The following is a 144,179-nucleotide window of genomic DNA, read 5'->3' as shown; positions in this document are numbered from 1 at the left end:
ATGAAATCAAACATTGTCATAATGAAAGTTATTTGAAACGTACATATTCATATCATAATGCGTAATACATAATTATGTCAACCCTGCTGATTTATATCTAGCTATCTAAAATCATGTTACTTAACCTTGTCGGTATGATGCATCAGCTGACGTTTAAGATATTATCTGCTTATCTTATCTACACACACAATCAGATTCAAGTATTCAAACATAAACATGTATGGGCACGTAACTATTGGTATATTATACTTAATGTACTTGATAATGAACACACATAAACTAACTATAAAAAAACCCAACCAAAACTGAGCTTACAATATTCATGACAAATGCCAATATCATGATTATGTTTCTTTAGCTTACATTTCGATTCAACAGCATAATTAAAAGTGGTCCCTATACACACAAAGAAACTTCCCCTAATTAATTCTTATGATAAATTACGAAATTAACGCAAACAGAAAAACTGATCAGAATGAATATATATATATTTTTTGGTGGAAAATTGTTTAATGTCTTACAATCATGCTGTAATCCTCCATCTTAATGAGAAAACTTTTACGTTCTGTGGAAAATATGATTCTTGAATATCATACAAAATGACGAATCGGCCAACTTTCAACTCATTTCATGAGCCGCGGCAGTAAAATAAATTTATGATATTCCATTCCATGACTGCGTTGTGAAGCAACTCACAAGTAATAAGTACTTGAACCTTGGTACACCCCCACGAGCCATACTTCACGGAAGGATCATTACTTTCTACTTCTTCTGGATATGGTACTTACAGACAGGGTTGACTGAGAGAGAGAGAGAGAGAGAGAGAGAGAGAGAGAGAGAGAGAGAGAGAGAGAGAGAGAAGGGTTTTCTGTAGTGTGCGTGGCTAATGAAACATTTTCCCTAATCACGAAGACCCCTGTCGTGTAACAGCAATGGATACTAAATGCTTAATCAATTTTCATCTTTCCTTTTTTTTTGTCACTTGATTACCTTTTTGTAATTAAAAAAAAACCAACAACAACAAACAAACTCCTTCTGGTGAAACCGTAAGGACCGACAAAATTGCAGTAGGCTTGCACCACGCTTTTCCGTGTCATATTTCCTACGATGTGTGTAAACTCTACACGTCAACTTTGTGGTACAGTGTCTTATGTCCTTCGCCACCCGTCACTTTGTAACGCTTATACAAGAAACGTGATGCTTAATGAGAAACGTCTCGCGCCCTCAGTTGACAGAATTTTTAAAAGGGTAACGTTTGGCGTTCTGTACGAAACCACCGGAGCTTGTACTTCTGAATGCATTCTCAACACGATGTGTGTAATTTCAGATAAGCAAGAGTAGTGGTGGATTGTGAATGAAATCTCGGTGAAGGTAATTTTTCGAGGCTGGTTTTTCGACGTTGATATGAGCGACAGGGAACATATCGGGGAAGGAGTGATGGATGTAGAGTGATTATAGGAACAGAAGAGGCGCGCTGAGGAGAATCGCTGCTCATCTGAACGGGTGTCAGGATGGCGGGAGAAAAAGCCGAGATGCTGGACTTGTGCGCCAGACTGTGCCTCTCACCACAGATACTGGTATGTTGCGTAATGCTTTTAAGTTTTACAAGTAAATGATTTTCTTTTCATGCTAAAACACAACACACTTGGTATGGTATGGTATGGTATTTATTTCCGTATACACTTAGGCCATCTTGAGATACCCAACGGTTGTAAACAGGCATCTATAGGCAATTTCTATGAAGTTCATAAGAAATGAATTGAAGAGATAGGCCTACATGAATAAATCAGGTTGGAGGTACAATGAAATGTATGGTGGAAGCTGATTAGCAATCACACTTATTGACTGATTACTAGTATCTATTTTTGCATGACTTCGTAAAGGGTCTCCAATGACGATAGCCAAATTTGGACTTGGTTGTTCTTATATTTAGTTATTCAATCAAATGATGCCATGAACAGCAGAAGAAAGATTTCCTGTATTTTTTTTCTATACCTGACATGCTTGTGCTCGTTTTTGCAGTACTTCATCCAGGCCACCCAGGCTATATAGGCCTACCTTTCTCTCCTGATACTCATGCTATCGAGCGCGCTACAGAGAGCAGGTGGATTTGACAGCGTTGTCATGGTAACCCCTGCTCAATCTTCATGGCTAATGAATATATACACCAGTCGTGGAGAAATGTATATAGGCCCTAGATTGATCTCATATAGCTGAACTCATCCCTGTTCCATACCCATACTTTATTTTTTATTCCTATAGGGGCCATGTTTTATGAGATGAATAGTTTTCTTTTCAGAATCGTAATTCGGAATCAGGGAATGTTTGAATCGGTTCATGGTGAGTTCTATCGAGGACGAACGACGCAGGCCATTCTGAAATGTTGAAAGAACGCAGATTGTCAGTTTCTGCACAGTACTTTCTCGAAATCTAGGCAAGACGACCTCTTTCTCTCTCATTATTTCATTCGCTGTCACACTTTTTCATTTTGCAATAGATGATCTATTTCTTTACCATAAAGCTACACACTCTGTTTCACCTTTCCTCTAACAGTCATGTTCATCACTCCCAGGTATTTCCTGAAGGCACTGTTTGGCCTGATATTAGCACTCAAATTTGCATCACAGTGACTCTAGCATAACATATCCTATATAAAAGGTACAGATAACACGCCATAGGGAGGACGTCTGGTGGAAAGCGAATACTGCATGAATTATGCTGAACGGCAGTGCGAAATCTTTAACATTGACAATCAAACTGTAAATCAGCGGACCAGCCCACAAGGAATTATTGATGATCACGCGTAAACACACTCACGCACCTGCTCTCTCAAACGTACTGGAAATAACGCTTCGAATACAAACCAAAAATACAAGCATGTGATAAGAGAGAGAAAAGACATACATAGCACGGGAAAACAGTTAGGGAAAACAGTTCGGAGCAGAGTAAGTTTACTATGCAGTTGGACAAACATAATGGTAGTATAGTGTTCGCCACGATGAAGATTACAATGATTGTTAATTCTTTATCGTTATAATTGCCTTTCCTTTAAAATCGATATTCTTGATAATTACAGTTATAATTTATCTTATACCAGCACAACAAATGCATTCTCTGTTTTCACCACAGTTTTGCGATATCACACTCTTTTGCTTACGATGACATTCTAAAAGCTTGATTTTCTTAAAAATCATGTCTCATTTTAAGAGTACAATCGAGTGTTAAATTTGTTTGTTTTTCTGTTTGTTATTTTCTTTAAAATGGAAATCATTGAATTTGTATATTTATATCCATATCCTGTGCAGCAACAATGCAAAAAAAAAAACAACAACAACAACAACATGATAACAATATATCTGGATTTAAAATCACAATTCCCTCTTCTCAACGAAGTTTGAACTGAGGTGTGATTGTGAATTAACATTGCAGTTTGGATCTGGATTGGAATTGATCGCAATCAAATGAAGATTATGTGAAATGTAGATACTTTTATCTTATTTCAAATAAATAACTCAGTTTCAATGATTGATTTAAAATCTTGAAGCTAACTATAATTTGCATTTAGCTTTAACAGAAAATGGAAGGAGATATAGATATATAAATACACACTTTTTTTGTTTTTCAATGATATTTTATTGATTTCATTCAAATTAATCATAAATCAACCCATTCTGGGTGTAACATGAACATAAAAACGGTACAAATGCCATTCAAAAGACAAATCCATTACCAACTTATACTGCCCATCATCTCCCTTCAAACATAACAACTCGATTATAAATCAAACCTACTGACCATTTCTTCACGAGAAAATATTGACCTGTACAAAAAAAAAAAAAAAAATGTATATATATATATATATATATATATATATATATGTATCTTTGACTATGGTATACTTATACTGCCAATCATCTCTCTTCAACATAACAACTCGATTATAAATCGAGTATGTAAGGGTATATATATACAAGGGTATATACATAAAAAAGCAACAAAAATACGTTATACAAACTAGAATGAAATCATTTCATTGAAATCAAATCCCCATCCTCCACCAACCCCGATGCACTCAAACCTATCCCACACCCCCACCACAACCCCAAACACATACATCCACAACCACCACACACATACACCCCAAACACCAACACACATACACACCAACACCAAAAACGCACATACACACATACACCCCACACACAAAACACACCCGAAGCGATACCACCTTCCTTCCTAATAAAAACGACTTCCAAATTCAGAAATATTTTCCCATTTCAGCAAATGTAATCCCAACTTATTTCTTTTTATAGCAATTTCTTTTTCTTCATCCCGAAAACTTATTATTCTTTTAGAAATTTCCTCCAAAGTAGGAATTTTTCCCTCCGACCTAGATCTAAAAATAATATATTTCAAAATAAAAATTATTGTATTATAAAATTTTACTTTTGGATCCCTTCCCGTAACACCAAAATGAACGTCTCTCCACTCTATATTTCGAAGATCTGCCATCTCAAACCTATCTATCACTTCCTGCCACAAATTCTTAACATACACACAATCCCAAAATAAATGTTTATATGTTTCTACCGATTGCTCACAAAAAGAACACCGGTTATTTGCAACAAAACCAAACTCAAAAAGATTTTCCTTTGTATAAACAACTCCATGCAATAATTTATACTGAAATTCCCTAAGTTTTGTTAGAAGTGTTGTCATTCTTGGTCTTAAAAATATATGTGTAATTTCCTTTTTCGAAAACAAATAATCATTTTGGCCATCTTTCATTCGTAAAACATACAATTGCTGTAAATTTGTAACAAAGAGTTCATACACCGTTCTAAATGAAACATCTTTCAATAAAATTACATTCTCAAAAATTTTCAAAGAAATATTATATTCCTCTTTATCAACAGAATAAAAATCATATATATTTCCCTCAAATTTCTGGCTTCTTACAACAACCTCCCCTATTTCCCAAACTTTAACTATATTTTCACTATCTAATCCTAACCTGTGAAAATATACTGCTGATCTCATACGATCTTTTTCCATAATTTGCTTCACTAAATAAATATTCTTCCTGTATAAATTTTCACAAAAAATCATTTTCCCTTTACACAAATAATCCTTATTATTAAAAAAAATTGGATTAATCTTACCTTCTTGATAATTCCGGTTATTCTCCATTTCTTGCCATGCCCTCAAAATTTCTAAATAAAACCATGGTACATTAAACTTTAGAAATCGTATATCATAATTGCACAAAAATATGAATCTTCCTCCCGCAGTCTTAAAAATATAATCAAAGAAAAGTTTCCATCCCATGAGCTTCTCACCATATAACAATCGCTTCAACCACATAATTCGTTGACTCTTAACAAACAATTCAAAATTTGTCATTCTAAGACCGCCCTCACTATAATCCTGATAACAAATAACCCTTTTAATTCGATCTTTACCATTCCATATAAATTCAAAACAAATTTTATTGATATCTGCCACTACCCACTTTGGAACCTCTATTGATGAAGATACATAATATAATTTAGACAGAGCATATGTTTTGAGCAAAAATATTTTTCCCATTACAGTCAAATCTCTTTGTCTCCACCATCCCAAAAGTCTTTTAATCTTACTCAGTATCTCTTTATAATTATAAAGAATATATAGCTTTATAATTATAAAGAATATATAGCTTTACACACACACACACACGCACACGCACACGCACACACACACACACACACACACGCACATACACAAACATACACACACATTCTGTGTGAGTAAACTTGATACCAGTGAAAGTCGACTGTATAGCCACCCCACGGTGGTCCCCAAACTTCCTTTCATCAACTATTCACCATGCATTCTTTCCCCGCAATAATTACAAACATCGAAACCAGGCAAGCAGACGATGTTTTCAAATCCAGCAACCTGCTGTTGGCGCCTTCGATTAACCTAACATGACCTTGTGTGTATCATGTTCTTTTAAACAGAGAATGTTTTTGAATTAGCAGCGTGCCCTGATTGCAGATCGGGAGAAATAAGCTGCATTTACCCGTGCGCATAATGTTCTACACACTAAGAAATCAGGGTTCAATTTGGGGTTGAGTTTGACCCAATGCACCCTTGCGTGGACTAGGGTTGAATATTTAACTTCTATAGGTGCTATTTACTCCGAAAGGGGTTCACTTTTGAGAAAGATTAATTTTTGAACCTCCAAATAGAAGAGTTAGTCTGCTACAAAAATCTAGATCATACTGTTGCGTTCAAACATGTTAGGATTTCTAATGCAGTATCAGTAGTGATTTGAATTGTGGATGATGTTCATCTTTAAGATTGCAAATCAATCAATATAAAGATGTTTGTTGGTGTTTGATAAAATGATATAGCATTTTTTGTTCGTGCCAGTTTCATAAACAGTACGTGAGCAAAGACTAACACGCCAATCCCGGAAATTAACCAATCACATCAGAGAAGACGATCGAGGCTCCGTTTTTTTTTTATAAGCTCGCATCGCCACCGCATACAGCGAGCAAGCTATGTGTACATACGTGTCACAAAGCAAAGCGTCGCGACAGTTCACTTCCATTCGTTCTAGAACTCCCATGCAATTGCATTGAAGCGGGGCTTTCTCGTTGCAAGACTTGCTGATTTATACAAGATTAAGGTGAGTAAATGATCACAAATCATGACTTATTTGGGTTGCGCTTCTGTGCGGCTAGATCTTTCATTTCTTCGGTAATAATTTCAATCGTTTGTCGTGCCGTTCTTTGTTACCACGTTCACGCGTGTATGTAAAATCACATGACCTAATGCAGTAATGGGGAGTAATACGGGCCTTTTTACGGTTACTATACTACTGCCATTTAGGGATCGACAAGAAATAAGGCAAACCAGTTTGCATTGTTTAATCTAATGGTAGTTTAATGTATAGTGATTTGTGATACTGTTTTGTCTTCTATTGCATGTGCTTATGAGACAGTCGAGACTGACTTACTGTACAGTCTACAGAGTCAGTAAGCTAACTGTTGCGACCTGCCCGAACTCGAAGCGTTCGGGCTCTTTTACAACTGTGTATGGGACTAAGACTCGATCGCGCACTGTCACTAGTCATATATGTGCATGCCCCTGTACCCTGATACAGTCTGCATGATAAGCTATGTGAGAGTCGCGGTCCGCGGTGACATGATACGGAGGGATACCGGTGATTGAAACACTGAATGAGAGAATGTGCATCAAACTGTACTAAGGCAGAGGAGGTACAGCTAGTAATCATCAGTGTGAAAGAAATTCCTTCTTACTTGGGTTTGGTTGTACAGTGCCGCAGTGCAGTACCAATTACAGTACACAGTGCAGACTGAGTACAAAAGTTTCCTGTACGGTATGTAGTGGCCGACTAGCTAGACTAAAAAGGTTTAGCTGTGTCAGTGTGGCAAGGGTGTGAAGCTGATGAATATCGGTACTGATTATCAAAAAAAACAAAAACAAAAACAAAAAAACAAAAAACAAAAAGCAAAAACAAAGAAGAGATATTTCAAGTAGATCTACATTACATTGTATACACTCTATATCTATGGACATGGTGAACAACAGTCAAATTATACTGATTTCGAGGTGAAAATACAAGTTGCCAGCAGCGTTGTAAGTCATGTAGCAGACTAGTATTAAGTGTGGGCAATCTATATAATAGCCTATTGACATCGCCATGCGCTGTGCAGACATCATTGATCTACATATTAAACTGGTGGGTGGTGGTAAATTTGAGGTTACAATTGGTACAACAAATGTACGTTACTCAGACCCTTGTGCTTTGTATTGCATTGACGGCACTGTTACCTGCAGATTTGTTATAGGGCCTACTGCACATGAACAGTTCAATATAAATTCAAATTTCTGTGTTGTCATTGCAAGTTTCTTTCTTTTCCCCCTTTCTTTCTTTCTTCAGGTCAAAGGTGTTTGAAGCATCCTTGTCCTTACAGCAAATGAAGGATGTTGTTTGTTTCATTATGGACTATGCTGCGCTGAATTGCATCCTACTCCCTGGGAGTATTCTCGGTATGAAACCTGATGTCAAAGCTTCTTCTCTACTTGTGACACCAAGGCAAAGGTGAGTTTTCTCTGCAGGCCAGGAAAATGCACATTTGCTCCCTTTGATATAAAAACTGTTTTCTTATGAATGTTGCAAATGCAGCATTAATTATCTGTAAGAGTTGCAAAGATGGAATGGTTAATCTTGTAAGATTAATTGCAGTATGCCATGCAGAGTCTTTGTATCACTGTTGGCGGAAGGTTTTCAAAAGGGGGGGGGGGGGGACTTCCTAGTTTCATGAGCTAACAAGCAAAAAAAAAAAAGGCCGCGAATGCAACTTCTGGTGCCACTTCCAGGTTTCAGCTTACAAGCAAAAAAAAAAAAAAAACATCAACAAAACAAAATAAAAAAGTATTCAGCGCAAAAACAGATCCTTATGGTGCTCACACTTCGAGGTTTTTATCTACATGTATTTCTTTCTAGTGCCACTTACACACTTTCAGGTAAAGAAAGTTGGGGGGGGGGATTGGGACCCGAAGTGGGGACACCTTATAATGTTTTCCTTTGTATGGTGCCGAAAAAGTAGGGGCCCGAGTCCCCCTGGTTCCTGTGGCCATATGTATAGCATCCAATTCTTTCTTGCACAGCTCTACATTACTGTTGTTTTTCAGTTGGATTATCAAAGATGACATACCATGTATTTGGTTTACTTTTGTACTTAATAGATTTAACGCAGGAATCGCAACACTACAACGCCAAGGAAGAAATAAACCTTGCCAACATTTCGCAAAGTCCGGAAAGGTCTGCTGCCATATGTCGCTGCCACCTAACCTGCAACTGACCTGTAATGGATCTGCCAAAGAACAATACTGTGAGTTGATCACGAAACTGCTGTGCCTCATTTTTTTTTTTGCATTGTATGTTCAGATGTATTATTTATGGAACTCTTTAATGCATCAATCTTTATACATACACACAGTGCACTCATGTTCTAATAAGTAACGTTACAACAAAATTGAATTTGAGGCCATAATGTTATTGGCTCTACATTTGTTGCTTTATTGTTTACTTGTTTGGTTGTAACAAAACTTTGATAAAACGAAAGAAAACTGTAGGCCCTGAGGACCTCATTATAACAGGAGTCCAGTGTATACTGGGCCAAATACGCTGTACCGAATTGCTGATGCAGTCACTGCATCAACATAAAAGGAGGATGATCCTGGACAAGACATTTGTCCCAGTATACGACTGGACTGGTCATCTCTCTTCTCTCAATCAACAGTTGTTCCCAGTTCAAGGTTAATCTGCATTTTTGCATTGAATGTGAAAACTCTGTACATGATCAGTAGGGCCTTTTTCATGGAGAGGGTTGATGGCCCCCACAAGTAATTTTGACTTCACCTGTTCTTCATTGGCATATATTTCATCCAGATGGCAGAACATTTTCAAATTTTCAGTGTAGAGTGTATGGTCTATTAAAGTTCTAGAATTACATTGTACATGTAGTATAGCATTGCTTTGAGATTGTTACCCTACAATCAAATTTAAGCTTAAGAGGGTGTGTAGAGTGTGTTGTGCTTGTGATTTGTCAGGAAAGTGCAACCCATAGAAATGTTCAATTTGGTGTTTTCCTTCTTCCCAGAAATTAATCTTCTCAATAAATGTATGATATATTGTACATTTTTGTATCACTATACAGAGGAGAGTGTAACACTTTTGTTGTTGTTGTTGTTTTCCCCCAGGTATTCTGCATGACTGAGGCACCTTCTTCAGCTGTCTTCGTGGAATGAATCGCTACCACTTCACTCAGTTCTACAGATGCATCCATGATGAAACCTTTGTCCAGGGCAATCAACTACAGTCTGAAACAGTCTTCATAAAATCAATGTAGAATACTGGCAGGTAATATTGTGAAGAACACTTCATGGAATGATTTTAAAGAAATCACTGTAGATTTACAACCCTGTGGCTACTTGTACGATGATGAGTTAATACTTGTATCTGCTTTGCATTGTGTATCATCCTCTGCCTAAATGACTAAAACACACAAAAAAAAATGTATTGTTTTTTATGCTGACACTTTGTACAGTACTATCATCCTCGAGGTTGTTATAGAAATTCTTGCAGCTATAATAGAGTAGTTTGGTTTTCTTGTCATTCTCGCTTATGAATATAAGCTGCATTTTGATGTTTTGGGTGGAAGATGAATTTTAGCCTTGAGCCAGCACTGAGAATTACACTGTAGTACAGTGGTATCATTCAAGCTTTCTGTATAAAGCTGGACAATTCCTGTACCTTCCTGTTTTATGCCTCTCCTATCCTGCCTATGCTATCGTACTATTATCTCTGAGTGTTCCTCTGTCTTCTATCATATCTCGTACTATATACAATGTGATTCTAGTTACAAATGCCATCCCTATATCGATGGAATAGACATATCCCCATACTTTTGGTTAATTGGATGCTGTTAGAGGAAGGAGGGAGGGGGGGGGTCCTTTTTCCTTTTTTGCTTGTCACAATTTGCATGTGTGTGTGTATTAGTGGTGTTGATTATATATTTTATTGCAGTTTCAGCAAACTTGGTATCCTTCTTTTCCATCTGTTATGTAACAGGTGAGGATACTAACCTTTACAATTATTGTATGTAAACATTAGCCATGTAAAGATGTGTTCACGGAAATCCTACTAATATTTGTGTACTGTGCTTTGATTACTTGTTAATGATCTTTATCTTTTTTGAAGGTTTCTAGATAATCTTTAATTTATGAAGTATTTTCATTCATTTGCATAGACATGTAGCTGGAAAGTATTGTGGCCATTTTGTTTCCTTCTATGCATGTGGAAACTAACCATGAAGGTTTTGTAATGTACATGTATACTTTTTCTTCGACTGTTTTATTTGTTTTACCTGAATTCACTGTGTTGTAACTGCTTGCACATGCAACATCTGGAATTAACAGCTCTGCTTTCTTTAGAAATGGATTGCAAATGTTTCATTTTTTTCTTCTGCTTGGGGGAGATTTTTATGTTTATTTTTTGTCATAAAGAAATTCTTATAGGGAAATAAAATGATGTAATGATAATATAATGACAGACCTTTGATACATTTCTTTTTTTCATCAGGGAATATTGTTTTCCCTTATTTACAAAATTTGAATATACATTGTATGTCATTACTGTATGAGTATATGTTATGTACATGTATTGTATTTAACTTTTTCTATTGTACATGTATTACATTATAATGCAAAAACTTGATTTGACTTAATCTTTGTTTTGAATGATAAAAACCTAGCCTATAAAATCAATAAATGTGCATTTTTGTGAGAATGCAGAAATGCATCCATCTTGACAAATGAAAGTGACAAGTTTGTATGTACCAAATGATGAACTGTACTTAGATAATGTACGAAAATGGGGATTTTCTCTTTATTTAATTTTCCTCGTTTTTTATCATCCCAAGACTTTATTAAACAAACATGAAATGTAATCATCTGTGATGCAGAGATGTTTTAATTTCTCTGTACAAAGTGTGTGCCAAACATGAAGTATGAGCAGCATGTACAATGAATTGGTGGTGGCATTGTTAAGGAGTATGTGTTGGCATTGCTAAGGAGTATGTGTTTGATTGAACAACTGTGAACACTGTGCTGTACTTTAAAAGCTTGAACATCTCCATTATTTCAGCAGGATATATAATATATATAATATTGTATGTAATATTGTATATTATATATATGTCTATTTGATACATGTATTATATATATATATATATATATATACTATATGTAACCCATTAAGGAGGAAAAATAAAAACCAGGGAGCGTACATGCACCGCAAAGGGTTCAATTTTGATATCTGAAAAGTTCAAGAATTAACCCTTTTGGGTGGAAGAATGAACCTTTTTACAAGCTTGAGGTTAAACAATGTATCCTTCAGAGGTTCAATTTTTAACCTGCCTGGGTGCAAAAAATAAACCTTGAGGTTCAGTTTTGAACTCAGAGGGTTCATTTTTATGGAATTCAAAATTGAACCCTAGACAGGGGTTCAAATTTTGAGGGAAAAGGGTTCATTTTTATGGGGTTCAAAATTGAACCCTAGACAGGGGTTCAAATTTTGAGGGAAAAGGGGTGCTGCTATTGCATCACGCCTAGAGGTTCAATTTTGAACCCTGATTTCTTAGTGTGTATATAGTGTTGGTATTATGCTCTTAGGTTCCGGTAGATCACAAGCCAACATGAAGTGCAATTTCATTATATCTGCAAATAACTGAATGTAAAAGAAAACCAAATAGTAGAATCGCGATTAACTAGAACATTAATTAAGACATTTTGGAATTAGAGAGTTTCTCATGGCTCCACGCAACAGTCTCAAACAAATTGTACTATTATGCAGATATGCAAATTTGTGATGGTGTCATCGGTCAACACAACGGCCTTTGGGTTAGTAAATGAAAATAATATGATATAAAAACCAGCCTTTTAGACGATGATTCAGCCACTGCATTTCTATCTCCTTGACGATAATCACGATACAATAACTCCATTCAAAAGCTGCTGGATACTCTGTTACTGGTTTCGTTACAACAACAACTACTACTACTAGTACTAGTACTACTACTGCTACTACTACTACTACTACTACTACTAGTACTGCTACTACTACTACTACTACTACTACTACTACTACTACTACTACTACTACTACCACAACAACAACTACAACTACAGCAACACAACAAAACCCACATTGTTATAGCGCGCACAAAGCTTTGACCGTATTATGCGAGACCCAATGATCCATTTGACAATTTTAATTAGGCAGATTTATTTTTTTCGTCATCCTCTGCGAATGTTTACATGAAAATCTATGATGGTACGACCAGAAAATGTATACATTTTGTAACTTGACAAAATGATTCCAACCGAATCTCACGTCGCCGAAGTCAGTCCATCATACGATTGTCGTCACACCACAGCAGAGCAGTGGTGCGTGTAGAGGGAGTAGGCCTATGATGCCATAAAATGTATACTACCAATCATATTGGTATTTCCGGGAAATAACGTATATTTGACAAAAGAATGACGAGTTAAACCAGTTCGTACAATATCCGGACCCGAAAGCAGGATTTTTATGACTCCGGAATATATAGCTTTACATACTCGTTTCAACTTTGTCGCAGTGTTTATTGAGGAAAATAGTGAGGTTTTCACTGACACACATCCGTAGCATTCTGTCTTCGGGGAAAATTAAAAGCAAACAAAAGGCAAAGATATACCCTGGTTTAGTGCTCTGGTTGTTTGAATATCTATGAGTACGAGTATTGACTTGTCGGTAACGAGAATCGAGAATATTGAGACAATTTTCAAGGCAGTCAATGCCAAGTCATCGTCGTAAAAAACATAGGTCTTTGATATAATCACGAATTATTAGTTTGTTAGTCTGCAAGTAAAAACAAACTGCACTTCACTTCTTCCATACTTCGTATAGAACGATAAGAAATGGCTCGATATTCTGAGGGATTCAATACACTTTCCATACCCCTAAAGAGATTACATGTTTCAAAGCAACACAGGCATAAAGATTGCGGATAATCTCTTTAAGTGTCTACCATTTATAAATTTACTTATTCAGATGGGTCCTAAGAAAAATCATGTAGCTAGTCGTTTAAAAATCAACAACAACAGCAACATACTATCAAGTCACTTTCCATTTGCCCACAAACGTGTCGGGTATCATTATGTGGAGCGATAGCAGAGTGAAGTTCAATGTGAAAGATTTTCAACAAAATAAGAGTTTTCAACTCCAATTTAAAGGCATTAACTACCATTTGCAGATGAAACAAAACCTCACCTTTAGTGCTTCAAAATAGTTCTAAAATGTGAGTTAAGGATAGAAACAAACAATATAAAAAGTTAATCAGTGTAATCAATGTCAAATATACAAAATGTGGACAATAGTTATCGTTTTTTTTTTCTTGAATAAACCGTCTACAGTTAGGCCTATATGGTTAATTGAGAAAACTAGTCATGTCTCTTATGTTTTAGGCTTCTTTTTTTTTTTGCAATTTTTTTTTACATAATAGGATGTTTAGTGATACAACTGACCTACACTATGCATCAAATGTTATAACTTAAAAATTTTTACGTCACCGCTCCCATACTTAATGGTAACCAAAATTTGAAGAATATCAATATGCGTGCATGTTTTTCGCGGTGGATCTTGCTGTGGACATGACAGTACGTATGATAGAGGGTCCTACTATCATGATCAATCCGTTGCTACCAGTGGTCTTGACTTCATTAACAATCATTCGCTGTCGTTGTCAGGAGACCATCGCATGTCTTTTCGAAGATCCCTCCTTGCTTCCCAATTCCTTAGAATTCCGAGGCTCCGGTTTATCATCGCAAACATCGATCATTGTGTGTGTCTTCGATTGGAGCCTGGATGCTAAGATCTTAACAAATAAATCAAATGGAGGGGGGCGCTAGAGAATACGGGAGAACGCAAAGTTGGTCGGAGCACGGCCGGACCTTTGACATTTGTCTTTAAGCTCGGACAGTAATTGACCGCCTTCGTCACTTCTTGTCGACCTACCTTGCTCGGAGATGGACAGGACAGTTGCCGAGGTAAACATTGTTGTTTCTCTGGAGGGTTATAGTTTATTATTTCGAAGGTTCGTTAATCCGACAATGAAATAACGTCCATCATTCCAACGGTTCGCGAATCCGAAAACGAAATAAAGTTCGTAATTCCGAAGATAGGTTTGTACGCACCTCTCATTTTATGATTAACGGACTTTAACTTATTTTTGGATTAACGAACATCTAGTTACAGGGAATTTGTGTGTATGTGAATGACGAACCTTCGGAATAACGAACCTTATTTCATTCTCGTATCAACAAACCATCCGAATAACAAACATCTATACCCTCTGGAGATGTTGCTTTATATATAAAATCATTGTTTATTCGAACTGCCTCGAACGCATGCAAACAAAATACGACGTATTCTTTGATATGCAGCGTCCGTCTTTTGCTGAAATGTTTGTTGATGCCCTGTAAATGATACCCTAAGCAGAAACAGCCTCTTACCACCGTGAGAGTGATGATGCCCGGAGTCTATATAGTATTTCACATTTCGATTTGATTTGATTTTGATCGTATAATCAACAGAATACTAACCATTTCAACCGGTCATATCTTCGAGAAAGGTGGTGAGGAAAAGAAGATTCAAGTAGTGTCTAATCATCTTCGTTTCATTGAGCCAGCTAAAAAAATTAAAAAGCGACAGGAACAAACAAACAACTATTCTTTACTGCTATGTGCCAGTAAACAACTGAGTAAACAAATTGAAAATCCTTTTCTGTATCGTCTTGCTAATTAGCAAAACACTACTGATATTAATCCTTCTTCATTTGTTGAAAATGAGTAAGACAAAGTATCAGTTAGACACAGAATGCAAGAGTATTACGAAAAAAAATATGGTTGGCCAATCCATGGTTTGAAAATTGGTTTGGAGGTCGAAAACCAACAGAAAGATCTCTCCAGCGAGTTCATCCTCGGACAAGGATGTAATGTCCCTCATGAATCATTAATGATGATGACAAGGCCGTCAGGAAGTGTAGTGAAAATGATATAACCTTGATGAGGTATCCCTGAGTGAACAAAGCGAGATGATAAGCCAAGTATTGGTGATGTGATGATGATGATGATGATGATGATGATGATGATGATGATGATGATGATGATGGTGGTGGTGGTGGTGATGGTGATGGTGATGATGATGATGGTGGTGGTAGTGATGATGATGATGATGATGATGATGATGGTGTTTGTGGTGTTGGTGGTTGTGGTGGTGATGATTGATGGTGATTGTGATAATATTGAATATGCTATTAAGACCATAGCTACAGGAAATCACAATTCTCCCAATTCATATTATCTTATATAATCTATATCATTTGAAGGTGACTGCGCGATAAATTTAGTAATCGAGGATTTTTTCTTTTCAAAGTAAGGAGTGCAGAGAAAACGTTTAGAGATGCAAGTCGGATCGAGGTGTTTGATTTTATTCTATATCTAGCTTTTCAAAGAGTACAAAGAAAAAAAAATAATAATATAATATAAAAAAGTTGGACGGGGCGCATCTCCTACATTGTGTTTACTCGTGCAGTGTAAATGATATCAAATGTTAAAAGAGCGTACAATTCTTAGAAATTCAAAGTTTATTTCAATTCAATTTAATTCAACTTTATTTTCATTTCCATTAAACAAACAGGGAAAATTATATACAATGCATTAACAGAACATAATTTGTAATAATTTAAAAAACGTAACTTAACAAAAATACATGTGATCATGAGTATTTGATAAAAACCGGTTTTTAAATAGCTGATATATCTAAAATCAAATGTAAAACAAGGCGATCCTAGTAAAAGGTGGGTACCATCTTTTATAAAGATCGCTTTGTTTTGTATGTCGTAGACAATTCAAAGCCAATTTTCATCAAATAAACCTTGAATTTCTCTTGAATTATGTGCTGTTTTAAATTTCGCAAGAGGTGTCTCATTATCTCACAAAAATGTTGGTAACCTCATGCCCCATCTCAGCCTAAAGTGTCTACCACCCCATTAATAAAGTCAAAGAAGGAGCCAGTGGCGTAACTACGGGGGGCATGGGGGGGGGGGGCACGTGCCCCCCCCCCCCCCCCAATCCGCTGGTAAAAAAAAAAAAAAAAAAAAAAAAAAAAAAACCTACCAAAATGGTAATTCAAGGGTTAGTAAACTGCTTTTGAAATCGACATGAAAGGATGATCAAGAAAAAAGATATTTTTCTAAGATTTCTTTTAACCATATAATTAAAGAGGTATTATAGTGAAACATTGTTCAAAAAGCCCGGAGACGACAAAAGATTGTGATTCAGTGTGATTCCTGGTTGGCATTTTGAATACAAGCAGGATGTGCGCAGTGTACTCAGAACATCGGAATGGCAAAAAGAGTCGCTGCAATGTTGCGCAATGTGATGTTTGATAGGTTGTACACATTTGCTATCAAAGCTTGATCATTGATTTTGCAGTGTTGCTTTACATACTAGTCTATATTAAAATGCCTTGCATTGCCAATAATAAGACTTGACCTTGGCTATTTCCTAACTTTTCCATCTATATGAAACACACACACTCACAAACACAAACAAATTAGGGGATGCTCTACATAAAGTGCAGATTTTGGACATCCTTCTCCCGCTTGGTCACTTCGACGCCCCCTCGCTGGTCATACCTCCCCCAATCATGAACATAAACCGACACCCTTGACTACCAGTGGCGGATCCAGGGGGCGCACCGGGCGCCCTCTCCCTCCAAAGCGATTAGCTACAAACGACAGTTTTTGGACTGTAAAATGTCAAAATTTTCAAGCTCGTTCGCTTCGCTCGCTCGCATTTAATCGTTATGCAATTTTCCTGATGCTGCTGTCAGTAATTGCCAGCAGTTGCGCCCGGTGCGTCCCCTCCCCTTAATTTCCAAAGCGAAAAAATATAGCTACAAACGGCAGTTTGGGGACTGTAAAATGTCAAAATTTTCAAGCTCGCTCGCTCGCATTTAATCGTTATGCAATTCTCCTGATGTTGCTGTAAGTAATTGCCAGCAGTTGCGCCCGGTGCGCCCCCTCTCCTTAATTTCCAAAGCGAAAAAAATATAGCTACAAACGGCAGTTTTGGGATTGTAATGTCAAAATTTTCAAGCTCGCTCGCTTCGCTCGCTCGCATTTAATCGTTATGCAATTCTCCTGATGTTGCTGTCAGTAATTGCCAGCAATTGTGCCCGGTGCGCCCAGGCCCTCTCCTTGATTTCCAAAGCGAAAAAATATAGCTACAAACGGCAGTTTTGGGACTGTCAAATGTCAAAATTTTCAAGCTCGCTTGCATTTAATCGCTATGCAATTCTCCTGATGTTGCTGTCAGTAATTGCCAGCAGTTGCGCCCGGTGCGCCCCCTTTCCAAAGCGAACAAATATAGCTAAAATCGGCAGTTTTTGGGACTATTGTCAACATTTTCAAGTTCGCTCGCTTCGCTCGCTCGCATTTAATCGTTATGCAATTCTCCTGATGTTGCTGTCAGTAATTGCCAGCAGTTGCGCCCGGTGCGCCCCCTCTCCTTAATTTCCAGAGCGGAAAAAAATATAGCTACAAACGGCAGTTTGGGGACTGTAAAATGTCAAAATTTTCAAGCTCGCTCGCTTCGCTCACTCGCATTTAATCGCTATGCAATTCTCCTGATGTTGCTCTCAGTAATTGCCAGCAGTTGCGCCCGATGCGCACCCTCCCCTTAATTTCCAAAGCGAAAAAATATAGCTAAAAACGGCAGTTTTGGGTCTATAAAATGTCAAAATTTTCAAGCTCGCTCGCTTCGCTCGCTCGCATTTAACCGTTATATGCCATTCTCCAGATATTACTGCCAGTAATTGCCAGCAGTTGCACCCGGTGCGCCCCCCTTGAATTTCCTAAGCGAAAAAATATAGCTACAAACGGCAGTTTGGGGACTGTAAAATGTCAAAATTTTCAAGCTCCCTCGCTTCGCTCGCTCGCATTTGATCGTTATGCCATTCTCGTGATGTTATACTGCCAGCAACTGCCAGCAGTTGCGCCCCGTGCAACCCCCTTAATTTCCAAAGCAAATTTATAAATATATATATATATATATATATATATATATATATATATATATATATATATATATACATACATATATTATTATATATAGCTACAAACGGCAGTTTGGGGACTGTAAAATGTCAAAATTTTCAAGCTCGCTCGCTCCGCTCGCTCGCATTTAATTGTTACGTTATGCAATTCTGATGTTGCTGCCATGAGGTGCCCCCCCAATGTCTTGACCCACGGTACGCCACTGGAAGGAGCTGTACTACAAGTCGACGAATCAGTGCTCATCATCTAAATGTCTAAACGTGGTTGTCGTGCATGGCTTCAGCTTTCGACCCACTTACACACAACTTCGCTATCTTTCGAGTCAATCCTAACGGGGGACATGCGCTGGACGCCTCTTTTTGTGTAAAGATCCTCCTAAGCCGTTCGGCAAGCAATCTTGTTAGTTTTGTCTGCATGGCTACTGATTCTAACCTTCTCCTCGCAAAGAAATTCGCCTGCAGCCCGGCTTTTATTCATGGGATGGACCACAAATAGCATACGTATACATTATTATTACCCCCTACTTTGCACAGAAAGAAGAGACTTTGTAAAACAGCCCGAGAATATATTGTTTGTTTGTACCATAACAGACAAACGTAATACACAGTCAGGTTGGTAACCTCTCTTTCCTTGCCCATTTTGTTTGTTGTTATTTTTTGCACACACTTTCAACCTCCCCTATCATAAGATGGTTGGTCTCTACATGACCAAAATAAGCGATATTCTTTTTTCATTTTGACAATGTTTGTGTGGCATGTCTTGTTTTTGCACTGTTTTGACTTGTGACCATGATGAAATGTAGTGTCAGGTCTTGAGGAAAATGCATTAAACTAAAAATGACAAGAAAAAAAAAACAACAACAAAACAACTGCACGCATACATGTAATACGTATATATATATATATATATATATATATATATATATATATATATATATATATATATATATATATATATCTTTATAGAGTTATTATTTACATAACATTCTTCAGCTCTATAACTATTATGTACATATACATGCACATTAATACGCATATATATATTTTATATCACAATATGCGTATGCGTGTGTGTGAGTGTTTGTGTGTGCTTGCATGTTTGTATAATGCAATACTTTTCCCCTGAACTCTATCACTAACTGATAATCAGGTTCTGATTGGGGACTTGTTTAACTATTGACAGGCGCACCTGATTGCTTGCTCACGCTCCAAAAACTGTGTGCATTATTAATTTCTGTATTTATCAAACCGATGTGCTGCTCAGATAACGAGCAAACCTGTCGAGTTATATTTCTTTATCGTTATTTCTGTCGAGTTATTAAGCTAAATTGTGTGTGTAGTGTTGGTCATCATTATCATCTACGAGGAGATCAGTCTGAATCATATCTTCACTGTTTGATTTGGGAGGGACAGGTTCGTGGGCGCCGCTCGAGTTGTCATGATGAGAAAGGAATTTTAACGAGCTTTTTATCGCGTTTGCGAAAGCCGCCAAATCTATTTTTTATTCTTTTTGCCACTTTAAAGAAAGAATCTGAATAATATTATTATGTACGCTGCTTGGCACTGAACTCTTTTTCAAATAAAGCGTCTGATATTCTATGTCATTGTTTTAGATATATTATTGCTCGCTTTCATTTCGGTCGTATCATAATTATGAATGTGACAATTATGAAGAAGGCAAAGCAGATGAAATTAATGAATATGATGAAAATAGACTAGGCCTTTAGTGGAAACTTTTAATTACTTGCAAAATCTTATGAATTTGACTATTGCGTATTCATTTTAGTATTTCGCGCAATGGACAAGATCAATGCGTATCAAATAAGAATTCGATACAACTTTGAATAAAGACTATCTTATCACCCAGCAGACGTCCATCAGTTTGACTTCATTCTGCAAAGTGTGATGCCAAAGAGAGAATTTTCAAGAGGAAGTATAAGAGGGGAGAAACTTCGGCATAAGATCAATTCAGCGAGTGTAGTATGAGACCTCTTTGGGTCTTCAAGAGCCAACCACGTCCGTCTTTCTGCGGTGCTTTAACCACTCCAAGGACACCTGACCAGCTATGAATAGCTCAATCCAAAAGATTCTTGACGAGAACGAAGCACTTAAGTTGCCTCCAGTTGGAAAAGGAGAAGACAAATGATTCAGACGCATCTCCAGGCGTTTATTATTATTGGTTTTTTTTTTTCTTCATAAATTCGTGATTTTGCATTACCAGTTTGGCATTCGGCGACCGATTTTTCTTTTGTTAGTCTCCATGTCTACCCTCACAAGAGGGCATTGAATCTGAACAAGATCTTTATTTTGATCAAAGACGACTCTGTGTATATCTCAATCCCGAGATGAATATAAAACTAGAAGATGTACAATATTAGATGCGCATTGTTCTAATTCATGACATGAAGTATGCAAGAAAATAATTTTGTTTCACCATTTCTGGCAAATGTCACCGATAATCGTTACAAGAAGATTAAAATCCTTAACACCTTAACAGACGGATATAAACCCGTGATGAGACAAAGGAAAACAAGCAGACAAATACACAGAGAGACTTACGGTGTAATTTCTGAGGGTCAAGTGTATCTCTTTGCCCAAGACATGTTTGACTTCATGCGTAGTTCGAATAGGGTTTTTTTTTTTCACTTCAACTTCGACTAATCTAAATGTTGATATGAAATATGTTATCTTATCATTCTGTTTGTTTCAGTTTTTCATTAGCCTAATTTATGCATTTTCCTCGAAAACGTGAACTAAAACTTGACGATGAAGTGGCATACAAGTTGATGTGCAGAAACAAAAGGCAATGGTTATATGAAGTGACGATTTGTAACTTCATTCTGAGATATAGACTTCTTTTATGCAACCTTGTGACAAATTGCATCATGCCAACGGAGAATAAAACAAAGAATCGATGCAGGAGACCTCCGTTGTAAGCAAGGCTTGACTATGGGATAGTGGCCTGGACTCTAATAAAAATACATCAAGAAATTCTTTATATTGCTGATATCTATACAATCATCGTTTAGACCAACGATTTAAATAGCATATACTTAATTAAAAACGATGAGTCAAAAGGCTTAAAGACATGAATTACATATTTGCAGTTAAATCGCGAAATCACATTAGCACCCAAGCTTTTTGATTTGACCACGGAGGTAGCGCCATGATATGACGCCAACTTTTTCATTAGTCTTCCCTTATCACATTAACAACTCAGAAACATGATGTCGACCTTGTTTCGATGATAGCCTTTCGCGCTGGTCAAACAAAGTGACCGGTGTACTGCGATATAACTCCTCTCAGTGCAGCAGAGTACACAACTCCCCTTTTATTCTCTATAGTGTTAACGGTATACCTTTAGAGCACTGCGAGAATGGTCCCTCGTAAACCATGGCCGTAGCTCAGCTAACGGTAAGTGTGATTGCATACAGCGGGTCCTTAATTTCTGTTTAATTAACGACTATCAGTCCCATGCCTGATAGAGGGGGTACACAGAGTCGTGAAAGCTTAGATTAAGCAACTCGTGTTATGGCCGTCATGAAGCTATAAAAAAATGCGAAACACGCTCAATGTTTGGACGAATCACGTCGTTGAATGCATAGTGCCAATCACGAGCTTTTGAAACATTCGTTGTTCGAGCGCGAAGTGGTCTCCCTCGATGGAACATAATCTCCATCCGTCACTCCGGGGAAAGAGCAGTGGTTAACCTACTCTACATTTTCGTCGCGAGAGATGCTGAAATCAATCTCGTGAGTTAGACACGATGCAGTGATTCTAGAGTTGGACTTTGCATCCAGCGACAAGCAGCTGTACCTATTTACTCTGCCATTGTAATAAATCGGAAGAAAAGAAGCTTTCTTTATCATTAGTATCGTTCATATATGCTATAGTTTTGTGTTTCGAACCAACGCAATGAAAGATGCCATCCAGGAAACTTCGGGTAAAATACATACCAGTGAGTATCATATCGGCTTCTATTCTTCCTATCTGGACGATTTACTCTTATTTTGCTCTCACCCTTGTCACTCTTTGCGTTCTTGCTTTCACTTCTTAATTTCGATATACTTAAAAGGTGCAACGAGCTGATGTTAACTTAATCGGCATATTTTGTTTATACTATGCCTCTTTTTTGTTTTTGTTTTTTGTTTTTTGTTTTTTTTTTACATTTCGTGTGTTCGTCTGAAATTTTGGAAGGATCTGCAATTATTCCCAAAGCATTGCGAAATTAATTGCCTGAAGTATAAAGCAACAACACCTGCAGTCTGACCTGTCGAAGATATTGCTCATGAAGGAAATAGTTATCCCAGTGTAGAGCCCAATGTAAGAAAGCAACAGAGTACAACACATTACGAAATTCATATTGTATTTGTTCTATTCCATTCTCTTCTAGACTTTATCAAAATAACATCTAACACGTGTAAGCAGCAGAGGATGTTGTCATGGTATCACATCGTCTAAATAGAAAATAGCCCTATTATGAGCCTGTTGAGGTGCAATTTTAGGAGAATCTCTTTTTTTTGGGGGGGGGGCTGTATTATTATCTTATGATCTTAAATCAGAGATGAATCAAAATAAGGACAGACTTGTTTCCATTCTATTTCCGTTCATTCGTCACAGAGTATAAACAACAACAGAAACGTCAGCAAAAATAGATAAAGAAGGATATCTGCAGTAGATGAGAATGATGTATAGTGATCATGTAATCGCGTATATCCAGCACTTCGGATCACCGAAAGACACCCGAATGCATGTGAAGAGATAAGAGAATGTTCAAAGGAACATTTCCGTTGTGACGCCATTAGGAGACACGCTTCTGATTGTAATCGTCTCCCAATATCCATTCCTTTTTTTTTTCTTTTCTTTTTTTTCATTTCAGATCTTGATAGTAATCACTGTGGTGGTACTGATGTATGGTTTGATTTTAATGTTGATGATCATGGTGCTCCGTATCGGTTTTGTTTGTTTGTTTGTCTGTTGTTGTTGTTTTTACAAATGAAATAGGCTTAAGACTGGAAAGCTATAGGCCTGTATGGTTCTCGATTAGTTTTGGCTTGTTACATTATTCGATCATCAATTCATTCAAGTATACGTCTTGAAGGGACTTGCATATTACTTTGATTGGCAACCAGCGATCATTACATTTTGGATATAGGTTAGACACGTTTACATTTCTATCCAATGATACATGTCTTCGCGGAATCATCAAGGAGAGATACGAAGCATGATAGCGGATATATACACATACCCTCTCTCTCTTCATTCCTCCGAGTGTTTCGTGTACCTTGTAGCAAGGAAACTTCCTATAAATTGACCCGAATAATCTTGAAGACGTCATGCATGCATGGATGTGTGGGCGTTAGTGTGCAGTTTACCCAGTCGACGATAAGTATAACACTAACGCTCCCTGAGATGAAATGTGCTTCTTCGACCATTTTATTTACACGTTACCATGGTGAAAACACACAAATATCATACTTAGGGACAGCATCATATATTTTGAGCCAACCATGCCAACAGAGGCTACACAAAATGGACTAAAGTCAACGGACCAGCACCAACTTTTGTACACACTGATAGTGGTCGTTATGACCATAATTACGCGTTGATCAAGGAGCGGACCGTTTTAGCATCCAATGTCATTGTTTGTACGTGCCCTCATTCCACTGAACAAAGTGTTATAAATAAGTTAGGCATTAATCCAATGAAATCTACACATGCGCTGTTTGGCAGTTCAATCGGTGAAAACACAAGATACCGCAAAAATGGTTTGGAGTGTGTGAAGTTTCCTGTTAATATGAGTATGTTGTACGCACAGGTTCAAAAAGACTGCACGACGCCTTGAATTTCTGTTTGCTAATCTCTCATACAAACTTTCCTATTTGATTTATAATGTGAAAAAGCGCACATTTGGAAATGACAAAAGCCAAGATTTTAAGGAGAAATCGGGTTGTCAAAGAAACAAAAAACAGTTCGAGAACACTTCTTGAAAAAAAAAAACGCGTAAAGAAAAATAATCGACAATTTGAATAACCGTTATCATGGCATGCTTTTAAGGCTGTCTTATAGGTGAGAACTCTTAGTCTTACCAGGGATGTAGTCGGTCTGAGAATTTCATGGTTGAGTAATATTGTACAACGAGGATTCTGTCGTATTACTTAATGCCCTTTTATTATTCTTTTTAGCGCTACCAACATGAAAGGACTTTCATTGCTATGACAAAAAAAAAAGTTTAACACTTGAGGATGAAACAAGGGGTTTGAAGGTTGTGGGTTTTGCTCATCTCGCGGTGTCCCTTTCCCTTGTGTTGGTTTTCTCTGGATGTCATGTTCACAATGGATGTAACACTCTCAGCTGTTAACGCGACAGAAACTGTTGATGCGTGAACTTCGTTACCATGGCAATAATCGAAGAATGCGAATCAAGTCTACTTAACATAGCAACCAACCGTCACATGAACAGATTTAGCGTAACATCGGCGTCATTGGCGTCACAATTGTTGCTACCGAGATGATAATCAGCTTTACGAAACACACTTTGTCAAACAAAACACTAAAATATACATGATCGGTGATCAGGTTTAGAATTCGCCTTCAGTTGTTGTACATATAAATCGATATCGTCGATAAGAATGAACAAAGCCACAACCTCCTGATTTCTAGATTTCCATAGATAAGAATAATGCCTGTATGCCGATGATTTGTATCATGGCTATTCCTCCAATCGTGCACAATACTGAATAATTGGTGCTTATTTCGGTCGATGAAGGGCACTTATACATACAACTCGACGCAAGAATCGTGAATTTGAATAAATAATATGCAGTACCCGCTGCTACAAGAGATCAGAACCATCACTAGCTATCGGGCGTAAGTTCGGTAGTGACTCTCTAGTGGATATGACGCCTGTCTAGCGATCAGGTGGCCGTAGGTTCGAATCCCTGTAACAGAGTATCGTGCCCATGAATTTTATCATGGCTATTACTTCAAACACTAAATACTCGGTGCTTATTTACGTGGTTTAAGGCAATTTGTTAATCAGTCACCAAGTTACAGTAAATTGATGTCGTTCACAGTTTCATGACTGCGATATAACAGCACAGACGGTTAAGGGTGAGTTGTATTTTAGTTTCTCTACGCTCTCTACACTCTGGAGGTAAGGGGAAAACATAATAACGACGCTTTCACATCGCATTCATTTGTTAACTTGTTGTATTTTTAGAGTGTAAAACTATTCAAAATAAATGTGCTGAGGATAAGGAGTTGATGTTTTGTGAGAATTGCAGTAACCAATGCGCTTCAACAAATATAGATATAGTCGATCAAAAATGAAACAACCACTTCAGTGTTTTTAGACTAGTGTCCGTAGCAATCATGTTCAGTTATGATTTTAGTTATGCTAATCGTTTCTCGCTCATTTATGATACGCCAGTAACAGACTAGTGGGCACAGTTTTAAAGTCAAATCACTCCCTTGAGTTTATATGAGGAATCAGCAGAATATGTTTTGGGGATAAATGTTGTTCAAAATAACTCCATGTTCTCTCTTTGCAGAGCATTGGACAGTCATGGTCTATCACATTTGTTGCTGACCATGTTATCAGAACCTGAAAGAAGGCCAGAAACAGAAAAATCATGTTTATACATCTATTTTTATCTCATTGTTACGTTATATCATCATATTCATCATGGATATCCTTATTGGAAGCCAAGAGCTACAACATGTATGTCTCACGTTGAAGGGTTCTGTTCGAACATGCACCAACATACATGTATATACCACATGAAGAAAAGGAAACCACACAAAGCTGAAAACATATATAATGTGACATAACAAAACAAAACATAACATAACATTCAATAACATAACATAGTATAATGTGACAAAACACAAAGGCATACAACGTTTTCTAATAACACAGAACATTATCAGTGATGCATAGAGTTCGAAGATTGCGGTCAAATCTTTAAGTTTTTAGTTCTTAGTACTACTAGTACTTAGTTGCTTAAACTAAGTCATGCATCACTGAAACTGCCCCCCCCCCCACCACCCACGCGTTGTTGTCACCTTCTTATACCACTTGAACCTCTATGATTATGCTCTCATATCTGATAGCAAGTGTGTTTTGACCTACTTGATATTCCGGTCATGAAAATATTATTACATATACCACAAAGCAGGAATATAGTGACCTCCATTCTGATTGTCAAATATTTTTTCGCCGTTGGCCATCATTGATTAAACATACTGGAAATTCGCAATCGCTGTGGTGTAAAAGAAAAATGAGTAAAACCTCTTAATTGTCCCCGCCGAACGAGTTCGAGCAGGGGACTATGAAACGGGCTCCGTGCGTGTGTGTGTCCGTGTGTCCGTCCGTCCGTGTGTGCGTCCGTGTGTGATCAAAATCTTCAATTTGCTACTTCTCTGTCATTTATGAGCCAATTTTGATTCTGTTTGCTTTATATGATAGCACTACATGGGAGCTTTGAAACTTCTACACAGAATTTCAGTCGTGACCTTTGACCTTGACCTTTGACCTATATTGTACATTTTGCTACAAAATGCTACTCCTTCGCCATTTCTAACCCGATTTCGATTCCGTTTGCTTTATGTGATGGCACTAGGTGAGGGCTTCAAAACTTCTACACAGAATTTTGACCTTTGACTTCTTTGACCTTTGACCTTGATTTTTGACCTGTATTGTACATTTTGCTACAAAATGCTACTCCTTCGCCATTTCTTACCCGATTTCGATTCCGTTTGCTTTATGTGATGGCACTAGGTGAGGGCTTCAAAATTTCTACACAGAATTTTGACCTTTGACTTCTTTGACCTTTGACCTTGATTTTTGACCCATATTGTACATTGGCTACAAAATGCTACTCCTTCGCCATTTCTAACCCGATTTCGATTCTGTTTGCTTTATGTGATGGCACTAGGTGAGGGCTTCAAAACTTCTACACAGAATTTTGACCTTTGACTTCTTTGACCTTTGACCTTGATTTTTGACCTGTATTGTACATTTTGCTACAAAATACTACTCCTTCGCCATTTCTAACCTGATTTCGATTCCGTTTGCTTTATGTGATGGCACTAGGTGAGGGCTTCAAAACTTCTACACAGAATTTTGACCTTTGACTTCTTTGACCTTTGACCTTGATTTTTGACCTGTATTGTACATTTTGCTACAAAATGCTACTCCTTCGCCATTTCTTACCCGATTTCGATTCCGTTTGCTTTATGTGATGGCACTAGGTGAGGGCTTCAAAATTTCTACACAGAATTTTGACCTTTGACTTCTTTGACCTTTGACCTTGATTTTTGACCCATATTGTACATTGGCTACAAAATGCTACTCCTTCGCCATTTCTAACCCGATTTCGATTCTGTTTGCTTTATGTGATGGCACTAGGTGAGGGCTTCAAAACTTCTACACAGAATTTTGACCTTTGACTTCTTTGACCTTTGACCTTGATTTTTGACCTGTATTGTACATTTTGCTACAAAATACTACTCCTTCGCCATTTCTAACCTGATTTCGATTCCGTTTGCTTTATGTGATGGCACTAGGTGAGGGCTTCAAAACTTCTACACAGAATTTTGACCTTTGACTTCTTTGACCTTTGACCTTGATTTTTGACCCATATTGTACATTGGCTACAAAATGCTACTCCTTCGCCATTTCTTACCCGATTTCGATTCTGTTTGATTTATGTGATGGCACTAGGTGAGGGCTTCAAAATTTCTACACAGAATTTTGACCTTTGACTTCTTTGACCTTTGACCTTGATTTTTGACCCATATTGTACATTGGCTACAAAATGCTACTCCTTCGCCATTTCTAACCCGATTTCGATTCTGTTTGCTTTATGTGATGGCACTAGGTGAGGGCTTCAAAACTTCTACACAGAATTTTGACCTTTGACTTCTTTGACCTTTGACCTTGATTTTTGACCTGTATTGTACATTTTGCTACAAAATACTACTCCTTCGCCATTTCTAACCTGATTTCGATTCCGTTTGCTTTATGTGATGGCACTAGGTGAGGGCTTCAAAACTTCTACACAGAATTTTGACCTTTGACTTCTTTGACCTTTGACCTTGATTTTTGACCCATATTGTACATTGGCTACAAAATGCTACTCCTTCGCCATTTCTTACCCGATTTCGATTCTGTTTGATTTATGTGATGGCACTAGGTGAGGGCTTCAAAACTTCTACACAGAATTTTGACCTTTGACTTCTTTGACCTTAATTTTTGACCTACATTTTGTTGTACATTTTGCTACAAAATGCTACTCCTTCGCCATTTCTAACCCGATTTCGATTCCGTTTGCTTTATGTGATGGCACTAGGTGAGCGCTTGAAAACTTCTGCACAGAATTTTGACCTTTGACTTCTTTGACCTTTGACCTTGATTTTTTACCTATATTGTACATTTTGCTACAAAATGCTACTTCCGGCGGGGACATATATTACGCACCGCGTAATTTCTACTTTTCCTTGTTATTACAGGCAATAATGTGCATGTAGGTCGAGGGAACGGAAGTTCCTTCAGTGACCATTCACCTGTCGCTCCCCACAATGACGTCATTATTTCACAGCCTGGTAAAGTTTGCTCCTCTCTTTCCCGCTGTCCTCTCTCTCTCCTTCCCTCTCCTTCTCTCTACCCTCTCTCTCTCTCTCTCCATCAATCTATCCATCTATCTATCAATTCATCTATCTATCTATTTATCTATCTATTTATCTATCTCTCTACCAATTTATCTAACCATCTATTCATCAATCCATCCATCTATCTATCTATCTACTTATCTATATATCTATTGATCTCTTCATCTATCCATCTGTTTATATATCTATTTATCTATCAGTATGTTTCTCTCTTCATTCTATCTCCCTCTGGAATCTTTTATCGCGTTCATTTTCTTCTCCATTATGTCTGTCTGTGTAACCTGTGTGCCTCTCTCAGAGTCCATCTTTCCATTTTCTTTTGCTTAGCTGTACAAAACGCACTTGTCTAACAGTCTGTATATTACCTACCCCTCTCAGCCTATCTCTCCCTATCCCTATCCCTCCTTCCTCTTTTTTCCTCCCTCTTTCCTCCCCTCTTCATTGTCGTCAAAACTAATGAGTTTTATCCTTGGGCTTCAAAGAAACATCCGAGAGTTCTCTATACTGTATAATTTTTAGACATCGTGATGTGAATAAGCACAAATGCTCAACACATCCATGTATGAAGCCTGATGAATAACAAGCGGCAAGGGCAACGTGATCCCCATGCATGCTTTATGAGGGATACATGCATGGACGATGGTATAGCCGTGCAGAGAGGCTACTTCCTACAATGCATGTACTTCCTTTCAAAAATCAGCCGTACGTCGGGGCCGTTAATGTTCGTGGATGTGTCGGTGTAACGCGTCCTCCTGATGAACTTATAACGCCTAAGTCACCACGCTCCCTCATTCATACCAAAGGATTATAAAATGTCTGACGTAGGCGTTATCATACTCGCATCGTCGTCGTAACGGCAATCTTCTTCACTTCGATAAGATTGACAATGCTGTTGATGCTGTGTCTATATTCAATATCACAGACCTGTCTTATCTCATGCAACCTCGGTAAATTCAATGTCTTTTTACTGGCGCCCCCACCCTCCGAAAAAAAAAAGTTACAAGCAGATAAAAAAAAAAGATAGTCGAGCTCTTATTTAATTTGCATCCTTGTGTCATCCTTGCATTGTCGCTAGAGAAAATTCAAATTCACCCATCTCATCTGCCCAATCTTACTTTGAAACTCGTGGCGTAGTCTCTGAAACAAAGTTTATGACAACTAGCAAACCAGGAAAAGAAAAGGACAACGATAACATATCTGTCGTCTGGTCTCTATTTTTAAGGGGTTGTCTTGATGGGGCAAAATATTTCATAGGTGTATAGAAACGAGCAATGGGCTGATTTCCCGAGGGATATTATCTATACACATCAAACTTTTGTCAGCGTTCCCCCATGTTCGTCATTAATCGTTCCTGAGAGTGTGGATCCTGATAAGTGTTGCTAATCAATATTCTATGCAAAACCTGGTCCTGGTAATCTGTACTATTGTAAGAGAATGAGATGACCTTCTCCTCATATCTACGGAGCAAAAATCGCTCCTCCCCAGCTGGATTAATGTAATGTCGCTGTACCTATTCACTCTTTAAGGTCACGATGTACATTCATGGTGAGGGCAAATTAAAGATCGTACGCGGTTTGGCGTGCAAAAATGGCAATAGAACAAGTAGAATGGCAACTGTATAGAACTGTTGAGGCGGTATATCAAGAGGATTACGAAAAACCTAATAGGACCCTTGGAGCTGTAAGACTCCGTTTCGCGTAACGTCAAGGGGGAGATTCTTTTCCCAGCTGCATTCCCAATTCCATACTGTGCTTCGTTTCAATTTCAAATGAGAGAAAATAAGGTCTGATGTTGCAGAACTATAGTATCTGATCTCAAAAGTACAGAGCCAAGCATCTAGCTTGTCACATGGATGGAAAAAAATACATTAAGAAACATCAATTATAAAGATAATATATAACTGGAAGAAACTAGTCAACGTTTTCTCTAGTACATCTTGCAACTGAAAAAAAAAATGCTATTGAACATATAAGTTACTGATGCTAGACATAACGATTGACACATTTTGTCATTTACATTCCTCAAATGCCAGTTGACTGTTGTGTGCACCATTTAAGTTTTTGTCTTCTTTTGAAGAAAATATAATCTTGCTACTATTGCTACTATTATGACAGCGAACGATGGGAACATAATATCGACGAATAATAATTGTGTAATATTCGATGTGCTCACCATTACTTTTCATGGTCTTGCTGTTATTTCGTCTCAGGATAATGATACGTGAGATATTTCTCCCACAGAGTATTCACTAATCATATTTTAGAATGCCAAACCAAAAGTAAAACAGTCAGTGAAAGAATGCAATCCTACGATATGAGAGGTTTTTCGGAGGATGATATATATATATAATATATATATATATATATATATATATATATATATATATATATATATATATATATATATATAGGGCTCGACACTAACGGTGGCCCGGTGGCCCGGGGCCACCAAAAATGAAAGTCGGGCCACCAAATTTCAAAAAAGGGCAAATTTTTTTGAAAAGTATGTCAATAAATTCGTAACTTTTTTGCGCCGGAAATTAGCAGTTAAATTTGTTTAAAGGATGGATGAAAAGGACTGAATGAGTGCCCGAGAGTGAGTGTTGTAAGTTTGTTGAAGTGTATTTATGAGTAAATATGTCCAACTTCTAATTCTTACTATCATAAAACTTAAATATTTGACTCATTAAAAAGAAAAAGGACTTTCAATGTTTTTTATTGTTTCTTTTTTCGGGACACCAAATTTTTCTCTCGGGCCACCAAAAATTTGAAATTTAGGATTTTGGTGGCCCCATCGGGCCACCAAACAAAAAAGTTAGTGTCGAGCCATGATATATATATATATATATATATATATATATATATATATATATATATATATATATATATATATATAATATATATACATATATACATATATATATATATATATATATATATATATAGACACAGATAAGATACAAATCTACCTGATTCAAAACGGGTCTCGAGAGCTTACGTTGCCAACATGAGTAATATCTTGGCCTGTTGAGGCTGTATATTGGAAATAATGGCAAGAGAATTAATATCTTTATTGCACTTGTACTGTTTGACGAGTTAATGAAAAGATATGTTCATGATAATGTACTCCATAGTGCACAATCAGCCTGCAAATACTTGTTTTATCAAGGCCTTGGTTTGATGTTCACATAATATGAATAATAAAGTTTGGTGTATTCGAGAATCATGCACTATTTTAAGTTAATTATATCACATATCACTTCTCTTATCACGGAGGATACTGTCGATCATGATTACGATAGTTGATATCGGGTAATCAATCTCATGGTGTCAGACGACATTCTCTCAGTCCTAAATAGTGAGATCACCTTGTGTTCGATCAACCGATAGATTGGGTGCATAGGTGTGGATAGGGTGGTGATCTAACTCCTCTGTAAGTTCACTTCTACTGTTGTAGTCCTAACCGCTGTGGATTAGCATTCAGATCAGAGCGCGCAGACTCACTGCAAAAGCTCGTTGCCACCACGGCTTGGCATTCTTGTAGGAGCTCTTCTGTAATAACTAAATAGGCCTACTAATCGTCGCGTCTTCTCACTGTAAAGGAGGACTCTGATAGGAATGACCCATCGGAACTACTGTTTGTTGATTTTGCACTTGACGTCAGTTTATCGCCAGGCCGTAGAGATTCCAACGGCTTTCGAATGATAAGATGTCGGTGTAAGGTGCACGTCGTAAGAAGTGGTCTAACCCAAGGTAAGCTGCTCAAACTGGCGCCTTTAGGTAGCGCAAAGTGGGCGTACATCATGACTTGTCTTGCCCAGCAACTAATATGGAGATACACAGTTTCGAGCTTATACTCTTTGTCCGCAACTGACAGGGAATATTATTCAAGGTACTCCGTATTCCTTTGTCAGACTTGCTGTCGGAAGTAAGTTTTAAATGTTGAAAGATCACTTCGTTATTGATTGGACGTGACGTGCCACTGGGCGCTGGGACTAGGGAAACTTTTAGATGTGTGCTACTGCGTAAGTATGGAACCTACCGTTATGTTGAAGGCCTGTGGCCCGTTGCATAAAACTTACCGTTGAAATTCAATGGTAACTACCGTCAAAATTAGACATCACAGCCAATCAGCATCAAGGATTATAAGCTTTACCGCTAATTTGAAGACTTACCGCTAGAAAGGAGCGGTAAGTCCAGCGGTAAGGGTTTTATGCAACAGGGCACTGGACTGCATAATCATATGGTTCTGTAATTTGACTCGATTACATGATTGTCATCTCATTATTTTGGCAATAGATATAAAGTCTATTGGTTATTCCCGAAGTGTGTATCAAGCGTCTGAAATAATAAGAGGTTAGTTACATCTACTAATAGCTTGTGGGATCTATTCTTGTTCTTTTCCCTAGTGTATGACAATCTGCTGCTAAAAAGTATAGAATATTGCAAACGAAACCAATATCGTGATTTCCCACTTTGCTTCGTCACCGAGAACAAGAATCTACCGCTACTTTCGCATTTGCGAAAAAAAAAAAACGTTGCTATGTGTTATACATAGGTACATGTATATCTTTTCCGTTTAAATGACGGTACTTGATCAGAATAACTCAAATTTAAATATTATGGTCGTACGCGGAATTGTAAATTGCCACGACATGCATTCGATTGAATCGCAAATGGACCTCCGATCATTTACGTAAACGATCCCAACAGCAACAGGTGTCATGTATATATTGTACCCTTCCGCATTAATACTTGATGAACATGAACCTTGATTATTCATAAATCACATGGTTGTTATTGATACATATGAATTCTTAATCAACGACGTTACGTGATTAATCGTCACCATGGCGTATAAGGCATGCAGGGAAAATGGGATGTTCCCAGAATAATTATTGCTCAGGATAAAAAGACTGAACCGAAATATGTATACATAGGTAGATTCAGCGCGAACGCCGGACCCGGTATACGTGTATTGGAAATCTGGGGTTGAACCCTACATCTAAATATGGAAATAATTTCAGTGGGTTTTTACATTTCTTCCATCAGTAACACTGTTAGTTTAAAGGGATCGTATTGTTTTGGTTGATACCTAATTTCAGTTTCTAACATTTTTGGTGAGATAATGAGAAACCTCTTATGAAATATGAAAGAGCATAATTCCATGAGGAATTCAAAATTTATTTGATGAAAATTGGTTTTGAAATGGCTGAGATATCCAAAACAGAGCGATTCTAATAAAGAGTGGGACCCACCTTTTATTACGATCACTTTGTTTTACTTTGTTTTTTGTTTGTTTGTTTTTTTTTTTTGGATGTTTCAGTTATTCCGAACCTGATTTTCATCAAATAAACTTTGAATTCCTCTTAAAATGGTATGCTCTGTACTATTTCATAAGTGTTTTCTTGGTATCTCGCAAAAAGTTAAAACCCCAATTTTCATCTCCACCAATACTGTACCATCCATTTAAGCTACGATTTTCTTTCTTGTGTGTCAACTTATGGGTGGTTTTTTTTAGGATCACTGTTGATGATTCAATTTTTCCTCTTTGCAATTTCTGCGACGATAAATTTAATTGAAACCGTATAGATATGTTTATGCATTCAACTGCGCATTGCACAAATTTTGAAATCCATTGTGCTATATGCACTCTAACTGCTAACACTAAATTGGCTTGTAATCCATGAGCTGGCATCAATGTATAAATGAATATATATTTTTCCTGCCGTAGCCCAACCACACTATGACCTATGTTTCATTTTGTGGCTCAAAATAGTATAGGGGGTGAAACCGCACCCCAACACTTCCGCGGCCTTTGTGTGTGCTCTTTGGTAATATCATTCTACCCTCTTGTTCTCGCGTAAATGACATTCGCATAGGCTGTACAATAAACATTTAATTGTTTGACATAAATAGTATTTTCTCTTTTACGATCAGTCCTTAACAGTCTGTCGGTATAAATCATAGTGCATTATATGACGCAATAATGCGACATTTATGACACCATATTCCATTGATGGCGCAGAGTGATTAAGGTATAGTAAAGCATTGTATGGTTGTCGGGTTTCAGCAACCACCTGAAAATCCTCCAATGGTCGGTGATGGTTTCCCACTTTCAGCTCTCCAGATTATTTAACACTTTACTTCCGAAAATAGGTGTGCCGTACATGAATTCGGTGGGGTATTAAATGGAGGTATAAATGTTTATGATAATATCTATCTATTTTCAGGAACGCAAAGTACTATTTGTGCCATTATTAGAGTACGATACTTGGGTAGCTGGTATCTACTCTCAGACATGATATCCTTTCTTGAAAACAGGAAACTTTATAGCAAGCAAACAAACCCAAGAGCTGAGTTTGAAATATTTCTGCGAAATGGGACTCATAATCATAATATTCACCACTGTTATGATGGTGCTTACAATGATGCTTTCTGAAGAAAAGTAATGGTGAATATGAGGAGCAGCAGTGGAAGAAAACGAAAAAGAGACAAAAATTACAGAGGAGGAGGAAAGAGCAAAGGAGAAGAATTCTTTCGTTCATAATAATTCAGAGTTGTATATGAAGGAACTGGGTATTTCTTTACCGGTGTCTTTGCGTTTACAATTCATCCATTTTCTTATTGAGTATCTAAAAGCATATTGAATTTATCTGCGGTGTGTCCTTATTTCGGTTGTTTGTTTTCACGCTTGGAAAGTTATAATCGATGGTATTCTACCATCGTTGAATTGTGATAGTTTTTATATCTTTTTGTGTTTTGCAAGTAGTTTCAATTCAGTTCATTTCGATTACTTTATTTCCATCCTACAAAATGGTAATATATTATACAAAGTACACATTTTCCAATTCAATTGTTTTATAAGTTTGTATGAAATACGTTTGATACAATTTGAGTCATAAAATATATTTCAAAATAAGTTTAAGTCTGGTCTCTTCATAGTTTCTTTCAAACTATACTATACTGTACAAACTTGGACTTACCGATATCTAAACTTTTCAAGCTTCAAGATATAGCAGCTATACAGTGCCGATGATGTTCAGATGATAACAGTTTTAATGTTCTTTTTTTTTTTTTTTTTTTTTTTTTTTTACTTGAGTGCTCCCAAGACTCGAATCGCACACATATTTCAATCATAACGTTTCATGACGCTGCTAAAGATGTTACTTGACAACGAGGGATAATACCTGTGACCAACTGCACACGATGTTGTAAAAGACATAACAGTTTCTTTAGGCATGTAAAATTCCAAGAAGGACTAATATCTTTTCCTCCCTGTCTTTACATCGTATTTTCTTGCAGCAACATGACTCGGAGATGTCAGCCTGCTACTTTCTGACCAATCCAAGGGACTCTTCTATAAACATCACAGGATTCCCTATGGGCGGACCTTATCAGACATCTCAACCAACCAGAGGCTCTAACAGAATCTCTTCGGCTATTACGCTGCCGACTTCCAGTCAGCAGCTTCCGGGGGACCGACACGTCCCGGTGCTGACGGTAAAGCGCCGCACTGGTCCGACGACAATCTCTGCACCTTTTACCACCCAAGGAGAAGATCTGCAGGATGTTCCTGCTCAAAATGGCGCCCGCGTTACCAATGGAGGGTCATACCTCGCGTTTGGCAGGCCAGCCCCGCCGGTGGACTGCTTCCAGTCGAGGACGCCAATCGCACAAAGGGTACGAAACTGCAGTAGAGCGATGAGGTCCGGATCGTACCAACGACCGCTTACGGATGTACGGACGGGTTTCATGAGAACGATGTCTAAACCGACCCCAGGAGAACTTGACCTGAAACATCACCAAGAGCAGCAAGCTCTAGACAAACTGAAGGCCGATTTAAGGCGGGAAAAGGCTGCTCTTGAGGATCCCGACAGACTCGACATTAAAGAGATCATCCGATTAGTCGAGGAAAAGCATCCTCCGATCTCTAGCAGGGCGCATCGTCCGAGACCACGCGCAGCCAAGCGGCGCGTGGCTCACGCGTCGCTAGTTGCCGAAGAGAGACGTCCGCACATATCGGAAGACCTTGTGGAAAGAGACGCTAAGACAGCCATCAGTGAGTACAAGCATAGGCTACAGGCCCTCAGTTCGCAGATGCGCTCGAGCAGGGACAGAACAACGACTCGCAGTGCCTGCAATCCCGCGGCAAATGGGGTCGACACTCAGTCGCTCAGATTGGCGCCAAATTACAATGACAGACTAATGAGCATTCAACTGCTAAGCATTCCTGACGGGAGTGGTAAGACGTCTCCACATGGGAGCGTGGATGAACATAGCTCGAGGAGCTTTCCCCTGCAATCGCGACTCTCTCCAAGAAATACTTACACATCGCCCTCAGCGAGCGACGAAGCGTCATCTTTGTCATCTCCGCGTAGATCTCGTCAGCCCCTCTATCCAGACCCTATTTACATTCCGAGCGCAAACGACGATTGTGACGTCACTATCGGAGGCGGCGACGCGCCCTCGCGGGTGCGCTTGAGCATGCGCAGATCAAATAATCAGACCCGCGAGACGTCTCTTCTAAGCGACATGGATCCAATGAACGCATCGAAAGGCACGGCCAGTGCTCCAATTCGAACAGTTACTTTGCGGATGCGCTTTCCAAATCCCACCGTACCCCCTACCAATACTCCTGTCAGCGAGATCGCCTCCGATGACGAGTTGGATTTCGACGATGATGACAGTCTTGCAACGAACTGGTCTTCACGAAGCTGTTTGCGCATGAGCACGAGCGTTCCTAGCTCGCGTCAGAGTGGATCGAGCACGCCCACTAGTCGAGAATCAAGCAAAAAGACGGAAATTTCTGTTGTAATACCGCATGGCGATGTCTGAGAAATGTCAGTGTTATTCTCTACACGATTCTACGCAACAAACTTTAAGACACGGTAGTGCCTGAAAGTGACGAATGTTACCCTTTCCAGTCACGTGGTGCACAAACTGAATTGAAATCTACTGAGAATCAATGTTCTTGTATTTTGTATCTTTTATGGTAATGCAGCAGCTCTCTGGAGTTTGGGCACTCCCGTTTCTCCAAGAAAGGCTAAGTCTTCTCCAAATTGACTAGACACAATACTGATTCAGCTGTACTTTAATTTCGTCGAGCATAATATGCTTCTTTTTTTTCTAGTTAAAACGCCCTTCAAATTCTCGCACTATATCCATTTTCTTCAATTAGTCATAATTATTCACTCCAGGAAGGCTTTCCTGCAAATTTGTGCCTAAAACTTTATTCATGGAGAAGTGATGGTAAGCAACATGTAAAGGAATAATTCTACTGAAGAAAAGTTTCAGTCTAGACATCACCCTAGTTATTGGTATACCTGACTGATTAAACCCGAGCAATTGACTATACCACAGCCCATGAAAATCTTTCCCCCGTGTTGCGTTGTCCTATGTGGAGCAATAACGAATTATGTAGAATGATTACGGCCGCGGAAGGAAACATGCGAACATACAGAATGTTTCATGCTGAAGGTTTAAGATACAATTGAGGGGCTTAAGTTACTATGATGCTTTGAGTAAGCTTGCTTAGAATTTGAAAGCTCATTCTACCGATTTGCGGTAAAATTGTTATCGTTTTATCGTTAGGCACACTGTATATCGCTCTTTCGCCTGTAGGAGAACAAGAAACCACAATAACATTGTTTTACCATCACGTGATCATACGCGGAGTCATCCAATGCCGGCCGATATTTGCCCATTCCGTAATATTTCTGTCAAAGATGAATATCACTGTTTTAGAGATTGTAAGAACGAATTTTTTCCTGTTTCCCTAGACATTTAGAACCTATTTTTAAACCTCTGTTCGAGTTAATGCACGTCCTTTCATAATCACAATAATTGTGGTCATGACTCCGACCAACACACAGACAATGTCTTTTTTTTTCCCCTGCTGAGTATTCCCTTATCGATAGCGATAATTTTGTTTTAAAAATTAATATTCCTTAACGAAAAGGGGGGACAGAAACACAATGGACAACATGGATATCATAGCGGTATATAGTAATCAAATCATCTCTTTCATATGACTTTCAGAGAACAAACTTTGTGATTTCTTACAGAGAAGATTACAAACTTGATCGTTTGCAGATGAAGTTTACTGTCTCCTTGAGAATCATGTCCTTTGTATTGAAGTGCATTGTCACGCCATAGTCACATTGACTGTGAGGAATAGAGTAAAAGTACACAAAAATGTTTATGAACATGATTGTGACATTTCAAAATTCTGTGACTTCCATAAGCTATATAATCATTCTGTCATTTTATTTATCGGGTCTTATGCTATTTATAAACATTGCCTTGGTCACTGAGTGGCATGTCACTCCAAGGGGTTAAGAGAGGGGGGGGGGGGGGGGGGGAGAGAGGAAGAGTGAATTGCTTTTCGTGTGGCTCAAATGCATTTTGGATAATTATTTAGAAAGAAGCAAATATGAGAGTAAGTTGCTTTTCAAGTCGCGGATATCATTTTGGATATCATGTGTTTATTTCAACAATTTAAACCGTTTAACAACGACGTTTTTTTTAAGTTCTAGTGAGCTGTGCTCTTGCCTCTGTTATTACCTTTATTGTCTGTCTTTACGGTAACACATTAAATCGTTTTATTTGTGTAATGAATTATTGATTACGTTAAATACGGATACATACCTTGTCCTCTAATTTTACTGCACATAAAGTATGAAAAAATGACGTGCTAAGATATGTCGCTGCGCATAAACTTTTGTATAGTTATGTCTTCATATTCAAAACTATAGTGTCATTCGTACATGTACGTCACTATCATGTAATGTATTGAGTGATATGATCAAACTGGCTTTGATCTTGTAGCATTATAGCACTCAGTCTGACACAAGTTAGATACGAAAGATTCTTTATACCATGAAACCGACATTAAAAATAATGCGTTATTTGTCAGCTCAAAAAGTTATATTTATAATGTATTTCCTTCAATCTCCTTACACAGAGCAATGTAGAAGAGTGTCCATTATCGTATTTGTTGCAATATGAACATCCGTAAAATGGCACGATGTGTTACGCATTCTGTCTTTCTTAAGGCGTGCGATCCCTTTAATCACTCACTTACTGTATCTGGTAATAATATTTGGCATACTCGTAGGGTATGATACTATGCAGTCATAGTATTATACTGTAAGTATAGGATTATTTGGTACAAGCAGACATTTTGCAAGCAGACATTAAAAAAAAATGTGCTAGCCTTTCTTGCACCTATTCCAACGCTGCGGGTGCCTTCAAAGTCTCTGCAAATAAAATGATTAATGTTTCCTATGGTTATGGGAATTGTAAGAGTTGATACAGCCAAATTACAAGACATTGTTCCTTAAAACACGCTACCAATAAATATCTCGAGCGCTTAGTGTGGAGAAATTGCAGTTCATGGTCTCATTGCATTGCTAGTGTTGCATATCTTGCCGCCTTTGACTACATTTCCCAACACTCGTTACTTGATATCTTTTCTTTGTGTGTGATGAAATATAAGAGAGGAATGATCGCAAACATTTTCCCCCTTGAAATAGCCAACCTGTCCAATATAGAGAGCCGTATAAAGAAACAAACTGCATGTAATACTTAACCCCCCCCCCCAAAAAAAAAGGAATGAAACATCAACTGAGAACGCATGGGACTCTCTTTATATTTGGAGATTAGAAACAAAGATATGCGTTTCAACAAATAATAAAGAAAACGAGAACAGTGATGGTGACGATGATGACGACGATTACAATGCTGATGGTGCTGATGTTGATATTTATGGTAGACAGAAGCAGAATCACTGCACACCAAGAGGACCCTCATTCCCTATAATACATACCTTCGACTACGTACGCTTTTATCTGCATTATGGTCGTTATCCTGAAGGAATTAATGAACTTATTTGACATTGTTTATGTTGTCGAGGGCCATCTGCATGCCTGCAACATTGTCGCCAGCATGAAGTTGCGGCGAACAGTAATATTATATACTTTCTGACAAGAGATGGCGTTATAATGAAACACATCAACTGGTAACGTTGTCTGGTTGCTTCTTCAAGAGACGCAACGCGTCTTTCAAGTTCCATGTTCATTCAGATCGCCTGCCCTCTATAGTCTATATTTTGATAAGTACACTTTGAGAATGTAAATTAGTGGAAGAAAACACGCAGAAACAAGGAAGATGATGGTGATAGTGAATGATGATGATGATGATGATGACGATGATGATGATGACGACGATGATGGCGATGATGATGGTGACGATGATGGCGATATGATGACGATGGTAATGATGATGTAACATTGTAATAATTATGAAAATGAATGACAAAGCCGATTTAATTATAGTGATTATGGTGATTGTGAAGATGACTTTGAAGACGGCGATGACAGAGATGATGATGATGATAATAGTCACTATGGTGATAATGACGAGAAAAATGGGCAAGGTGATCGTCACAGCGGAAAGCACAGAAATAAACGTACGTCTGAAAAGAAGATAACACCTCAGGACGCATACTGCAAAGATGAATAGTATTCATCAGAATTCGAATATTGTCTAAGAAAACCTAATTGAAATCTTCAACTTTTTCCATTTGCACTTGAAATCATTTTTAAGAAGTCTTAGGACGAATAAAAATGTATACCCTTGCCAAAAAGGTCCAATTTCATGTTTAAGTGCCTATGTATTGTTTTTTTTTTTCATAAGATAATGTTAATTGATAATAAAGCATATAAATATGTGTCATTAATATCTTATATATATGCATAGCTATAAACTGAATGATTTCTTTATCTCATCCACCATTCATAAACTGAGTCACATGACCAATGACCAAATATTGGAGTGACCAATCAGAACTCTCCTTTTGATTATTCGTAAAGACGATTGTTTCGATAGAAGAAAATATTGCTGGCAAAATGAGTTAACTCCATTCTTGGAGATTTGAGAATATTTGCAATAAACGTGATATAAAAACGAAGGAAGTGACAGGAAAATATGGGATAGCTTTAATCATAACTGTATCATTCACATCATTGGAAAGGTTTTATTTTGCATAATCTGATGATGGACTTACCCTACATCAATTTATTATTTTTTTTTCAGAAGTAACGTTTAACCCGTTTACGATAAGAATCGTCATATATCATGGATGTGTGCATATAAGAGATAATTTAAGCCTCGCCTATTCATGTAGGGCTAGACATACAAAATACGAAGTATGATTATATAGCATTTCATCTTTATTGGATTACCAATATCAGCTTCAAGAACTAGTTTGATAATTTTTATGAATAGAAGGAAAGGAGATGACATCAGTTCTATGATTATAATCTTTCCGGAACTCATGGCACATTATTTCACATTCTGGCCGCTGCAGGTAAAGATCATTCTTTTCATATTTCGAAGGATAAAAAAGAAATGAGAAACTTATGTAAAGTCACAGGGTAATGGCAGTCAGGCAGACCGACAGACGACCAAATTGAACAACCAAAAGAAGAGGATAACAGAGGATAGAGAAAAGGGATAAAATCTCGGTAGCCGATTTGTTTTCACAAGGCATGCGGTGATGCGTGGCTAAAGCCACAGGGTAATCTCAGTGCGAGTACGGTCAATCGCCGAGTTCTCTCCTTTTTTCGTAAACGATGGGAAAGCCCTAATAGCAAGTAGAGCAAGCTTGAGCGAGGTGCATTGAACGTACACAAAGAAAAAGTTTCAGGTCACCTGTAGGCTAGCAAGGCTTGGTTCGGCTGACTAGACATTGTTACACAGGGTCTCCGTTCTCTACCTGAAATCGTTCCTAGCTGCTGAACCTGCTGTCGCCAGTAAACGGAAGGAATCACGATGTTGCTCTTGGATATTTGCTGCGGAAGAATGTAACTCAAGCCAAGCCGTTTAGGATATATTATTGGGAATTAGTGACCACTTCAAACTTTCCCCAAGTTATCGGCTGATCGGGTTACTGCTGGGACATGGTTTCGTGTAGCGGGAGTCGGCCCCTGGGCTCAGCGGGCGTTTTCGTTGGGGGCCTGGTGCTCGCGCTCAGCTGCATGTCAATCAGTGTTGGGAGCGCATCAGTAGGACTTGAAGGTACTTGACAATCTAAAATCACGATTGATACCATTTGCTTTGTTGTAATTATTGTGTCTGTCACCATCTTTGAACTTGATAACATTTGTGAAAATTGTACCTCATCTTCTCACAGTTTTTCTGTCTTAATGAAATGGAATGATTTTTCCCTATTCTTTTGTAATAACCCTACCACGATCACTACCGTCGTACCGATACCCGTTTCATTCCCCTTTTTTTAGTTGAATGGCAACAATTCCATGATAAGCTGGTGCAAGTTTAGATGCTTCTGGCATAAGACTTATATAGTTCTTATCACAATTTTACACAATGGTATACTGAGTACTGCACTGGTTAGTAGCTCCTAGATGGACTTTTATCATGTTTACTCAACGCAAGATCTCTAGCCGTTTACAGGTAAATCCATCACATCTGATCTGGATGTGATGTGAGAGTTGGCGCTAAATCTTTTGCGTATATTAACCTTGAACTGCAGTGTCTAAGTCAAGAAGCAAAACTTTGTTTAGAATATCAAATTGAAGCAAATTGAAGTGCAATGCAAGTCCAAAAAAAAAAATCACAGTATAGGCCTATACACATAAATGCAATAGATGTAGATTCATTGGACACTGATGACTATCGAATGTGTGTTACAAAGTGATGCCTGAATGATGAGAATTTGCAACACTCAACACTGAATTTGTTATTTACTATTTTCAGTGGATGGTTTTTTACAGTATGGTAAATTTACATAAGTAGCTAAAATTGATTAATCACGTAGAGCAAAATGGTTCAGTGGCTGTATAAGAATCACATGTGCATACAAATGGTGTATACAGCATTTTTTTTTTCATCAGATCTTACACAAATTAGGAGTAGAATACTAGTAGAGCTTCTTGATTCACCTTGTTTATACCACGGAGATATAATCCGGGCCATTAATTCTATGCATAAACAAACTGGGTTTTGACAGGACAAGTACAATGTACAAATGTTGATGAAATCATTGATCAACTGATCAGTGAATCAACATTATGTATTCAACTGTTATTGTTAATTTCATTTGGCTGAATAGATAATAATGATAATAATGATAATATAATGATGATAATAATAATAATAATAATAATAATAATAATAATAATAATAATAATAATAATAATAATACTAATGATAATAATAATAACTGATATGGCACTGGCTTGGATCTTGTTACAAGCAAACCAGCCGAGAAAAGGGTTTGTGAGAGAAGACTAGTAATATCAATTATCATAGTCCAGTGGACATGAGTTTTTTTTTTTTTATATAATATTATTTTCTCTTTTTTTTCAGGAAAGAAGTAGAGTTCTCTGACATCACTCAACTTAGGGTGAAGGCTTGCCAAACAAATTAGCCTTGCACCTTTTCTTTCCTAAAGAAAGTTGTGTGGCTGTGAACCCTGTGATATCATTAGATGAAACACAAAACCTGGAAATTGGGGAGGGGGAGAGAGAGAGAATCAGTACGGCAAATCCGAACAATGAAAGACTTTTTTTTTTTTTTTCATGCCCTGCAGACAAATCCAGCTCTACAGAAGGTTGAGGCCTTGTCATAACAATTCAGGAATTGATTTTTGGGTGAGGGTGATGCCAAATCATGTGTAGCGACTCGTTATTTGGTGACAAAGCGTACAAATTGTATACCAGCAGCCTAAAGAAAAAGAAAGGAAGTATTTAGGAATCAGCCATTCTCTTCATGGCACATTAAGAATTTTCGCAGGGAGAGGTTCTCTTGGCGAGAGTTTTTGTGGGTGACCAGAAGTAGATTGTTCAATTGTGCTACAATTCATCATGGTTAGATAAAATTCTACTACTGATAATGATTTTTTTTAATTGAAATAGTTTCATGTTTAGCTCTCTAGACCATACCAAGAGTGTATTACGTGACAGAGAAAAAAAAAATAACCTCTTTACATCCTGGAAATGCGTACAGTATGACCATGATACTTCATGACTCAATTCTGTTCGTGGATTTGTTTGTTTTTCACTTGTGTAGTTGTCAGGTTATTTCAGATAGAAGAGTTTAATACATTTAACTACATGTAGATTTGGAAAAAAAAAATGTAGGCCTATTTCTGTATTTTTCTTGTGACATGTACATGTATGCCACCCTTAGGCATTGTTGGCCTTCAATGGTATGACACTGTGTGTTCCTGAAATGTGTACTGCAGATTGAAGAGTAGTACGTGTACGTGTGGCATGATAAAAAAAGAAAAACAAAACTAGTCTGGCAATGAATAAGCCATCATTTCCTTCCATTATTGAATTTCCTAGTTACCTTTAACACACATAATACTAGATTCATTACATTATTAAATGTAACATTTTGCAGATGATCATTACATTTTTATGGTCAAGTAACTGGAAGATTGAGCAGTAATTATTATACTAGACAATTAGAGGAATTATGTACACTGTATGTAGTTTATCCTTACAACTGTACCAACGGCGTAGCCAGGATTTGATCTTAGGGGGGGCGGTTAGTCTGCGAGGGAGCGAAGCGACCGAGCCCGAGCGAGCGGAGCGAGCGAGGGGGGGAGGGTGTGGGAGGGGGGTGTCCCCCCTCCCACGGTAAGAACTTTTTGCATTTTGATGTTGTAAATGGGTGCAATTTGATGCATGTTTTTGCGCGTTTTATCGACGTGAAACAGTCCCACTTGTTTAAGGTAGCAGTATATTTTAGTGTAGATAATTATTGAACAATTTGCCTTTAAAATGGTATAATTTTAAATACACTTCTTGTATTAATTCTTTTCACTGAATATCATGAACGCGACTTAAACCGAGCGAGCAGAGCGAGCGAGGGGGGGGGGGGAGGGTGTGGGAGGGGGTGTCCCCCTCCCACGGTAAGAACTTTTTGCATTTTGATGTTGTAAATGGTGCAATTTGATGCATGTTTTTGCGCGTTTTATCGACGTGAAACAGTCCCACTTGTTTAAGGTAGCAGTATATTTTAGTGTAGATAATTATTGAACATTGCCTTTAAAATGGTCCAATTTAATACACTTCTCAATATTAATTCTTTTCACTGAATATCATGAACGCGACTGAACCCGAGCGAGCGGAGCGAGCGAGGGGGGAGGGGGGTGTGGGAGGGGGTGTCCCCCCTCCCACGGTAAGAACTTTTTGCATTTTGATGTTGCAAATGGTGCAATTTGATGCATGTTTTTGCGCTTTTTATCGACGTGAAACAGTCCCACTTGTTTAAGGTAGCAGTATATTTTGATGTAGATTATTAATGAACAATTTGCCTATAAAATGGTGCAATTTAAATACACTTCTTGTGTTAATTCTTTTCTCTGAATATCATGAACGCGACTGAACCCGAGTGAGCGGAGCGAGCGAGGGGGAAGGGGAGGGTGTGGGAGGGGGGTGTCCCCCCTCCCATGGTAAGAACTTTTTGCATTTTGATGTTGCAAATGGTGCAATTTGATGCATGTTTTTGCGCGTTTTATCGACGAGAAACAGTCCCACTTGTTTAAGGTAGCAGTATATTTTGATGTAGATTACTATTGAACAATTTGCCTATAAAATGGTCCAATTTAAATACACTTCTTGTGTTAATTCTTTTAACTGAATATCATGAAGCTTCATGAACGCGACTGAACCCGAGCGAGCGGAGCGAGTGAGGGGGGAGGGGAGGGTGTGGGAGGGGGTGTCCCCCCTCCCACGGTAAGAACTTTTTGCATTTTGATGTTGTAAATGGTGCAATTTGATGCATGTTTTTGCGCGTTTTATCGACGAGAAACAGTCCCACCTGGTTTAAGGTAGCAGTATATTTTGATGTAGATTATTATTGAACAATTTGCCTATAAAATGGTACAATTATTTCAATACACTTCTTGTGTTAATTCTTTTCACTGAATATCATGAACACGACTGAACCCGAGCGAGCGGAGGGAGCGAAGGGGGAGGGGAGGGTGTGGGAGGGGGTGTCCCCCCCCCCTCCTACGGTGAGAACTATTTGCATTTTGATGGTGCAAATGGTGCAATTTGATGCATATTTTTGCGTGTTTTAACGAATTGAAACAGTCCCACTTGTTTAAGGTTTAGTGTAGATTATTATTGAACAATTTGCCTATAAAATGGTATATCATTTAAATAATCTTCTTGTATTAATTCTTACACTGAATATCATGAACGCTGTCTGCAGTTCAGCAATCAAACAGAAAAAGTATGCACACGAGGGTGTAGATAGGAACATATCCCCTCCCACACGAAGGTGATTTTGCGTTTTCAGACCTGAAATTCAGCGATCTGGTGCAAATTTTTGGTGCAATACTTTTTCATCGAAGTGTTAAAATCACGGAATTTAGCTCTTATTCCGAATGTGCGCCATCTGTGTGTATGTATAAAGTCTAGTGAGGTATATAAAGAGCTTAGGGGAAGGGGGATTCCCCCTCCCGCTCGCGGAGCTTTTGCGTTTTTAGAATTGAAATAAAGCGATCTGGGTATAGCCACAGTCTACTTCTATGCATGGCGGAAGGGGGGGGGGGGAGGGGTGGGCGAGCAGGGAGAAGGCGTGGGCGAGTGTTATCTCCACCCTTCCCTTCCGATGGAGCTTTTGCCTGAAATTGAGATATCTCGTATACGCATATTTGATGGAATCAACATTTGGGAAATCAAAAAAAAAAAAAAAAATGATGGGGGGGGGGGGGCTGAGGGAGGAAAGGGTCGATTAAAAGGGGAAATTCCCCTTATACAAGAGGGAACCTTGAGTTTTCGGAATATAAGTGATAAGTGTTGTGCACTCAGAATTATTCATATTTTTTTTTTTTGTAAATCTAAAAAGTGTACTAAGCTAGGGAAAGAGGCACAGAGGGGGAGGGTTTGGGAGGGGGATACCCCCTCCCAAGCACGAGAGATTTTGCATATTTTGAATTGAAATTCAACGATCTGGTGCACACTTTGAGTGAAATATTCAAAAAAAATATCTTATTTGATGAAAGGTTGCAAAGGAGACCCGCTTCATATGCATGCATGCAGTATACACGCATTTTTTTTTTTTTCGCCTCCCAAATCCCCGGTCCAAATCTTAGGGGGGGCGACCGCCCCCATCGCCCCCCCCTGGCTACGCCAGTGAACTGTACATACTTTTTAAATTTTATCTGGCATTGCACTTGGTATACATTTCTTGTAGAAAATACATGTAAACATTCAATTCTGTCGTCATCTGAAAGGGGGCTGAAAAAAAAAACAACAACCTGAGATTGTTTCTCATTCAAAATGAACAGACGTCAGATGTCAAAGTTTTGCCACCATTTTAAAATCTTCAGAGGAAGTTGATATTCTTTTAGAGATTTTTTTTTTTTTTTTTTCAAGATGGCATAATTCTAAAATGTCAATGAACCAACGGGTATGCAAAATTTCTCATCAAAAGACCCATGAAGTGTTAAGGGCAGCCCAGGGCCCCGTCTTGTAAAGACTTGTGATTGTTTCGAATCAATCACAACTTTACAACTGAATGCAAATCCAGCTTATAAAAAAGTTATGATTGAAATTAAGACAGAGAACTGCAATCAGTCGATCACAGGTTGCGATTGATAGCAGCTTTCTAGAGATTTGTGATTGATTGATTTCTATCGCAAGTTGCTTTTGATACTGTTTGGATTTAGTGTCTCCCCTCCCCTCCCCCCCCCCCCCCCCCCATTCCGGAGCCTGTGTGTCAATTTCAGCAAAATTGTGACCTCAAATGATGTCAAGAATCACAAGAATTACTTGTGGAATCATATCTACCTCAGTGGACTGTAAACAATATAAAAATACAATATCTACTATCACTGAATTTGTCACAGAGCTATTTACTGTACTTAAAAACAAATCAAAATTGAATTCTATCATTTCTACTCTAGGGGTGCACATTGCTGCATGGCTGTTTAAACTATGAATTGCTGTGAAAAGTAAATTGTGTGAACATATGACAGTGTTTTCTCTACAGACTTGATGAAAGTCAATAATTGCATTGTTTTTCTCTTTAAAGTTGCATTTTGTATTAAAGAGAATTATATCAGCAGAGAAAAGAGGTGGATGTACAATGTACATCAAAAAACAAAACAAAACAAAACAAAACAAAACAAAACAAACAAACAACCCAGAATGGGAAAAACTTGAGTTTTTGACATACCATTTTAATACAACTGCACATTTCCAGAAGAGACAAAAAATTTGGTGTGTTTTGGCAGGAAATGCACATATATGCACAAGAAAAAGGAAATATATAGTTTTTTTTTGGGGGCATACTTACTCAAGGTACATTTTATTCCTCTCTTTACCCTGACATAATGGTTGTTTTTAACCTAAAGATTGCCTGTTTAGTCCTCTGTGTGTATCATGTGCCAAACGAGCATCCCATAAATACTGAAAAAAAAACCCCACTAATTTTCTGTGTGCATGAAACTTGAACACTTAATTTCGCAATATTTACAAGGAGCTAAGATACTGTAACTGCAAGTAAAATGCAAGGGAAGGTGTTTGTCCAGACACAGTGCATTAAATGTTAGTGGTGATGCACAAAAGTTTCATGCCACGAAAAAGGCTGTCGGCTCCAGTTCGCAAAAGTTTTTGGTTTTACAGTAGGCCTATATGTTCCATCCATGGCTTATGTTAAACTGATATCTACCTTTAAGGGTTCATTTGTAGGCACATTATGATGAGTAGGTTGGGGTTGCAGTCCCGCTGATCTGGACTCAAAACCCCCCACGGAAGTCTGACTGACAGGATGTTTAGGAAGTTGTCTAGATTCTAGACAAGTTTTGTGAGAGGTAGTGTAGGTGTCCTAATCTAAAAGCAAACCAAAACTACAAAAAAAAAAAGAATTAAATGTTTGCTGAATATTTCACATGCCGCCATTACCACTGAGAGAGTCCCACGGCTTTGTTTTGTTTTGTTTAGTGTCTATTAGTCATCATGTTTTTTTTTTTCATGTTTTTTTTTTTTTTTTTACCCTCATGGTGGAAGTTGTACAGTCTACCAAACATACCTGCATAACATGTGTACGTGATGCAACTTCATGTAAAACATTTACTTTGATTTGGGGAAAAAAAAGAAGCTATTTGCTGCATGGTTCCTGTGGCACTGGGTATCATATAAAAAGATCTATAAGTTATAAAAAAAAAAAAAAAAGATCAGTCGCCTAAATGTGACTGCGTCATAATCTGGCCATAAGCTGGCCATAATTCAGTATTGAGTAAAACTTACATTGTATGCACCTACACTGTACACTGTAACAATGCATCGATCCACAGTCAAATCGTACATACAATGTAATGTCATTTATAGTGTAGTAGTGAGGAAAATTCACAACATTTTGATTTTTCTGGCATAATGAAATAGCACTTGACTAGCGTCCTTCAGGGAGCAGGAAAAATGCTGTTGCCCTTGATTCTGAAAGTGAAAAGTTGGGGAAATGCATTCTTTTTATAATAAAAGAGTAAATCTTTTATTCTCTTGAACTGTAGACATACAATACTATTGTGATATACATGTATCACATAATCGCTGTAGCATTCCCATTTGGGATTTATGGACTTAGACACATTGAGTATAGGCCTACCTTCGTGTTATCTAAAGTAAAAAATTGTCTTCAACTTTGAATATGATTTTGCTTATTAACATCACTGGAGTATTTAAATACATTATTTCGTATTCTAAAGCAAGCACATCCTTGAGCATTTCAAAGAAGGCGTCAAAATGAACTGCATCATTAAAGGGTGTGTACAGTTCTGGTCGAGGTGAGGATTTAGCTTTTAACGTTTTGCTAGACATTCAGTAACCACTCTATGAGATGTGAAAGAGCATGCAGTTCTAAGGGGTATCAAAAGTTTATTCGATGAAAATCGGTTTTGAAATTGCTGAGATATCCAAAAACAAGGTGAAACAAAGAGATCCTAATAAAGTTGTGGCATGTCGCCTTTTATCATTAGCACTTTTTTGGATATCTCAGCCATTTGAAAACCAATTTTCATCAAATAAATGTTGAATCGTTCTTAAAATTACATGCTCTTTCATATTTCATAAGAGGCTTTTCATTATCTCACTTAGGAATGTTCAAAACATGAATCCCCACCTCAACCAGTACTGTACAGTCCCTTTAAAAGAATAGTCCAGCTTGCAAGTCAATAATAGCATTGTTTAAATCTCTTGATTGCCGAATAGTCATGTTTCTTTGCTGATAATGATGGAAAGTTTAAGGACATGCAATGTATCTATGGTACATATCAGAGCAGAGCTTACTAGGTGGCACAGCACATCATGATCTCATCAGATCATCAACTCTTCACCCTTTTACTCACTGTCCTCATGAATGATTGCATGAAGCTAGTTTCCCTCTGGAGTATACTCAGTCCAAATATGGATCAGGGTCCATGAATTCCCCTCCTTTCTCAATTCCATGGCATCAGCAGATGGTCCACAGATGTGGAAATCATTTTATCCCCCTCCCCCCCCCCCAAAAAAAGAAAAAAACCAACAACAAAAAACCAACAACTCTTCTGCCATTGGACTGTACCTCACTACATGTACCTTAAAGTGATGTTAAAGTTTATGTACAAAAATACATTGCATGCATCACAAAAGGAATGATAAATATGTCGATCGCATTTATAAACAGATAAATAGAAATATAGTTAAGATATGCATAGATACTGGTAGACAGTTTTATGTACATACAGTAGATTTGATGGATAAACAGACAGATATATAGTCGGGCAAAAAGATGAATGAATGAATTTATTGATAAATGAGTGAATAAGGTATCTTAATAGGAAAAAAGAAAACAGTATGGGAATTACAAACTATGTTTGTGTCACCTTATTCTGTACATTGATTGTTATGTTTGAAAAAGACATTAAGTTTATGATCGTTATGTGTAGGCCCAACATTTAATTTTATATTTTCAAATACCATGAATCCCAATAGATTTCTTGTGCATCAATTTCATAGTCATATCTTTGTGAAGTGCAAATGCACCAAATAGTGGTGCGTGGCTGTGGGATGACCAAATCCTTGACCTGCAGGTTAATCTTTTCCAGAAATACATCCATTTCCTGGTATGATTTTGATAAAACTTGCCATTTTCTGGGATATTTTGGCTCAATGATGACTGGCGGACATGTGCGTGTGTGTGTGCGTGTGCACCAGGGAAGGGGAATCCCTATGAAACACATTGTCTGAAACCTGTACAGGATATGAAGAATTTCCCCTATGTCTAAATGAGTTACTCCCCCTCAATCAAGGGATGGTAGGTGTTTCCAATGTCAGAAGATTCAGCATCTACATTGTATCTTTCTCCAAGTCTCTCCCTCGCCCTTTTCTCCCATTTAGTTTTTTATTTTTTTGAGCATTCACTCCCTCTGTAAAGGGAGTATTTGATAAAAGCCAGAGTAGCTCAGAAAGTAGAATTGTGAGTGAGGTCATTTGTTGTAGAAGTTGTTACTATACAAAATGAATGTGTCCTTTTTTAAAATATCTTCAGGTATGGGTAGCAGAAATCTTATTATAGTGCTCATCAAATGATTCTAGATTTCTGATTCATGGCCGGAGTGAAAAGGGAATTGAATTTGCTCTGATTATTGAGAAGAAAAATCACAATGGCTCTATGTACTAATCAGTTGAAGAGTTTAAAGTGTATGACATCATCTTGATGTCTAATTTGCATTTTTTTGTTCTCTTATTCTAATCAATACTCTAAACTATTGTTTATTTTAAACTTATATGTTGTAAACTAATGGGCTAATGTTTCCCGTTTCAGTGCTGTCTAGAGATTATCATCTAGATTGAATACATACAGGATTAAGATATGGTGTTGGCCCTACATTTATTTTGTAACTGGCTTAGAACTTCTTCCAGATTAGCTGAATTCCAGGTTTTATTAGCTTTATGAGAGCTCTACATGTCTGTGTATTATACAATTGTATCAATTTTAAGGAAGTCATCAGCATTTCCACCCCAGAATTTCCTCCAAGTTTCCTGAGTGGTCATTCTTAATTTGCAAGGCAACTGCATTTTCCTGTTTTGACACACTAGAAAATTAATAATCATTAAAGAAATGAATGTGCTTGATAAAACCTGTAAGTTTAGTGGAGCAAAACAGAAAAGAAGATAAATTCTGTTATTGCTTCAATGAACTGGAGATTTGTGTGCAAACAGAACAAAACAAAGAAACAAAAAAGAAACAAAAAATACACACATATCAGCATGTGTGTTACATTTATAGGCCTGAGAGATTAACCTTGTGTATGTTAGAATGGAACAGGAGACTGTACTACTTGCAAATTCTGATATTGGTTTCATATGTCCCTTAATATTGTACAATATTTGGATGATGTAAAACATGAAGATATAAGGACAGCCTTTCGAAGTGGAGCAAGTGTGCTGAACTGTTTAATTGAAGGGTAAATGCAAGGACGTCAGTTTATAGGCTGGCGGTCAAAAGGACAGTTATAAGTAGGTAGCACTCACAGCTGCTGCATGCCTAAACTGTATCATTTCTTGCAAAGAATCGCTGCCCAGTTGGCCGCTCAGTTGGCTCCAATTTTGCCCAATAGAGGACTTCCTGTACCGAAAATGATTTAACAGGTTTTGACGGACAAGCACCCTTCCCCCATGGAGAAGAATTGCTGTATTTCTCCACTCGTGTAAAAAAAAAAAATTCTGCCTCTTGCAGAATGAATGAAGCCTGCAAACCATGGCTCGTGAAAAGCTTTATAGATTTTAGGTATTTATTGTAGAATTTTGATATTGTTGATAGTATGCAATTATCAACTGTTAATCAAATCTTTATCCATGAACTAGATTTGGAGTGTGAGAGTGATGAACTAGAAAAAGAATAGCATAAAAAAATCTCCTTTTTGGATGTAATGCACAGAGCTCTGTATTTTGAGGCAAAGTCGGATGGATTCCAATGTAGAAAAGGGAAATTTCTCAGTTTTGGAAACTTATACCACTTATGAATTATTAATACATTGTCCTGAGTCAGTATGTGACTTCTGAATGTCTGTCTTTATGCCCAACGATTTCCGTAATGGACATTGCAAGCGGACATTCAATTTCAACTTACTGCATACCTGGCGGTGGTCTTTAATGCACAGACAGATCAGTGAAGACAGGGGTAATTTTAGAGAGGCGTTTTGTAACCTGGCATGTATCATCTCTTCCGATGATCCTAAAATACTGGATCTCTTCCCGTGTCCTTTCATTCTAATTTCATATCCTGTCTCTCTGACATCTTTGGACTTAGAATCAGTGACCCCCCCCCCCCCCCATAAAACAGAGTTCAAATATATATGACACCTCAAAGACACACAGTTCACGACAGAGGAGGTATGATGTCCTTCATTTTTCAATGATATCAATGACAACAGTACATCACTTCCATCCTTGTTGCAATCAAATGCCTCTCAGCCCCAATATCTCAAAATGCATGTGACATTGGTCTAGTAGCTGTGGTCACTCTTGCAAAGCTTCTCGAAGTTTCAGGTCTGGAAATTACAGTCACTGGTGTACATGCGCAATGAAAAAAGCACGCACTGTTTGACAGCTACTGATTGATATAAAACAATACACGTACATCCCAATGTGTGAGCATACATTTTTGATGCCCCACAAACAAGCTGGTCACACTATAATCTATTAAAATAGAAACTATAAAAGCTGCAAGTGTTCAAACTGCACTAACTTTTGAGAAGATTTGCAAAGTAAGGTGTGGAAAATTTCCCAAGTTTGAGTTGGAAGTTTCGTGAGACGTTTTCATGAAGTTTGCGGGCACACTGGCAACACTTTGAGAACTTGAACTCTGAAAAAAAGCAACTCTAACTTTGCAAACTTCGCAAAGTCTTGCCAGTAGTAACACAGCTACTGTGTAGAAGCCAATAGCCAAAGTCAATGAGAAAGTTAACTGTTGAGGACGGACTGATTTTGCTACAACAGGCATTTCCCATAGACGCTTGCCCGAGTATACTCTGGACTCGTCCTCAATGGGTTAACGTGATGCATATTGAAACACATTGACCTCTACTGCAGGGCCTTGAAGGCAGGTGTGTCCTTTTCACCTTTTGGACATTTGCAGGTGTCGCCTAGCTGTGTCAGGTGTAATAGCGAGATTCCAATCTTCAAAAGAAAACAAAAATCCCGAGCAGGATGTGCGCTATAGTGTACAAGTGCCTCATTTAGATCCAAGTGAACTTTTGTGTAAATACAATCTGTACAGAAGAAACTATAGGTAGAGACAATGTGCTCAGTCTCCAGGAAGCAGAACGGAAGGAAAAAGGAGAGAGCCGATTTCTGGTGGAAGAGATGTAACAACATTAGTTGCATGCCACCTGTTGCACATGTATCAATTTATTCTGTTCTACTGTAGGTACAAACACAAACATTTTGACTGAAGGACACATACATTCTCTTCTGCCAGTAATATAACATTTATAGGCATTACAGCTGAAAGCACATTTGATATCTGCCATTTGTATTTAAATACAAAAATGTGATCCTGTGAGAAAATGTTCCCAAATGTTCTGCTGGCAGAAGAACACAAGAAATGGCCCACCCTCGTGTGATCCTTTTCCTCCAATATCTGATTCTTATTAACTACATGGTGTCATATATGAAATAATCTAGAGGAGTTGTATGTGAATGCAGATGTTGGAAAAGTGTCATCATATGATGCACCTGTTTAATACGGAACCAGATGCATTTGCCAGTTGTATGTGCATGGCAGATATCTGCTCAATGTAGCCATATTTTAAGATATATATCCATCTATATAATCTCTGCTTTTATTGAACATTGTGTAAAATGATATCTAACGTATAGGATAATAAGATGGAATAACTAGTTTTGTAGAAGATGCTGTATTGTGGTGCTCTGAGTATTACAGACAGCAGATTGGAGCAAAAGTTTATGAAAACAGAGATTGGAGAAGAAATTAGACTTTTTGTCTTTAGATTACTCAAAGAGTCTTGAAAACATTCTCACCAAAGAAATCTGTGATATTTGATTATCTCTTCATTTTTTGTGTGTGTTATCTTAAATGACTTCAATAAAGTTTAGCAAATGCTTTTTTGATGTCATTTAATTCCTAAAAAGAGGAATATACAGTATAGGAGAGCATGCAAGCAAAATGTTTTCATCTCAAACTTTGTGAGGTATGAACATACAGTATGCTGGAGGGATTTCCATCTTAGCATATTGTTCACTCCAAAAGTGTACTCCCTTTTGCTCGTATCCACATGGTAGGCATCGACTTGCTCGAAGTGTTCAAGAGTGGCAACCACACCCAGGGTGTGACCCTGGCAGAGGGTCCATCGGGCCGGTCCTCCATCTGGCGGGTGCGTGCCCGGACAGACCTCATCACCTTACCCTCTCACCAACTCACGCCCCTGCACAGTCAGCTTCGCATCAGCCATGCACTCAGCATCTACATATTGGCCCGACAGGCGGGCGATGGTGCTGGGATGCTGTTTGCCATTAGCCCTCCGAGGGGTGGAGTCCCGCTCCTGGCGCTCAGTTCCAGCACGCGGACCGGGGAGCTGCGCATCAAGTACCGGGTGCGCGACTCCAACCGCATCCACCAAACGGTGCTGCCGACACCGCTGATCGACACCCAGCGATTCGCACACTTTCTCATCGTCATCGACGGTGACCAGCTCATCTTCTACACTGAGTGCACATCCTCTGTGGCATTGACCCTAGAGGGAGTTGTGGATTTTAATGACGTGGAAAGCACAGAGGTTTACATCTTGCAAGGACCAGATGGAAGGAACAAGTTCAATGTGAGTTGTCTGTGAGTCATCTTCAAAAAATTCATGGCTCTTTTTAACTTTGCCTACATTTGTATGAAACATGTTGCTAATCAGGTTTGTAGTTTACAAGGGACTGTAAGGTTTTCCCTTGCTAATCTCTATTTCTGCAAACACTTGTACTTAGTGCAATTGACATTCTGTACAACAACTGTGTCACCTGCTCTGTGATTGTGAATTTAAACTACACATGTCCTTACAGTTTCATGTGAGAGTATGTACACATGTTTGTGCATGCTTGATGCAGAAAGTGATTTCAAGTTCACACAAGGCTCCACCTCATTTATGTTGATATGGTCAAACCATTCAGATTATGAGTAATCCCTTGCCCGGCAGAAGTGCCCTAAGGTTTGTAGGCTCACAAAATCACATAACAATAATGTTCACATTAACTGAAAGAGCTTTCAAAACTGTCAAATTAAGTCACAAACAAAAATTTAACTTTGGGATGAAATTTCATGCTATTGCTATAAAGGCCCTTCTGCCAAGCAGGGGACAAAATGCGCATCTGCTGGATTCGTGCAAAACCCAACTGAAAATATCCTCAGACCACAACAAACCAAACTTGATTTGAGAAACATTTTCGGAACTGCATATTAAAATGTGCTGTAAGACTTTATCAAACTCTGTTGGTATACCATAAAATGTGTTTCTTTCTAATCATGAATTTTGGCCATGTGCAACTGCTTCTTTACTCTATAAACCATACTCGTGAATACCTCAGTCAGTAGTCATTGGAGAAGCAGAAGTTTGTAGGTCAGAATGTTTGCTATTCTGGGGTCAATGATTCACAAAGCTTCCATTCATCTTTAGATGAGTCACTCTGTGGTATAGGCTTACCGTGGCTTATTCTTTCGAAGTCCCTCAGACTTTGTTAGGTTTGCTGACAATGTCCCTTGTCTGTGAGGCTAATGAAAATGTCATTGGAATTTACAAATTATTGAAGTACTGGCCTGTGAAATTGTGGACTATCCAGTGATAATACCTATTATTCTGTCTGTTTGGCATTGACTTAAAAAAAAGAAAAGAAAGAAGGATGCAAAACAGTGCAAGAAATTCATGCTCACCAGCAGAATTTTCTCCAGTACAAAAAAAAAAGTCTGTTCAACCTGAGTCATTTCTTTTGGTGAAGAAAATTGAGGAAAATCAGACCTGCATTTATGTAGGAATGATTGGGTCTGTCTTTGTCATTTGTTTGAGTGTCCACAGGCCATTCCATCAGAAGATATACAGTGCTGTAGGTCACAATAACTTCAAATGTTGCCAGCTTGTTACATGTTTGTTTGTTGTTCTTTATTAAAGAGAAGCTTTTTATGTGTGTACGAGTCTTCTAGAGTCATATCCAGGATATGATGCTTATAGATGTACCTGTACCCATTATCGTGATGGGGCTTTTTCTGTCATTTCTCCATCTCCTTGGAACAAACTCCCTTTTTATATTTGAAATACTGAAAGTGTAGATAAGTCTAAATCATTACTTAGAATTTATCTATTTACTCGATCCTAATTTTTGTTGTGTACATGATGCTGTATTTTGATTTAATATTTTTCAATATCAATGTGCTTAGAAACGTCAGTATTAAGTGCTGTCGGGTCTGTAAGTGTTATTTATTATCATTATTATTATACACATCTTCTTGAAAAAAGGAAGCATGACCCTGACTTCCAACAAAATTATATTCTAATCAAAAATTCTATGAATTACGCAGAAGAATCTCATGATATTGGACTCTACGTGTACCTCTACTCGTAAGTACATGTACTTGTTCATCAATCTGTGTGCCCATGCAGGGAGAAAGGGTTGGCATTGTGGGTCAATTTCTATTAGAAAGCATGTAACTTTTCTTTTCCTTTCTTTATAGCTGTTTAGAATATGCCATGAGGCTATATTTGCACAACGTGTATGTGTGCAGACGATGTGTGTGTATAGTGTGTTTACGTGTATCTTTATTAGGAATGAGATATGAAATATGGCAGCAACCTGCCTCCTTTTTTTAATGGCAACCGTCTTTGTTTCTATGGCAACCAGTGATTTGAGCCATCTGATTCTGGTTATGCTCTCTGCAGGGCTGGCTGCAGGAGATGGTGTTTTATCCCTTGGCACTGACCGACAAGCCGTGGACATGCTCTGAAGACAGCCGTAAGTCCAGCACAGGAATGCAAATAAACGCATTGTTCATAGAGTAGCGTAGTTGCTTGCCATTAAAGCTTGGTCTACAGATGTCAGAATGTGTTGGGATTAGAAAGTTTTGATGCGTTATGTTTCATTTCAGTGCCACAATTTATAGTGGTAGTGACATTTTTAGTTGTAGCCTAATGAGCTACAAACTAGGATCACTTTTAACTTATTTGTGCTGTTATAAGACTGACCAGCAGAACACACCAGTGACCTGCCACCATGGGTACAATGTATGTGATCCCCCCCCCCCCCGCAAAACGCCCCCCCCCCCAAAAAAAAAAAAAAAATTAAATAAATAAAAAATAAACAAATATGAAATTTTGAGAAGCAAAGGTGACTCACAGGTCAGTTTCTACTTGCCTCTGATCTTAAATCACATGCCCTTGACGTGATAAACTGCAAACCACAAGCAAGATTTTGAACATATCAAAGAAAAAATTAGTTCATCATTTATGTGGAAACATGTGTCAGGATTTGCTACATGTAAGATTAAATTTTCTGGAGGAAGTGAATATTGATTTAATTATCATTTCATGACTGAGAAAACCATTTTGAAATTTTGTAAGTATGTTTCCAATTTAAGGAATTAAGAAAGAAAATCTGCAACCAACTCAAACAATTACACATGAACATTGAAAGGCTCAAATGAAAAAGTTTCATTTAGACTTTATACCATATTTTAGATACTGTGAAAAATGAACAGTAAAAATTATTATGAAAGAACACAGTTCCCCATAACAGAAATGTATCTTTAGTCCCTGTGGCTATATGGCATTCACAGTTTATTACAGTAGGCTACTCCAGTGTGTGCTTCCATAATCATTTATAAAATGCAGGTCTGGAATCAGAGCTATCATAGATAATGTGATATCTAAATGCTTCACAAGCCCGCACTGATGGTAACAGGAAGAGCTGTTAGAGATGTGATCATACTCCAGCGCTGCAGTATCATTTTGATTACGTAACAAATAATTCAGAATATGTGAAGAGGGCAGTGGCAAGTTTCATGGCTCTAGAAGTACTTTTAAATCAATATATGTATGATATGAAGATGACTATCGAAAGACTTTTATAAGAGTATCATTGTCACCGTCATGACAAGGACTTTGAAATGACAAATTTTTACGAGAGCAAAAAAAGAAAATAAAAAAAAGATACATTTTCATAAAATAACAATCAATGTTGATGTTATGTTAATGTAGAAACATCGTTTTGGATTTGGCTATATTATTAATTGTTCTGTCTTAGAATTTAAATCAGTATTTCTCATATTCAAGTTGAGTTAGGAGGGGTTTTTATGCCAGTTGAAATAGAGGTCTTGTCACCCCAGGGACAATACATGTATGTTTCAATGTAGGAGTCTCAAGAACAACAAACATTTCTTAAACATTATGGAAGAATGTATCACTGTGTCACATGCAATGCCATGGAAGTGATGAAATTGGGACTGTAACAGGTAGGCCTATGTTCAGTCTACATGCACCCTCTATAGTTGTAGAGCTAAAGTACAGTGATCAGCAAATGGTAACAGACAATGGAATCAAAACCACAATTTGATTGGTGATAGCCCTTGACATACATTATCTAAGTAGCGTGTGTGGGATATCACTTCTAATCAGAAAGGATGTGAGGGGATGGTATTCCAAAGGGAGATGGCAGTGGAATTCTTTCCTCTAGAGATATAGCCTGGGTAAGCAGTCTCTGTTTGAAGACCACAGTTTGAAGTTTCCCTTTAACCTGTTTCATACCCCACCAGAGTTGTGATCTAGCACTGCGTTTTCATAGAAAAGCTCGTAATGAACAAAATGACTAGCTAATGTAAGCTAATCTTAGAGCAATTTTTTTTTTTTTTTTTGGGGGGGGGGTTGAAGTTTCTTGAGTGGTATCTTTCAGTAGACTGATTTACTCATGTATGGTGTACTGTAAAACAAGAAATGTTCGCGAGCATTTTAATTTCGTGAATTTCGCGAGAGCTAAAGATTGGCAAGATTAAATTGCATGTGAAAGTTCTTTTCTGCACTATATGCATTGAACATTAGGGGCAACTTGTGAAAATTTAATGCTGCAGAAAAGGCCATTGGCTCCAATTTGCAAAAATTTCATGCCACTAAAATATCTTGTTTAATTACAGTTAGTCAAATTTTGATATTAATGTATTATGTTTCTTTCCTGGGGTCCTAGTAACAAGCTTTTCCGTGAAGCTGTTCCTGATGAATAAACTTTAGTACTTGGAAACCTTTTTGCATACATTACTTGTTGCCATGTCAGACAAGCCTTTGGCAAATTTTCTGCATAAAATTTGAATGTGTCAGTAATCAAGGCTCTTCTGTAAATATTGTCAGTTGATTTATGGATATGAAAGCATGCTAGCTGAAATGATGATCAGTACTTAACCTGCTGAAAATTAAGCCTTATGATCCCATGGAGATATAGTAATCATTATGATAAATGAAAGACCACATTTAACCGGGGTTACTCCTGTTTCCATTGTAATGAAATCCTAAGTCTTATCTTCTTTAACCATACTTATGTGCTTTTGTGCAACAGAAATCACCAGTTTTCTTTCCTTCTAATGGCAGAAGTTTTGTCTCTTTATTACAGTGTCATAGCCCATGTGTAAAAGCTGCTTCAAACCTCATATGTTCTGTACTTAATCAGAAAAAAGTACAATGACAAACTTTAGGTTATTCATCCCCATGCTGTGCAAAAGAGGAGGAAAATGTCACTTGTTTGATGAATTTCAAATATTAATTCAGAAATAGATGACAAAAATCATTGCAAGGCAGGAGAAATGAGACAGGCATGATAAAGTGTTTTTTTTTGCATGACTGTGGGAGTACATAGGCAATGGACTACCAACCCTTAGGGGTGAACAGCCAAGATCAAAACAGAGCAGTTATTGTATGTATCATGGGGATGGGGGAGTTTTTGCTTGGGGGTTTGTCATATAGTAACATAAGAGGGAAAAGAGGCATATCTTGGAAGAAATTGACTGAGGAAAGTCAATTCCCAGATGTGGTTGCAAGTATCACAAGCAGCAGGCTAAAAATGGTTCAGATTTGTTTCATTTTTTTTTTTTGGGGGGGGGGGGGGTGGGGGAGGGCAAGGGTGAGGGAGAAGGGGAATAGCTAGTGTAAAGGACCAGGTCTTCTCACCTCCCTGGTAGAACAGAAACCCCTCTGTTCTCCATTGAGGGTCCACAAGAGAACCCCCTTGCTCCTTGTTGGAGTGGTGGAGGTTGCAAGGACTGGGATGAAGGAGAGGGAGAGCCATCTTTGCTAGTTTGAATACTGCCTCTCTGCACACAGTTTCTGTCATGCTTGTAGTAAATGGCTTGCGTGGTATTCTATCAACACTGACCCTTTAGTAAGAGCCACACTTCTTACACCCCTGAGGCAATCCTTTGAAAGAGTTCAAGGTTGATTTGGGGGTGGGGAATTCAGATGTAGGGTAGATAGTGGTTACAGAAGTTACAGAAATTAGTGTTTCCCTAGCTCAGTGATGATGACGTGATACTGTCAAACAGTTAGCTACATTCTTCAGCTCAACTCTTACGATCACAACTATTTAAAGTTAAACTCTTTTTGTGCCACATTTGTGCGCCCGGCTCAGTCAACGGCTTGCCAACTTCGCAAATTTTGCTGAAATGCACAACTGTGCACAAACCAGTTGATAAAAGCGCAACATGCCAAAGTACATTGAAAGCATCATAGCCATAGCTTTGTCATAAAACTCACATCACAGCAGAGCTTGTAATATTCTCTTTAATTTTGCTGTACAAGAGCATCTTTAGCATTTATAAACACATCTAAAAGAAGTTGCGTGGCTTTGAAAAACAGAATGTTTACCGGAAGCGCTCATGCATTGCAGTCTCAGAATAATGTAGCACCTAGGGGGTTTACATCATGGTGCACAACGAGTTAACAACAGAAGAGGGGAAATTTTAATTACCTGCTCTTTGATTGAAGAGGACCGCTATTCAAATAGTAGGCTTTTTTGATATCCAAGAAGTTTCTCAGATCCAAGTTTGGCAGTACAGTCGTAGGTTTGCGATCTAGTCTGAAGTAGGCCTGTACAATCAGATTCAAACAACTTGTGGTTCATTGGTTTTTTTTTTAACAGTACAACAGGTGCTGGTGGCAGCAACCCTCTGAGTTAGAGTACTGATTAGTTTGTCTAAAATCAGCGCAGTGAATGCCAATATTTCCTCAAACACTTTTGACAGTTTAAAGTGTATTTAGCAGTAAAATGTGGTATGAATAACATAGATTTGATATCCTAAATCTATAGTTTTGCTAAGACCAGTTCTGTCAGTCAGTTTTTCTCTTCCAAAAGCCAAATGGCATAGGATATGTTTGTATACAGTATCTATCATGTTCTCTTTTCATTTGGTATCAAAAGTTCTATGTACCTGTGTTTTCACTTAAAATTAAGATTTTGAATTTGCTACTGTGTACAACATGAGATATGCCTTTTAGAATTAAAACGCAAACAGCATGTTCTTGAAATGATAATTTGTTTTATTAAGGTTTACCAGTTCTTTGCATTATAAAAGCTTTCAATCACCAATGCTGCACACTGGCACAGGTCCAACAGTCCCTGACCAATAAAAATCACTGTCAGACCAGTAACTTTTTCAGGAATTTACCATTTAAAAATTGAAAAACTGGGTACCTACTGGTCAGACAGATGGGTCGGACCAGTAGAAAAAATGGATTAGTGTGCAGCCCTGCGAATCAGACTTTGGGCTCATAACACAAGATGTCCTTTAAAGTCAAGGATTACTGTTCTGTCATCAGTTGAATGATGTATCTGACATCCAGATGTGACTCCATAGTACAAGTGAGTGCAGAAGCTTAATAGTAGGAAAAGAAAATTGAAGATTTTGAATGTTTTGTGTGGTTGAATGCAAATCATGCATGGATCACCAGTTTGAAGGATCATGACAAGTGCATTGGTGCCCAGAGGTTAGAAAAATAAACTGTTTGGAAGTTTTTCCACATGATCTTCCAGCTTGAATCATTCAAGCCCGAATGATCAGAGTAAAGAGTTTGAAGGAAATGTTTAGAATGTGAAAAAGGAGACAATAAGTGGATTTGCCATTTTAGAATAGAATCAGAGTTGGCTTAAAAAAGATTCTGACCTCCTGACTTCATGGACTTTTTGCTAGTTGTGAGCGGTGCTCTCTTCTGTCCAAGTCCAAGCTTTGACATGTAAGTTGTAGTTCCACACTTTTATACCAATATCAATCTTTCCCAATTACACTGAGTCTTTGCACACAATGTCCTTTTGTGAGTTGCAGACCTTTGTTTAAAAAAGAACTGTTCCTTAAAAAACAGGACAGTTGACAAAAAAAAAAAATGCCTGACATAGCCACAACTAATTTATGCAAAGTTGATTCTGTACATTTGAATTCTGCATTCAATGACAGCTTTATTAGAATGGTTTGTAACTAGGTTGGGGGGGGGGGGGGCCAGAGGGATGGGAGGGGTTCATTAATCTGATTACATTAATGTATAATCAATCAAACCGGCCTGTTGGTTCTGTAAATTAATGTCAGGCACTTGTGTCTGCACTTGTCAATGTCTGGTGTCAATTTGTTGTCTTTTTCCTCTCTGTCTTTTTGACATAGATGCAGCAGCAGCGAGGAGTGGACCACTCGCAGTGGATGGCGCCCCAGAGACTGCTGAACTTCACAGGGACGCCAACACCATTGAAGGTGAGATGCATTATATACCAGATCAATTTAGAGCATTCATGTGAAAGAGTTTGGTGGAATCAATTTTCTGCCTCGCCAGCAACAGATTTGTGTAATTGTGTGTTTTCATGACACATAAATGCTTCAGTGAATTGCTTTTGACATCAAGATTTTTCAGGCATGACAACACAACATAATTAAAAGGGATCCTGGAAGGTATCGTTTTGGGATGTAATATGTGGAAAGTAGAAGGAAGAGGTAGTGCTGCTTCGTCAAGACAAATGAAATATTAGAACATGAAACTGTACTGTTTACTCTGAGAATGGACAGTCTCTGTTTGTTTTTAGAAATAGCAAATTTGTAGAAGCTGCACATCTCGGGGAAAAATCATCATGTCAAAATTTCTGTAAAAAGTCTAATAAATTGTAAACACACATTTCCTGATAGCCATCTGAATATTAAAGTGGTCACTTATTTCCTATCACCCACAAAATATGAATACCCATTAAAAGTGTGGTCATGATGCAAGGCTTAAATTTGTAAAAGTAATTCGCAGAGTATGTCGAGACATTACTGGCTTCACTGAGATTCTGAGAATTACTGATGTTTTCTCAGTCTGGCAGTGCTGGCAAACATTTATTTACACAGATCACTGTCTCTGCAACAAATGGGGGGGGGGGGGTGGTGGATGCACAGAAAAGAGTTTGAACTAACCTAGATTTTGTTAAACATGATAGTATGCCATATACATGAGGGGGAAAAAAAAAAGATCCTCTGCAAATTTACAGACCTGTTTAACTGACCTGTTGAGCAAATATTTGTGGCAAAAGTAAGCTATGCTTTAGGGTAATGTTGGCACAGATGTAAAGGAGGGAGAGATATAGGGAGGATGGGGGGGGGGGGGGCGATAGTGACTGGAACATGTACACCATAGGAGCACTTTATAATCAGAGTTTGTGGTCTCACCAGAACAACAAGTTGTTCTTCTCTTTTTCTGCCAAGGTAAATGCCTCATAGTTACTCTGTCCTCTAAACATGATTTGATGTGATTTCACTCTGGTGATCTCTTTCAGTTCATTTTGTGTCTCACCTTCTACCTGATGAAAGAAGAAAAAAAAAGGATTTTATTTCAACCAATTGCACAAAAGTGTATCTTTGGCATAGTTCACTCTGAATAGGAGATGCAATTCTTCAAATTGTCTCTCATGGTATTATGAATATGTCTCATAACTTTCATGATATTATCTAGATAAACATTGCCAAATGCAACTAGCAAATCAGACAAGCATTCAAGAAAACTCATATTTTTGTATTTTTTGTCTCTGCATGGAGGTAAAATGTAGTCGGGATGTGCATGGTGTATTCACTGAGGTTTTTACATCAGCTATCACATCTGCACCTCCAGTGTCAAAATAATGCATTTTCTGTCCAATTCTTTTGTTTCCTGTTAACATCATTAAACACTACATTGGTAGGGGTAACTTAGTTCTGCTCAGACATGCTTCATAACCACACTTTTGATGCGATTAAGGAAGTAATCCAATCAGCCCCCCCCCCCTTTTTTTTTTCAAAGTCTGTTGTAGAGGCAGGGTGTGACAGGAACACTCAAAATTAAACTCAGAAACACCATGAGGGTGGTTAGAGTCCCTGGCTCCAAGATCACCAGGCAGCTTTCAGTAGGGGGATCCTTTGGCAGACAGAGACTGCTTTGTGCCACACATTAGTGACTCACCTAATCTTGTCATTGAGCCATTCACTGTTACTGTAAGTCACATCTAACACCAACTGCCATAGCAACAGCTGAAATGCTCAAAGCTTATTGATTGCTGTTGATCTGTTGGCATGGTAACAGCAAAAATTGTAAGGGGGCTTTGCTGGCAAAATGCTTTGTATTATTTAACTTGTGTTTAAGGTACGACAGAGTACATAAAAGTCTTGGTTTTATGTCCGGTCTCAAGGAAAGTGGCACCACTTTTATTCCTTGTTTCATGATGTTACTATTGTTTTGAGTTAAAATGTATGTGAAGTGTTGTTTCTTTTTAAAGGGATTGTATATTATTGGTTGAGGTGAGGATTCAGCGTTTAACTTTTTGTAAGATACTTAAAAACCACTCTATGTAATGTCAAAGAGCATACAAATTTAAAAGGAATTCAAACTTCAGTTGATGAAAATCCATTTTGAAATGGCTGAGATATTCAAGAACAAAGTAAAACAAAGTGATCCTATTAAAGATGGGTCCAACCTTTTGTTAGCTTTGTATTGGATATCTCAGCCATTTCAAAACCAATTTTCATCAAGTAAACTTTGAATTCCTCTTTATAGGATTATGAGCTCTTTCATATTTCATAAAAGATTACTCATTATCTCAAAAATCATCATCAACAAATGTTGGAAACCTGAAGCACCATCTCAGCCGAAACTGTACCATCCCATTAAAACTTTCGTCCTCTCTGCAGTCTCTCACTGAACGACAGTCCTGCAGCCCTGACCCAAAGCGACTCAATAAGAATCGCCCAGCTGGAGAGTGCAGTCCGAGAGATGACCGTTATGATAGACATGCTCAAAGCTCAGGTTGGTGCTTGAATTGACCGATTGACCAACTGGAAGTTATTGCTGTGGTCAGGCCAATTGTCGGCCCTAATCATTCACCCATAGAGAGAGACCAATAATTTTTTCCTAATCACTGTTAATGGTGTGATTGATAGCTACGTGGTGCAGTAGAGAATGAAGCATAGTTGTGCCTGTACAGTGAGTGCGTGTGGCAGGTGACTTTGCTTCTTGATCCATTCATTGAAATGAATTCTGCAACATTTTAGATGCCTTCATATTGCTGTAGCTCAATCTTTAATTGATTATAAGAACATTGAATGGCAACCACGATCAGATATGTGCTCAATTTTGTAATATTTTTTGCATTCCATTTTGATTAATATGTAGCATTTTTGTCATTACCTAGGTGACTTTGTGTTATCACAGCATTATTTCACACATTCTTATGCATGCATATGTGTCCATTTTGGAGCAAAACTGATGATTTCTGCAGGCACATGGAAAATATGATTACCTTTTTTAATGGTTTATTAGCCAAATAGGCCTATGTTGTCTTGAACTTAAACCAGAGCAGCATTGTACTTCAGTCCCATAAGATTTACAATCATTCTGGCAGGGAATTGTTGCTTATCAGTCCTGTAAAAGAAAAAGTTTAAAATACATAAAGCTGAGCAACAGAGTCTGGTTGTGTGGAAATTGACAGAGTGAATGAAGCCTGCTACTAAAACCGTGCCTGCATGCAAACCAAGTGAATCAATGAGGGGGAATTAGCACTGTAATGTATTATTTCCTGTTTGTGGAACCCCATTCAAAGTTGTAGTGATTTGGGAGACTCTCAGACAATGAAACTCACATGGGGTCTTATTCAATAATCAGATGGGCTTCTGTAAAGCAGGCACGATTTGCCTTTGTTTGTTTGTTTGTTTTTGTTCACTTGATTTTGTTTAAGGTTGGAACTGCAGTTGGTTTCTTTAACTGCCATTTGTTAGGGACATTTTTGATTTCTCATCATGGAGAGTCCATTGCAAAGAGTTAGTTTAGTGATGGGGTTAATGAGTGCTTTGTTAAGTCTGTGCTACATTGATGCAATAAGAATGTTTCTACTCATGACGACCTTCTCATGTCATGTTGCAAGTGGAGGTTTCTGCCAATTAAACAGCCCTTCTTCCCATATCAAAGAAGATTGGGAGGATGGAGGGAAGGGAGGGGGAGGAGGGGGGGGGGAGTAAGTGGAGGGAATATATTATTGAAATAGTCTCAAGATCTGGGTTCAGGAAAGTGAGGACATTAACCTACAGCTGGATTTTATTTTTCTCTTTTTTTTTTTTCAAGATATCCATGTGCCCATGGCTTTTCCACACGGTACGAATTAAGCTTGTTGGCAATCTGAAGTGAACTTCTGGAAATTTGCACTTCATAATCAGTTTAGAGCTGTTCCTCTTCAAATTCTGTTATATCATTCTGACAGCAAAGTTTGGAGGGTAATGGCAACCCCCTGAGGGAGAATCAAACAAACATACTGAGAGAAATGGTGCTCGAAAGTAGGTCCAAGATTGGATAGGCATCTTGATCCTTTGTGAGCCAAAGAAAATCCATGACATTTCACTCATCCCTCCTTCTCTTCCTTCCCTTTCGAGGGACCAAACATGTTGAAATCATGTGCGTGCACACCCGCAAATCCTTTGAATGAAACTTGAGATAGGACAGCTCTATGAGAGCCTCTTGAAAGTCATGCTGATAACCTCACCCACCAAAACAAATATTGGTTATTGCCACATATTGTACTCCATTGATGAAGTCTCTCCCCCTCGCTTTGTTTATCTATCTATCTATCTATCTATCTATCTCTTTCTGTCTGTCTTTCTGTCTGTCTGTCTCTGTTTTCTGTCTATATTTCTGTAATAGAATTACAGATGCAGCAGATTTACACTTTGTGTTTCATTCTTGCAAATAAAGAGTTAAAATGCCAAAAGAGATATATCCATTTGTACCAACCTTAGATATTTGAAATGAAAGCTACTGGAAAAATAGATAAATGATAAGAATATATGTGACAATATTGATACCAAATGTTTTTGGATCTACTCCTTGTTATGTAACAAGTGCAGAATCATTGCAGAGATTTTATTTTCCTCTATTTCATGATGACCCTGTAAAACTTTGAAAATGGCATTAATCTGTTTTTGCATTCAAGCTCTTCAGATATGGTTGTTAATAATAGTATTTAATAATTAGCAACTCTAGTCATCACTGGTTGCTCTGTTATGGCTGCCCTGTAATTTGCTATTTTGATAGATAAGAAGGAACATATGAAGTCAGAACAGAAATTTAGAATTTAAAAAAAAAATGAAATGGAATCATTTATGTCTCTAGTCGACACCTTGCCATGGATTTTATCAACAGTCATGAGACCTCAGTGTGCTGGTGTTGACATTTATGGCAAAGGTGCTGTGATATGGAGGCACACCTGTTTGCTGTGAGTTGAGTCGACGGCAAGAAAAAAAAAAAAGAGAACTTCTATTTGATCTTGACACCCTGGGCTTGTGTCCTTCTCTTCAATCATGTTAAAGGACCTGTGGGATAGGCTTTATAAGTCCCTGTTTACCTCACCAGCCATGACAAAGCCTTACTCAGGAGACAGGGTTAGGGTGGTCGGAGGAAGAGGGGGAGAGGGAGGTATCAAAGCTTACTGCAGGTAGATAGAGAAATATCTATAAGCTTACATATATATCTATCTATACATCTATCTTTCTATCCCTCTATGATGTGTTTACATACTAAATAGATAGATAGATAGATAGATACATAGACAGATAGATTAATGGATGGATAGATAAATAGATACATAGATGGGTATATATATATATATATATATATATATATATATACACATATACATATGATATGAATTATATATATATATATATATATATATATATATATATGTATATATATATATATATATATATAATACACACATATACATATGATATGAATTATATATATATATATATATAGAGAGAGAGAGAGAGAGAGAGAGAGAGAAAGCAAGTGTTGTATTTTATACTGTAGGAGGTGAATATACCCATCAAATACAAAATCTATAGGGAGAAAGGCAGAGATGGAGATATAACATAGAAAGGTAGAAAAAACAAGAAAGGGCTGTTTAAAGGAATGTAATGGAGTATAGTGGTACTTCGGCATATGGCTTTTTCATTTCCCAGTATATTGTTAACTTTTATAGCATGAGTGCATGATACACAATGTTCTCCAATGATGATATCCCAGAAGTAGCCAACGTCATGTTGGAAGGTATATTCGCGCCCCCCCCCCCCCCCATCATGCCTTAATTCAGTTGCCAAAAACAAGATGACATATTTGTGATGTTGTTGTTGACCTGATAGTGATGGGGGAAAATATGTCATACTGTCATTATTGCTTACCTTCATGCTGCCAGCCATCGACAATGGTTATGATAAAGACTCGCTTCATTGCATTGGTTTGATCAGACTATAAATGACTCAATATCCTTTGTTATCAAATACACTGATTTTGAACAGTATGGTTCAAATTGCTAAGTGACCACATCAAATTTTAATTCTGTAGGCTGACTAACAAGAGAACTGTTCGGTGCTGATGATGTCTAATTGGTGTTTTGCTCATTTTCTTTGTATTGTGAACTTTCACCAAAATGCAGACATTTCTGATATCAATTCTGTGAAAAAAAAAATTGTTAGGCATTGTAACCTCAGATAACCATAAGACCCAGACTAGATCTTGACTTCTGTGATCTGTGTGCCAAAAATAATTCTACAAGGACTTGCAATGTGCAGTAAAGAGTGTATTTTTCAAAGCTATTTTCTTTGTGGTTTGATGTAAACCTTGTCACTGCATCACATTCCTGTATGCTTATTCTGAACACTACAGCAGCACCCGGACTAGTAGTACTGACTTGTTGTAGAACTGTATAATCTTTGAAAGTCTTCAGGTTGCTTTGGTATGGGGTTACTTCTACGAAGAGATATAGTATATCTTTTGAAATGAAATGTTGATTCAACTTTAGCAGAATTTATATCCTCCAATATTACATGCAATATTTTCCTCTTTGCCTTCTTCCATATCTAAACTGATAGAATTACTGCATGTGTACCATTTACATTCTTGCAGTTTGTTTTTTTTTCTGAGAGATCAAATACATTTTTGTTGATATTTTTTTCTAAATAAACAAATAAATGAAAAGATAAATGAATAATTTAATGAATAAATAAATTAATCAATTGATTAATTAATAAGTAGAATACATTGATTGATTAATTGATTGATTGATCAATTAATTTACTGATTGATTGATAAATTAATACATAAATAAATATATAAATATACATATATAAAAGTATGTGTATACATATATTTTTTCTCTCTCGTCCAACCATGTCCCCCCTTCCCCTCCAGGTTTCCATCCTAGACCAGAGGTTGGCCCAGAGGGAAATATGTGAGTGCCGAGACCCGGGTACGGATAACACCAGGACCCAGTGCTTATATGAGGGACGCCTGTACAGGGACGGCGATAACTGGTTTCCTGATCCATGCACATTTTGCCTGTGCCAGGTATACATACATCAGCGGCCATTTTCTTTCATTGCTTTCTTGTTTTACTTTCTTTTGCACTCTTTGATTTTGTTTGTTTTGTTTTTGTGTTTTGTGTAGAGTTAACTTTTGTTTGTTTGTTTTTCTTTAATTCACCTCTGGAGATTGGATATATTGAACACTACTATGCCCAATTCACTGATTAGTACATCTGCTGACGTTCTTCAGTTGCCTTTGTGGATTGGTACAAATGTCCTGTAACTTTATGACAATGAATAGTGATAAATGTAATCCTAGTTCCTATTGTATTGCAATGGCCTTTATAGAGTAGGCCCATGCCATTGTAACACCTGTGACCTGAATGAGTTATCAAACTCCACATAACTGTCAAAGTCTTGCAGGCAATTATAGCTGTCCTTTGATGGCTGTGCACAAACAAGTTCCATGTGAATGCATCTACATAATGCCTCATAAAGGGTCAGAAATGAATGCAAAAGAAAAATAATTGTTGATGATTCATGAGTTACAGTTGTAATCCACTTACCCTGTGTAGATTATAGTACATTATTGAGCATCTGTCTCCGTAATATTTTTTAAAAAGTAACCAATATGAATTTTGACACGAGTAGATATGAAATGAAATCCAGCTGCTCCATTAGATTTTTTTTTTTTTAAATTAAACAGAGATCAGAGCATTGATAACTCAGTCTATTTCTAGTTACTAGCCAGGACAACACTGCTTACCAATTTGATTTCCAAGTAAAAAAAAAAAAAAAAAAAAAAAAAAAATATATATATATATATATATATATATTGTATTGTTGTGTAGGGTTTTTGTCTGTGTTACATGCAAATAAAGTATTCGTCATGCAATGAAATGTGTCATCTCTGTGGAAGAAATTGCTAACCTTTACTTATAAATAAATAACATTGATCTCTCATTCTGTTGTTGCAATTTTCAGTTGTAAATTCAAAATCATCTTATAAGTCCCAAATTGTGAAAAGATTATGCTCATAAGATGTGTACAGTTACATGTGATGGTTAAATTTTATTGTCTGTGTGTTCTTGTTTTTTTTTTCTCTCTTCAGAATGGTGAAGCAGCATGCCGTGTGGACATGGAGCGCGCCGAGTGTCGCGACCCATGCTCACTCAACCCATGCATGAACGGCGGCACGTGCCGCAACCTGCCAACGGCGGGCAACTTCGTCTGCACCTGTCCGCCCACGTGCACGGGGTTGCGATGTGAGCACATCATCAACGTGTGCGCCATGCCGCTGTCCTACGGCGACTGTCAAGAGACGGGGCTGGTGCGCTACCACTACAACTACAACACGATGCAGTGCGAACAGTTCCAGTATTCGGGTGAGTTGTGATAAAGACCTCGTCTCATCCATGCAAAGAAATCGCAAAGAATGTCGATCATCATCATCATCATCATTGACTGCTCATGGTGGATATACTAGTGTTTAGTCTCATTATTTGTCCACTATGATAGTCAAAAATGTCTCATGCATCACAGTAAATGCTGTGCATAGCAATGAGACATTACACCACTGGTTATGGTTGGATTTGTTGGGGATTTTTTTCATCAAAATTCATCTCCAATCTGGTCCTATTTGTTAACATGTTTTTTTCGTTGTAGTGTCAAGACCCTATTTCATGATATTTTTGGATAGACACACCAAAAACAAACCCCCCCAAAAAAGAGGAAAAAGTTTTGATCTGTTGTCTGGAGGTTTGCTCCTTTTTCCTTCCTTGTCAAAGTCAAACACAAACAAACTGCAGTCAATTTTAATATGTCTTTGTACTGTGGCATAATCTGAAAAAAAAAGCTGCCAAAAGGCAGAATATTTACATTTCTCTTATGCTTAAGCCCACTGCTTTGCACATCTTTGTGGACAAACATGACCCAAATCAAATAGAGCTTTGGAACCAGTCAAATTGTAAAAGCATCATCGTCAAGGTGATCCAGGAAATATCAATGACCGAGAGGAAAGGAAGTGGGGTAGCCATCTCCAATGTGGCTGACTCTGTGGTTGACTGGATGGTCAGTGATGCCCAACGCTCATTTGTAAACCAGCCTGGATATGAATGGGACTATCTAGTCCCCCAAACCACATTTCATTGATTTTGGTTTGATGCTTTATTTGTTGTTATGTATCTTTATTTAATCTTCACTGTTAATATTTCTTAAAAAAACAATATCTCTTCCATTTGAGCCTCAGTTCGGCCATATGCCATCATGTATATCAATGGCAGAATCATCAACAGCCTCTCAGCTGATTCTTTTAGATACATTTGTATTGTCAATTGTTAAGTTCCTTCTGCAAATAAATCAGTATATTTCTCTCTGATTTTGTGCACGCGTGATGAACTTAATAGTTGTATCTTGTCCATCTCCAATGTAGGACATGCAGTGAAATTAGAGTTGCCAATTTATTAAGAATGAGATGTTAATTTTTGTGGAAGAATTACCCAGTGACTACATAATGTGTTCTTTAATCATGCATCAGAGAAAGACTTGTATACCACAGAGCAGCTCAGTTTCCTGATTCTGTAGGAAGCTGTCTGAGTAAACAAAACAATAGCATCAGACAAACAAATCAAGTCTTTCTTCACTTCCTAGCATAACAAAATACAATGTATAGGCCTTCCTGATTTTGGAAAGAGCATTGTGTACTTAGATATACTTAGCTCAGGTGTATCTCTCCAATAGCTACTTTTAACCCACCTTCCTGGTGTCGATATGTGAATGTCGACGGCCCTGTATAGCTCTTTTTATCCTTCCTGATTTCAACATATGAATGTTGACGACCCTGTGTACCGTCAATGATGCAGAAACTCTTTGTAGGAAATGAAAACCTAGTCTAGACCTTTATGAGGTAATTGCTTTTCGTGGGTGATTGTGGCAGTGCCCCAATGTGGTTCACCTCTAACAGTGTTTCGACAGGAAGGATCAAAGCACGAATGCCATGTAATTCAAAACCAGTTCCAATTGTTGTGGCAGAGAAGGAAATGGATGTGTTGCTCAAATTGCCAATCTGGCCAATCTGTTGTTACTGTAAAAGATTACACTGATTAACTTGCAGGCAACAAGTGCTTGTTTTCCAAGTTTCAAGATGTTGAATATGTAGAGTATATGGTTGACTCTTTATATATTTATGAGTGATCAGCAGATTTGCTGCAAACACAATAATTTTGCACATGTTCAGAAGTGTCTGTTGTACTCTAATGCAGATTTTGAATTAGTTAGTTAGTTAGTTAGTTAGTTAGTTAGTTAGTTTGTTAGTTGGTTTGATTTTTGATATTGTGATCTGCCTCTTCATACCTGGATTTTCAGCAACCAGTATTCCAAATGTGACTAAATTGCAACATGCTGGGCCATTTATTTTTTCTTTTTTTGTGTGTGTGTGTGCATTTTTACATATTTTTTCCAAGGTAAAAGAAGTGAATGCAGCCCCTATAGTTCTCATCTTATTATAACGGTTGTAATAGTAGTGGTAGAAACAGCAGTGAAAGCAGTGATTGTAGCAGTGGTAGTAGTAATAGTAATAGTAATAGTAGTGGTACTAGAAGTGGTAGTAATTGTTGTAGTATTAGTTGAAGTGCTAGTAAAAGTATCAGTAGGAGTATACCTAAATAGTATTAGAAAAGTATAATAGTAGAGTAGACTAATAGTAATAGCAGAAGTAGTACACAGAGCTGCATACCAGTATGTGTGCTTCAGTGTTACAATGCTGAGCTTATGGCATGCTTGCCTTTCACCTCCAATGCTGTGTCTTCGTGTCAGGATGCGGCGGCAATGCCAACAACTTTGGGTCAGAGCAGGAGTGCCAGGAGCAATGCATGATGGGAGCCTGCTGTCGTAGGACCGTCCAGCAGCAAGCCAGTGGTCTCCTTGAGGCAGTGGACTACAGCTGTCTGGTGAGACGAGCGATTCACATATTCTCTTCCCTAGATATAGCAAATATTTCTGTTTTAATATGTGAAAATGAAATGAGGTCTGTTAATCAGAAAACTAAGAAAAGATGCATACTGATGAACCTGTCGGAATTACAAACCTTATTCTATTTTCAGATCAATGAACGTTCAGAATACTGAACCTTTTTTCATTTTCGGGTTAATTAATAATAGTACTAATAATATAATAATATAATTGATATGATTTATATAGCGCCAAATCCACTCTGCAGAGTGCTCTAGGCGCGGAAGGAAGAGAAAGTGAAGGAGATAAAGGACATACAAATATCAAATACATGTAGTGAGTAATCAAATTGAGGCTTTAAACAAGTGAGTTTTTAGACTGCTTTTAAAGGAGTGTGATGAAGAACAATTTTTTACGGCTGAAGGTAAGTTATTCCATAAGGTGGGAGCAGCATGGCCAAAGGCACGTGTGCCCCATATTGTAGTGAATCTTGGAATTATCAGAGAACAGGAGTTGGATGAGCGTAGAGATCTAGCAGGGATGTTATTATGGAGTACGTTAACAAACCTTCTGATTAAAAAAACCTTATTTCATTTTCAGATTTACAAACCTTCAGAATTATGAACCTTTGGAGTAACCACTAGAATAATCCATTCAGTCAACATTTTAGTAGCATGATAATATTTGTTCATAGATCTTGTGATAGTAACAGTATAATTCTCAAAATGTTAATATGCTGGAATGCCTTTAGTCTACAAAGTTTAGCAGTTTCTGAAATTGAGCCACAACAATGTTAAAACAGTGTCTTTAATGTATACATGTATTTCCCAGCAACACTTAATTTTCAGAGAAGAATGAGAATACATTGATGTCAAAATTGATGCCAATTGTCCACATTCACATTTCGCTCTAACCCAACCAAGGCAATGACAATGGGCGACTGTCGCAGCCAGACGACGGCAGCTCAGCCCCTGACCGCGCCCGAGCTGAGGGTGGAGGTGATAGCCTTCCACGCTGGCCAGACCTGTGCCAACGTGACATGCCAGCCACCCCAGGAGAGGTGCATGGTGGCCGGAGAGTACTCCAAGAGCATCGGGGAGGTGTTCAGCAGCGGATGCCAGACTTGTCAGTGTCTGCCTGGAGGCATTGCTCAGTGCAGGTAAGGATCGTGGTGATGGCGATAAGGGTCACCTTTGGGTCCTTTAACCCATTGAGGATGGTTTGATTTTGCTACAACACGCATTTCCCATAGACACTTACCCGAGTATACTCGGGACTCGTCATCAGCGGGTTAATACCACAGACAGAGAGAGATTGTAATTAGTAAAAAATTGAAAATTTCTATGGTAAGTGTCACAATACAGACTTTAGGTTTGATGTACTTACAGATATAGAAGTTTTTTCACAAAAGAAACATTGTAATGATATCGTACATTACAGACAATGCCATTTACAGACTTAAGGTTTGATGTACTTACAGATAAAGATGTTTATTCTCAAAAGAAATATTATCATGATATCATAAATCAAATGTACTGATTGGATTTCAAGTCCCATGCAGCATGTCACCAACTTGATCATAACTTCATATGAATTTAGTCATGTTTTGCAAATTTCTGTTGCATTGTGTGCTCATATCCACCATGCATAAACAATAAATTAAACAAACATAGATATGCTAGAGGTATAATTATGTGTTTTTAAGAAAAGAACAGAGTACTTTGTGTATTTTTGCATGATACTCTCATATCAATTCCTCTCATTATCTCCCTTGTGGATGTACCAAGATGCCAGACCATGACGACCCGGAAGGAGATCCGCGACCTGACCCGGCAAGAGCTAGAGCGGTTCCAGGTGGCCGTGCGCCAGCTGCAGACGGCGGGCCCGGACTCGCCCTGGGCCCACATGCGGGACCTGTACATGAACCACGTGATGGAGGCACACAGCGAGAACTCGTTCCTCGTCTGGCACCGCGTCTTCCTCCGCGAGGTGGAGCGCATGCTGCAGGTGAGTGTGCCCTTTTGTCTCCCATAATGGACATTGAGGGCAGCAAACATACAGTTGAATGAGAACCAGAAGGCCATTATCGCAGTTTTGGGGGGTATTGAATTATTGGTATCACATTGTAGAGCTTGATCTCCTCTACATCATGGTGTCAGTTTTTAAATAGAATTTTTTTTTCAGTCATTTTTACTGATGCATATGAAGATACCTCAATCTCTTTTGAGAAGTAGATGTGGATGCTGAAAAAAATCTTTCCTTGAAAATATATCACAAGCATGTTGCTTGTCTCTCAGAGCTTCCAAGTCTCCCTGATTTGGCAGTAGGCTTCTTGAAAATTGTAAACTTAATTTTTATGCTTTGACTTAAGAAAAATATATATGATATATATCTTTGTGAGTTGGGAAATGTTTTTGCCAAGTCATTATTGACCATTGTAAGGTATGTAACACACAAGTATCTGCCCAACAGCTGTTTGAAGTCTCCCTGAATTTGAGTAGTGATTTACCTGTGTCATCTACCTGTGTCATTGTGTAACTTTTCAAACTTTTTCAGATGTCAGAAATCCTGAGACACAGAACATGATAGAAACTGTTTAAAGTTCTGAGCCCGATGCACTTCAAAAAAGAAAATAAATGAATAAATGAAATTGGGTACTCGGACAAAATATTAACCACAATATGTATGTGTCTCTCGCAAAGAATGAATTTTATGTCATGCAGTAAATTTGTGTGTATATGTCTATATCTACTAGTCCGCAATCCTAAAGTTAGTGTGAATGTCAATAGATCACAGCCCATCAAACCATTTTATCTTTTACATGTACTTCCAGGAAATAGACTGCTCTGTAGCCCTTCCGTACTACGATTTCACCACGGATGTCGGCAATCTCTCCCTCGCTGTCGCCTGGCAACCCAATTACTTTGGCGGCAGTGGTGAGGGGCCCGGCAGCTGTGTGCCCGACCATCCCTTCCGGGGCCGCAGCCAGTGGGAGCCCTGCCTGGCCCGACAGTTCCAGTACCGCGCCCAGCTCCCATCCAAAATCGACGTGGCCCTGGCCATGGCCAGCAATGACTTTCTGACCTTTGAGTCGTGCCTGCAAGCGATCATTGGCCACGTCTACAGCTACATCGGTGGCCACGTGGCCTCTTCCGCCGCAGCGTATGACCCCATCTTCTTTGCCCTGCAGTCATACGTGGACATGCTCTACTGGCAGTGGCAGCAGAGACCCGGCAACTTCGACAACTATCCAACCCAGGTGAGAGAGGTGGCGATGGTGCCATTCGGACTACGTCCCATGGATGTGATGAACTCCGAAGCTCAGCTGTGTGTGACGTACAGCCTACAGGGATATGGCCACCCCTGCAACAACTCTGGCCTGCTCTTCGATGAGCAGGGTTACGATGCAGAGGGCTACAACCGAAATGGATTTGACAGATTTGGTTTTGATAGGTAATAATCTATAGGTAATAGTTTGTGATTTTATGAAGGAAAAAAAAAATCAAGAAATGCATAATTCAGAATTTGAAACAGATGAAGCCCTGTGAATAGAACAGATGAATATTTGATGAAGAAAAATATATCTGTATTACAAATTTCCGTGGTAAGTTATTGTGATGACTTCCTTTAGCACAATGCTGTTATCATTGGAGGGTTGCATTATGCAGTGGTATCTCTGAACAGAATAGATGAATATTTGATGAAAAAAAAAACATGTCTGTATTACAAATTTCCATGGTAAGTTATTGTGATCACTTCCTGTAGCACAATGCTATTATCATTTGAGGGTTGCATTATGCAGTGGTATCTGTGAACAGTACAGATGAATATTTGATGAAAAAAAATATGTCTTTATTACAAATTTCCATGGTAAGTTATTGTGATCACTTCCTGTAGCACAATGCTATTATCATTGGAGGGTTGCATTATGAAGTGGTATCTGTGAACAGTACAGATGAATATTTGATGAAGAAAAATATGTCTGAATCACATATTTCCGTGGTAAATCATTTTGATCACTTCCGTGAACACAATGCTATTCTCATCAGAGGGTTGCATCGTGCAGTAGTTCTCATCAACTAGAACGAATAACTTGAAAACTGAAATTCAAGAAAATACTGATGAGTAAGTGCTCTTGCTCTGCTCAGTCAAAGATGTCACAAGTAAATCGCTGTTGCTCTGGTTTCAGATTTGGATACGACTCTGAAGGCTACAACACCAATGGGGAATATGATCCGAGGAACATCTTCATCTACGGCGGCTACGACTTTGAGGGCTACGATAGGAGAGGCTATGACAGGAGGGGCTTCAACAGGTTCGGGTTCAACCGAGAAGGTGAGCCAGTCTGTCACATCTCACTCAGAGATTGCTGCAAGGAGAATGATTGTTGATGGTTACGATAAGGTGATTTTAGTTATGATGATGACCATGATAAAGATAGTCATGAAATAAAAATGATAATTTCAATAATAACAATGATTAGGAAGAGGAAGAGAAGAAGGAAATGGGGAAGGGAAAAGAATTAGAATAAGGAGTAAAGGGAAATATATCACATATCTGAACCATGTAAGAAAATGTTTCTCCAGCCTTGATGCAAAATAATGAAATGAAAATTGATGCACACAAATATACACAGGTAGGTGTACTAAAATGAAAAAAAAAAGGTATAGAAACATTAGAGAACTGATGTAATGCCTGTTCTATGCAGCATAAGTTTATGCTATGTTGCTTTTGCAACAATCATGTTTGACAAGTATATAGATTTTTTTGCACTGTTAAAGGGGATGGCTAGTAACTGATCAGTGGGAGTCAGTGGGAATGCTGGGGGATGATTGTTCCAATCCTTGTGGGATTCATTTAAAAGTGCATTATACAATGTATATCTATTGCTGTGTGAAAATTATTTGCTTCAGAATGGTCTCACATTCAAGTAATATGCAGTTTATGTTTCCAGGTTAGCATGCCTGTACAGTGACCGGGCGATCGGGAAACATCAAACTGCACATTACTTGAATATGAGACCATTCTGAAGCAAATAATTTTCACACAACAATAGATATGTAATGTACTCTTAAATGTAATTCTGTGTATGCTAATGGTTTGATGTATCATAGGATATGGCAAAATATAGGTCAGTATGAGGTGTGAATTCATGCAAGGACATTTTGCTTTGGATATGTCACTGAATTTGGTAAGATATATGATAACTCATAGCTGGCCGAAGTCACAGTTTGGTTTCATATAATACACTCAACTCCCACAGATCAGAAATTTGTTTGGCATATAAAGAGTTTATACTATCAAGATAGAGTTTATGAAAGTGATATCTTTTTTTTTTCTTTTTTTTTTTTTGCCTCAGGTTACAACAGAGATGGATTCGATGTTAGTGGCTATGATCGCTTTGGCTACAACCGATACGGCTTTGATCGTAGCGGGTACGACAACCAGGGTTTCAACCCGTTTGGTGAGGACCGCGCGGGCAACTTTGACATATCTGATCGTTTCAACGCCGAAGGTGAGAGTTTGTTTTTGGCAAGAGATATCTGGTCGATAAGTGGAAAATGAACATTCTTCCTCAATCTTCTTGAGGTTTCAGAATAGTGTGCAGCAAAATGCTTTTTGTTTCCCTTGTGACAAGATCAATTTTAGTATACTCTTTTGATATTTAAGGATTTACACTTATGGCTAACATGATTTCCCTTTACATTTATAGACATTGAATTTTATACCTCTGCCTCTCTGACGTTTGGGAAGTATGAAATGTTTTCAATTGCTCGCTCGTCCGCAGTTCTCAAAGGCCACCAAAGTACGATGGCTAGGACATCATTTTCCAGCTGTCACTTTAGCTTGGAATGTCTAATGTTAATTCAATTTGTTATTAAGGATAGATGATTACTCGGAATGATCAGAGGTAGGGGAAAAGACTGAATAGAGAATATTCTAATGAAGAGACAGGTTTGTATTAAAGAGCAACTTACATGGTCAGAGGTCGTATTACTTAGGCTAAACCATAACTGTAGTTTTGTTGTTACTGCGTAGTCTGACATCATGCAAGGATGTTGACTGGACCATTCAATAAGCAGAAATGCATTCTAGAGTATGCCACTGGTCATTTATTTCCTTTGCTCACTGGCTCACACGGTGCCAGGAGATCGGCACTTTGCAGTGAGCCAAAATTATGACACTGAGATGCAATATGCCTCATGCAGAACTCAGAAGTTTGAATGGTGGTTGTGATATTTGGCAGAATGGGTTATATTTAGGACAACAATGACATGCTTGGATGCACTGTGCAGCCATTAAAAAAGGGGGAAAGAGAGTTTGTAGTTTAATAGTAGGTTCCCATCAGTGATTTTGAACTGCGGGCCAGACTTGAAAAGGTGTGTTTCATCTTTTTATTATCCCACGTCAATGGGGGCTTTGTTGGTTGGAGATATTAAATGGAGCTGCACAGGAAATTGAAGTAGTCTGCAATCCTAGACCCTCTATTGGTACTACTGACTGAGTTTACATGTATGTCTGGGGGTTGTTGTTGTTGTTGTTTTCTCTCTCTCTCTCTCTTTTCTCCCCTTCTCTCTTGCTCTCCGTTGTCCCCGGAATTGCCAATCTTCCAATAACTCCGAAAGATCTACACGCTTTGTGCACTATCATTGTCTGCAAAAGGATTGTGAAGTTGTGAATGAATGATAGAAGAAAGAAATGAATGAACTAAAGGAGCACTCCAAGAAAGCAGACATGTGCCAAGCCGTAAAGATCAGAATATTGCCATTTTGTTGCCAGTATCATCAGTGTACAGACATAGAAGTATAGGGACACCTACCCAACATATTCAGTGAAAATCTGGTCATCCAATGTTGGATGATTGGAAGGTTAAGCTTATTTGTATCCTGTATGACCCCTATGACCTATGACCTTTTTCCTCATGACCCTAAATCTAATTGTTTCTTCCTTTATTATGAACACACCCTGCAAATTTTGTGGAAATTCATTCCTTCGTTCTCAATATACATTGTATGTGTAGATATGTGATTGAATGAATGAATGCACAAATAAATAGGTGATATTTATCATATATGAGATTTTTGGTACGTTTTATATCAAGTTATCTTTTGCCAAAAAAAAAAAAAGCAGACCGTTGCCAAAAAATAGTGGAGTGTTATCAAGTGTTATACTGCAGATATTGGCTATTCTGCAGAATGGTCTGAAGCCTTGGCAAACCCAGCAAGAATATCTAATTTTTGTGCAACAAAGTGTATTTTTAAACTTTGTGCTGTGCAGGGTTTGACTATCGCTGCCTGGATCGCAGGGGCCTCAACCCTGAGGGATTCGACATCTACGGCTTCAACTCCAACTTTCTGGACTCTGACTACTGCAACTACACCTTCAGCGGACCCCACTCTCCTCGGGTCACGCTCCATCTGGATGAGCTCCTCTTCCAGCAAGAGGTGGCCTTCCTGCGATCCCTGGCCCGCACCTGTCCCCTGCCAGACTCGGAGCCCATCCTCTGGCACGAGCAGACCTGGCTCTCCAACCCCAAGGACCTGCCGGGCAAGGAGAGCACTCTCGGCATCAGCCGCTTCCCGACATCTGTCCTGTCACGCAGGTAGGCCTATGGCTGCCAGTGGTGGAAATTGAGAGGATGAGGGGGAAGGGGGAGGGGAGGGGAGGGGGAGGCGGAGGGGCAGGAGGAGGAGGAAAAAGAGGGGGGAGGGGGAGGAAGAGGAGGAGGAGGAGGGGAGGGGAGGAGGATGGGGAGGGGAGGAGGATGGGGAGGGGGAGGAGGAGGAGAATAGGATTTGGAGGGGATAATGAAGGGGGGGAAAAAACATTTTTGATGTACCATTGCAGAGGACATCACTGTGTAACAACCAATGTCTGTCCTGTTGTGCAGGTATGGCTTACCAGAGGTGGAAGTTAGGATGAGGAGGAGGAGAAGGCCAAGGAGTAGAATAGGATTGGGAGGGGGGTGAGGAAGGGGTGAAGAATTTTGAAGTACCATTAAAGCGGGCATCACTGTTCACCGAAAACTGTCTCCCACTTTTGAATTGTCATACTTGAGCAATAAGTGGTGCAAAAAGAGGAGTCAAATTGAAAAGAAACACATTGGGGATGGGATTGGGTGAGAAAACTCTGCTGTTTGTAAGAAAATCACAATCAGCCCGGGTAATTTCCTACCCTGCTGTGAATTGCAGCTAGACTTTGATGAAAAGAGGTGGACCCTTTTGTTTGTTTGTTTGTTTGATTGTTTGTTTTTATTGAGATAAATGGACTAGAGAAATTGAGGGGGATATTTCTATGAAAAGGAAGGTATGTATGGCCTCATTCACTTCTTTACCTTTGTGCCATCCAGCGGGCATGGTTATGAGAAGTAGAATTGTGGTGAAGCGGGAGGAGGAGGAGGAAGAACAAAGTGGGGTGGAGGACTAGGTGTTCAACAGAGCCTGAAATTTGAGCTGCAAGAGTGAATAATATTGTTATGTCTATATGCATTCCATCACTTACTAAAAGAGTGACTCTATTTTGTGAAAAAAAAAAGAAGTTATCCGTTTCTTGAGATTGAAAGAAGTCAAAGTGTGGCCTGTTACATTAAATTCTAAAGCTTTGCTGTAACTTTAGGCAAACATTTTACACAGTCGAACCATGATCAAACTGCAATTTTTGTTTGTGAGTGGAATTGTGTGGTTGAGACAAGAACCTTTTTTTTTTCTAGTCACAGTCCACTCTTTATAAATCTATAACCCTTTGTTTTCTTTGAGTGCTGATTGGCACAGAATAACCCATAGTATTGTACACACTGTCCAAAGTCCCCAGCACAGCAAAGATAGATAAGAGATGACCCTCTCTGATATTGCGTGATTATCAAATAATTGTTGACCCTAGATTCTGTCTTGACGTGGAGCCAATCATATCCAACTGCCCCTGCGATGGAGTGCCGGTCATCTGCGACCTCAACCCCTGCAATGTTGGCTGCGGAGGTCACGAGGATGCCGTGTGTTACATCGACTTCTGCAACGACTGCACGGCGATGTGGTACAGCAACGGCAACCGCGTCAACTGCCAGGCAGAGGCACGCGGTAAATGTTGTCTACAAATTTTCCTCTACAGAGTTAAGGGAAACATTGCCTGCAAAAAAAAAAAAAATAAAATGTTATGGTGAAGGTTACATCAAATTTGGACATGGGACTAGCTTATAAATGTCATGGAATTTTATAAGTGTCATGTGTGGTTATGAAATAGCTGATGTCAGTCACAACTACAATTTTTATGCAAACTAGAGTAAAACTCACCTGTTTGTGCTGTTTGTGAAAGCACTTGAACAAGTTTAGATGCTGCCAATGGGGGAAAAAAACAACAACAAATAGATTCTGGTTGTCATATTTGTGTTCAAAATGTCATATATTGTTGTGAGCATTCATGAGTGTATCAAGAAGTTGTTGACCTGTTAAGGGGTTTTTGAATATTTTGATATTTGAAATATCAATAGATGTAATCTTGCTATTATATGTGTTCAGAAGGTTTGTTACCATCTCATATTTCTTCCAAATTTTATTTGCATTGTAATGTCCATGTTTGTAGCACCTGTCTTGTGAATGATTATGATTCAAGTTAATGTTAGAACAAGAGGACGGTCAATGAAGAAAGACTTACCCATATATCTGAAAATGAAAAATTCTCTGCATAGTTTTGAATAAAATTACAAATTTTTACTTCTAAATTTATATTTTCAGTCAAACTGAGTGTTTCAATTGCACTTTGATATGTTTTCTAATTGTTTCTTTCTCTATTTCTCTGTACTCCTTTTCTTTTCTGTGCTTCCCATTGTCATGTACACTATATGATTATTAGGGGTCAGCATTTCACAAGGCTTATTGCTCTTCCCTGTTGACCCCCCATTCACATGAACTTATGTTGTTGTTTTTTTCCTTTTTAGTGTCCTTTTTCTCATCCTTATCACATCAGTGTGTATTGTTAAATTTTTATTATCATTTCCATTTCACTTGATTCCATACGTATCAAATGTCTGTTGTATTAATGTGTCATGGAAAATGAATTTGCACTTGAACTTTACCAGATTTTCTCAATTGCTCCTCCCCCAGATTGTGTCAATGGCACAGTTCTCCATCAGTCGGGCACGTCATGGAAGTCTGATGCTTGCACCACCTGCACTTGTACTGTGAGTAACTCCAATTCCTCCTCTTCTCTAAGAGGAGGTTACGTACATATATAAAGGAGTTAAAAAGATAAATCCCTTTTCTTTATCTCATTTTTCATCCCTTCAAAAGAATTACCCTCAAATTTCATTCAATCATGTTCTAAGGATGTAAACAATTGTAGCTGGTTTGCTTGTCTTTGTAATTTTTTTTTCCACTATATCCAATAAAGACTTCCCCTTAAATTTGAGTCAGTCAAGATCAAAGGATGTAAGCAATTGCAATTAGATTGCTTGTTTTTGTTAGATTTTTTTCCACTGTATCCAGAAAAGACCCCTTAAATTTCAGTCGGTCATGTTCTGAGGATGTTAACAATTTTACGTGGTTTGCTTGTTTTTGTTACATTTTTCCACTATTTCCAAAAAAGACATCCCCTCAAATTTGAGTCAGTCATGTTCTGAGAATGTAAACAGTTGTAGCTGGTTTGCTTGTTTTTGTTAGATTTTTTTCCACTACATCCAAGAAAGACTTCCCCTTGGATTTGAGTCAGTTATGTTCTGAGGATGTAAACAATTTTAGATGGTTTGCTTGTGTTTGTTACATTTTTTCCACTATCTAAAAAAAAAAAAAGATGTCCCCTTAAATTTGAGTGGTTCATGTTCTAAGAATGTAAATAATTGTAGTTGGTTTGCTTGTTTTTGTTAGATTTTCCACTATATCCACACTGAATTTTCCCTCTGTAGTAGTTCATGCTGAAGGCATTACTTCATTTAATCTTGACATTTGATATGACTTATGGCTTAAATTATTCTTTCCCATGAGCTAAAAACAATATCATTTATCTCTGCTCCTTCATTTGAAATTCTTAATTCAAGTCAGCTGTTGCGATTGTTCAGAGATGGAGAGTGTTTTGTTTTGTTTTTGTTTTTGTTTTTTAAGCCAAACTCTGTAAAATGCAAGGCCCTCTCTATTCCTAGTCTGAAGGAGTTTCATAATTTGCTGAATATGTTTACATAGTATTGGAGACTAGCACTGTAATATATTCAAACAGTGCTATATGATCAACATTGTATTCTTGATTGCTGTTCTTATATATACAACTGTATCTTATCTAAGGAGGGGACATTATTAATGTGATGCTTGCGAAGAAAACACAGCAATAACAGACCATCAAAGATGATACTGTAAAAGTGGTTATTTACGCGCGAATAATTTTTCGCGCTCGGCTGGGTGAGATTGATTTCACTTGTTTTTAATTCTTGGGAATAAAGACATTTATTAGTGGAACATACGGCATGCAAAAATATTCGCGTGTTTTATTTTTGCGCAGGTTTCTGGTCGCGCGAAATGTGTGAAAATTTCCACTTTTACAGTATTCTCCCCAAGAGTGAAGTAAATGATAGTGCATGGACAGGTGAAATATAATGAGATATTAAACATCAGCTTAGAGCCAGAAGGGCGTTATCGCATTCTAAGATTTGAGTGTAAATAAAAACAAAACAATCAATTTACATGAAATAAAAGTCTTGTTTAATCAAAAGTGGAAAGATTTATAGGCATTGTTCCAAGTATCAGGTAAAATAAATTTTACTGAAAATGAAAATAATTTCAAATTCACACCGTAATGTAGAGGAGATCAAGCTCTACAATGTGATACCAATAATTCAGTCCCCCCAAAATTGGATAACGCCCTTCTGCTTCTCACGCTGAAGATAAACCCTTCTTTAGCGGTTTTTACAGCAGCTCATTTACGTAAGCCAGCCTGATAGGACCTGATGGTGTGTAAATGAATTTCTGGAATCTTTAGGAGTAAAAAAGTACTTCTGGTATCGTGTATATCAATCCCTAAGGTGGTACTCTCTTCCCCTCTCTCATTCTTTCCTCTCACCCCACCCCCCCCCCATATCTCACTCACTCACACACACACACACACTCTTCAGAGGGGTACAGTTGATTGCCAGAGAGACTCATGCCTGCCTACACGGTGTGACTACCCAGCCACGCCATTCGGTGAATGCTGCCCTCTCTGTAACGGTGAGTTCAGGTCCAATGATCTGGATTAGTACACTGTAACTTAAAGGACAAGTTCACCTTAATATTTGTGTGGATTTAGTGAATGCAGCAATATTAGTAGAACACATCAGTGAAAGTTCGAGGACAATGGGACAATCTGTTCAAAAGTTATGAATTGTTTACATTTCAGTGCTGCCATCACTAGATGAATAGATTACTATCATGGTTTGTGATGTCACATGCGTAGAATGATATGAAATAGAAAATATGAAGAGAATTCCACAACATTTCTTCTTCTTCTTCTTCTTCTTCTTTTTTAAAGAACTTATTCCCACAACTTGTTACTGATGTATGTTAAGGGTATTGTTATTTCCCTGTGTATATCATTCTACACATGTGGCATCAAAAACTGTAGTAGTCTTCTCATCCAGTAATGCCGACACTGAAACCTTTTAAAAATTCATAACTTCTTGGAATGGATTCTCCAGTTTGCCTCAACTTTGATTGATGTGTTCAACTCATATCGCTGCATTCACTCAATCCCCATTTATATTAAGGTGAACTTGTCCTTTAAGGAGAAGGAGAAAGAACCAATTCCATAGGTCACCTGGAGGTCATGGTAGAACACAAGATCAGCTGTGATTATTGTACAGCATATTGAGTGATTTGTTCATGTGCACCATTAGAAATGAACAAACTAGAAAAAAACAAAAAATAGAAAAACACATATTAGAAGTATATATCAGCATGGTTTACAGTTGCAACTATTTTTCTTAAGAAGTCAGTGTGTGCACTTGTATGTGAGTAACCACATATTAATGACTTATTGGCCCAAATTCACAATTTATCCCACGGATTATGCAAATTCCATCTTCGTTAAGTACTGACAGATTGTGTACGTCAGTAGATATCCATTGATGAGTGCAAGCCGATAAGCGCTTATGAAAAGTATACCAGTGGATTGTTTTCTTTCTTTTTTTGTGAGTGTGTGTGTTTGATTATTTACTTGCTTGCGTGCTTGCTTGCTTGTTTTAGTCCATAGACTAAGATGTAAGCCATAGATTTGAAACTGCCATGCAGAGAGATTGAAAAATATGAGTACAGTTCGTTGTTTTGTTCCTCACTCTATGACAAATATAATTGAACAGCAAAATATTGAACAACATGGGAATATGAATTTATTTGTTTCCCTTTTTCTGTTCATATGCTTATGAACCTATACAATTTTTTTTTAATGATTGTGATTAAAACTTGTTTTTAATGTCGAGATCAAAGCCAAATCTACACTGCTTACATGATTTGATAATGATATGAAATTATAAGAATACTCGTTGCTTTGCTTCAAATAAGATGCACAGACTGTTTTTGCAGGGGAAGAAAAAGTTGTGAGCTGTTACTAACTTTATCAACTGCTAGAATATCGGTATACTGCAGGTCAGTAATCGTATCCAGTTCACTTGACTTTGAACATGCAACATGTGTAATTTTTAGTATATTTGGAGGGGGGGGGGGGGAGTAGAGGGATAGTTATAGACCAAGAAGTTTTGGAAGGGTTGTTTCGTCCATGTATTGTCTCACGCAATGAACAATATGCTTGATTTGTCGAATGAACTTTACACATGATCATCTTCTTCATGTGATGCCTGAAGTGAATCTCATTTAGCTGTGATTTTCAGAGATAAACAATTTCTGATTAAATAGTATACAGTCTGGAGGATCAGATGTGAGGCTCCTCAGAAGTTTTTGTTGAATTTCAGTAAAAGAAAAACAAACAAACAAACAAACATACAATGTTTGAGAGTAATGTAAGTTGGATATAATTTTGGACATGTAGAGCCAGAAAGCAGGACAAACAGGTTTAAAATGGAAGAAATCAGAGATGCATGCGTGTGGATATTGTAGAAAGTGAAATGAATGTGTCTAGACTTTGTCCATAGCACGCAAAGATAAGTCCTGGAAAGTGAGATCAGGGATTATCTTCAAGGTACTGTACAGTACTGGTTGACGTGGGGACGTGAAGTGAGATAATGAAAAGCCTCTTATGAAATATGAAAGAGCATGCAATTTTAAGAAGGATTCAACGTTTGTTTGATGAAAATTGGTTTTCAAATGGCTGAGATATCCCAAAAAGTGCTAATAATAAAAGGCGACATGCCACAACTTTGTTAGGATCTCTTTGTTTCACCTTGTTTTTGGATATCTCAGCCATTTCAAAACCGATTTTCATTGAATAAACTTTTGATACCCCTTAGAACTGCATGCTCTTTAACATCTCGTAGAGTGGTTTCTGAATATCTCGCAAAACGTTAAAAGCTAAATCCTCACCTCGACCAGAACTGTACACACCCTTTAACTCCTCTTTAATCCGCTGTTTCCATGATTTCATCCTTGGTATGCAGACTGCCAGTATGGGGACCAGTTTATCCGCAACAGGGCCACAGTTGTTCCCATCCACGACGAGTGCGCTGATTGCCAGTGTCTGGTGAGTGTGCAGCTATACAGCAGTGTCAATTTGCCGAAATACACAAAATAAATGTGGTGTGGTGTTGTTTGGATTTAAAGGCATAATTTACCATTTGCAGATGCAACAAAAACCCAGTATACGTGCTCAAAAATAGTTCTAAAATGTGAGTTAGGGATAGAAACAACCAATGTAAAAGATTGAATCAGTTTTATCGATGTTTAGTATTGTTAAATATACAAAATGTGAACAATAGTTATGATAAAAACGCTTCTAGACTAAACCGTCTACATTTATGGTTTAGTGAGAAAAACAGTGATGTTTCCTGATATTTTAGGGTTTATTGAGAAAATTTTATATGGTAGGATGTTTTGTGATACAACTGACCTACACATGTGCATCAAATGTGATATCTTGAACATTTTTAAAATCACTGCTCCCAAAGGTAAACAGGACTTTTAACATGGCACAATATGTGCAAGTTATATTGTAAATTTTACATTATTACTTTGATTTGTCATCTCATATACTATGTTGTGAGTTTTTACGTTGTTCTTGCAGTGCATTTGTGAAATATTTTAGATTGTTTGTAATGAATTGTGCTGATATAAATCCTGAAGAATGAAACCAAACCTAAGCTATATGTGTTACCAAAAGCCACTGAATAGAATGTTACTGCTAGAAATGGTGAATATCATTCCCAGTGCAGTGTTGGCATGCAAGATTAATATACAGCGAGAACACAATAGCCATCAATATCTCCATCACAGTCTCTTGTGTGGTATTAAAAATGAACCTCTGCATGGTAGACGCTATCAATAATGTAAGTGTCAGGAACAGTAAGGTGGAATTTAAGATTTTGACTCGTCTAACGCCACTCCTCGCACAGAATGGGGACGTCAGGTGTCAAACCAGGGAATGCCCAAGGCCACAGTGCACACACCCTCTCAAGCCACGGAACGGATGCTGTCCAGAATGCAATGGTGAGGTCATGTTCTGTTTTTTCTTCTCCTTCTTCTTCGTCTTTTCCTTTTTTTCTTTCTTCTTCTTCTTCTTCAACCATCTTTGAGTGGAAGGAAAAGTTAAAGGTAGGGGATATCTTTTACAGACCTCCCAAAATGCAGCAAAACATTAAATATGAACATCAGGGGACTTGTTTAGGCCACTGCTGAGAAATTTGGAAGTCAACAGTTATCTACAATTTGAATAATGCACAAAACTCAATTACTCAGTAGTTCTGTGTGTCAGCCACACTTAAGCCTTTTTGTTGCAGTCTTCTGTATTTTTTTATCTATAAACACAAATCTAAAAGTATAAGAGCTGATGTAATAACATATAGAGTGTGTGGCAAGAATGTATATAGAAATGTTTGTAAGTTTTGATGAACTTTCTTCACAAAATATACATGATGGACACACATTCAGTGCATGGGTCTGCAAAGGTAGCCTAGTAATGTGAGCCCCGAAAAAAATTCAATTCAAAATCTAACGGTCAATAAAAATGTACTAAATGTTACCTTCCACTTTCAATACTTTATGGGAGTTTCTAAAATGATACTCTCTTCAACATACCACTGTATTTATACAACTCTTCATTTGAGGCATGCAAATGGGATTCCCTACCTTTAAGCAAGGGAGTACACGTATGCCCAACTTCCATGCATGATAGCCAAAATGCTATAAAATTCTTGTTTGAAGGCATTTTTAAGGATGGAAAATATCTTTGGGATCAGGTGAACCAATTCTTTTGGAACAACTTTGATTTCATGAATTTCAGAAGAAGCAAGATTTGCAAAATGAAATGCACATGAAAGTTCTTGTCTACACTTTATGCATTGAATGCCAGTAGCAATTCATGAAAATTTCATGCCGTGGAAATATCATGCTTTACAGTCTGAATCCCAGTTTGGCACTACAGGGATTATGATGAACTGTCGCACACCTACATTTGCAGCATTGGTGAAATGTGAGATGTGATTCGATAAACAGATTTAATGATCACACCTGCCTGTAATCACATTAATCACCACAAATAAAAGAATTTGTGATTGACCGAGACTTGCAAACTAATACCCGTGACCCTCCCTGGTTTGATCAGTCTGCTCAAGAGATAGAGCACTTGCCCCTTGTTGTTATGATGATGGTCCCCTGCATTTCATTTTTATCATTTCCTATTGCTTCCTTTCATATATGATATTCGTTCTTGAAAAATAGAAAATGTATGTAAGATCCAAACGTTACGAATATTAGCTGTGTAAATGACTATGTAAGTATTTTGTTGATTTGTATTGATTTTGAAATGCAGAAATAAAAACTGAACTTAACTGAACTGAACTTGATATCGTGGCAGTCTGGCTCAATAAACAATATGACCTATACAGTATGTACCAGAAAAATTATTATCAGATTTCCTCCTTGATAACTTTCAATATGATTAAACTGTCTGAATGCTATGTCAGGGTCTAAAAATATATAATCTTTCCTATTTTTTTTTTCTTTTCAGAAAACCTCATTTAATTATACCCCCGCCACACGTAGTGTGAAGGGGGTAGTAGGAATCACAGTGATGTTGGTTGGGTGGGCAGTCGGGCGGTCGGTCGGTTGGTTGGTCTGTTGCAAAATCAATGTGTAGGAGTTCATGGCTACACTGGGAGCTCATGCATATTTATCAGTACATATTAATATTCATATCATTGTATATTACTCCAATATGCAATGGTCATTTCCCACATCTAAAAACATCTCTTCTTTCTCCTTCTGTCCCGCTCACTCAGACTGTGAGTATGAAGGAAGTCGGGTTGCCAACGGCAACACCTTTACAGCGGACTTGTGCACGTCCTGCACCTGCAGGTATGGCTCAGTGAGCTGCCAGCCAGTACGCTGCCCTCAACTCAGCTGCCTGCAGCAGACGACGCCGCAGGGCGAATGCTGCCCTCGCTGCACCGATGGCTGCGAATACGAGGGGATGTCGTTCAACAACGGGGACTTCTTCACGCCCATGTCCAATCCCTGCCTGAGGTGTTCGTGCCTGGTGAGCTGGAATCTGTTGACTGAGGATATACAAAGAAATAATCATTGATAGAGGATATACAAAAAAATAATCATTGATAGAGGATATACAAAAAAATAATCATACTTTGATTTGGTCTTCAATCCTCCTCTCCCAACATACAATGTACATGTAGCTTTGTTTTAAGACTGATGCTAGTACACGGTACATGTATGTATTAAAGGGTAAAACAGATATTGAATATGCCATATATTTTATGACGATAATATTTTGCAAATCAGAGCTTGTCAGACAATTTTACAGCTAGTTTAAATTCCAATTTAGAAGCACAAAATGAGTAAAAGGTAGTATTTCTTTTCAAGAGAAAAACTTAATGAATTACCATCTCTGAGATTTGTTCATTTCGTAATTATCAGTCAACTTGGGATACTTGCAAATAGTGCTGCAGTGGAATATTTTGTGCTCCCCAACCCAACCCGAGAAATGACAAGAACAGAAGTAGGAACTGCAGTCATATCTAGGTTTTAGATACACAGTACTCACAAATTTGAATTTCCTTGTGTATCTGCTAATGCTGAATAACCCCCCAGTTGTTGCTGGAAGGGAGACTCACAATTACGAGGTAGAACACAGACCCATGCGCAATCTGACCATGTATACTCTACTCTTGATGGAGGGATAATACGTTAAGCCTTGTATATCACCTGAAATTGTTCTGCCCAAGGGACTGCTATCAAAGTATACAAAGTACAGAGTCAGCCGTTGAAACAAATAAAGGCAGGTAGCGGCTTAGTTGCAACAAGTCGAGACATTGCTGCAATATGCAAATTAGCTAAGTACGATGCAGTGTGAAAGCCTCTGAAACTATTCCAATTTCAGGGCATTATCCATCAGTAATGAAATCTAAATAGTGCTAATCCAACCCAATTTACTCCCAGGGTATTGTCCAATGAAATTCAGACTCCAATGATGGGTGTGCTGTGGTGCAGTCATGTAGATTTATTTTGGCCTGTCTGCTACCACAGAATCGCAGCAATATATCTGAAGTGACAAAAGAGACAGCTTCAAGATGTGTGGTGCTGCACATATTCTGATTCCTAGCTTGATATGACATATTCATGGATGAGTACACAATTTCGGCATGACGTCCATAGGTTTCCCAGATTCGCAATGTGCAGAACAAGATATAAAACATCTATATATGTTCCCGTTGTCTTTTTTTTTTCCCCCTGAAGGAAGGCCTCTGTATGAGTGTGTGCTGTTTTGGAACCCGTACAGACGCAACAAAACATCTTATATCAGTTTCGTTTGATTTATCAAAGATGAATACTTTGTCTTTGATTTTGTATTTTTTTTAAAAAATCATGTTTGAAAAGGAACCAGTTTTCATTTCCATGTCATATAACAATGTGATTTCATGATTCACATGCTTAGTAGGCAGACTTGAAAGGTCACGATCCAGTAGGATTTTATTGCAGTGATTACACACAATAAACCATTTTAATATTAATAGTGGATTAAAGAGAGTGCAACCACACTTCTTCTCAAGAGTCTCATCTGAAATCTTAAAAGCTCTCATTTTGTGTTGTAATTTCGTTGTAAATAATCAGGTCGCAATTGAGCACAAACAGATATGGAGATTATAATTTTCCTGTGTTGCTCTTCATGTGAGATACTGTAAAACGAGGTATGTTCGCGTGCATTCTAATTCTGTGAATTTCGCGAGCACAACATTCGAAATTAAGATACACACGAAAGTTCTTGCCTACACAATATGTATTGGACGCCAATGGCAATTTGCGAAAATTCATGCTGCGAGAAAGGTAGTTGGCTCCAATTCGCAAAATTTTCATGCCGCAAATATATCATGTTTTACAGTAGATCTTGTGGCAGCCTTCTAATTTTTTTTTTTCGTTTAGTGGGAGTTACACCAGTGTAATCAGTGTTTAAATCAAATTGCTGTCATGTAGTCTAAGGTAGAAAGAATTTACTCTCACTTTAGCATATGGCTTTTTTTGAAAAGACAGTATTATTTTTTGTTTCCCGACTGGAAATTTCATATTCTTTTATTACTGTACCCATCTTTGTTCATAGTCCTGTTTAATCACTAAGAATACATGTATTGATGTGCTCACAAACAGTGACAAATGGTTTGCAAGAAGCACTAAAATTTATTTAGCATTAGTTATTAATATGTGGGCCATTTGAGTTTGAATCTTCATTCCCAAAACATTGTGAATGATCCATTCAGGAATAAGGGTGAATTGCCATCTTTTAAGTCAGCATATTACATCCGATGCTGTGAGATCATGATGTGTCGAACACATGAAAACTTACCTAACATTTTCTAATCATACTTAAAAAATTTTCTGAATGCTCAAAGGAATCTCCAGGAGTATTCAAATGATACAGTCATGACAGTGAGAATAAGCTTGTATATTTGACAATACTTAACATTGATTATACTACTGATTCAAATTTTTACATTTTGACTATTTTGAAGCACTAAAGCTGGATTTTTGTTGCATCTGCAAATGGTAAATTATGCCTTTAACGTGTCATAAACTGTCATCATCCAAAGAAAGTCAGGGGCGATGGCAAGGAATCAAGTGAAGGGAGTGGCTTTTCTCCTTATTTCCTCCTTTTGTTTTCCCCGTCCCCTTTCGATCCCACTTTTTACCCCCAGAATAACATTGTGCGCTGCAATCCTCAACAATGCGAGCCAGCCCCATGCCCCAACCCGGTACTTCTCCTGGGTGCCTGCTGCCCAATTTGCACAGACAAGTGCGTCTACAACGGGCGAACGTACAACAACGACGACCGCTGGGTGTCCGATGACCAGTGCCAGCAGTGCATCTGTCAGGAGTCAAGGGTCACTTGCACTGACCTCTCACGTTGCAGGGAGCAATGTCAGCACGGGTCAGTTTCGTCAGAAAACAGAAAATTTGACCAATTATACTGCAGCTTTCTCATATGATACTCTAAAAGCTGTTATTTTCGCGAATGAAGCGGTCAAAGACATTTTCTCGAGATGTTGCTCTTGATTTACACCAAGGCTATCGCAAGTGCACCGATGCCTGTCCATTCGCGATATGTTTGCTTGTTATTAAATTTGTGGCCCAACAGTGATTTTCGAAATTCATAAAAATTAAACCCTCACGAAAATAACAGCTTTTACAGTACTTGTTAGATGTGTGAAAGTTAAAAAATGAAAGGAAATCCCTGTAACATTTTGAAGTATTTTCATCAGAATGATTTATGTCTTGTACAGATTGTGTATATCGATATGAAATACTTTGAAATATTCGTTTTGCTTCAGTAGTCAGGATTTTATTTCCTTCATAATCTTAAGTGGGACAAGTGGGGATATTCAAGGTAAGCTCTATGGCTTTAGGAAGTGACAGTGGTTCTTATTTTTACAGCAATTTTGTTACCTTAAAAATCATTAAAGGGTGTGTACAGTTCTGGTCGAGGTGAAGATTTAGCTTTTAACATTTTGTGAGATATTCAGAAATCACTCTATGAGATGTCAAAGAGCATGCAGTTCTAAGGGGTATCAAAAGTTTATTCGATGAAAATCGGTTTTGAAATGGCTGAGATATCCAAAAACAAGGTGAAACAAAGAGATACTAATAAAGTTGGGGCATGTCGCCTTTTATTATTAGCACTTTTTTGGATATCTCAGCTATCTGAAAACCAATTTTCATCAAATAAACGTTGAATCCTTCTTAAAATTACATGCTCTTTCATATTTCATAGAAGGCTTTTCATTATCTCACTTAGGAATGTTCAAAACATGAATCCCTACCTCAACCAGTACTGTACAGTCCCTTTAAAGATGTACAATATACATAAGGTCAGAGCAGGAGTGATTAGTTTAGTAGGTAAAGGTTTCTAATTGACAATGTGTGGTGATATCCAATGTGTACAGTGGAAATTAGTGTAGGGAAAACTTGTTAAATGAACCCTGAGTAGACAGCTTCACATGAATGCAGTTGTGATGTTCAGTTAGCTTGGAACAGGCAAGAACAGGAAAGTTGACTCTATTCAGCGGAATGCATGAAGTGTGCATACAAGTTACCATCCTAAGGAACAAATGGTCAGCTGCTGGCTGTAAACGTGCATCCATATGAGCTGAATCATGTTGCATTGTTTGCCTAGATTCTAACCACATAATTCAATCATATATACAGTTACATTGCTGAAGGCCAGTGCTGTTCAGACTGCACGGACTGTCTGTACGAGGGCCAGTTCCAGCGCAACAACGCAGAGTTCGACAGCACTGATGGATGTGAGGTCTGCCGCTGTCATTCGGGCACGGTCACGTGCCAGCAGCGACCGTGCCCAGACACGGGCTGCCGGGAGGTGGAGACCCTGGATGGAGAGTGCTGCCCAGTTTGCCGTGGCTGCATCGACCGCGGAGGGACGCGCCACGACCATGGTACACACTTTGTCCCAACCTACGACGTGTGCTCTGACTGCACCTGCACGGAGGGACGGCTGTCATGCCAGACGATCCGCTGCCAACAGCAGTGCTCGCATCCGGTCATCGACCCTTCAGCGTGCTGCCCTGTATGTGACAATGGCTGCCAGGACGGAAGCACGCTCTACAACGATGGCGACATTGTGCAGAGCCCGGAGCGGTGCCAGATCTGCCGCTGCTCCCGGGGGAGCATCCTGTGCGACCAGGTGCCCTGCCCACAGCTGACCTGCCCCAACCCTGTCCTGCTGCCCGGCCAGTGCTGCCCAGAGTGCAGGCAGTGCGTGTTTGAGGGGACCACGTTCTACAATGGAGAACAGTTTGTGTCTCAGCAGGATCCCTGCCAGAGCTGTCGATGCGAGGTGAGAAAGAATACGATTTGTGGAATGTTTTACTGTCATTGTAAATTTTGCAAAGGTTTGTATACATCTGCATTTCCCACAGAAAGATGGACAGTAAAAAATCTTTGTCTACAAATAATCTACATATAATCTTCCTTTTTTTCCACCTACAAGGTCAAGTGCACCCTAGTGTTCTTTGGGAAGGAGTTTAGCGTTATTGCAATTCATTGTGAATTGAACAAACAAGAAAAAAAGATGAAACATTTCATCATTCTTTAATATATTAGAAGCTGACCGAAGGCCAGCATGACTTACAGGCATTGTTATCCTATATCTTTAATAGAATGTCTGCCGTGAAAAATTTAGATTTTTGTCAGTTGTAAGGAATCTGCATTTACAGATAATGTTACTCTTTACTATGTTCATATGTGACTGATATTGGATCCAGGAAATAGGGGCAGTGATTTTCCGTTTCAAAAAATTGCCTTTTCCGTTTCAGAAAATCATGAATTCCGTTTCAACATGGTGAAAAAACGGAAATTCCGTTTTCCCATATGAATTGTACACACAAAAAATGCAAATTCCGTTTACATGTATTTGCATGCAAAAATGAACAAAAATTAAATGATTGCTATTTGAAGTTTGTGTACCTGTGTAATCGCGTATACATTCATACATGTTATGCATAGTGTATACCTGATGATTTCCAACCTCTGTACCACACACCCATGAAGACAAATGAAATGAAACATCAGGATTACAATTTATTTATTTCGACTGTCAAAACATGCACAGGGATCTCACTTAACTTTTTTCCTTGGTTGCCAGCCGGGCAACCTATAGAGTTTTTTAGGTTGCCAAAGGGTGGTTTAGGTTGCCAAATGGCGGTTTAGGCTGCCACAGTGATAATGTTCGAAGAGTATTGCGTAATGTGTAAATCTGCGAGGTTAATTATGGCGATGATGAAGAGGGCTGTTTACACTGCTGTTTACACGACTGTTTACACTGCTGTCTACAAATTAAAAAAAAATATACAAAGTGAAATAAGTCTTTGAGTCTCAACTAGTGACTTACTAGTCAAGTGTTTTTATTCTTTTAGAAGCTGCAAACAGAATACATGATAATCAGTTTAATAAGCAGTGTTGATAAAAACTTCAGCACTAAAAGAACAATCAATCTATCTAAATCTTTCTTCAGTCAATACATTGTAATCCAGTTAATCATGCAGTGGGACATTACATATTTGTGTATCACTATCAAAGCCTGGCCTGCAGTATCAACAACTATCATTATGTCCTCTTTCTTGACTTGCTAGTCAAGTGACTTATTACTGTCTAGTCAAGTCTTTTTATTCCTTCAGAAGGTCTAAACAGATAAAAAATTTATCTTTCTTCAGTCAATAATCCAGACAAGAAACTAGCACTCATTTCACTCTGATCTTTCCTCACTCTGGCCTCGGGTCCCCCCCCCCCAAAAAAAAAACAAAAAACAAAACAAAAACAAAAAAACAAAGAAAAAAAACCGAGGAAACACACACACACACACACACATTGCAACACAACAAAACCCTCTCCCCTACACCTTCCCGATTTCCGTGTTTCTGTCAGGTGAAACGACATGTTCAAATACAAGAATAAAACTAGACTTGGAATTTGTCAACACTGACAAATTAGGTGATCCGATCTTTTCGAAAATCAATGATTTGAGTTCTGATCCCAATATAGGCATGACCATACAGGTTTCATCTGTGTTTAGGAACATTGGCCGTGTGATGTTTGGATTCTCATTTAGAAAAGGGAGTCAGGCCTGCCATCTTTGGTACCAAATTCCGTATACACTATAACGAAGATACAAAATGAAGTACATATGACCTTTGACCCCACTTTCCACAGCCAAGATGGCATCTGAGCAAAAAGTGGTTATTTTGTGAAATGATCCTTGTAACATGGTCTTTACGTGTGCAAAATATGGAAAAGATAAGACATGTATTCACCAAGATACAAGATGATACATTTATGACCTTTGACCCTAATTTACATACCCAAGATGACGTCTGATCAAGTAGTTGTTATTTTATGTACGTGACATGAACTAAACATGTGCAAAATATGGGGATGATAGGGGGTGTTTTTCTTGAGTTATTGCAGAGAAAGTTGCAGAAAGAAAGAAATATCTCAATACATCGAAGATAAGTTTGATTTCAACCAAGTTTTTTGACGTAATCTCGGCGTCGTATGAAAAAATAGAGAGTACCTCGACGACAGCTCAAAGTCTCAGCTACAACATACTAAAATCTGGGAGAAATTCACCGAAGTGTAAGTGAGCTAGTGCTCGATAAAGACCGTCATGTCAATTTTCATTTCCAGAAAAATTCCCTCCCATAGAGATAACACGTAAACTGGTTAAATTTGACAAGGTTACATTATATCCATTTTCACGAGGTGAAGACATCATCCGATTAAAACTTTGATTGAACAAAACTTAAAGAGTATTAAATTGGCTACAACATACTAAAATCTGAGAGAAATTCACCGAAGGGTAAGTGAGCTAGTCGTCGATAAAGACAATCAGGTCAATTTTCACATCTAGAAAAATTTACCTCCCATAAAGATAACACGTCATAACGAAGATACAGGAAGAAGTATATATGACCTTTGACCCCACTTTGCACAGACAAGATGACCTCTAAGCCAAAAGTGGTTATTTTGTGAAATGATCCTTGTAACATGGTCTTTACGTGTGCAAAATATGGGAAAGATAGGACATGTATTCACCAAGATACAGGATAAAACATCTATGACCTTTGACCCTAATATACATACCCAAGATGGTGTCTGATCAAGTAGTTGTCATTTTGTGAAATAATGTACGTGACATGAACTAAACATGTGCAAAATATGGTGGTGATAGGGTATGTTTTTCTTGAGTTATTGCAAAGAAAGTTGCAGAAAGGAAGAAATATTTCAATACATCGAAGATAAGCTTTAATTTCAACCAAGTTTTTTGACGTGATGCCGACTCCGTATGAAAAAACGAAGGGCACACTTACGATAGCCCAAAGTCTCAGCTACAACATACTAAAATATGGGAGAAATTCACCGAAGCATAAGTGAGCTAGTGCTCGATAAAGATAGTCATGTCAGTTTTCATTTCCAGAAAAACTGCACTCCCATAGAGATAACACGTAAACTGGTCAAATTTGACAATGTTACTTTCAATCCCTTTTTACGAGGTGATGCCGTCATCCAATCAAAATGTTGTTATTATATGACTGAAAGACCATTTAATAAGCTACAACATATTGAAATTTGGATGAAAATCAACAAAAGAATAAGTGAGATATGCTTGAGTGAACTTAAAATTCGATGACGTCATTTTGAAAATTTACTTTTTTTATTTTATTAAGAAATTTGATATCTTTTCATCATTTTTCCAGCATCGCCAACCCATGAAATGACATGTACAACTCATCAGCTTTCAGAATATGTAAAAAAAATGGGGGGTCACCGTCCATCCTGACGAGTAAAATCGGATTCAAAATTGGCGGTTTTTTTGCATTGTTGCACTGTATATCACCATTGACGCGCGCGCGGAATTTCAACTTTGACGGGCCCGTGTGACGTCATATTGAGTCGGATTGACTTGAAACTTGGTAGAAATATTCCTTGACATTATAGGCATCCGATAAATGTGAAAAAATGGGAAATTTCTATTGCATAAGAGCTGTGCGTGCGTATATGTGCGCGCGCGTACGCGTCCGTCCAATTTTTTCAATTTTTCAAAAAATGCTCCGATTGGTCTGAAACAAGTGCAAAAAAAATTTGAGCTCGATTTGAGCATACAAATATTTCAACGCGCGCGTACGCGCACGTTTTAAGAGAAAATATGAATTTTGATTATATGAGTAGAATGCGCTTGACTTGAACTATATGTGACGTAAATTTCATTGAAAAATTCCATTCCATTAATGAGATAGGAGTGAAAATGTGTTTTCATATAATGATGTCATAGTGACGTCACGGTCGACTGATCACTATGATTTTATAAAATTTGTCGTCTTTGGGACATGATACATATATGGTATGAGTTTGAAGTTGATACTCTGAGTACTTTCTGAGTACGTAGATACACAACTTTTGTCCAGAAATAAAGAAGAAGAACCAACAAAGAATCCGTACAGATACAGAAGGTGATCCGAGAGGATACTCGGATCACCTAACAACAGTAGATATTGATTGAAACTCGACACCCAATCATGCCAGCCAGGCCAGGCTGCCATGTAACTTCAAAGCACATTCCGACAGCTGGCTGGCAAACCACATGGCAGAGGAATTTGTGCGCGCGTGTAGATTGCTCGACTGGAGGAGGGAGGGCCTGGGAACAGCCCCTTGGTGATTAGTCTGTGAGTTATCAATAGCAGACCTTTTGAACAATTGCAAACGTCATGATACTATTTTGTCTTCCTTTTGGACTGAAAGAAAAACATCAAAAAGACAAGTTGAGTGTCACAAATTTTTACATAGCCATGCAAAAAGATTACTACACTCATGTCATGGCAAGAAATGAATCAATATTCCAAGACAAATACAAAGCAGCCTCGGGTACCTATAGACGGTGACATCGAGACGCCATGCATTCAACCATGCACGTTGTTTGGGAGCAACATGTTGGAGTTGGCAGGGAAAGGTGATCCTTGAGTTTGTGAGAACTTCCCGATACTCGGTGACAACACGATTGTGACAATCTCAAAACAAAGCTGATCCTTGTGGTCTCACGCCCAGCAAATCTGCGTGCTACTTCTCAATTCGAAGGAACTTTATCTCTGATCTGTTGAGTTGTTTTTGCTGATTCTTAGGAACTTTTCATGCCTGAAGTTCAAATGGATGGTTGCCAAAAATTTCATGATTCACAAAGCTTCAGAATTTACTGAAACATTGCCTACTATATTCATATGAAATGTCAAATTTAGAGGGTACAAATCAATGTGGACGATCATCCACATCTCAAATTTCAAATGCAATTAGACAATATTTCAGTAATTTATTTTAGACTGTTGATGCTGCAGTAAAAACATCAGAAATTTCATATTGAACTTGAAAGTGTTAGGATGAAGACAAAAAAAAAAAATCTCGGCAGAAAACAAATACAAGTCTTTTTTATTGTCACTGGTAGTCACACTTGTGTTTTACAGATTGATAAATCAATAGGTATTATAGTATTGTATTACACATAGTTACAATCTCATAAAAAAATGTGACATTCAAACACCTAAATTAAGCTCATCAAATATCGCAGGTGAGTGAGCTTAAACGAAAGAAATGTAAAATCAGTACATTTGTAATCCTGGGTCTTCGCCCTGGGGCTTCGACTTGAGCTATCTTTAATTACCGGTAAACATTCTTTCCCTGTTCATCTCCAACACCCCAGACAGTTCATGACCTCCAAGAATGCGCCAATACGTGCGGTTTCTTCTGTTGAATGGTCTCTCTCTCTCCACCCCTCCCCATTCCCCAGTCTGGCACCTTGGCATCGTGGAATTTTTCTTTTTTGCTGCGTGAAGTTGGTGTTCACATCATGCATTGTGCTCTATACACACGACACATGTGGAGCAGGCAGGCATAGCAAGTCACCACTCGACTCACCTGCTGGCAGCTTACCGCGAGCAGAAAACAGCAGTTTCTTCTGTTGCCGCTACTTTTACTGCCAAAATACTGGCTTTATCATCACACATTATTCGGCGAGACACACATTGTGTTTTGGAATATAAATGGACTTTCAGTTGGTGTTGGATTGAGTAAGTGTTCGACAGTGTTCAACAGTTATTGAAACTCAAGTCTCCGCAGTCTGTGAATATCGTGGACATGTAATAATGATTAATTAAAGCTTCTGTTGGATTTATTTTTACTTTTATGTGTTTTATTTTGTTGAAAAGTGATTTTCCTTGATCTTCCGTGTGGAATCACAAATCATAATATTTTATCAGATTCTCAGTTTGGTTTCAGAAAACATTATAATACAACCCATGCTTTACTCACTTTTATAGACAAGGTAACTCATGCTATAGATAATTTTGAGCATACAATTGGAGTTTTTCTTGATTTCTCTAAAGCTTTTGATACGATAGATCACGAAATTTTATTTTCTAAATTGTATCATTATGGAATTCGCGGGCCACCTCTCGAATGGTTTAAGAGTTACTTAACTGATAGAAAGCAATTTGTTAACATTAACGGCTATGATTCGCAGTTAAAACTTATTTCATGTGGAGTCCCACAGGGCTCCCTCTTGGGCCCACTTTTATTTATTTTATACATAAATGACCTTCAAAAATCATCGCCAATTTTATCATTTATTTGTTTTGCTGATGACACAAGTTTGTTTTGTTCTCATCGAGACCCTAATACATTAATTGATATGATGAATACTGAGCTTAGGTCTGTGCAATCCTGGATTTATGCCAACAAATTATCCCTGAATATAGAAAAAACTTATTATATGGTATTCAGTAATTCTTTGAATGTTGTCCCACATGAGATTAAAATAAATGATATATGTTTAACGCAGGTCAATAACGCAAAGTTTTTAGGGCTTTGGATTGACCGAGAATTATCATGGAAAACTCATATTAATTTCTTAAGTAAAATTTTGTCCAGAAATATTGGAATTTTAAACAAGCTTAAACATTTGTTCCCTGTTTATATTTTGCAAAGTATATATTCTTCTTTAATATCTCCACACTTTAATTATGGAATTTTGGCGTGGGGAAATGCAATCAATTTACTATTAGATTCCCTTCTTCGTATTCAAAAGCGTGCAATAAGAATTATAAACCACGCCGGATATTTTGCTCATACCAACTGTTTTTTTCATCAAAACAGAATTCTGAAAATTCCAGACCTATTTCATTATAATCTTGGAATTTTCATGTATAAACTAACAACTAATGAGTTACCATCCGTTTTTATTCACATGTTCAAAAGAAATCGCTCTATTCATTGCTACCCCACTCGTCAGAGTGACGCTTATCACCTTCCCCGTACTCGCACTAATTTTGCAAAGAAAACAATTATGTTTACTGGACCCAGATACTGGAATAACCTCCCTCAAGATATTACTTCTTCCTTATCCTTATTCACCTTCAAACGCAAACTAAAACGGCTATTACTTAGTGGTAGACCGGGGGCCCAGGAGGTTTATTCAACCGAAAAGCGGACAAGCAACTGACCTCATAGGAGGTTTACATGGACCCTGGACATCACAAAAATGCATTGCTGCCGGGTCTCATCGTTGGCTTTCCCGCCAAAATCACGCAATGTATGACGTCACTTCCGGTTGGCCCTTTTCCCAAATTTTTGAGACAGTTTGAGTTGAATGATCATTATTAAGATACACACGTCAGTTTCGGCATCTAAGAGTATCCTAGATATATTTTATTTGGTATCCAACTTTTTTGAAGTATGTATTTACCATCTGTTTGCCCATTTTCTATGTGGTGATGCTCCTGAGGGTGAATATAATCATGGCAATCATTGTCGACGTCGCTGTTTTAGAGAAAATGACACCTAGATTTTGATCACTTTCTAGAAGATAGTTGTTAATACTCTCTATAAATGTCTCAATCTTGTCTAACGGTTGTAAAAATCTATATCCAGCCCTTCTTGTGATTTGAGATAAGTCTAGTCCGTTCAAACATTAAAAAGTATAACCCTTCCACCATTTAGGGTAGCGCCCTCTGTGGTCCGAACCTCTGCAACACAAAAACTAAACTTTGAAACAAAGCATTATTGGACACATGTTGGAGATTAATGTTCGTATAATGCGCACAAAAAATTGTATATCTCGTCAGAGTATTATAATGTTCTTCACTTAAAGCTTGTAGATAATTCATGGAAGAGAGTACAGGAACTAGGCAATATCTAAATCGTGTACATGGGCAAACAGTATTTGCATCATTACGACCAAGAGTCAAACTAAATTCGCAATATTTCTGGACACAGCCTTTAGAATGTCTTCATCATCACTGACGCTTCCATCACTCTCATCGCTTTCATCACTCTCATCGCTTTGCTCACTCCATGTCAATTCGGATTCCTCATCGTCTCGGTTTGCATTATCTGAAGGACTGAACGATGAACCTTCGAGAGATGCGGGGACTGCACTTCCTTGGTACCAGTCTGGCTCAAATTGCTTCTGGGTAGATTTCCACCCATAGTCTACAAGACTGCCGTGCTGGCTCTCTTCCACATTCTGGCGACATACTGTGCTCTTTGATGTGATTTTTAAGTATTGTGACACAGAGAGGAAGAGAATTAGCAAATAGCAGATGATTTTATTCAGTCTTGCAAAGGGCAGTACCTTTGTCACCTCCACTGCTCATTCGCTTGAAGACATTGTATAATATCTGGCATCATTTATGTCCGATGTTGCAAAGCCATACAGTGGGCAGATGAAGAATGTGGCAGCTCGAATATCTGCTTCCTCGTTTGAGAGAGACTGAAAAGATTTGATGTGTGTTGCACTATTTCCATCTTTTGATAAGTTTTACTTTCCCTTTCCTGGAGAAACGTGAAGTGAAATCGCAACCTGTCAGGGAGACCAATTTATGTGCATCGCTAATGTCAGGTTGCTTCTCTTTTGTGTACAATTTTGAGACATCAACTTACCTTCTGTTATTGCCCGAACCAAAGTCTATAATTATTTTTCCTTCATCCGACCTGACACAGTACAGCAAGATGATGAAGACGTCTGTGTCACTGGACCTCAGGAAGGTAATGCCCTCTTATTTGCATATTAGCTTCTTCATGATGGCCTTGCAAGTGTCTCGGCATATCTGCTTACAGTTGGTTGTTGGCACTCCTCAGTTCTACACAGCTTGTGCCAAGTGAAACACACCACATTTTCTATCCAATAACCTGTCCATACTGGGGCTTCCTCCATTCCGATATATCTTGCGAACTGTTCCTTGAATGAAGAACTCTTGAGTAAATCCTTGCCTCTATGGCGCTGAACCTGATATGGCCCAGCAATGAAGAACTCATGTGAGGTAGAACCAGGTTTCCCTCAGGATCTTTGATGAAGGCGGATTGGTATATTTTGTCTAGTACCAAGTGAATTTCCTCTCCGCGACATGAGCAAACTCTCTTCAAGAGACCCTTGGCCATTATGTTGAACTGCTGTGTTGTAGAATTGTCTCATGAATGATGATGCCTCCGTCATTCATCCTTGCTGAGATCACAGGAAAATTTGTTTCTTCGTTTTGCCGTTTAAAGAGACTATACATTTCTGGTTGAGGTGAGGATTTAGCTTTTAAAGGGATGGTACAGTATTGGTGGAGCTGAGGATTTGGCTTTTAACTTTTTGCGAGATACCAAGAAATCACTTATGAAATAGTACAGAGCATGCCATTCTAAGAGGAATTGAAAGTTTATTTGATGAAAATCGGTTTTAGAGTAGCTGAGACTTCCAAAAACAAAGTAAAAAAAGCAATCATAATAATATGTGGGTCCCAGAATTTATTAGTATTACTGTATTTTGGGTATCTCAGTAATTTCATGACCAATTTTCATCAAATAAACGTTGAATTCCTCTTGGAATTACATGCTCTTTCATATTTCATAAGAGGACTCTCATTATCTCACCCAAAAATGTTAAAAACCTGAAGTTAGGTCTCAACGAAAACTGTATGTATTTTGCGAGAGATTCAGAAACCACTCTGTGAGATGGCAAAGAGCATGCAATCCAAAGGGGAATCAAAGGTTTACTTGATGAAACTCGGGTTTGAAATGGCTGAGATATCCAAAAACAAGGTGAAACAAAGAGATCCTAATAAAAGTCGTGGCCTGTCGCCTTTTATTAGCACATTTTTTTTTTGGATATCTCAGCCATTTGAAAACCAATTTTCATCAAATAAACGTTGAATCCTTTTTAAAATTACATGCTCTTTCATTTTTCATAAGAGGTTCCTCATTTTCTGACTTAGGAATGTTATAAACCTGAACCAGGACTGTACAGTCCCTTTAAGCAGCCTTGTCAAAGCTGCTTTCTCAGTCTTCAGGGGTGTCCCCATTACTTGATGGGCCAGCGAAAGAGGTACTTTAGTGAGGGGGTAGCTAAGAATGTGCTTAAGATCGATGGTATCACTTGATTCAGCTGCAACAGCCAGCATACGTCCGAAAAAGTCTCTGGCTCCCTCAGTTGCGTGTACTCTTTTTTTACTGCTGTGTTAGACCTCTTTGCGTTTTCTGAAACAAAGTTTAACATTTTCTGGGAACTGGCTTCAGAAACCTGGAACTTGCAGCTGCACATTCACCTTGAAACTCAGTCCGTTTTTTCTGCCCTCGTTCGAGTGTTGTTAGGAGAAATTGCCTCGTTGTCTCACTTGTCTTTGAAGAAGCTCTCGTATTTCGCACAAAGTTCACCCAGCGCAGCGTCTTCCTCTACGTCTTGAGACCTTTCCCTGCTGTTATCGTTGGCAGATATCACATAGTTGCAACATATCTAACCGCCTCATCTGATGATTCAAGAATTCTAGAGAGCATTACCTTTTCAATTGCGGCGAAGTTGTATGGTGTGCCGTGTTCATATTCACCCTCAATGGCACCGTTACAAATGTGACAGCATGCTGGAATTATGATCGCTTGATCTTGATCAAATCAAATTTGCAACGTAAAAAAACACCAACATGTTCTTTTTGTGGCATTTGGCCATTTTCTCCAAATTTTGAGACAGATAAAAGCATCATCGATAGCATGTCTGTATGATCATCTTAGAGTGTACTAAATTATTATTTTTTTTTTGTATCTCAATAGATAAGAGTATGGACAACCATATAATTATTCTTTTTTTTTTCTTTTTTAATGGTACCATTGAGGGTGATATGACCGAACTCGGCACACCATATGAATGTGGCCGCGATGGAAAAGGCAAAAACACATACAACCCCTTTGTCTATGATAGTCCTTCTTAGCTCATCACTATCTCATCGAGGAACGTGGCCAGTGAGACAACGAGGCAATTTCTCCTAACAACACTTGAACGAGGGTAGAAAAGACGGACTGAGTTTCAAGATGAATGTGCAGCTGACAGTTCCAGGTTCCTGAAGTCAGTTCCCAGAATCGAAATGTTAAACTTTGCCTCAGAAAACGCAGAGATCTAAAACAGCAGTACACAGAGTGCACGCAGCTGAAGGAGCCAGAGACGTTCCTGATCGAAACCTGCAATGTTCTATTTCACATGAATTCTTCATTACTGGGACAGATCAGGTTCAGCGCTATAGAGGCAAGGATTTACTCTAGAGTTCTTCAGTCAAGGAATAGTTTGCAAGATATATCATGTAGGAATGGAGGAAGCCCCAGTACGGACAAGTTATTGACCAGAAAATGTTACGTGTTTCCCATGGCAGAAGCTTTGTAGAATTGAGGAATTCCAACAACAAACTGTAAGCAGATATGCCAAGACACTTGCAAGGCCATCATGTAGAAGCTAATATGCAAATGAGAGGGCATTATCTTAGTTAGGTCCAGTGACACAGACTTCTTCATCATCTTGCTGTACTGTGCCAGGTCGGATGAAGGAAAAATAATTATAGACTTTGGTTCGGGCAAAAACAAATGGTAAGTTGATGTCTCAAAAATTGCAGCAGTTCTCAAAGAGAAGCAACCTGACATTACCGATGCACATATTGGTCTAGCCGACAGGATGCGATTTCACTTCACGTTTCTCAAGGAAAAAGAAAGTAAAACCTTATCAAAAGATGGAAAATAGTGCAACACACATCAAATCTTTTCAGTCTCTCTCAAACGAGGAAGTAGATATTCGAGCTGCCACATTCTTCCTCTGACCACTGTATGGCTTTGCAACATCGGACATAAATGATGCCAGATACTAAACAATGTCTTCAAGCGAATGAGCAGTGGACATGACAAAGGTGCTGCCCCTTGCAAGACTGAATAAAATAATCTGCTATTTACTAATTCTCTTCCTCTCTGTGCCACAACACTTAAAAATCACATCCGAAGAGCACAGTATGTCGCCAGAATGTGGAAGAGAGCCAGCACGGCAGTCTTGTAGACTATGGGTGGAAATCTACCCAGAAGCACTTTGAGCCAGACTGGTACCAAGGAAGTGCAGTCCCCGCATCTCTCGAAGGCTCATCGTTCAGTCCTTCAGATAATGCAAACCGAGACGATGAGGAATCCGAATGGACATGGAGTGAGCAAAGCGATGAGAGTGATGAAAGCGATGAGAGTGATGGAAGCGTCAGTGATGATGAAGACATTCTAAAGGCTGTGTCCAGAAATATTGCGAATTTAGTTTGACTCTTGGTCGTAATGATGCAAATACTGTTTGCCCATGTACACGATTTAGATTTAGATATTGCCTAGTTCCTGTACTCTCTTCCATGAATTATCTACAAGCTCTAAGTGAAGAACATTATAATATTCTGACGAGATATACAATTTTTTTTTTGTGCGCATTACGAACATTGATCTCCAACATATGTCCAATAATTAAACTTTGTTTCAAAGTTTAATTTTGTGTTGCAAAGGTTCAGATCACAGAGGGCGCTACCCTAAATGGTGGAAGGTTTATACTTTTTAATGTTTGAAGAGACTAGACTTATCTCAAATCACAAGAAGGGCTGGATATAGATTTTTACAACCGTTAGATTGAGATATTTATAGAGAGTATTAACAACTATCTTCTAGAAAGTGATCAAAATCTAGGTGTCATTTTCTCTAAAACAGCGACGTCGACAATGATTGCCATGAATATATTCACCCTCAGGAGCATCACCACATAGAAAATGGGCAAACAAATGGTAAATACATACTCCAAAATAGTTGGATACCAAATAAAATATATCTAGGACACTCTTAGGTGCCGAAACTGACATCTTAATAATGATCATTCAACTCAAACTGTCTCAAAAATTTGGGAAAAGGGCCAACCGGAAGTGACATCATACATTGCGTGATTTTGGCGGGAAGGCCAACGATGAGACCCGGCAGCAATGCATTTTTGTGATGTCCAGGGTCCATGTAAACTTCCTATGAGGTCAGTTGCTTGTCCGCTTTTCGGTTGAATAAATCTCCTGGGCCCCCAGTCTATGGATACACACTACCCGGCTCTTAGCAACATTTTTTTTTTCTTTTTTAATACCCCCAGTCTTTTGTCTTTGTCTACAGCTCCAAGTTATTTGACGATAACGTTATAGCACTTTGTGTGTGTGTGTGTGTGTGTGTAAACACGGCGAAATATGTACAGTCTCGTTTAAGCGATACTAAAGTATTCATGTGGTTTGATAGTTCGTTTTTAATACTGATTTTGCACTGGTACAATTTAAGTTCGTCGAGATAAACATGTCCGTTCTCCGTATAATTTCACGCCTATAAACTCGGGAACCTACAGTTTTTACAAGCATCATTGCTTTTATGTAGGCCCCATCATATTTCTGACATTTATTTGTGGTATCCTCAGATGAAAATGACCATTTATATTTGTGTGTAATGTTTGTTTGTCTTTTTTTTTTCTTTCAAACATAAGATATGGTTGTATATGTTTTGTACTTTTGTTTTATTTTCAATCATTTTGTAATCCCATCACTGAGAAATGGAAATATGAAATAAACTTGAAACTTGAAACTTGAAACTTGATTACTTTTTCTGTTTCAAATGGCCGTTTCCGCGTTTTCCGTCCGTTTTCCGCGATCGCGGAAAATCACTGTCCCTAAGGAAAATGGCAAGCAAGGTGATCAAGCTATGTTGTATTTGTGAATAGATCAAAAGCTTCATATCGTAACTACCACTTATGTACATTTTTGATGTGTAAGAATGTTTTTTGTTTTGAAGTTTCATGTTTTGCATGCTCATGAAGGGTGTAGTATAAAGCCCGTTTTAGTATGTAGTTATTAGCTTTCTACCATTTTGTCATACGTTTTTTGGAAACAGAGAGACAAATTAAAAGACAGTTAACCCATTGAAAACGGGTTGATTTTGCTACAACACAAATATCCCATAGACATGTGCATGAGTACACTTGGAACTCGTCCTCAATGGGTTTATACATGACTTGAAAGCTCAGAGTGTGGACAATTTCAAAATGCCAAATTGAGACTATCAATAGTGGTTCAATAGAAGATTTAATTGTCAGGTCTTCTTCAACAGATGTCAAACATGATTATGACTTTGCTTTTGACATCAGCACTCTTGAGACACAATCCCAACATCTTCATTATTGATTTGCAATGTGGCCTTAGGTTGGCGAAGTGCAGTGTGTTGACCAGAGAACCCAGGGGCTGGTTTGCCAACGGTCCTGCACCCATCCGGTTCCGGTCCCAGGCCAGTGCTGCCCTGACTGCACACAGTGCCAGTACGACGGCCGCGTCATCCCTGATGGCATACAGTTCCGTCACTTCACAGACCGGTGTCAGATCTGCACATGTTCAGTAAGTCGGGTCCATTTCTAATATGTAAAGTATGATGCTCACATCAGACCCAGTAGCTTTGCAGTTGTAGTATAGGTTGCTATGGGTATGCTGTGGTGTATGTATTACATGAAATGCATAATCATTTATCAGCAGTTTTACAGCTGTGCTAAATCACTAGTTATTCAAGCCACTTTCTTGATCACCCTTGTTCCAGTTCTTCGATAGGTATTTTACGCGTTGGTCATGTTGCTTTGCTTTTGTATTTGTATTTTTGTTTTTATGCTTTTGATTTTTTTTGTCTTGTTTGTCTTGCAATGTCTGACCTGTTTTGAATCACTTAAAGGACAAGTTCACCTTCATTAACATAAGGATTGAGAGAATGCAGCAATATTAGTAGAACACATCAGTGAAAGTTTGAGGAAAATTGGACAATCGATGCAAAAGTTATGAATTTTTAAAATTTTTGTGTTGGAACCGCTGGATGAAGAGACTACTAAGGCTCGTGATGTCATATGAGTACAACAGTATAAAGAAAATGTAAAGAAAATTCAACATATTTTTACTTTTTTCACATAATAAAAGAGCACTTGACTTCCCTCTTTCTAAAGGCAATGGGAATAATATTACCCATAACATATGTCAGTAACGAATCAAGGGAATGTGTACTTTTTTCAAAAGATGAAATTTTGTGAAATTCTCTTTATATTTTCCTTATATTGTTGTACGCATGTGACATCATACACTGCAGTAGTCTTCTCATCCAGCGGTGACTGCACAAAAACTTCAAAAATTCATAACTTTTGAACGGATTGTCTGATTTTCCTCAATCTTTCAGTGATGTGTTCTACTAATATTGCTACATTCTCTCAATCCTTATGTTAATGAAGGTGAACTTGTCCTTTAATATTTTCCTTTTTGTGAGTTTTTGTGTCAATTGTATGGAAAATGGGAAAAAAAAATGAAATAGATTTATTCAAACTGAAATGTGGATAAGCTCTTCAGCTAAAATCTTGCTTTGCATTTATATATCTGCGGATGAGGTGTTTTCCTATGCTGTTACTGTAGAGTGTGGTGTTTGAAATAGTCATCTTTCAACAGCAGGGTAAATGATACCATCACAACAGGGCCCCCACCACCTCAGGTCCTGGGCTTATAAGAACCTTCTGCAGAGCCAGGAGTATTACAACAAATTTTTATTGCAATTACATTTGTAGACACTCCCAGGGGTTTAAGACAGAAAAAAATACATATTAGTTTTTCCATTAGCATTAAGCCCTGAGGGTTCCTGTTAAAGATGATATAAAGTTTTGGTATTACCTCAAAAGTTTCCCTGAATTTCCTTGTCTTAGTTTGTGTTTCAGGTTAAAGTACCTTTCATATAACTAACACTGTGAGACTTACTCGCCCCAAAGTGCTCTCATGTCTTAGTAATCATGCAATAGGTAGTACATGTATTGTACGAAACCATTATTGCATGATAACTGTGACCAGCAGCTTGAAGCCCCATACGCATACTGAGTAGCTAACTGCGACCAGCAGCCCCATACGCATAGCTAAATGGGGCTTCGCATTGTAGCTTACAGGATCATGACAGATTTAGTATCGCGGGTAAATATCAACTTAAAATCCAAAAATTTCTTCAATTTGAAGACTTTACCAGTTAAGTTGAAGTATTGAAAACGGGCTTCGGGCAACGTTTGGTTTTGCCAATAGTCCCTTTCTGTTCGAATGGATGACTGAATGTGACTCGGTCGAGAGGACCTTGGGAGAGCTACACTGAATTGACGGCCAGCGCATGCGCACACAAACATCTTATCCGTTCAGGGATTTGAAATTTGTTCACATGTGATGTGTGCGTATGCGCTGGCCGTAGTAATCAGTGTATGAAGCTCTCCCAAGGTCCTCTCGACAGAGTCACATTTAGTCATCAATTCGAACAGAAAGGGACTATTGGCAAAACCAAACGTTGCCCAAAGCCTGTTTTCCAGACTTCAACTTAATTGGTAAGTCTTCAAATTGAAGAATTTTTTGGATTTTAAGTTGATATTTACCCGCGATACTAAATCTGTCATGATCCTGAATGCTACAATGCGAAGACCCATTACGCTATGCGTATGGGGCTGCTGGTCGCAGTTAATTGCATGATTACTAAGAAATGAGAGCACTTTGGGGCGAGTAAGTCTCTCAGTGTTAGTTATATGAAAGGTACTTTAACCTGAAACACGGAAATTCAGGGAAACTTTTGAGGTACCAAAACTTTTTATTATCTTTAAATGCCACCTTCAGCTCCTGGTAATCTGATGTTGAGGAATGTGTGTTGAGGAACGTCTCAAGTCTGGTACTTCTTTACCTTGAATGATGGTATTTTGTATCTCATGAATCATCACTTCAGCATTTGATACGTCCTTGCCACACAGGACTTTCTTAAATGTTTTTCCAAGAGGGGGCACCATGTGTAACATCAACACATTAGCTGTGCATAGGTTTGTGAATTTAAAGGGACAACTTTGACACTGATAATCTGTCTGAAACCCTGCAGGGAGGATCAGTGGTGTGTGAGCGAGAAACATGCCCCCCTGTCCAGTGCAGCAGCCCCATCTACGCCGATCCAGAGGACTGCTGCCCTCAATGTCAGGTCTGCGTCGATGAGGGCAGAGAGTACCAGGAAGGGGAACGTTGGCAGTCTACCAGCAATGAGTGCCTGGACTGTGTCTGTCAGGTGCGACCATAGTTTTTGTCTTAATATTATCAGTTAACCCGTTCAGTGCCAGAGATGTTGCAGATCTCTTGGAGTTGTAATTGATGTTGATGAAGCAAAAACCTTGATTTCAGTAGGTAGTAGAGTTTTTATAGTGCTAGGAATCTTAAGAAGGTAATGGTTAAATTGCAAAATTCAGATCCAGCAAGTGATTGCAGTGTGGGAGCAGAATAAAATGTGAGAGAGCAAGTCCTCTCCTTTTTCTATTTCTTGTTCACTTCTAAAGGGGAATGCCCATCTCTCGTCTCTGGTTGTGGCCACACACGTGTCCTCAGGGTGTGGACTACAGGGGGCACTCCTGCAGTAGATGCTCTGTTGTCATGCTGCATATCTGACATGGGCAATATTATTATGTTTAGACCAGTCTTGAACTTTGTGTACATGTGATGATTTAGTCAATTGTGCCCTGTTTGCAGCAGAAATCACAGTACTACAGAGAAAGTGCAGGTGTACGAACCTTGTCAATGCAATAATGAGATGGTTTTAAATTATGTTTACTCATATGTCTGTCAGATTGTCTGGAAAAATAAAGGTTTACACTGTGCAGATCTTGATAGTATCACATTAATGGCAAATATCATGTTGTTATCTTATGATCTAGCATTTCAGTAAGACGGAAACAGATCAATTAACAAAGAAAGTTTATTAGCTATGCATAATATCATAAGGTATTTGACTCTTCATATTTTGAGTATTCACATTAAAGTGTCTCTATCATCGAACGTAGGATGTGTTGTGACATGTGAATGTACTAATTTTTAGATTTCAATCAGTGGGAAATCATGTCATTTTTGCGTCATGACACCTCTTTTATTTCTACAGAATCAGCGAGTGACTTGTGAACCCAGACCGTGTCCCCCAACCCAGTGCAGTCACCCTGCTCAACACCACTCGCAATGCTGCCCAGGGTGCACTGACTGCGAATATGATCGACGCTACATCACTAACGGCCAGAAATTTGGTAACCCCCTCAACCACTGTGAGAGCTGCTCCTGCCTGAATGGGAACATCCTTTGTGAGCGTGTGCGGTGTCCGACCGTGAATTGTCCCAACCCTGTGGTTCTGGAGGGTCAGTGCTGCGCAGTTTGCCACGAGTGCACCTACGATGGTTCGGTGTACCAGGACGGTGAAACGTTCCCCTCTCCGGATAACCCTTGTGTCGAGTGCACATGCAGCAATGGGCAGGTCAGGTGTGAGCCGAGGCCTTGCCCACCTGCAAATTGTGCATACCCAAGTCGGGACACCTGCTGCGCAGTGTGCGATGGCTGCTACTACAATGGGGCTAACCATGACAACGAAGCCCTGTTTGTGGACTCGAGTGGGGAGTGTCGTGAATGCCAGTGCATCAACGGAGATGTGACCTGCACCACGCCCATCTGTGCTCCTCTTGAAAACTGTGAACTAGAGGAGACTCCTCCAGGAAAGTGTTGCCCAGTCTGCTCAATCAAGAAGGTTTACAACTGCACCTTTGGTGACAGGACCTACCGTGAGGGGGACACTTTTTTCAATCCCATTAATGAGTGCCAGCGGTGCGAATGCACCAGCGGACGTGTCATATGTCATGACGCACCTTGCCCTGAGGCCCCCTGCACACACCCGCTCCTGTTTGGCTGCTGTCCTTCTTGTGATGGATGCACCTATGGAAATGAGAGCTATGCAAATGGTGTCCTCTTTGCAGAACCTGGCAATCCTTGTGGACAGTGCTCCTGTGAAGGTGGCTCTGTAATTTGCGAACGTTTGTCCTGCCCACCTCTCAACTGTCCGCATAGAACACATCCGGAAGGTGTCTGCTGCGAAGTGTGCATCAACCACGACTGTGTCTTCCTCGGAGAGACGTTTTTGCACGGGAAACGCTTCACCCATCCGGATGACCAGTGTCAAGAATGTGTTTGCGATGATGGCAACACTGACTGTGCTGTAGCTCCGTGTCCTCAAATCACTTGCCCTTACCCAAAGCGGGGACCTTGCTGCCAGCAGTGCGATGGGTGTCTGTACAATGGAGATGAGCATAATGATGGTGATGTCTTTTTCAACCCTCTGGACCAATGCCAAGAGTGTGAATGCCAGTCGGGCTTCGTGAACTGCCGACCTAGATCGTGTCCTCCAGCACCTTGCAGCCATCCTGCTACTCGCTCTGGCGATTGTTGTCCCGTCTGTGATGCCTGCTCATACTTTGACCGTCCCTTCCAGAATGGGGACAGCTTCCCTGATCCAGAAAACATCTGCCAAACCTGCACCTGTCTAAATGGTGAAGTGACTTGTGAGCGGTCAGCATGTCGTGTCGCTTCCTGTGAATTCCCTGGCCGCGACCAGTGTGGGTGCCCAACATGTGACAGCTGTGTGTACAATGGTGTAGATTTTGATGATGGGGCTGTCTTCCCTCATTTCAATGACACATGTAGGGAGTGTGTCTGCAGGCAAGGGGAAGTTGACTGCTATCTACACTCATGTCCCCAGCCAAGATGTTTCAATCCTGTCTTACTTCCTGGTAGCTGCTGCCCATCATGTGATGGCTGTTCATACGATGGAAACAATTATGTAAATGGACAAGAGTTTGCAGATACAATTGATGACTGCCGGGTCTGCTCATGCCTCAATGGAAATGTAAACTGTGCAAAACGTCTGTGCCAGGTTGTGTCCTGCACTCATCCTATGCCAGATGCCTGCAATTGCCCAGCATGTGACGGATGCATGTATGAAGATGTCATGGCCATTTCGGGGATGACATTCGTGGACCCAAATAACATGTGCAGAGACTGCCTGTGTTTGAGGGGTTCTGTCAGCTGCATTGATCGTGTCTGTCCTCCTGCCAACTGCTCCAATCCGGCAAACATTCCCGGTGAGTGCTGCCCTGTGTGTCTAGCTCCCCAGTGCAGAGAGCCAGAAAACCTCAGTCCATGCGACGACTGTGAGTGTATCGATGGGAACTGGCAGTGTACCAGGCGACCATGCCCTGCTCCAGTCTGCCCACATCCTGGCACAGATGGATGCTGTCCTGTGTGTGATTCTTGCACATATGGAGGAAAGCCATGGGCAAATGCAGACAACTTCCCTGACCCCGAGAATGTGTGCCGCACATGTCAGTGCAACAATGGCTTTGTGAGCTGCCAGGATCCAACCTGTCCTTCTGTGGAATGCAGTAATCCCATCGTTCCAGCAGGGCAGTGCTGCCCAGTGTGTACAGGACAATGCACTGTTGATGGGCTGACATACGAAAATGGAGAGACCTTTGTTCCACCGACGGATGTCTGCCAACGTTGCACGTGCAGGAATGGCCAGGTATTCTGCGAATCATTCACATGTTCTCGCCTCTGCGCTCATCCTCAGAACATTCCTGGCCAGTGTTGTCCAGTCTGTGATGGTTGCCATTTTGAAAATCTGAACATTGCTAATGGAGAGTCATTCCGTCACCCAGCAGACAACTGCCAGATGTGTACCTGTGCCAATGGGAATGTTGATTGTCAAGCAGTTAATTGTCCTCCTGTCACTTGCCCGAATCCGCAGCGAGCGGACAATGAGTGCTGCATGTCATGCCTGGAATGTACCTACAATGACCAAACATACCAAGATGGAGCAGTCTGGTATCCTGTGGAGAGGCAGTGCACCCAGTGCGAGTGTGTCGGAGATGTTGTCAACTGTGGTCCTTTGGAGTGTCCAAGTAGTCAATGTACCCATCCTGTCAAAGGATCGTGCTGTCCACTGTGTGATGGGTGTCTCTTCGAAGAGCGATTGTACAACAATGGCGAGACCTTCCGTCCAGACAATTGCAGAGAGTGCAACTGTGTGAATGGAAACGTTCTCTGCCTGGAGAGAGAGTGCCCTGTTCTGACTTGTGCAAATCGAATCAGAGATCCAGGTCAGTGTTGCGAGCGGTGTCAGGGATGTACCTATGAAGGGTTTGAGTACGCTAATGGTGAGTCCTGGATGTCACCACTCAATCCATGTCTCACCTGCCAGTGTCAAGACGGCGTGACTGTCTGCTCTGAGCTCAGATGTCTCTCACCGGATTTCTGCGCCAACCCTGTCTACTTGCCAGACCAATGCTGTCCCATCTGTCCTGGCTGTGTCTTCAATGGAGTCACCTACAATGATGGACAGCGATTCAACCCATACAATGATCCATGTGAAACTTGCTATTGTCAGAGAGGCAGCTTGCTCTGCCTGAGAGAGAGTTGTCCAAGTATAGTGGACTGCCCCGAAGATCAGGTCATCGCACCGGCTGTTGGAGACTGTTGCGCAACTTGTACAGCAGAGCAAAGAAGTCGTGAGTGCACAGCAGACAATGTCGGTCAGCGCTTCAAGCCATACAGCGATCCCTGCTACACCTGTGAGTGCAAGAACACGTCCCTCTGGGAGTGCATGAGTGAGATGTGCCCCATGCTCAGCTGTCCTCGATCGGAGCAGTTTGTGCCACGTGGTGAGTGCTGTCCCCGCTGCCAGCGGTGCATCGATGAAGAGACTGGCCAGAACTACCTGGATGGACAGACATGGAGTCGGGGACTTGACAACTGCATCACTTGTTCTTGCGATGCTGGTGCTGTCAATTGTGAGATAACTCAGTGTGATGCACCCATCTGTCCTGAAGGTGAGGAGCTATACAGACCACAAGGCTCTTGCTGCTTTGCCTGTCGAACAGCATCTCAGCCGTGCTCGTACCAGGGGATCCAATACCAGTCTGGTGAAATGTGGCTGCGGGATGAGTGCACAAACTGTGAGTGTGTGGCTGGTGAGGTGCAGTGCAGGACCCAGCGCTGTCCAGTCATGAATTGTGCATCAGATGAAACTCCAGTTGTCATGCCAGGGGACTGCTGCCCAAGGTGTATCCTCCGTCCTGCAACATGCATTGCCTTTGGCGACCCCCACTATCGTACCTTTGACGGCAAGCTGATTCACTTCCAGGGAGCTTGTCGCTACATCATGACCATGGACTGCCAGAACCAAGATTTCATTGTGGAAGTGACCAATGACGACAGGAACATGGGTGCAGTGTCCTGGACTCAGGAGGTCACTGTCATAGTTGCTGGAAATGAGGTCAATCTTGGACAAAGTGGCATCGTGCAGGTGAACAATGAAGTGGTCAGCCTTCCATACCTGAAACAGCCGTACCTGTATGTTGAGCGCAGGGCCACAACATTCTATGTCAACACCAACTCCGGGGTGACAGTCTTGTGGGATGGAAGCAGCTACGTTGAGGTCAGTGTGCCTGGCACCTACGCAAGGCAGACCTGTGGATTGTGCGGGAACTTCAACGGATACCCTCAGGACGATCTGCGCACCAGGTCAGGACAGCTGGCCAGCTCAGTGGCAGTATTTGGTAACAGCTGGAAGACGTCGGACCAGAGCAGCTGCGATGTGAAGGACACTGATCCTTGCACAGATGCGGGATTCCATGCCAGGAAGCTCGCCAACATCAAGTGTGCTGTCCTGAAGTCGCCTCGTTTTTCGGCCTGCCACAACAAAGTGCCTCCGCAACAGTACTATGCTGCTTGTGTCTATGACCTGTGTGCCTGTGGATCCAGTGATGCTTGCCTTTGTGATGCCCTCTCGGCATATGCAGCAGAGTGCCGGCAGGAAGGTGTCCATCTTAACTGGAGATCTCCTTCACTCTGTGGTGAGTCAATATCTCTTGCAAATGAATTGTTTGAGTGAAGTATTAATTTCCTGAAAGCCTTTTCCACACAATCTTTATTGTAGTGCACATTCCATATATGAAGTGTCTGTATGATCTTGCTACCATTTTCTTCTATATTTCAAAGAAAGCAAGAGAATTTTATGTTCAGATACCGAGAGTAAAATGAAGAAAATGACTCAAATTACAAAAGCAAAAGTTTTCAAATAAATGGTACCAGGAATACCAGGTACCAGGAAGGAATAATAGTATGTTAATAATGATTTTTCTTTTTGAATCAAATTCTCTTGAACATAGTTTTGAGAATTGTTGTAGTCATTTGACATCAAGAACTGCTTAATGTTCACCAAAGGTTTCAAATGTAATTCCTGGATTTATAGAGAAATTATACAAGTTATTATATCTCCAATGCAGTTGGGGGGGGGGGGGGGGACTCTTGATGGAATATAGTCCTATAGTGAGTTCATTGAGAATATTAGAGAAAAGTCAGATGTTGGATTCCATAGCAAAGGGCTTGAATACTACCACATCAAACCTTCAAGAGTGAGTTCTTCAGTTGTTATGGAGCTAATCTCATGTTCTGACTGTGACCGAGTGGAAGCAGGCAGACATTTTAGTATATTTCACAGCCTTGCCAATATGTACTCATGTCTGACTCTGACTTTTCACTGCAGCCATCAACTGTCCAACGGACAGGGGCTTCATGTTTGATGAGTGCGGCCCGGCGTGTCCCCGCACCTGTGCCAACAAGGACCTGCCCCTGGGCATCCTGGAGGACCAATGTCTCCGCCCTTGCGTGCCCGGCTGCAACTGCCCGGCGAGCAGGGTCCTGCACGACAGCGCCTGCATCGATCCCGCAGACTGCCCTCTCGACTACAACATCAACGCCACTGTTCTGGAGCCACCAAATTAAGAAGGAGAAAGTCAGGGTGAAAAAAACAACAACAAATAGGATGAGATTATTATTGAGTTGCATTTATGCATTAGGGAGATGTTTTGCCTGCGGGCACTTGTGGGCTATGGATGTTGTCTAGCAAAGAAAACTGATACCTCTCCACTTTCCTTCTGTGGTAAATTCATTGAGGGGGAGTTTGATCATGCAATGTTTGATATTTTGTGTGTAGACAGAAATTTTAGGCTGCATATGTAAATGGAAGGTGTTGTCATGACTTGATAATGGCACAAGTCTGCACCTTGTCTTGTAGTAAAACCCAGGGCTGCTCCTGCTTGTGTATGTGTGTGTGTGTGTGTGTGTGTATGTGTGAGAGAGAGAGAGAAAGAGTGGGAGAAGTTCTATGTATTTATCTGTGTATTTTTTTTTTTTACACACGAGTGTGAAATGTGATATCGCTAATCCTCTGTGATGCTTGTAATGTTCACAGCAGAATCCAACCTCAACTCTGAGTGGTATAAATTATGCATGTGTGTGTGTTTGTGTTTATTTGTTTGTGGCTGTGCACGTGCATTGTTTTTGTAGGCAAAGGTTGAATAGCGGCATGGTTGATGATGAACAGTCGGAAAAGGTAAATCATGTATAATCAATTGGTACATGTAGATTGTGCTGTATTGTTTAACCACAAGGCAATTGATTGACGAGAATGATGAGGACATTTCATACGAGAAAATCACAAACAGAAGACAGACTTAATTGATGCATGAATACCATGTTTTGATAAGACAACACTTTTTAAAATGTACAAAAAAAAAGAATGCTGATAAAACGTTGAAATCGTGTAGTACAACTTGTTTACAGTAAAGAGGGTAGGTAGGGAAGGTTAAAGGTGTTAGTATATATCAAAGATGATTGTAACTATCTAGTAGTTAGAAAAGCAAACTTTCATTATGGTGAAAAAGAATTTTCACTGCCTGATGGTCCTGAAATGAAGTTAATTTCAGTGATGCTTCCACAATTTAATAAAAGAAGAAGCAAGTATCAACAAAGTTAAAGTGACGGATAGACTGATAAATAGCCATCATCCTTGTGTCTTGAAGTCAACAGTGTTTTTGAAGGTTTCAAATGAGGTGCAAATCTTTTAGGATATGCTGCACATACAACCTACATTTAACATATGAAGAAGTTACAACAAAAACATTTGGAGGAGGTGGACAGTGGAGATTTCTGTGTTACGCAAGTTTTATTCAGGTCGCCAACATTCCTTATGTGCGTCTCACTTTGCGGCAGCGCAGGCAGACAGTGTGTTAGTGCTTTGGGATTTTTAGGTCGTCAAATTAAATCTCAGGCATAAGGGGAAGGACGGAATATGCATGGATTAGCAGTGATCGTGTGGCATCTGTGCAGTGGCCAGAAAAGGTTGCTCCTATACTTTAAAGCAGTATTAAATCCTCTTATTAAGCACATCAACGGGAAGCTATATCTGTCGACTGCCACAATTATCTTGTCATGAAACGATCACCTCCTGTCTATTTGCACAAATCCCTTCCCAGATTTTGACAGCATTCTTAAACCCATTGTGTATGGGAACCTGGTTGGCCCTTTATATTACTCATTGGGAATTAGAGAATCTGGTAGGCAATGGGATAAAAGAGTGAAAAGGGGGATAAAAGGGAGATGAATTTATTGACAATAAAAAGAAAGAACCTAGTGGAGAGAATGGTGCTGTCTCTTCTGGTCAGAGTGGATAATCCATCCAAGACATTAGCGGATCATAGTTTAATATCGATACCGATGTAAATTCTCTTAAAAACAAAAACAAAAAAAACAAAAAAACTGCTTGGTTATTGCTTTTGATGTTTCAAATAACAATTGAACTGTCCTCCCATAATGGCAGTGATTAGTTTGTGAATGGTAGATTTCTGTAGCATGTGCTCTTGTGAGGAATACATTTATCTTTATGGTATTGAAGTATTAGATTGATGTAGGAAATTGCTGTAAATAGGTACATACAACAGGTATAAACACATGTGGGACTACAGGAGGAGTCCAATTCAGTTTCTTGCACAAAGCCCATCAAATTTGATGAGACTTTCTATAGATGCATGTTTTAGCCGTTTCTGTACCTGTTTATCTTCCGAGCACACTTCAGTTTTGCATCATCCTAATCTTCAGTTGTTTCCATCACGGCTTCAATAGTAATGAGACATGCATATATTGGCAGTAGCCTTCCGCCGATAGCCAATATATGCCATTACTGAACAATCCTGGTAGGATTAATGGGGTAGTTGAGATATCTTTCTCTGTCATGCAGGAGGTGAAAATAAATCTTCCTACTGAATGCTAATTGCCTCATTCCCTAGATACCTTGTGTATTCCTTCCCCACCATAATTTACCACGATAGGCATCATCAGGTTGTTTGAGTTGTTTTCATCTTTCTCTTTGTTGTTCAGTTATTTGCTTGAGTGTTTTATTGAGTGTGTGTGCATGCGTTTAAGATTGTGTGAGTGTGTAAAATGGCGTGAATGTACATGCTTGGTGCTTTGAGGGCGAGGAATGTCCATCCCTGTTGCCAGATGCAAAAGGTGAACAACCGCTACGGGCCTGGATCAAGTTTGCTTTGCTGTTTAGAGCAGACATTTGATACATGCTGCAAAACTTGGTGCTTTCACTTTATGTTAGGGTTTTTATATCTTTAATAGCTACAAAAGGAAAGGGGGTGAGGGGGGGGGGGTTGTCTTCCAAGGAAGTTATTTCTTATCTCCTTTTTTAATACTGCTCTTTTCAGCATCCTTATGTATAGACATCCAAATTCATGGTCTTTCTTCTGTTCAATTTACGAATTATTACATTTTTGTTCCATTCACTCAAGTGAACCATGCAAATTTATTGAATATGATAGTTCCATGCAGATCTAATTTTTGATTGTTTAGTATTGTACCACAATAAGAATGAGAAAAGAATTAATGGCAATTAGTATTATAGTATTCTCCGCTTAATCCAGTAGTTTCGGTTAAGTGTCCAATTAAGCGGAGCACCTGATTAGCTTTCGTGTCACAGCTACAGTGTACCACACACCAAGAACGCACCTGCAATAATGTATCTGCACCACATACAAAACATGCACACTATGTCACTAAAGCCATAGCTCATTTAAAGTCGCATAGCCTTTGCAGAAACCCTGAATACTGACATAAATGTTTCAAGAAAAATGACGCACAAACCTACAAGAATGATTATGTTTTACTGTAGCAAAGGATACTGACAATTGATAATCCATGCTGAGATGCTGCTTACATTAGAGCAGACTCATTATTCATGGATGTTTAATGTGCATCTGACAAGTCATGACGTAAATTAGTGCAACTTGATATCATAATGTTAGCATGCAGTCGTAAAGTTTGATGTCTCCATTAATGGTATAAATCACTTTTTCATGAACATCTGAAAGAAAGGCTAGGATGTAGCTTATTCTTCGTTTTTATTGAGACCTGGCTAGGCTCGTGTCGTAATTAGTTTACCACTGTGCATGTAGTTTCGGTAGAGCGTGTGCTACTAGTGGAATGGCTTGTAGAAGGTATGTATAAACGCTTCTACATGTAGTGCTATGGCATATTGAGCATTCACTGCACATGTAACATGTTAAAAACGTCAACCACAGTGGTCTTTCGCCTTTCAGCACCTCACATTTTCTTCAGAATGTATATTGACACACAATTTCAAAGCCTTTCCGCAGGAAACAATGAGAAAAGATGAAGATGTGCCTTTGATGATCGATGTTCCAAGCCGCCGTCTTGCTGAGCAATCTGAATATTCATTTTGAACGTTATTATAATTTTGGCCATATTTCACTTCTTTATTTATGAAATGAAATGAAATTTCACTTAATGATAAAGCTTGTAAAACCAAAGTCAATCCCGTCCAGAAAGTTGTGCAAAAGTGTAAATCAGAGCTGTATCATGTGAAAATGTTTAAAACTGTACCATCCTTGAAAGCTGGTTTTATCACTTTTCCCCTTAATTTCCACAAATGAAACTAATATGGAATAATCTTCAAGTATAATTCTTTATTTATAGATATGTCAGATTAGTGCCCGTGTATGCCCAGTCAAGTAATTTTCATCTTTATTTCAGCATTTTGTGCTCAATTTCTATTCGCGCATCCTCGTGTCTGTACCACCTACCTTTTATAAGAAGGGAAAGCGAAAAGTAATTACCATCACAAAAACATATCTTCCTTTGAAAGTGCTTGGTGATTATGCAATGAGACAGGAGTCTATTGTCTTCGTATCTGCGCAGCAGATCCCGTTCGGCACATGCTTCAAATATTTTTGAGCGGCGGCTTCGAACATCTAGCAAAGGAAATAAGACGGTTGTGACTCCATTCTCTTCAAACTCCTTGGTCTGATAAATGAAAGTCAGGAATGTTTGCTAATTTGAAGACTATCAGTGTCACCTTTGTAGAAAAAAGATGGTAGAGTTGACATGTTGCGTTGTCCTTCAGTTAGACAAATCAGCCTGAACTTTTTAAAAAGGAATGTGGTATTTTTCTCTGCACACATAACAACTTGAGTAAAGCTATGTGACAATTGCAAATGAGGCAGATGGGAAACTTCCCTTTTTAGGTCTTTGAAAGGAAGAAGCCAAATGAATCTAAGATATTTGACATTTTTACCTTTTTCTGTACACATAATAACTTATTTATGTGGAGGTATTTTGTTGTTGTTCTTTAGAAAAGTGAACAAAAACTGAGAAATCTCAGAAAACTGAGAAATCATGGAACTTGGTCACTCATCATTTGTACATGTAAGTGATAGAGCTGCTACAAAAGCAGTTCTCATATCCATACAGGCATTTATCATGTGTAATACTGTAATCTACTTTTGTAGAATGTTTGAAAATAATGCCATTTCTCATAACTATGCATCATTGCCTAAATTTGCTGGATTACTGGTGTCTGGTGTGGACAATATTTCACAATGTTTTTAGTGTAGATAGATAATGACTGTTACATCCCTGACCTGTAATGGTACTTTATCATCCATATTGATATGTGCAACCTGTGCATTGCCCATAGTTATAGTTAACTACACCCTTTTAATCCAGTGTGTAATAAAAATAACACCCGTATGCATGTATAATACATTTTGGATACATGTATGATATTACAATTCCACAAAATTATGTGCATAAAATTCTGAATTACCTACGGTGTGGGTGTGATTTCAAACATGATAAGTAGATATATTTTGTTGTTATATTGGTGCTAAAGAGTCCCGGACTAGGCAATAAAGGATAAAGTGCCTTGCCTGAGGGTCCAACCACTGGTGCTAGTGGACTTGAACCAGGGACCTCATGTTTGAGGTATCGTGCCCTTATCCACTGAGCCACGATGGCTACAATGTGCTCTGGCTCCCCTCCCCCTCCCATCTGAAGACAGACTACTAAATGTAGACTACAATGTATCTCGGAAACGCTGGTTTCCGAGAAACGGTTGCTGATACTTGAGGACCACCAAATGAAGGCCCCCCTCTGTGCGTCTTGCAAAATTTCATTTGCACTTTATTTACTCCTCCCTTTCTACTTTTGAGTCATTTCCAGAGCAGGGTCATGAGCTTGAATTGGTGCTATAGAATAAGAATAATTATTTTTACTTTAAAAAAAAACAACAAAAGTTTCTTGTGCCACTTGTAATGTACAGTGTATGTAACAACATAGATGTGATGGTCGTTTGAAGAATGAAAACATATACAGTGTACTGCAATTTTCTTTTTCACTTACAACAGCATTACAATATTGCTGTTGTTTACTGTTAAAATATAATCTGACATATTTGACTTGTACGAGGTAGTGCCTTTTCCCCTTTTAAGAGAGCAGTAACCTTTTTAGCCTGAAGAAAGCAGTTATGTTGAACTGCATTTTCCGTTTTCATCATGCCCTCTCGTTATATATGTACATACTGTATATAATCTAGAAGTAGGAGGGTATAATTATATATTTCTAGTACATTTATACGTATAAGCGACATAACATGTATTTATTTGACAATCACCATGGCGTGTACTTCTGACTTCGTATCATGTCCATTATTCATTACGTTTTATCACAGTGGGCACATTAAATTTTTGCTTTGTTTTTTGTAACCGTGTATGTATTATATGTGTGCAAGGAATAAAGTTTTGTGAAGGTATGACCAGGTAAAGAGAAAACTTTCAATGAGACTTCTGGTTTTTTTTTCTCTCTCTCTCTCTCTCTCTTTGTGTGTGTGGTTGTTATTTTCTTTCCTTGTCTTCACATCTCGTTGGCTTATCAATGATTACGTGATGCGTGTGAAAGAGAAGTTCAGTGCTATATGGCTTGAAGGCATGGTTACAAAATTTAGTGTAGCAAATGCGAATACGTGACCTGAAGGTGAAGTAAATTACAAACGAATAGGATTAATCATTACTTCTGTAAAAATTTCATAGAAGGTTTTGTGGAGATGGTGATAGTTTCATACAATTAGTCATTCGATAGTCATATTCTTGTTGGTGATTCCGCCCCCTATATGTACCCAACCTTTTTAAACTGTCGAGTCCCTTTTATGCACTTGTAGTTTTCGCAGTGTGAGGCCTACCAGTCTTATTTCTTTGCAGGAGTTCATTTAAGTTTGCTGTACAGTAAGTTGTATGAAAACAAAACAATCGTATCTGAATTTAATTTAATTTTACTGAGTTTGTACTAAGTTTTCCAAATATTTGAAAACACCACAATAACAACAACAACAACAGAAAATGACCGTTATGTGCGACGATTTTTTAGGCTTTCGAGTGACGGTTGTTATACTTAAACATTAGGCATTAGGTCTACTGATTATACATACTCATATGCATAATAGAATTAACATTATTCAGTATACATAATTTACACGTATAGATAATCATACTACATATATGTATATGCTACAAACCTTAATATTTACAGACACAAAGTATTACGCATTAATAATAGATAAAAAGACATAAGCCCGTAGACGTATAATGTAAAATAAGCATTTGCATAGCATATACACATATAAGTTCTCGCCTTTTCCTGAATTCGAACTTTACACCTCCTTCACGTGCTCCTACAAGAACAAAATGAAGTTGATGGAAGATGATTTAGAACTACGAAACCAAGACCTGGGGATTGTTGCTGGTGTTACCATGGTGATACAAGCTATTTAGAGTCAATTCTCTTCGGACAAGCGAAGGCCTCGCGCTTGCTTATATCCGCTGTAGAGGATTTCCCATGCACTTAGATTTTACGTCCTACGCTTATTTTTTTTTTTCGGTACAAGTACCATATTAAATGTGTGATTATCGTTGTGAAAAGTGATTGAAATGAACTCAACGCCAAGTGTCCCCCGACAATAACAGTCCATTATCCGTGATTATCGTCATGTTATTATTCGATAACATTGTGAAGGGGGTTTTATTTTCTTGTTCTGTTTTCTTTTTGGTATGTCTATGAAGTCTAAGGAGTGGTTTAACCCCGCTAAAGTAGGCGTACGTGTCAACACAAAGTACGTTGACATCGCCTCATACAAGTCGCGATCTAGTTCCTGCTCGAAGGTAAGTTTCATTTGAAATAAATGACTTAACGAACCGATGGTTGATGGAGAAGGGGATAGGATGTGTGAAATTTCTGAAAACAAACTATTTATAGGCTTCAGCAAAACATTTAGATACTGTAGACAGATCAAGAAGAAATAAATTGGGGTCATTTGAAGGCATTTTGTCAATAAAACGAGTGTAAGTGGCCAAAATTGCAGATATACACAGCAAGAAGTCTTGAGCGTCTCGGAGACCCATTGCATGTCTTAGGGGAAAATCAGTGGAAGATATTAAAATCGATCCAGTGTGAGGTTGTGACATCATCATTTCAGTTAAGCTGCGTATCTGGTCGTTTGAAGTTATATACTGTTGGGTAGAAACATTGTGAACTTTGAAAACTATATGACTACTGATATCGTATATGATTTTAGACGGTTTATGCCATTCTGTTTGTTCCGTTTTATACTCGGTCGACTCTGACCCTGACACCACGTGCCTGAGTGCGTTTGAACGTATCGCTGAGGTCGTAGAATTAGGCCTACTCGGTGATTAAAATTAAGTTCTACTTCACATCGCGTTGGCCTTTATTCACTTCGTTAAGATCAACAAACTGTGTGATCTACTTTCACTTGTACTTTTATGTGTGCATCTCAGTGTGATTAAAAATAATGACGCCGTGAATGATATACAAAAGAAACAAAATTAAATTAAAAAACAGACATCTTCGCACCCGGGAAGATTAGATGACTATAAAAATGAAGTTCCGCTTCACATCACGTTGGCCTGTACCATGTTTATAGGTAATGAAGATACGTACGTAGTAAAGATGAACAAGAATTCTCATGAACTTTGAATTTTACATCTATATTCGTCTGACCAATACAATTGTACATGTATCACGGACTGATGAAACCTTGTGAAGCTTTTGTGATTTTCATAACATGTTTACATTGCATCCGATTGTAACTAAACTTTGGATGTTGTGTTTAGTTGACTTTATTGCATTTGTCAATGCAAACTCGAATATACTTTATGTTCATTGACGTGCATGCTTCCACTTATTCCTTTTGAAATATGCACACAGTAGTCCCAAAAGTCTTCTGGGTTTAAATGGATAGTAAATAAAAAGGGTAGAGGAAGAAGGATAAGGAGGGGTAGATAAAGAGGGGAAAAAATCCAGAAGAGCAAGAAGGGGAAGGGCCAAGCAGATTAAAAACAAGAAGAAACTGAAATGGAACTTTGAGTGGAAGATGGACAACAGATACTGATATGAAGCTTTTTAGCAGTGTAAAACTGTAGTTGTCTGTGCGCAGTGTTTGACTTCTATTTTTGTCCTCACGCTATGTAAATATCTAATTCGGTCATGGTGCCACGTAGATCTTTTGCTATGTCTCTGCGTAATTTTGAGCTATTAATTTTGTCCTCGCGCAGCGTAAATCGCTAATTCTGTTGTAAAGTATGAAAATCCCTTGTCATATGTATTTGGGCAATGTAAATCTCTTGTTATGTGTTAGGGCAATGTACACTGTAAATCTCTAATTTTATCTCTGCGTAATTTGAATATCTAATGTTTTTGTGCAATGCAAATCTCTGAGGGTTTGTCAACCTTTTCGTTAGAATCCATATTTCATTACTGAATTAGGCCAAGCTAATTTTAGTAGGGACGTTATAACGACAATAAACGCTATTAACAGACTATTTTCCCCGAGGACAGCCGTATCGACATACGAATAAGACGGCCTTTTCACATGCTGACATAATACGCCCTCGAACTTTCGTTCATTTGACGAGAAGCTTGTCTCGGGAGAACAAACGGCGTTTTACTGAATTACAGAAGTGAGCGAACCTTTCACTTCACTGAGTTACGCAAGTATGAGAGAATTACGGGATTAAAAGAAAGCCCGACATTTCATGAAAATAATATTCCTACAGTTTGGGTTATCTCCTGTTGTTGTTTCTGTAACCACGTTATACATTTCACCATAGAACCCGAGGGAGTAGGAAAGTAGGGGCTATAGCTCACAATGCGTGCACTATATACACAATGCAGCTTATATGTAAATTCCCCTCTGAGAGCGGGCATTAAAAAGAAAAGAAAAAGCTTCGAGCAATACGAATTATAGGGGTATATAACAGAATAAGATCACGATCTATCTTTCTTTTTTTTTTTTGAAACCCATACATAAACTAGGTGTAATCTTGACATAAAGAAGTGAAATCAAGCTCATATATAATATATATATATATATATACAGTGGCGAATCGAGGGGGGGGGGGGCGCACCGGGCGCGCGCCCCTCCTTTATTCTTGACTAAAGCAAAAGAAATTAACAGAAAAAATGGGGGGGGGGGCTTCAATTTTGCAAAGGCGCCTCCCCTTTACTGAATTCCTGGATCCGCCCCTGCACACACACACACACACACACACACACACACACACACACATATATATATATATATATATATATATATATGTGTGTGTGTGTGTGTGTGTGTGTGTGTGTGTATGCGTCTGCTTTAGAAACTAATTTTAATGTTTTAACATCAAAATCACATCCTTGTCTCCGATGGAGAATGCGATTACTAACCTGTTTGTAGCTTTGTTGCATCGCTGGCAATGTGGTTCGTTTTTATGTCATTTTAGGTTTTTATCCCACAGACACAGACACAGACAGACACACACACACACACACACACATACATATATATATATATATATATATATATATATACCTACATTAAATGTGTGTATACAGATATACATACACATGATAGTGTGTAATGTGTATCTGGTATGTTTACATCTTATGAAGATGGGTCTACAAACTGTACAGGTTTTCAATATGCGTAAAGGCACATAATCATATATCGTCGCCAAGGGTGTCTACATTTTTTTTTTATGAGCGTGGTCCCTTTCAACGTTGGAGATTTGAAATTAGTAAGACGAACCGCAGACATAGAAGAACACAAAGCACCGACACGTAGCACTGACATAACGCACCACATTTTTGGTTTGAAAATATACGCTCTATCCATGATGTTTCACCCGCAATCAGTCGATAAATAGTATTATCGTTGTAAAGTCGGCAATTCTCTGGTTCCAGATTTCTGGAGATCTCGCGAGACGAAATGTTAATTGTGCCTGATTCAACAGAGAAAAATTAGACATGATTTACTTACCTACCAGTCAACAGGAAGTAGATTTTAACAGAGACTTTCGTTATTTGCGAGCGATCTATTACAGTACAGGTATCTTGTCTGTACTTATACCATAATCCCATTTTGATCGAAGATAACTTGAACTAATCTCATGGACAATAAGATAGTCCACGGAGGACTACAAAGTGTTTAATTCTAACATGACAGATAAAATCGAAGAATTGGATAAGGATCGTTTCTTATAAAGATCATCAAATTCTTGCCGGATGGGTGGACAGAACAGGCCTGCAGGTTGCATTGTATCATAAACACGGCGAAAAGCAAACAAACCACAATTGCGGTTTGTTTATGTTTGCATGCTGTGCTGTCCATGTTCGTTTGCATTCGAAGCATCAGACAGGAAAATTGAAAATCGTAAATGTTAGATCCCTAGGAGCAGAAACTTTAAGGGCTTTGCGAAACATAGGCAGCAAACAAGTTAGAGACGGTAACAATATTTTTTCCCATTTTGTTGGGGGGGGGGGGTTAGCGATCTTTACAATGAAAAGAATATAATATGTACTATTTTCACTATTTAGAGAAGGGAGTGACACGAGAATATGTACATGTGTAATTATGTACTATATAAATATATATATATATATATATATATATATATATATATATATATATATACATATATATATATATATACATTATTGTGAGAGAGAGAGAGAGAGAGAGAGAGAGAGAGTGAGGGAGGGAGAGAGAGATATATTTATAATGATTATAGTAAGTGAATAAAGGCCGGTACATCCAATGAACTGGTTTTCCGCACTTCATTTTCCGAAGCTTTTAGCCTAATCCACCTTGATCGCGGCTATACGCGCTGCAATAAACGAAATCCACTAGAAATCAGAAACCGAACATGAACTACTTATTCATATCCCCGACCAAGGCCGAAAAGTCTGAAAGATTGGGAAAGTGTATATTGTGGGGAAGCCACTTCGTTGGACGCATCGGACCATATTTCCTCAATATACCAATGACCTCCAGCCTACGAGTATAAGGGGACGTTGGCACACCTCACACATATTATTATATCAGGCTGTTTTCTTTCGTTATAGCCTAACAAATAAAGTACGTAAAGATACATAGATTATTATTTTGGACGTGAATTTTTACTTCCTGTATATGAAATTTGTTATAACCGTGTTTGTTATAATGGGAGTGCACTGTACAGTAACTAAAAATATAGACTGTATAAAGACAGAAAGATAGATAGATACTGCTTTAATAGGGATATGTGTAAGTTTATTGTTTTAAGGTATATAAGTGTGGTAAAATCGTTATCATTGGGTAGCATTGCCATCAGCACAAAATGACCGTCGATATAGCATAATCACTCATCTTCGTCAGCGTTAATGACAAACCGAGGTAGAATTAGTGACTATTACCACGTTATGCAGTTATGACACAACTTAAATGGCACGTAGTGTGTGCTACACGGTAAAAAAGCAAATGGACACTAGATCAAGTTGGCAGATACAAAAAAAGAAAACCTTAAAAGGGCGTAACAAACTCAATCAAACAATAAATGATTAGCATAATTGTACCATCACAAATTGAAAGGTCTCATATAACATTAATCATTGATTGATTGATTGATTGATTGATTGATTGATTGATTGATTGATTGATTGATTTTATTGGTTCCTGCATTATATCATTGCTCATGCAGATACACACACATAATATATTATATACATTGTTGGTGCCATACATACATATACATAAACATTAATTGTAGCAAAGTAAGTTTCTTAATTGTCTTTACAATGTACAACAAAACATATCAGCGATGCAATGAATAACACAGAAGGGCTACAGCTTAAGCATTGCTTGATTTGCATGCAGCCCTCGTACATAATACATAACAAATAGGAAAATAGAGGGAGGGATGACTTGCATAGAGATAGGATAAAAGAAAGGAGAGAGGAGAGGTCTGTCTGCTTTCACTGATACACAAAGTTAGATCACCTGGATCACTAAATAGTAAAGCATGGCAAAGTATTTTCTCACCAAGGTACAGGTGAACAGTTACAGGTCATGGTCGCTCACATAACATTACGCAATAAATTCAGAACGGCGATATTTCCACGAGGGAATTTCATATACAATACAATTACAATGACATTATAAGCTCACTGATATCCAGAGAGCAGCATTGTCTTTACAGCTTTCTTAAAAGAGTGCATAGACTTTAAAGTTCGAATTTCAGAAGGAAGAGAGTTCAAAATATCGGGTCCAGTGTGTCTGATAGATATCAGAGCCATCACCGTTTTAGGATTTTGTAAATTAAATTTATCAGATTGCCTAGTGGGATAAGAATGTATGTCCTTGTTTAACTGAAATAATGAGAAAAAAAGAAGATGGCAACTGACCGTTATACAAACGAAACATAAAAAGTGAGTTTTGCAAAAAAAAAAAATAATAATAATGTCATTTGCCTTCAGTGTTTTTAATTCTACGAACAAAGGATCTGAATGGTCCAGATAACCTGAATTAGTGCATATACGTATAGCTTTCTTTGGTAGGAGCAATAGTGACTTTTTGCAGTTGCCCAAACAATGTTACAATATGAGATGCTCGATAATATCAACGAATTATAAAGCATAAATAAAATATTCTTTGGGAAATAATACTGAAGCTTACAGAGTATACCAACATTACGAGACACTTTATCTGAGATGTATTGCACATGAACATTCCATTTCATATTTTCATTTATATATATTCCAAGAAAGCAACGCTCGGAAAAAGACCGAAGAAAATGAAACGTTTTCACAGAGGATGACATTAGAGAGATAAATCTCAGAGATCGCTATAAGATCGAGAGAGAGGGAGGAGAGAGAGAGAGGGGGGGGGGGATGGAGAGAAACATTCAAATGGGAGAAAGGGGAGGCTACTACTCACTATAGTCATACATTGAGTAGTACGCTCCTGGTGTATGTACCTCAGTGAAACAAACATGATTGTTAAATTGTTATCACAAAATGCAATTCAGACATCCTTCCAGACAAGGTTTTACCATCATCAGACAAAGATTGGGATTGAGATGAATACATTTCTTAGGAGTCTTATTGTGCCTATAGACAAGCTCCTTCCTTGTCTGTTACCTATACTCATTATATTCATCTACAGATAATCTCTTCAAGCAGGTAACTTGCACAGATGATACAAGGTCTGTAATTTCATTGAGGCGAATATTGTTTGCGAGGAAGCTTTCATAGCATGAAGAGCATTTAATCGTTAAAACCTAGGATTCCATCTCCATTCATTTAAATGTGATATGTAAATGGAAATGAGTGAATGAATAAAAAAACCGGACGCTTTCGCAGGTGGGCGAAGCGATCAAACTTCGGAAGCCATTTCGTGTAATTTTGACCTTTTTGCTATATATATATATATATATATATATATATATATATATATAGCAATGATAATGTCACAATAGAGGAATGCATTAAATGCCAATTGCATTGATTCTAATTCAAAATCCGAATTTTCGGGGGCCTCTCCCTTCGTGAGGGATGAAAGTGCTAATCATAGCATGAAAGTGCTAAATATATATATATATATATATATATATATATAATTTTATGCACATAAACGTATTCTTTTGCTGAGAAGAGTGTAAACTCAAAAGCTTAAGACAGGTATCTATCTACAAGCATAGAAAAAAATGCGTTTTGGCTTGTTGTCATTATGAAAACAGTGCAGAATCCCTCACATGAAGTGTAATGACAGCATCGATTATTTACTGGGCTGTGGTAATTACAGAGTTTGCACTAATTTGACTTGCTTGTAGTTTTTCTTATTACATTTACATATATTACACAGCCTTAACTGTAATGACGTATTTCGATTTGAAGCTTATATAATGATATATCCCATTTCGAAATAGACATTGCTTGCATCCGACCGATAAAGAAAGTGCTGTCATAAGAATCGGAGAAATTGAGTATAAAGCAATAGACAACATCACCATAAAACAACAAACGGGAGAAAAAATAGGGGGAGAGAGCGTTATCCCTGCCATCTATTTCCTATCATTACTGGTATTACTCTGCACACAAGTGGGATCACACAGGAAAACTAGAAAACGATTCTCATGGATCTCCGGCTACCAAGGACGGTCTTTGTTTCAAATGGGAATCTTGCGCGAAACCGTTGTCAGGCTAAGTATACATCAGGGCCCTGTTTCATAAAGCTGTTCGTAAAGTTACGAACAACTTACGAGCGACTGGTGATCAGTTCTCCTGCTGAATTACTGAAATTCTGAGAAGTATAGCACATCAGAACTGATCTCCAGTTGCTCGTAAGTCGTTCGTAACTTTACGAACAGCTTTATGAAACACCCCCCCCCCCCCAGATGAGAATAAAGGCACTCAAAGGAAACACGATGCTTTGTACAGAATGCATTACTGAAAAGGCAAGTGTAGAATAATGGGATTACGGATTTGTGGGAGAGAAGATTTGCATTCCCGTCTTTCCTCTAGATCCTGTCCAAAGGAAAATCGAACAAGAAAACATAAAATTCTTATGTTATCACACACACACACGAACACACACACACACACACACACACATTATGTATCCTTAGTATATTTGGCAAATTTTGACAACACAGCATTTATTTGACAGCACAAGGATAGATTCTCAAGAACAACAAACTTGTTTTGTTAACCATGATGATTGAAGTGGAATACAAGAACAACAAAAACCCATACAAAAACATAACATATTCAACGTTTGCAGACTATAATCATCTCAATACAGTAAATATGAAATACTTATTTTCATCTTTTTGTCAACTTGTAAAGTGCAAACCTACCATCATCAACCATATCATAATACTGAAGTGAACGCTAGGGGACAAATCAACTATTTATCTGTATCACAATCAAGGTGTCGCTTCTTAAGTTTTAAGCAACATTCATACATTGGTTCAAAGTACTGCGTTAATTTTCTCAGAGGTTGTGGTTCAGGTTTAAGAATGTGTCTTATGCATGAAGTGTTGATCCACCTTAAGTGACGCGTGTATGATAACATTTATTTATATACACACGACTGATACCTCAAAAGTGTTTCTTGTGCAACAAAATGTATGCATGTAATACACAGCGAACATGGACACAATACTGTGACATTAGTGTTTTTGCACATGGTATGAGCTGAAAAGAGAACATTTCATGCGGCATTCATCCCACTGTCCACTTGAGAGGACTGTTCTAACATTAGGCCAGCCACCCAATGGACATTATAAGCCCACAAATTAATGGCAAAGGTGGAAAATGTTTTCGAATAACGATAAGGCTTCGAGAATGACAGTCCACGGATTGCATTATCGCAGCTTAATGTGTATGCGTGTAACATAATTCCTGTGACGGCCGCTATGGAGTACATAATCACGCACTTCCGATACGGGCTCCAGCGTCATGCATTAACGCAACAGTCTCCGCAACCAGGGAGATGGGCTATCGATCTCGTAGAACCTCCTCTTGAGAATACACATGAAGATCTTCTTAAAGAGAGGGTGCCTCCAGCCGTAGATGATAGGGTTGATCGCACAGTTTGCGCTGAGGATGATCACGACGTACGCCTCGGACAGCGTGCAGCCGACATCCGTGACAGACTGAACAATGGACACAAATATGATTATCGGCAGGATGCACACCAGAAACGCGACTACCACCAGGAACATGTTTGTCGTGATCTTGGACTCGATGTCGTTCTTGCCGAAGCGGAAACGATGTCGCTCGTGAGGGGGATTCATCATCGTTGAGGCAGAGGAGGTGGTCTGCTGCATGAAGGTGAGGTCAATGAGTGAGGTTGGCGTGTGACACTGGGGATTCCCCAGCCTATCTCGGCCACGTGCTACCGCGTTTGAAAGTGTTTGCACGGCGAATGGGTGTCCCTCGGGCCTGGAGTCTGCGTGCGCCGTAGATTCAGACGAGACCTGTTCTGTTTGTGACGGCGTTGGTGTACCAGACCGCAAGGTTACACTGATTCGGCTTTCCGAATTGATGGTGCCTTGAGCCATGAGTGCAGTGTCACTCACGGAAGAGCAACAGCCTGCGTCAGCGGCACGAGTGACTAACCCGTGACGACGGGGTAGCACCGCAGAAGACGGATGCAGGGTCGTTCTGTCTTGTGACGATGTTGGCTGTGGAAGGCCTCGCCTGAAGTTTCTCATTGATGGAGAACTGGAGGCGCAATAGCGTAGTTCAAACATCTCGGATGATGAGCAGGCGTTTGCATTGTTCTCGCAGGAAATGTTTACAGCAACCGTCTGGAAGTGACTTCGGAGATGAAAGAAAACTAGAGTGTACATGATGAGAGTGGCAATGACGACGGTGAGAATAAAAGACACCACAAACACGTCAAAGATTTTGCCGGAAACGGTACAGGTATTGACGTCTGATATGTGCGGTGGACAGAGTCCGCTCTTTGCCCCTCCAAACAGGTGAGCGAGGAGAGTCGAGAGGAACGGCATCCCGTATGCAGTTACAATTGCAAAGACCACAAAGCGAGTCCCGAAGTGCTGCTGATATGTCTGTGACTTCCTGGTGACGCGTATGAATCGGTTGAAGGCGATGGCCGCTAGGAGCAACACGTTGGCTCCGATGAAGACGTAGCTTGAGGCCGCGGCAGCAGCGCAAAAGCGCAGAAACGTGCGAGACGATGCCCCAAGGAGCGCCGCACTCTGGATCGGCAGCGTGGTACTCGTGATAAGATCACTAACGCTCAGCGCCACAACAAGGGCATTAGCCCGAGTCTGCACCTTCTTGGACATGCTGACGGCGAGGATGACCAGCAAATTCCCTCCGATACCGATTGCAGCTATCGCCATGTACAGGAGCGCTGCGATCACTTTGCCGATGCTCATATGCTGGACATACGTCTCGCTGCCTGCTTGTGTTGGAATCGGAATGGTGTGACTAAATTCCTCCAAAAGATACGAAGTCGAATTCATAGTCGACCCGTTGTCTAACAAGTCGACGAAAACTTGAAGCAAGAGTGAAGATGATAGAGCAATGTTAGAATTGTTTTATCTCCACGGCGCCGCGCAGTCTTGAGCCGAGTCCTTGAATGCACTGCGAAGTATGGAGACAGGGAAGTAATGAATATTACAACAGTGACACGCCTATAAGCTTATCCAAATAATCATGCAAACCCAAAACACGGGCACGTGTATAGATCAACACTCTCTCAATAGGTACCAAGACAGCCTGAACGACGTCCAACAGCAAAAGGTCCTATATTATTGTTTCTCAAGTGAAGACTTGGCATAAACATGCCATAAGCGATGCAAATAACATGATACTCGAGCGTCAACTGACCTAAGAGTAAGGATAACAAAAACAACAACAACAACAACACACAGGTGACATAAACGGTAAGAGATAAGTGAAACTAGGAGTGAGAATAGAACTGAGATACAGTAAATTGTAAGGGCTATGGTGTCGGTGTGACCATTTTCCCAGTATGTTTTCTATTGTGTTCTTGTAAAACGTCAATGGTGCCGTCTTAATCACGTGCTTAGGACATTGCGAAGTAGATCTCCTCATTTGCTCTTAGTGAGAAATACCAAATTCCGTTATGTTTTATTCATTCTCTATATCTCTCTCCCTCTCTCTGTCTGTCTGTCTGTCTCTTTAACCTGAATCAACTCTCCATTTCTGCGAGGGTGATTTTAAGTAAAGTTATTTTGCGTAGTTTCATGGAAAATAGTTGACTAAACAAAGGAGGGTAGTTTGTGACAATTCAATGCGATAAAAAAAGACTAACATGTTATTTAAACAAACCTGACCAAATTCAACAGTCACGTGATCACAGTGCTCACTTCGAGGTAACACAGTGTCACGTGAAATACAGTCATACATTACTATTGGTCACATGTAACTGAAATTTTGATCTGATTCCTCTCAAAACTTGGCTCTTTTTACTGTTTTCGAGCAAAGCAAGCATTTCCTCTGAAAGACATGCAGTCTTACTCCAATAGGGAGTCTTTCCATGAAAAGGTGATGGCAATTACTGTTGACCTGGAAATGCGTATCCTCGCTTGCGAGTCCTCATATTTTCCTTTATAAACAATTTGCTGAGAAATGGGGTTAACGTTGGAACGTGTCGATTCAAGACAAAGCTGCAATCATTTTTGACCATAAAAAAGAAAGAAGCATCTCTTGAACAACACAATATTTAATCTGTTCCAATATTCCAATAACTTTGTCACCAGACTGCATGATGTACATGTGAAAATATTTTCAGAAAACACGCCATTTCAAAGGTCTTTCCTTTTAACTTCAAGACGTTGATGTCTTCTTGTGCACCATTGGTTATTGTGTAAAGTATTTTATCATGAATACTACTAGAACACTGGACAATCGGTGCCAATTTACGTTGATGAGGAACAATTTGTCAATCAGTTGCAATCAAAACAACTAGACACGAAATTTATTTGAATACGCAGTACCCGCTGCATGCTAAAATTATATAAAAGAAGAAACAACACAGGCTGTCAGGCGGAAGCCTGGCGGAAGTCTAGTGGCTACAACGCATGTCTAGTAATCAGGAGATTGTTGGTTCAATTCCGACTCGAATGTATGCCCATCATTTTTTTTTTTTTTTATCATGGTTAGTACTAAAACATTGAATAATCAGTTCTTATTCATGTCAACAAAGGGCACTTTGTCAATCAGTTGCAACAGAAGATAACGTTTCACACAAAGTTGACCTTAGATATCTCTTTTGCAATATCCAGTGCCTTTTCATTTATTTGGGTTTTGCGTTGTTTTGTTCTGTTTTAATGATTCCTTTGCGTTTCAATCAAGCAAAAAACTCACTTTGGTTGCAGTTTGGCAGTGCTCCTGAATACGCAGAGGACACTGCAAGCTTTGAAACCAACTATCATCGAAGGCATTTTGTCCCATACCTTCAATCTACGTTCAGCTATAAGCTAGCCTCATGCTTCTTACCTCGCATAGAAGTGAAGCTCAATTCCCTGTCCAATCACACCAGCTATAAATAATGTGCTGAATTTGTCGAGTATGACAATTTCCACTCTCTTGGCAGACCACTGTTTGATCTCACCCACACGAAGCTTGGTGTTGTCTTGGAGTAAACGCTCGCCACAGAGGCACACACCGACTGAGTTCAGAAAATTGAGTGGATCGTCTGATGGTCGTCCATTGACCATCAGAAAATCTAAAGGCGTCGGGGCGAGAGTGTCTTGCGATTAAATTGATCTGCCAAGTGTTCAAACATTTCGTATTCTCAAGTTCGATTGATGTTGCCGACACATCGTATCTAGCATATCGCCCTCTCTTGTCCAACAACATCATCTGCTCTGTTCTTTTCTCATTCTCTCTCTCCTGTGTCTTCCAAGTGGCGATACACTGCCAAAGTGTCTTTATTTGCATTATTATTCTTTCCTTGTAATATGTGCACCTCAACGTTTGTCCAGATGTGTAGATGTGTTACAAAGCAGCCTTTTTCTTTCTTTCTCTCTTTCTTTCTTTCTTTGTGTCTTTTTTTTTTTAGAACTCGGAAATACGCTGTATTGGACCTAATTTTTATCAGTGGTTCACGACACTTCACCTTCTTGTACAAATGGATTATTCTAATTTTGCAGTTGTTTTGCAGAGTATTTGGATATGGAAGCAAATACATATGTAAATGAAATGGAATGAAATAATGACAAAGAAGTTGATGTATGTATGTATGTATGTATGTACGTATGTATGTATGTATTATACAAATGATGCATGCACAGGTCTAGGACAGAGTGGATTGGTGAGAATTGGATGCGCGAGTTTAAACCCACGAGCGCAGGGAGTGTATAGTTTTAGACTGTTTCCAAAGTTAAATGAGAGCATCCAATTCTCACCGATCCACTAAATAGGCATCATGTTCATTATTCGTTTCGTAAAATGGGCCCATAAATTTATGAAATTCAACCAGCTTCCCAACCATGAGTTGTCCGGTACACCTACAAGACTTGAGCCATGCGTTCAGATTTTACCGAAAGCATGGCTCAGCGTGGATCAGTAAAAATCAATACATGATAATTGATCAATCGCATTGCAGAGATTCTAAAGCCCATTTTATAAATGTGTATGATAGGGAGAATAAGAGTGTGGTAGAAAGCCTATGTGTTTATGCACATACTCGTTTAATTTTATCAATCTTTCTCAGGGGAGTCGTACTTCCCTCCCCTTCCTTTGTGTCTCTTCATTTATTCCGAGCCTTATTTGCTGTCTTGAAAGAATCGGCCAAAAAAAAAAAAGAAATAAAATGATAGGATTTGTCTGTTTGTAAAATATTGCACCATAGTGTTCCTTTTCCCGCTAATTTGCATAATCCCACTCAAACAGAAACGGCAGAGGGGACAAGTATGATCTTCTAAGCAATGGAAGAAAACGCGCCTGTTAAAAGATTCATAAGCATATAATACCCCACAAAGCTTACTTATACTGATAAGCAAAACGTAACTGCAATTGGGGAAAAGACATCGATACACTTTATTGGCAATAGACATTTTTTCGTCATATATCTCGGTGTACCTCAATAAGATTTGTTCTCACTACTCACTATCTCATAAGCTCTTTGGTATACCCATACTATTAGGAAATCTCTGTGTACGCAATGATATGGATTATCTTCACTTTATATTCACTTCAGCAAAGTATCGTCATATCGATGCAGGTCGATGCAACATCACACAGAAAACATATTTTGGTGGGTATGGAGATAGAATTACACTCTCCTCGTCTAATTACGTAACGAATGTCCAATGCTAAAGTATTCGAAATCTCTTTTTAATGGTAATTCTGTCATAATATGATGGTAAAATATATTCTTTTCTAGATGCTCGTGGAGGCCTCTATCCACCCTTCCCTAGAAATGCTGCAATTAAGACAGAGTATAATGACATGGTAACTTTAAATTGCAATAATATTATCTCTAGCCAAGATAATTCCATGAGTAAATAATCGTC

General features: G+C 38.8%; 3 protein-coding genes and 1 long non-coding RNA gene across 4 annotated transcripts in view; all 4 read left to right on the top strand.

The window, feature by feature from the left end:
• LOC140228478 (uncharacterized) overlaps positions 1-1,341 on the top strand; it is a 6,311-nt gene extending 4,970 nt beyond the window's left edge. The window contains exon 2 of the mRNA XM_072308692.1: positions 1,328-1,341. Within this exon, the coding sequence (XP_072164793.1) occupies positions 1,328-1,341 (14 nt within the window). The remainder of the gene's footprint in view (positions 1-1,327) is intronic.
• Positions 1,342-1,511: 170 nt separating this feature from the next.
• Positions 1,512-38,249, top strand: LOC140228477 (uncharacterized). Its single transcript, XM_072308691.1, has 2 exons — positions 1,512-1,577; positions 36,717-38,249. Exons 1-2 carry the CDS (start codon positions 1,512-1,514, stop codon positions 38,247-38,249), a joined length of 1,599 nt encoding a protein of 532 aa, XP_072164792.1.
• Positions 6,561-11,341, top strand: LOC140229053 (uncharacterized). The gene is made up of 4 exons (XR_011901267.1): positions 6,561-6,676; positions 7,955-8,116; positions 8,764-8,909; positions 9,781-11,341. It is a non-coding gene; the product is annotated as an uncharacterized lncRNA (long non-coding RNA).
• Positions 38,250-56,943: 18,694 nt separating the features above from the next.
• Positions 56,944-122,499, top strand: LOC140228475 (kielin/chordin-like protein). The gene is made up of 26 exons (XM_072308690.1): positions 56,944-57,276; positions 59,371-59,443; positions 65,121-65,201; positions 67,093-67,102; positions 67,638-67,752; positions 72,184-72,339; positions 73,408-73,681; positions 76,110-76,243; positions 77,168-77,403; positions 78,032-78,251; positions 79,078-79,697; positions 80,434-80,579; positions 81,604-81,759; positions 83,523-83,847; positions 85,125-85,318; positions 86,342-86,418; positions 88,336-88,429; positions 90,808-90,890; positions 91,759-91,852; positions 93,643-93,899; positions 96,565-96,797; positions 98,072-98,720; positions 112,957-113,145; positions 115,667-115,846; positions 116,708-121,496; positions 122,189-122,499. Exons 1-26 carry the CDS (start codon positions 56,959-56,961, stop codon positions 122,425-122,427), a joined length of 9,942 nt encoding a protein of 3,313 aa, XP_072164791.1. The 5' UTR covers positions 56,944-56,958; the 3' UTR covers positions 122,428-122,499.
• Positions 122,500-144,179: the final 21,680 nt, after the last annotated feature.

Source organism: Diadema setosum, chromosome 5 (genome assembly GCF_964275005.1).
Source record: "Diadema setosum chromosome 5, eeDiaSeto1, whole genome shotgun sequence".
NCBI classification, from domain to species: Eukaryota; Metazoa; Echinodermata; class Echinoidea; order Diadematoida; family Diadematidae; genus Diadema; species Diadema setosum.
The sequence above is the reverse complement of the archived record's forward strand: the minus strand, read 5'-3'. Positions and strand labels throughout refer to the sequence as shown.

Excerpts from the sequence above, each read along its gene's own strand:
- LOC140228477 (XM_072308691.1), top strand. The coding sequence starts at position 1,512 with ATGGCGGGAGAAAAAGCCGAGATGCTGGACTTGTGCGCCAGACTGTGC. Across the intron at positions 1,578-36,716 it reads GCCTCTCACCACAGATACTG|CAACATGACTCGGAGATGTC; the intron begins GTATGTTGCGTA and ends ATTTTCTTGCAG.
- LOC140228475 (XM_072308690.1), top strand. The coding sequence starts at position 56,959 with ATGCTGTTTGCCATTAGCCCTCCGAGGGGTGGAGTCCCGCTCCTGGCG. Across the intron at positions 73,682-76,109 it reads CGAACAGTTCCAGTATTCGG|GATGCGGCGGCAATGCCAAC; the intron begins GTGAGTTGTGAT and ends TCTTCGTGTCAG. Across the intron at positions 77,404-78,031 it reads GGAGGCATTGCTCAGTGCAG|ATGCCAGACCATGACGACCC; the intron begins GTAAGGATCGTG and ends GGATGTACCAAG.